The sequence below is a fragment of the Aotus nancymaae genome, unplaced genomic scaffold (assembly GCF_030222135.1).
Source record: "Aotus nancymaae isolate 86718 unplaced genomic scaffold, 86718_ANA_hifiasm-v0.15.2.pri h1tg000010l, whole genome shotgun sequence".
In the NCBI taxonomy this organism is placed as follows: domain Eukaryota; kingdom Metazoa; phylum Chordata; class Mammalia; order Primates; family Aotidae; genus Aotus; species Aotus nancymaae.
The window spans coordinates 51,679,085-51,800,980 of NW_026988421.1; the positions used below are offsets into that span (position 1 = coordinate 51,679,085).

General features: G+C 39.9%; 1 protein-coding gene across 3 annotated transcripts; it reads right to left on the bottom strand.

The window, feature by feature from the left end:
* Positions 1-74,980: 74,980 nt before the first annotated feature.
* On the bottom strand, positions 74,981-121,099 carry SLC16A9 (solute carrier family 16 member 9). Of its 3 annotated transcripts, none has more exons than XM_012445769.3 (6): positions 120,719-121,099; positions 107,519-107,751; positions 96,960-97,103; positions 87,837-87,932; positions 77,912-78,826; positions 74,981-77,503 (listed from the first exon to the last, which is right to left on the bottom strand). In XM_012445769.3, exons 2-6 carry the CDS (start codon positions 107,712-107,714, stop codon positions 77,325-77,327), a joined length of 1,530 nt encoding a protein of 509 aa, XP_012301192.3. In that variant the 5' UTR covers positions 107,715-107,751; positions 120,719-121,099; the 3' UTR covers positions 74,981-77,324. The 3 variants fall into 3 exon arrangements, with proteins under 3 accessions (XP_012301192.3, XP_012301190.3, XP_064230218.1); XM_012445767.3 differs by having other exon boundaries at positions 120,705-121,099; XM_064374148.1 differs by lacking the exon at positions 96,960-97,103.
* Between the last annotated feature and the right edge of the window lie 797 nt (positions 121,100-121,896).

Genomic DNA, 121,896 nt, shown 5'->3' on the forward strand with positions numbered 1-121,896 from the left:
TCATACAGCTGGGGCCTGAGGAACAGTGACACTGGCCAAATGAATGAAGAGGGAATTGGAAGGAGGGGACACATGTCTGAAGGCCCAAAGGCAAGGGAGAGAATGCCCTGTTCAAGGAACTGAAAGAAGTCTACCATAATTGAGATCAGGAAAAAAATGGGGTTAGAGATAAAATACAAGGCTGAGAAGTCAACAGAGAGCTGTATAGCTATGGGACAGGGTTTATATTTTATTCTAGTACAACAGGATGCCATTAATTTATTTTCCACCAGGGAGTAACAGATTCAAATTTGTAGCTTTAAAGTATTGCTCTCTGGCTTCAGGATGGAGAAACTGACCAGAATGTGATATCAAGGAATAGGGAATGACTATGCAGGGACTATTGTGTTAGCCTAGACTAGAGACAATGGCAGCTTGTACTAGAGTGGTAGCCCCAAGTAAGGAGAGTAGCTGGTAGATTCAAGAGATATAGAGGACATAGAAACCACAAAACCGAGTAAAAGATTGCACGGGGATAGGGGTGAGGGAAAGAGGAGGGACAAAGATAAACCTCGTATTTCAGGTACCTCGGTTGCTATGGTCTGAAGGTTTCTGTTACCCCAAAATTCATATGTTGAAATCCTGACCTCCAAGGTAATGGCATTAGGAAGTGGAGCCTTTGGATGGTGATTAGGCCATAAGGGTGAAACTCTCTTAAATGGGATTAGTGCTCTAATAAAAGAGGCTGCCTGAGGGAGCTGGTTTGCCCTTTTGCTATGAGGACCAGCAAGATGCCATTTATGAATCAGCAAATGGGTCCTCACCAGACACCAAATCTGCCACTTCCTTGATGTTGGACTTCTCAGCCTCCAGAACTGTTAAACTAAATTTATTTTGTTTATAGGCCACCTAATCTATGGTATTTTGTTATAGCAGACCTGACAGACATGCATGCATGACTGCTATCATTGATTCAGCCCCCAAACACTGACCAAAATACAGGCTTAGAAGGGAAGAGAATGGAGAGTTAGTGAAGCCATGGGAATAGATGAGACGGTTGAGGAAGAGAGTGTAGAGTGAACACAGAAAGGAGCCTGTGACAGGAAACAGAGTGGTGAGGAATCTTACATTAATAGCTTATAAAAAAGAAACATATAGCGACATCAGAGCAAAATTCTTATAGGTTTAGAGCCTTAATTTAAAAGAAAGATTAGACTTTCCATATATGTCCTGAAGGCCAATCAAGGAGCACAGTTTAAAATTTGGGAAGTATACTTAGATTTGCCATAAGGAAGGATTTTCTGAAAGCTCAAGCTCCCCAAACTGGAATGAGTTGTTTAAGCACAATAATAAACACTTTTTGTTACCTCATTTAATCTTCTAATCCTATCAGGTAGGTGTTCCTGTCCTCATTCTGCAAATGAGAAAATTGAGTGACAAGGAGAGTATATAACTCATTCAAGAAAACACAGCTAATAAGTGTTGATATTAGAATTTGAAATTAGGCCTTCAGTCCTATAGTCTTTTCATCCACTACTCTGAAAAGAAAGCTAAACTAAATTTTGTAATTCTGGAGTCCACAATCTAAAATGTGATGGAAAATGTGACTTCTTTTAGAAGGACTACTATATACAATCATTCAGTCCCAATCTTTCATCTATAAGTAAAATACAGATGAAGTACTTGAAAAGCAGGTTTTTATTCACATACATATTTCTTTTTTTAATTTTACTTTAAGTTCTGGGATACACGTGCAGAACGCGCAGGTTTGTTTTATAGGTATACATGTATCATAGTGGTTTGCTCCACCTATCAACACATCATAGGTTTTAAGCCCCACATGCATTAGGTATTTGTCCTAATGCTCTCCCTCCCCTGCCGCAGCCCCTGACAGACCCCGGTGTGTGATGTTCCCCTCCCTGTGTCCATGTGTTCTTATTATTCAACTTCCACTTATGAGTGAGAACATGTGGCATTTGATTTTCTGTTCTTGTGTTAGTTTCACATGCATATTTCTTTTTGCTCTGTGTGTGTGTGTGTGTGTGTGTGTGTAAAGCTTTTGCTAAAACTTTGGATATTGAGGATAAAGATTTGACACTTCCAGTACACAAATCTCTGAGCATTCTATACCAGAATGTAACTAAAAGTATATTACAAGGTCATTTGATATAAAATTAAAAGGGAGAATTTAGTAACAACAAATAAGGTGTATATATAATTAACAGGAAAACAATACCAGGCTTTTAGGTTCACTCCTCCAGCAAGGAGTTTGAAGTTCCATGTGCCATTTGTGGGGGAGGGCGTAAGACCTGGATAATGTATGAGATGAATTCTATGGTGTTTCTACTTAATGCTGGAGAACTGTCAACCTCATTTCAAGGGAGCATTGGCACGTGGAGTCTGACTCATGCTGAGAGCTGAAAATTATAACCCTTCAGTAGCACATTAGTCTTCATTTCCCAATTTATTTCTACCATTTTGAGACTGCAAGGCATTTTTATGGCATACATATATTACTATAGTTACATAAAAGTCACATTTCATTCTAAAGCAAAGATGGATGATAGATAGCCTGTCAATCTCCATTCCCCCCAGTGAAAGCAGAACGTGGAGTATGGGCTTACCAATATAATTCGAGATAGCAACTGAAGTGAGATAAAGAGTAGTTTCGTGTGTATCAGAATACTAAATGGGAATCAAGAGGCAGAGATGTATTCCTAAAATTTGTGATGTAACCTTGAACATGTTAATTTTTTACTATTCTTATTCCTTTATGGTAAAATAAGAATGATATTCACATCTTATCTATCTCATGAGGATGTGCCAGGGCTGTAGATGAGATCAGAGACAGGGGAAACAGCAGAGATGATGAAGGTTTCTGCCAATTTCCATTGTCAAATCTCTCATCATAACAATAAATGTCTCTTCCATGCTTCTATGATTCTGAGCTCATGCCTTGTATTATAGTGTTTTCTCAATGATCATATATGTTGCTTTCATAATGATTCTTATTAATGAATTTTGTATTTTAATTTGGAAGGAAAAAACAGGTCCTAGCCATGATCAGTTTATAAACAGTCATTATAGGGAAAAGTAAATCCTGCAGGTAACTGATGCAGAAATTCATTGAACTCTCTGATACCATTGGTTAAGACTATGCCTAAATTGTTCCAAGTTAGTGAGTCTGTCAACAATAGGGTTGGTGCCCCACTCCTAAGCCCTCAGTGCTTACCACTTCCTTACTTGTACACTGTCTTCACACACACATCCTCCTCAGTCTTTAGGGACAAAAGACAATTAGTGCTTATCTTTAGACATCAATGTTTTCCTTAAAGACCTTTATAAGGAGGTAGGGAGCAGTTATGAAACTGAAAATATCATGACTTCAGGTGGAAATAATCTCAAAGCGAATCCATACAGAAAAGAAAGGTTATTATCATAATAGGTAACATTAATTCAGCACATCTGTAAACCAGATTCTCTGTAAAGTGCTTTACATACATCACTTTATTTTATTCTCAAGACAACTTTATGAAATAAGATTGTTATCTCCATTTTACTGATGAGACAACAGAAGCATAAAGGGTCCCTACGGTTTGGAAGAGTCAGGGTTTGGGCATGACTGCCTTGTGATTCCACGAATGCATTTTCCCCTATGCTACATGGACTCCCTGCAATAAAATAAAGCAGCTTTTGTACATCTGGTAGCCTAGGCTTACAGTTTGCAGGATATACCAACTGGCACAAGGCCCAAAATCAGAACCATTACAAAGCGTAAGAAAGTACATAAATTGTGAAAGCAGCAGGAAAATATCTTAATAAATGCAGCTGGTAATTACCAGACCTCCAGACATCACCTGAGCTGCACAGCTGCCTGTAAAGCAAACAATCCAGTATACCCAAATGAGGAAATTGCTGAAAGTGCAAAAAACACAGGGAACCCACAACAGTGTTTAACACAATGTCTTCCTTTTGGCTGCAAATATGCATACCTCAAGAAAATAGATAGGGATAAAAATAAAGTGAGCCACCAAAAGCATGATCCATAAAAGAAAAAACTAGGTAAACTGGACTTCATCAAAGGTAACATAAAACAAAAAGCAAAACTTTTTCTGTGAAATATCCTGTAAAGAGGATGAAAAGACAAGCTACAGGCCAGAAGAAAGTATTTGCAAACCACACATCCAGCAAAGAAATTGTTTCTTTCAAAACTCAACAGTGACAAAAGTAAACAACTAGAAATAAACAATTAGAAAAGGAGCAAAAGACGTGAATAGCTATTTCACTGAAGATGAAATAGAGGCAGTAAATAAACACATGAAAAGATGTTTAACATCACTGGCCACTAGGGAAATGCAAATTAAAATGCAATATCACTGCATACCTATCAAAGGGGATAAAACAAAAAAATAGTGATAACTCCAAATGCTGATGAGAATGTAGAGAAACTAGATCACTCATATGTTGCTGATGGGAATATAAAATGGTACAGCCACTCTTAAAAAAAGAGTATAGCAGTTTCTTACAAAACTAATTATGCAATTACCATGTGACCTAGCAATTTTACAGTCTTGAGCATTTATCCCAGAGTAATGAAAACTTATGTTCATACTAAAACCTATACATAGATGTTCACAGAAGCTTTATTTACGGTTATCATGAGTTAAGGAGTGGCAGAGAGGGAAGTGGCTGTGGCAATAGAAAGTAGTACCAGGGTTCCTTGGGATAGAACTGTTCTTTATCTTGACTGTGGTAGTCCTACCATTTCAAACATGTGGTAAAATGGCATAGAACAAAATACAGACACACACACACACGCGCGCACACACACACACACACACACACATATACATGAGTGCATGTAAAACTACTGAAATCTGAACAAGGCCTAAGGATTGTATCAATGTTAATTTCCTGATTGTGATATTATGCTATAGTTATGCAAGATATTACCAGTGGGAGAAGCTGGGAAGCAACATGTGGACTTTCTGTAGGATGTCTTGCAAGTACATGTGAATCTACAATTATCTCAAAATTAAAAGTTTTTAACTTTTAAATTGTATTTAGTAAAATTTAAAAGTAAATTTTACTAACTTTTAAATTGTATTTAGTAAAATTTAAAAGTAAATTTTAAATTTTACTAAATACAATTTAAAAGTAAAATTGTAATATAGGAATGTTTATGTTTGTTCATATAGATTATAGTTTTGTCTTTACAAAATGATGTATAGGTAACTTATTTACATTTTTGATGCCAAGGCTTATCTCTTATTATTATTTACATAAATAGAGCAAGGAGATCCAGCAGTAAATTAAAGCATATTTGGATCTTACACAAAAACTTTCAGTTTCTCATGTCTCACACGTCAACAGGGTGTTGGGGAAAGAGTCCAGTCCTCTTTATCAGGAGCCCTTGGTTCTTATTCTGTTTTTGCCTCTATCTAGCCTACGCCAGGTTTGACCTTCAGTAATAATACAACACAAACACCATTTCCTTTAGAACATCAGTATTTGAAATGTCCATCCTCACTAAACATTCTTACAGTATCTTAATTTGACTTATAGAGGGCAAGGACAGTTTTTTTCTTATATTTCTCCTCCTGAACTCATGTACCATGATTCAACTTTCTCTTTGTTTATAAATATACGGAGCGCCTCTCAAATGCCCCACCTCCTAATACCATCACCTTGGGGGTTAGGATTTCAACCTATGCATTTGGTGAAAAACATAAACATTCGGACCATAGTAGATGGTTTTAAATTTTTCTTCCTTGAATTTTTTGATACTTTTAAATTTTTTAAGGGAAATATAGTCTTTGTAATCAGAAAAAAATATGATTTAAAAATAAGCTAAATAAAAGGCACATTGATTTCACATACACTATTTAGATTATATATATACCATCCCACGAAGCTAATCTTCTTAAAAAAAAACACACAGCAATTAAAAAGTGACTGTGTTCATGGACATAGAGCATAGAAGGATGGCTACCAAAGGCTGGGAAGGGTAGTGGGGCTCTGGGGAGAAGATGGGGATTGTGAATGGGCACAAAAGAAAAGATGAATAAGACCTATTATTTGGTAGCACAATAGGGTGACCAGTCAACAATAACTTAGTTATATATTTTTAAATAATTTAAAGACTATAATTTGATCGTTTGGAACGCAAAGGATAAGTGCTTCATTCTCCATGATGTGCATATTTTATACTGTGTGCCTGTATCATAACATCCCATGTACCCCATGATTATGTACACTTACGATATGCCCACAAAAATTTTTAAAAGTGGCTGTGTTGCCATATACACTATTTTAAAGGTACCAGTCAGTGGCCTGTTAGGAATCAGGCTGCACAGCAGGAGATGAGTGGCGGGAAAGTGAGCAAAGCCTCATCCATATTTATAGTTGGTCCCCATCACTCTCATTACTGCTTGAGCTCCACCTCCTATCAGATCAGTGACATTAGATACTCACAGGAGTATGAACCCTGTTGTGAACTGCATATGCCAGGTAGCTAGGTTGCACACTCCTCATGAGAATCTAAGGCCCAATCATCTGTCATTGTCTCCCATCTCCCCAAGAAGGGACCATCTAGTTGTAGGAAAACAAGCTCAGGACTCCCACTGATTCTACATTATAGTGAGTTGTATAATTATTTCATTCTATATTACAATTAAAAATGATAGAAATAAAGTGCACAATAAATGTAATGTGCTTGAATCATCCAGAAACCATCCCTCCTCCCGCTGGTCTGAGGAAAAATTGTCTTCCACCAAAACTGGCCCCTGGTACCAGAAAGGCTGGGGACTGCTGCAGTATTCCATGGCCACCTAAATATTTCATGTATATCCCAGGATAGCCATCCCCAGGGCTCAGCTGTGAGATTTAAGACACAAGCTCCCCAGCCCTCCTTGGTAGAGAATGCACTTTTAAAAACATACACCTTATTTTTAAGGCTGGGCGCGGTGGTTCACACCTGTAATTCCAACACTTTGGGAGGCCGAGGCAAGCGGATCATTTCAGGCCAGGAGTTTGAGATAAGCCTGGCCAACATAGTGAAACTCCGTCTCTACTGAGAAAACAAAAATTAGCCAGGTGTGGTGGTGTGCATCTGTAATCCCAACTATTTGGGAGGCTGAGGGAGGAGAATCACTTGAACCTGTGAAGCAGAGGTTGCAGTGAGGCAAGATTGCACCACTGCACTCCAGCCTGTGCAACAGGGTGAGACTCTATCTATAAATAAATAAATAATAAATAAATAAAAATTTTTAAATAGAAAACAAAAACATACACTTTTAGAATAGATTTTACTTCTAGATTTACCCCAAAAATGAAAGATAATACAAAGAGTACCTTTGTGCCCACTCCACACAGTTTCATTTCACATCTTACATTACTGCCCATCTGTTACAATTAATGAGCCAATATTGATAAATTATTAAAGCCAAAAGTACAGTAAGGCTGGTGTGGTGGCTCACACCAGTAATCCCAGCACTTTGAGAGGCCAAGGCAGGTGGATCCCTTGAGCTCAAAAGTTCGAGACCAGCCTGGACAACATGGTAAAACCCTGTCTCTACAAAAAATTAGCCAGGCATGGTGGCGCATTCCTGGAGTCCCAGCTACTCGGGAGGCTGAGGTGGGAGGATCACTTGAGTCCAAGAGGTTGAGTCTGCAGTGAGCCAAAATTGTGCCACTGAACTCCCAAAGTGAGACCCTGCCTCAAAAAAAAAAAAAAAAAAGTCAGTAGTGCAATACACTCAACACATCCTGATGTCCTTTTTCTCCTCCAGGATCTTATCCAGAATCTCACGTTACCTTTAGTTGTCCTATCTCCTTAGGCTCCTCTTGGCCATGAAAGTTTTTAAGTCTTTCCTTATTGTTAATGATCTTGACAGTTCTGAGGAGTCCTGATCAGATATATTGTGATGTTTTTCTCATGATTAGACTAGAGTTACAGGTGTTAGGGGAGGAAGATCACATAGATAAATGATAGTTTTATCACATCACTTGAAAGGCACATACTATTGATATGACTGTTGATATTGACCTTGGTCAACTGGCTAAAGTAATATTTGTCAGATTTCTCCACTATAAAGTTACTCCTTTTTTCCCCTCTCCCTTTCGACACTGTACTCTTCAGAAGGAAGTCAGTATGCACAGTCCACATTTAAGGAGTGGGGGTTATGCGCCACCTTACCTAAGGCAGTTTTACCTACACACATTTGCCTACATAAATTTTCTTGAATTCTCCCACATAGGAGATTTGTCTCTTCTTCCCCATTTAACTTATTCAATCATTTACTCTTAACAATATGGGCTGGTGGATATTTATCTTAAACTTTAGGTTATAACAGAATGCACTTTTACAAAGATCTAAAATACAGTGTTCCAGGAAAAAAAAAACAAAAAAAAACAAGAGCTATGATCCAGGCCCTGTCTGTACTGCTGAAATAATTGATGCCATTTATTGGGACAATCTGTTTCCACGTCCAGCTCTGTCCTTCTAGGGATAGTTCTCCCACTATGAAAAATAAAAAAGATTAAAAGTTAAATGCTGAGCCTGGTCTTTCTCATTCCAGCCATGCCTGACTTGTGGCTTCTGTCTGCAATACTTATTTAAAAAATACTTGCAAAATGATCAGTCAACGAAACAGTGAGTCTCTAAATCTCTTAAAAGTGCTGTTTGCTATCCAATAAGGCAGTAAAGAACATTTTCCCTAGAATGCACTGTGGTTCAGACAGAAGTGCTGATTTTGCATAGAGCTCTTTCTCTTTTATTTCCCTACACGTAACCATTGGAGAATTGACTTTCCTAGGAAAAAGGAGGGAAGCGCATTTTTGTACCCGTAATTGAACGTTGATGTTGAACTAAGAATCTCTCATATGACATAAAAAAATTCATATGGAAGCACATTTAGATTTTTAGTTTATTGTTTAAAAAACAAAGGTCTTTTGAACCCAAGGGAGGCATTCCCAACAAAGCACTCCTCTAAGAGAAGGTCAAGCATCGTGGGCAGGATTCACATTGTTTTTCTGTATTCCTTCAGTACCCGCATATAATAGATGATAAATCAATATATGTGAGTTAATTAACTAATCAGAAGAAAGAAACCCAGGGTCCTGCATCAGGAGGCCCATATACCTGTCCATGACCTGGCTGTCTGCCCTGGAATTGCTTTGTGATTCTGCGGCTTAGATTTTCTTGAGCAGGAGTGGGAGAGGCTGTTCATCCCAACTATTAAAAAGCAAAAACACTGCACATCCTTTGTACTGGATAGAAGTTCTTAGGCTTCAAAATACTTTCCAAGAAACTTACTGAGAAAATGCCACTGCTGGGTGAAAGTAGCCAGATTGATAGTCACAGAAAACAGACTACCATTGCTAGCAGCTTCCACAATTGTTCCTGAGGTGAAAAGGGGCAGTGAGAATAAAGGATATGGCTGTTCCTCACAGCTATTTTTCTAGACCAAGCCAGATTTCAGCAATATTAAGAATTAAACAATTTGGGTTTTTCTATTTTCTCCCCTCTTTGTATGTAATTTTTACCTTTTAAAATAAACTGTTATTACAGGAACAGAACACATGTAGTGTCGAAAATAATGAAGTACAAGCAAGTATAGCTTTAAAAATAAAAACATCACATTTCTACCACAAAGAGAACACCACGGTTAATAGATTACTGCTTGTCATTCTGGATTGTTTTCTATGTATCTATGCACACATTATGTGTGTTTAACTGAAATGAGGTCATATACTATTTTATTGCCTACTTTTTTCAGTCAGTGATCTCTACTTTATTATTTCAACTAATATCCAGACAATATTTAGATTTTCCTAATTGACCCCAAAATGTCTTAGTTGGTTTTTTCAAACCAATATCACACTTAGGACAATGAGGGCATTGCACTTTTTCATTTTTCCACTCAATCTTTTTTTATCTAGTTCATTCACTGAGACCTGTGAAATAGTTTGGATGATCCTGGAGAATGTCCCACCTTCTGGCTTTGGATTTGTCTTTGCTGCTGTCTTTCAGTGTTGTTTAGCCATTCCTGTTCAGTCTAAAGGCTCAATGGGCTCAAGTGGCAACACATCAGAAGACATATAATATCTTAGCACACATCGATGATGCTAAGCCTGACCCCTGGATCAATGTGATGATGGTCTGATATCATGTTGTACTTTCACATTGTGCAAGTTTTCTCCTTGCCTCTGAGCAGGTATCTGTGTGGTATCACTTTGCCACTATGGAAATGTTCCACTCTCCTTCAACTATCCACCTAGTGATTTTTTTACTTGAGACTGAATCTTCACTCTGTCACCCAGGCTAGTGTGCAGTGGCCCAGTCTTGGGTCGCTGCAACCTCTGCCTCCCAGGTTCAAGCAATTATCCTGCCTCAGCCTCCCGAGTAGCTGGAATTACAGGTGCCTGCCACCATGCCCAGCTAATTTTTATATTTTTAGTAGAAACAGGTCTTAACATGTTGGCCATGGCTGGTCTCGAACTCCTGACATCAGATGACCCGCCCATCTCGGCCTCCCAAAGTGCTCGGATTGCAGGCATGAACCACCGCACCCGGCTCACCTAATGATTTTTAACACAAATTGATCATGCATGCCTATAGGAATACTCTCATTATGATTTCCAAAACTATATTTTCCTATTTCTTCTCTTTTTTGCATATTAAAAGTATCTATCTCCCTTTGAGCATCCCAACTGCTCCCAGCTACTCGTGGATTCTCAAGGTACCATATCAATGGTCCCTTGAGTCTTCCAGCTAGGATGGACACATATGAATGTATAAGCTTCCACATTATTAGTATGAGGGAGTTAACTCTGCTCACATCTTCATGAACTATCACCCCAGTGCCTCCCTGTTTTGTGATGACACTACTTGAAATGTCACTCATATGTAAGGGCAGCTGAGACAGGGCCATCAACTTTCTAAGTGGGATCATGATATGGATCTTGGAAATATACACACTTTTGTAGTGTTTTGCATGTATTCATAGAAAGCATTCAAAAACTTGTCTTTTTTTCTCCTGGTATGGTCCTTTTTTTTCCCTTGTATGGTTTATTGTTCCCCACTCTCTGTTCCCGATCACTACTTCACCTTCATGTTGCCATGAGATCTAGTGGGAAGGGTCTGACCCTATCTAAGTCAAGATCACTTGCTCTTATCATTTGTCTTGTCTGGCCTTCATAACCAAAGAACATATGACTATTGAAGCAACAGCCTCCTGAAATTCTTGAACTGTGGATGTGAAAATGAAAGAACATGCTTTGATTGAATTTGTCTTGTGTATTAGGCATTCTGTTAACATAATTCTGAAACACCAATTCATGGGTAAATAACTGAGGACAGAGATATTAATATTCTTGGCACATGCTTCAGACATTTAGTTGTCTATTGACTACATTGCCCCACTCCTCCCCTGCTGGCAGAGTTCACCTCTCACTCTAGAGACTAAAAATGTCACAGCTAGGGTATAAGCATGTGACTCATCCAGACCACAGTATGCAAGAACAAATCTTCAAGGGGCTTCTGAGAGATGCTTCCCTTCCTCATAAAATTAGTGTATAAGAAACTACCTCTCCTCACTTTTGTTCTTTTTGCCTTGCATTGTGATTATCAGACTGTGATGCTTAGAGCTATGGCAGCCATTCTGTTACCATAAGATGGTATTTTTGGCGACAACAGCCAGCATACTGACGATGGCAGAGCAGAAAGACAGAACTTGAATACTTGCTGGCCTCAACTGAGACAGAACTTGAGTACCTGATGGCATCAATTACTAGCCTCAGAATTGCCCTGAGTTCCAAATTGCTTTTACATGAGATAGTAATTATTATCCAAACATCCTAACTAACACACTTAGGAAAGCAAGGAGTAAGGGTGTGAATCCCACTGTGTCTCCTAAGAAAACAGGAGTTTCAATTCCCTAGTTCTCTTTGTTTGTTTCTAGATTGTAGAATACTCAAAGGAGATTGAAAGAGACTAATGTCCCTGCCAGGTTCTACCAAGCTGCCCCCAAATATATGGTCTGATGCTTGGCTCTTCACATATCATTGAACTAAGTCTTATTTTGCAATGATTTGGTCTATGACTTACTAGCTGATGTTGGCCCCAAGTCTGCTCATCCAACAAGACTTGAACATGTTCTTAAGATCCAGCTCTGGGAAAGGCATCTCAAGCACTAAACCTCCTTCTAGCTGCAAGGGCCAAAATAAGAGCCTGGACCTGATTGCTGCCTGGTATCCCAAGTTAAATAAAAAATAAATGCTAGGTAAATACTCTGTATTCAGAGCATGCTGCCTGCGTGGCAACATTTCTGCTAATAGACTCCAGCTATCAGCCATCTGTCCATCTTTATATATGTTCCTTTCCCCTGAAGTATTTTCCTTCAGGGAAATACTTGAATTTCATATTACCCACCCCATTAAAATTTACCTTCCATAGAACTCATGTAATATGTACTTTTATAATAATGATAAAGTGGCAAATAAAAGCATAAATTGCTTCCTTAGCAGAATTATACTTTTAAGGCCTGCCAATGCCTTAACTGAAAGGAGAGATTCACATAGAACTACAAGTGCTAAGGCCACCTAGTGGGAAGAAAGTTTTATTTCAGAGGTTTTTTTCTATGCCACTTACATCCCTCGTGTACACAGGTATGTGTGTGTGCATGCATGCATGCACACACACATACACACAGTCACCAGTGTGATGGCAACCCATGAGCCTTAGGAAAAAGGTGAATGTTGGTGCCAAGAGCAGACAGGACTCCACTGTGTTGCCTCTGATCAAGGAGGCTGCGTAGGCAGAAGGTGTACCTGTTTTTACTTACTTTCTGAAATTGCAGGTACATTCTGACTCTGGGAGGGAGGGGGAAGCTACAATACAGAAAACCATTAATTTTGGGGACAGAAGGAAGGGAAATAAGTTGTTTGACCTTGCTAGTTATAATCATTGTTCTTTGCCTTTGTTGGAATAAGTAAATAAAATCCTGTAGGTAAATGTACATTTCTTGACATCTTGGATCTCCACTCTGGGTCAGGGAACCCCCAGCTCACTTGTCAGACAAGGAAGGTTCAGTACAGTTGAGCTCAGCCAAAATTCATGAAGTCAGAGAAACTTGTCTCCAGAACCCTTCAGTCTACCCTTCTGGCTCTCTCTCCTTTCTCCTCTCAGTTCTAAGCCTATTGTTAAATTAAGTTTAACCTAAAGCTGCCTCCTTACATATTTTAAGTTTAGCCTAAAGCTTTCTCCAAACATAGTGAACAGTAACCCAGCTGGGTGTGTAAACAGACTGAAATGTACTCTAATACCAGTCACTAATTTCAGCCACTCACAGGCTAACTGTTCAAACTGTGTTCAAATAAGGAAAACACCAAGGTGTAACAAATCCAGCTGTTTCTGAACCTCATTTCAATTTTCTATACATAACTTTCCTCTTTCTGTCTATAAGTCATCCCTGACCATGCAGCAGCATGGAGTCTCTCTGAACCTATCTATTCTGGTTCGGGGACAACCCAATTCACAAATCGTTCTTTGCTATCTACCACAGCATCCCTTGCACACTGATCATTTTCTCTCCAGTAGTCACTGTTCAAACATCCCTTCAGCTAAACCTTAGGGAAATGTCCACAGTGATGGGATGAAAGCTTGATATGTTATTCTTCTGAAGTCTTCTCATGGACCCAGAGGACAATGCCTTACCCCAGAAATGGAGCCTACTTCGGGAAATCTCAAAAGGGGAGGAGAGAGAAATGGATTATGGCTGTCCAGCTGCTTCTCAGAATGTTTGCCTGGCCTACTTTGAACACAGTGACATTAATGTTACCAGAAAAGAAGCCTGATCCAGACCCCAAGAGAGGGTTCTTGGATCTCATGCAAGAAATAATTCAGGGTGAGTCCATAGAATAAAGTGGAAGCAAGTTTATTAAGAAAGTAAAGGAGAGGGAACCAAGATGGCCAATTAGAAGCAGCTCAGGATTGCAGCTCCCAGTGAAAGCACAGAGGGCAAGTGGACGCCACATTTCCAGACGGATTTTTATTGCCCACAGACCAGGAGATTCCCAGGTGGAGGAGCCCAAGGGTCTCCAGGGCGACTGTTTCAGCCGGTGCAGTCGTTTCGGCTGGCACAGCTGTTTTGCCGATGCCCCGGTGCAGTGGTTCTCCGTATAAAATACACAGGTCCGGGCCCCATTTTAGCTGGTGATTGGAGCTCCGGAAGGCAGAGTCACCCATTCATCTGATTAAAAAGGGGACTGAAACAGGGAGCCAGGCCAGGAGATTTCTGGGCAAAAAAGCACCACGAATTTCAGTGCCAACAGCGGCACAGTGGGTGACTGCATGGGAAATCACACAGATCCTGGCACCTTTTCAACAGGCAACTGGAACACCTGGGAGACAGTCAACCATTCAACTGAGAAAAAAAAAGGCTCTGAGGCAGGGAGCCAGGTGATCAGGCTCGGCTGGTCCCACCCCCACAAAAAAACAGCAATTGGAAATGCTCTGGATTGTGAGTTTCACAGCAAGCACAGCTGAACCCGGGATGGTCCAGCTCTGTGAGGGAGGGGCATCCACCATTACCAAGGCAGTCCACCACTACGGAGGTAGTTTACCATTCCTGAGGCAGCCCGCCATTGCCGAGGCAGCCCACCATTACAGAGAGAGTCTGCCATTATAGAGGTGGGCCGCCATTGCGGAGACAGTTCTAACTACACCCATATAAACAGGACTGCAGGGGAGTTCATACAGCAGCTGGGTGGAGCCCACAGCAGCTCAGCAAAGCCTCTGCAGGCAGACAGTGACTAAGCTGCCTCCTTGCTGGGCAGGGCAGCCCTGAAAAAAGGCAGCAGCACAAAAGAAACTCATAAATAAAGCGCTAACTCCCCAGGACAGAGCACCTGGGGAAAAAAAATGGGTGGGGTTTATGAGTTCTGCTGCAGCAGACTTAAACATACCTGCCCAGCAGCTCTGAATGAACAACGGAGCTCACAGCTCAGCACTTGAGCTCCTATAAAGAACAGACTGTCTCCTCAAGCAGCGCCCTGACACCCGTATATCCAAAGAGTCACCTCATAAAGGAGACCTCAGACTGACATCAGGCGGGTATCCTTCTGGGACAAAGATAGCAGAAGAAGAAACTGGCAGTAACTCTTACTGTTCTGCAGCCACTGGGAAAGCAAGGCTTGGAGTGGACCTCAGCAGTCTTACAGCAGAGGGGCCAGACTGTTAGAAGGAAAACTAAGATACAGAAAGAAATAACTTCATTATCAGCAAACTGGACGTCCACTCAGAGACCTAATCTGAAAGTCAACAACTACAAAGAAGACAGGTAGATAAATCCACAAAGATGGGAAGAAACCAGCACAAAAAGGATGAAAACACCTGAAACCAGAACGCCTCTCCTCCTACAAGGGATCACAACTCCTCACCAGCAAGGGAACAAGGCTGGATGGAGAATGAGTGTGATGAAATGACAGAATCAGGCTTCAGAAGGTGGGTAATAAGAAACTTCTGTGAGCTAAAAGAACATGTTCTAACCCAATGCAAAGAAACTAAGAACCCTGAAAAAAGATTTAACGAAATGCTAATGAGAATAAACAACTTAGAGAGGAATATAAGTGAATTGATGGAGCTGAAAAACACAACATGAGAACTTCGAGAAGCATACACAAGTCTCAACAGCTGAATTGACCAAGCAGAAGAAAGGATATCAGAGGTCAAAGATCAACTCAATGAAATAAAACGAGAAGGCAAGATTAGAGAAAAAAGGGTAAAAAGGAATGAACAAAGTCAACAAGAAATATGGGACTATGTGAAAAGACCTAATCTACGTTTGATAGGTGTACCTGAACGTGACGAAGAGAATGAATTCAAGCTGGAAAATACTCTTCAGGATATTATCCAGGAAAACTTCCCCAACCTAGCAAGGCAGGCCAATATTCAAGTCCAGGAAATACAGAGAACACCACAAAGATATTCCTCAAGAAGAGCAACCCCAAGGCACAAAATCGTCAGATTCACCAGGGTTGAAATGAAAGAGAAAATGCTAAGGGCAGCCAGAGAGAAAGGTCGGGTTACCCACAAAGGGAAGCCCATCAGACTCACAGCAGATCTCTCAGCAGAAACCCTACAAGCCAGAAGAGAGTGGGGGCCGATATTCAACATCCTTAAAGAAAAGAACTTTCAACCCAGAATTTCATATCCAGCCACACTAAGCTTCATAAGTGAAGGAAAAATAAAATCCTTTGCAAACAAGCAAGTACTCAGAGATTTCATCACCACCAGGTCTGCTTTACAAGAGCTCCTGAAAGAGGCACTAAACATGGAAAGGAACAACCAGTACCAGCCACTCCAAAATCATACCAAATGGTAAAAAGCATCAACACAATGAAGAAACTGCATCAACTAATGGGCAAAACAGCCAGCTAGCATCAAAATGGCAGGATCAAATTCACACATAACAATATTAACCCTAATGTAAATGGGCTAAATGCCCCAATCAAAAGACACTGACTGGCAAATTGGATAAGAAGCCAAAACCCATCGGTGTCCTGTATCCAGGAAACCCACCTCACATGCAAGGATACACAAAGGCTCAAAATAAAGGGATGGAGGAAGATTTACCAAGCAAATGGAGAGGAAAAAAAAAGCAGGAGTTGCAATTCTCGTCTCTGATAAAATAGACTTTAAAGCAACAAAGATCAAAAAAGACAAAGAAGGACATTGCATAATGGTAAAAGGATCAATGCAACAAGAAGAGCTAACGATCCTAAATATATATGCACCCAATACAGGAGCACCCAGATACATAAGGCAAGTTCTTAATGACTTACAAAGAGACTTAGACTCTCTCACAATAATAGTGGGAGATTTTAACACCCCATTGTCATTCTAGGGATATAACTGGCACTTAAATACATTTCAGTTCTTAAAGGTACTAGGGAGAAAAAACACTGAAATAACAGTAACACATTTTTAACAAATAAATTCTTGGATTTTTCAAACAACTTGAAGCCAAAGGAAACTCATGATTCAAATCAATAGGTATGGATCATTTAATTCAATAATTATATTTAGAGAATATATGCAAATGAGACTTTCCCATGATTAATTTTAGTGTTTAAGACTGATAAACTTTTCAAAGGGCAGTTAAAGGTTATCTTCTACTATTTTCTAACTTCAGAAATTCTTTTGTTTGAAAGATGGGAGATAAAGTTTAAATGAGATTAAGTCCATTTCAAATCTCTCCACTTGTGCAGACAGGGCAGGTAAACACGAAGTTTTTAAGGATGGAAGTGTCTGAGAGATAGTAGAATATGTCTGCTACATAATAGGTACTCAGGTTATGTTTGATGAATAAATCGAATGAAAGAATGGATAAATACAGATGGAGAGTTCAATATTTTTAAATAAACTGCTAAAAAGCAGTGTTTTTGCAATAGTAATCATTTATATTTGTTATTTTTATTTTCAAAGAATACAAGTAAAATGAAATGATTAATCTATCATCGTTTGCATATATGAGATAAATCTACATGTAAGAAAAATATATGTACATAATAAAATACATACGTAAAATCTGGAGACAGATAAAAACATTCCCTTTTTATTTCTGAAGAGGCTAAAAGTTCAAAGATAATAACGCACAATAATGATGATAAAAAATAGAAAGTGAGAGATTATTTTTATCTGGGCAAGATTCATATTCCTTTTCCCAAGAATTATTCCATTAATAATAAACTTGTACTAGAAGTGTTGTACATGCTCACTGCAGCAAGCACAGATAAGAAAAACTTTACTTAAAATGCAAATGCCCATAAATTAGAAATGTTATCATATTTTGTACACATTTTTTTGTTAATACAAGACCATAGTATGTTTGTGTGTATGTATAATTAAACTGATTCTTTTTTCCTTACCAGCTATAACAAAATACATCTTCGCACAACAACATACTTCTATATCTATTGTCACATTCAATGGTCACATATTATTCCATCCTATGGCTGTAACAGAAATTTATTTATAGAATTCATTCTATCTGTTCTTTTTTTTAAAAAGAAAGTGCTGCAAAAGTCTCTACTTCCTAAGGGTATGTTAGTATAATGGAATTGATGGGTAAAGAGTATACACATTTTTTAAATGTAGTACTTACCACCAAATTGTCTATTTAAAACGTTATCAGCAACTTAAACTTTAAGCAGCAGTACAAAACATCCTCACACATATTGTGGACAGAAAACAGTTTCATTCCTCTGTTGATTTAAATTCTTATACCAGAAACGCAAAGGATTTTTTCCTATGTACATAAGTAACTTGTAAACCTGCAAAAAAGTTCTTTGCTCACTTTTATTAGAGTTTTTATTTGATTTGAAAGAATTTCCTATAAAATGAAGATACACTTTTCATCTAATGTGTATATATGTAACTTTTCATCTAATTTGTATATATAACTGATATACATATAACATTATATACATAATATGTATACTATATGTACCAGTAGTATACATATCACATGATATATAATGAATTCACTGTAAAATGAAAACACACTTCTCATCTGAATATATATATAATAAATACTTTTCAAGTCTGTTTTCTTTAATTTCTCATTTTTTTTCTGATACACAGGTAGTTTTAATTTTTAGTTTGCTAAATCAACCTTCAGAATGCCTGCCTCTGAGGTCATTCTTAGGAAGGCCTTTGTCAACATAAAATATACCTGTAAAATAAGTATTTGTGTTTTCTTCTGATACTTTTCTTACTTGCATATGTAAAAGTTTCAATCTGTGTTCCATCAGGCCCTCATGTTTGTGACATAAAATTTCATTACTTTTCTTCAAAGAGCAGGCATTTTTTCATTAATAATTCATCCTTTCCTATTCATATCTATTAACATTATCAATCCTTACATATATTTTATATCATTTCAGTGTTTCTGGATTTCCTATTGTGTTCCATGCATTTATCTGTATTTTCAGCTGTTAGTAAACAATTAATTATAGAAATTAATAGCACATTTTAATATCTAGAGAAGCCAATATTTTTTCAGTCCATTATAAAATTATTTAAAATGTCATCACAATAGTAAAAGACAGCAGGTGTCGTGCAAAAATGTAAAAACCTTGATATTTTCATTCCGTTTATGTAAAATTGATAAACACAGAAAGAGCCCACATTTTGAGAAAAATGTGTCTTCTCATTCAAGAACACAAAACCCACCTCCCACTTCCAGGTGTCCCTCTAAGACCCTTCAGTAAAGAACCAATCTATGTAAAACGGGCAGTTTTATCGGAGAAATTTTCGCCTACTGAAAATGATTCCCGGTATTTTTGATAGGGGAATGAGTTCTCTCAGTAGGGACCTCCTGTAATGTATAAAGCACCATGTTTTAAACGTGAACGTTAAAAATAACAACGCTGTATATGCCTAACTTTATGAGTTAAATCACTCACATTCTCCACCAAGTGCTCCAGCCAGGGAATTAGGAGGGATAAAGCAGCTGAGACTCATTTGGCTCTGCTGCTCCCACCTGGCGCCCTCCAAGGCCCCATTCCGGGGGGAAGCCAGGCCTAGGGAACCTCCCACCCCAGGCTGAGCCCCGCTACCTGTGCGGCTTGCCCTGGGCGTCCAGGTCTCCGCTCCTGCGCGCCAGGCAGCTCCACCTCCGCGGCGTCGCCCCTGACAGCCGCCCTGTGGATCTTCCGCGGTTCCGCGTCCTGGATTTGGTGCCCGGAAGCAGTGTAGACGGGATCTATGGAGCCCAGGACCTCTGCTCTGCCTTGACCCCTGGCTCCCGAAGCCGAGGAACTTCTTCAAGTTGGTGACTTCTTCTCGGATCCCCAACAACCAGCTCTTGAGCCACGGCTCCTCCCACCCCCACCTGGCATCAACCCCCAATCTGCGATCCCAAATATGTTTTCTAGCCCAGAATCCGTGATCCAGCCGGGTCCACCATAGCCTTCAGCAACAACACCTGCAGCCTCCGACCTCTCAGACCCAGAGAACCCGGCAAAGATGTTAGGCGCGCGCCTGCGCCACGGTGGCCACCCGGCTCCCAGAAGCCGCTCCCAGGCACGCACAGGCAGGTGGGACTGCAGCTCGGGGCAGGCCTCGCTGGGCTCCGGGTTCTCCTGGGCTCGCCCGGGCTGCCGGAGGACCACAGGTGCAGGATCGCGGGCGCGCATTTCAAACCACAAACATGAGTTCCTGATGGAACATTATCAATCCTTACATATATCTTATATAAGGGAGTAGGGGGAGGTCTGTCTGACCCTGCCGCTGCCCCACTCCTCCTCAAAGGGAGATGGGGTCTGGCATGGGCACTTGGCAGCGCTGGAGCGGCTTTGCGGATGGCCTGGCTTCAGCCCTGAGACTCTGGCCCTGGGGGCTGCCTAGCAGGTGTCAGGGAGCGGGAGACACATGAAAAGTCAGGGGTTGCTTCTTCCCCACCGGCCCCCACTGCTGCCTATGCCGGATGCGCAGTTTGCAGGTGCAGCTCTGGTACTGGCACGGGATGGTGGAGCTTCCCTTGGGTGGCATCAGGGTCGCTGAGTGCACAGCCCATCTGGACTGAGGGTCCACTCCTCTTGGACACCTCTCCGGATCCTGGGCCCCTGAGCTGGACACTCTGCATCCACATGATGAGACTGAGCGGCTGCTGGCGGGGCTGACTGCCTGACTTTGCCACCTGGATGCCCAGACTCGGGATTCCTGCTGCTGGCGGTGTGGGCCTGGTCTGGGGTGTCCAGCCACTTGCTGCTCCCATGCCACGTCTAGGCTGCAGGGGTGACTCAGGCACCGGTGATGGGTGGAAGGCCGGGTACCTGATGTCCTCAGGGTCAAGTGCATTGCCCGCCCACCGGAGGGTCTGCTGTGCCTTGGCCTCCTCCAAGACAGCAGGAGCCATCAGGTGGCAATTTAGGAATGCTTAAATTGAAGGAAATATTCTTTCTCTCTCTTTGAGAAATAAGTAGTGATTTTGTTTTGCTTCGTTTTGTTTTTGATACTCAGTTACAGCACAAAACAAAGGTGATGCAGAGGTGAACGTCCACAGCCAGTTCCTCTATTGATTACCTCCAGACATAAATGTTCATCATAACTGCTTTGGTTGTCATTTTTACCTCAACACTTACATATGCCTACAGATCTGTTCAATCACAACTGTTGGATTTAGAATTATTTAATACACAATTATTTCATAATAATTTAATACCCAAACTACTTTTAATAGTCTACCATCTCTGCAATCCTGAATTATTCATTTTTTCTTTGTTCATAAAACCATTGCTATAGTAAGATCAAAATCACAAAACTCACATTTCATTCAGTTAAAAAACATTAAAACATATTATACATAAAAGAAGATAAAATGTATTTGTTTTGTCATAAAAATTATGGGTTTGCAAAATTTTTATATGTTTAGCTACATTCCTATGATTCTTTAACTTTGACCCCTCAAATCTTATGTCCTCACATTTCAAAACCGATCATGCCTTCCAAACAGTCCCACAAGTCTTATTTCAACATTAACTCAAAAGTCCGCAGTCCATAGCCTCATCTGTGAAAAGGCAAGGGCCTTCCACTTATGAAGCTGTAAAATCAAAAGCAAGCTAATTACTTCCTAGACACAATGGGGATACAGGCATTGAGAAAATACAGGTGTTCCAAATGAGAGAAATAAAGGGGTTACAGGTCCCATTCAAGACAGAAATCCAATAGGGCAGTCAAATTATGAAGTTCCAAAATAATCCTTTGACTCCAGGTCTCATATGCCTAACCCTAACCCTAACTCTAGCCCTAACCCATAACCCCTAACTTTAAGACTAACCACGAACCCTAAACCTACCCCTGTGTTGAACCCTAACCCTAACACTGACCCTAACACTGACCCTCTAACCCCAACCCCTAAACCCTAACCTTAAACATAGCCCTAGCCCTAACCCTAACCCTAATGCTAAGCCTTGCCATAGGCCTAACTCTAACCCTAACTCTAGCGCTAATCCTAACCTTAACACTCACACTATCCCTAACCCCTAAGCCCAACCCTAACACTTAACCCTAAACCAACCAACCCTACCCCCAACCCTAATCCTAATTTTAACCCGCAACCCTATTTCTAAACCTAATCCTAACCCTAAAACCCTAATACTTACCCTAACCACTGCCCTAAACCCTAACCCTAATTCCTACTCTAAACTGTAAACATTAATGGTAACCCTGAATCCTAATCCCTAACCCTAATCTTACTCCAATTACCCTTAACTCTAAATCTAACCTAAGCTTAACCCTCATTCATGAACCCTAATGTTACTTTTACCCACTCTAATCCTTACCTTAAACTAAACCTACTCTAGCCTGTATATAATCCCAATCCAAAATCTCACTAAAATTTACACCCCAACCCTTCACTGTAATTCTCACCTGTCAACCTAACCCTATTAGTCAGCCTAATCTCTCCCTCTAATCTCTACTATGGAGCTCTCAACCACCAACCTGAACCTCCTATCTTGGAGCCCTTATACGATCATCTTTAACTGGTAAACTCTTAGCCTGTAAAGCCTTATGTCCTGATTGTGTAATACCCTTACACACTAACTCTGTAAATACTAACCGCAATCTATACCCAATCCCATCCTGATCCATCCTACACAGTGTCATGCCATTTCAAGGACTGAAATCTACAGATCTATAACCTCGGAAATGCAGACTTAGTAATCCTCAACAAAATAATAGTAAATTTAAACCAATAGCATCTGGAAAGGATCAAGCACCATGAACATGATTTCTTTATCCCAGAAAATCAACGCTGGTTCCACACACTAACGCCATCCATGTAGCACACTGTATTATTAGAATGAATGGAAAACACTCCATAATTCTCTCAACTGATGCAGAAAGGGCTTCTGACAAAGTTCAACACCATGTCACAATAAAAAACACTCACAAACCTAGAAATAGAAGGACATTTCTTAAACATGATAGAAAGCAATTTTGTAAAGCCAATAGTAAACATACCCAACTGTCATCACTGAAAGGTTTATTCCTAATAGAATAACGAGGCACAGATACCTACTTTCACTCTTGTATTCAATAGTATATTGGAAGATACAGGCAGGGCAATTACGCAAGAAAATAAAATAACAACTATCCGAGGATCAATTATCACCTGATCTCATATGAGAAATTCCTAAGGAATGTTTAAAAAATCATTAGAGATAGTAAACAAATTAGGTAAACTTACAAACACAATACCAATACAAAAATCCATTTTATTTAATTTATTATTATTATTATTACTATTTTGAGATGGAGTTTTACTCTTTCACTCAGGCTGGAGTACAATGGCACAATATTGGCTCACTGCAACCTCCACCTCCCAGTTTCAAGCAATTCTCCCACTTCAGGCTCCTAAGTAGCTGGGATTACAGGCATGCACCACCACACCCAGATAATTTTTGTATTTTTAGTAGAGACGGGTTTTGTCATGTTGCCCAGGCTGGTCTCATACTCCTGACCTCAGGTGATGTGTCTGCCTTGGCTTCCCAAAGTGCTGGGATTACAGGTGTGAGCCACCGTGCCTGGCAGAAAAATCCATTTTATATGTATACACTAGCAATGAATAATCTGAAAAGGAAATTACAAAAATTTCACTTTAAATAAGACCAGTAACAATAATAAGGCATAAATGTAATCATTGCTTAAGCAAATTAAACAAAGCTCAAATAAATGTAAAAACCCAAATAAATGTAAAAACATGTTACATTCATGGATTTGAAGATGGTATTTTGTCAAGTTTGCCAAACTACACAAAACAAACTACAGATTCAATGTTATTCCTACAAAAATCCCAAAGGCCTTGGGACTGAAATGGGAAAGCTAATCCCAATGTTCATATAGATGTTTTTTTTTTGAAAGAGAGAAAGAAAGAAAAAAAGAATGAAGGAGAGGAAGAAAAAGGAAGAGAAAGAGGGAGAGAGAACGGGAGTATTGCTTTATTGCCCAGGCTAGAATGCAGTCTAAAAATGGGAATTGAAAACCTCTTTTATGCCAATAATTGTGCTTAACAATGGAGACAGGAAGGAATAAGGGAAGAAAATAACAAACAAGCAGCCAACCAATATTTCATTTAAACCTATGGAATACTATGCAATTACTGATGAGTGATTTACTTCCAACTATATAGTCACTTTTAGAATAGGTGTGATATGGTACTGATAAGAATGTATGTTTTATGTATTTGAAGTGGAGAGTTCTATAAATGTTTGTTAAGTTTACTTGTTCCAGGTCTGAGTTCAAGTCCTGGATATCCTTGTTAATTTTCTGTCTCGTTGATCTGTCTAGTATGACAATGTGATGTTACAGTCTCCCACTATTATTGTGTGGGAATCTAGTCTCTTTATAAGTCATTAAGAACTTGTCTTATGTATCTGGGTGCTCCTGTATTGGGTGCGTATATACTTAGGATCATTAGCTCTTCTTGTTGCATTGATCCTTTTACCATTATGTAATGTCCTTCTCACATTACCATTATGTAATGTGAATTTTAATTCACCCTGAATAGCCAAACCAATCCAGAAAAATAACTCCAAATTTGGAGGTTCGCACATCCCAATTTCAAATCTTATTACAAAGCAACAGTAATCAAAACAGCATCATACTGGCACAAGAATAAACAGAAAGATGAATTGAATTGGATTGGGAGTCCAGACATAAAAGAGAACCTCTATGCTCAAATGATTTTACACAAGATCCACAACCACTAAACTGGGGAAAGAATGCTGTCCTCAACAAGTGATGTAAGGCAACTTGCTATCCACATAAAGGGACACGAAATTGTATCCTTACCTCATATCACATTAACAAATTAACTTAAAATGGACCAAAGACCTAAATATGGGAAAACTAAAAACTCTAGAAGAAAACACACAGTTAAACCTTCATGACCTTGGATGTAGCAATGGTTTCTCAGATCTGACACCAAAAGCACAAACCACAAAAGGAAAATAGGTAAGATGATTTCCTCAAAATTCAAAACTTTTATGCCTCAGAAAACATGATGAAAAAAGTTGAAAGACAAAATTGTTAGAAAAGGAAAAACAACTATCTTCTCCTAGTACACTCTCAACACTCAACACAGAGCACTTCTGTTACCAGATGCATGGGTTTTTTCCCCACACAGACCAAATCCTGGATACCAGCTGGGTGTCCTACAGTGCAATCCAATTCTGACATTGCCAGGAGAAAGCATCAGACCCCACAGGCTAAGGGATCAGTTCTAGGAAAACAGGTCATGCAGCTTATTGCTTGCAACACATGAGAGGATGGTAAACACGAGATGATAATTTAAAAAGTGACTTTATGCCAGATCTTAGCTGAAGGAATGTATAGGCTCCTGACTTATGGGACCAGGATCCACTTTCAGGGCAGAAAGCAGGAGCTTTGAAAGGGGGACTTGGCAGAATGGCATGAAGGGGATGAGGTGAGGAGGTGCAGGGTCTATGGGACTTGCTCTGATGTTTTATCCATTAGGTGGTCTTGCCAGTACCACCATTGGCAGAGCTAGGTTGTAAATGGACTGTTGTATCCTGGCAATCTCCTGGTAGGGGAGAGTTCTGGAGGTGCATAGTTTGTTTCAACTTTTGGTCTTTGGAACTTATAAGTAAACACACAGTTTAAAAACCTTGCAGTGTAAGGGAGTGTCTGATGGAGAGAAGGTAAAGCCTATAATTGCATTCCTAAAAAGCTAAGTAGGAAGTGTGGGAAAAGGAAAAAGGTAAAAGTAATACATTTCTTCTTTAAGAAAGTAAGGGTACTCAGTTACAAAACTGTAACCACTTCAGATGCCAATCACAAACAGTAGGTTCCCAGGTTAACTTGTGTCGACTTGGCTGCAGATTGGAGGCTCCCACAACACCCTTATTTGGTTCAGCAATTTGCTACAGCACATTACAGAACCCATGAAAACTGTACTTACTACCGCTGACTTATTACCAAGGATATTTTAAAGGCTACAAATGAACAGCCAGGTGAAGAGATGCACAGCGTGAGGTGTGTGGAAGGGGTGCGGGCCTCCCATGTCCTCTCCAGGTATGATCCTCCCAGCATCTCCCCATGTTCAGCAACACAGATACTCTCCCAACCCCATCCTTTATTACACAGGCAGATTGGTTACAACAGTGCCTTTAGGTATTCAACTCAACCATCAGCACATCTACCTTTCACAGAGATGGGAGGGAGGCTGAAATTTCATATCCTCTAATGAAAAGGTTGGTTATTTGGCAACCAGCCCCACTGAGGCTGCCCAGGTGCCCCCAGCTATCAGTCATCTCATTAGCATACAAAAGACACATCACTTCATACATTCCAAAGGTTTAGCCCTCTGCCTCAGGACACTGGGGCAGAGACCGCATACAAACTCTTATTATGTTCCAGTAACCCACAGAATGGAAAAAAATCTGCACATTAGATACTTCATAAGTGTCTGTTATCCAGAATGTATAAATAACTTTTATAACTCAATAACAAAGTAAATTCGATCTAAAAACTAACGAAGAACTTCAATACACACTTCACCAGCAAGCACTTGAAAGATGCTTAACATCATTAGTCATAATTAAAACCCTAAAGAGATACCCCTTAACTCACCCTAGAATAGCTATACTAAAAAAAAAAGTGTTGACAAAAATGTGCAGAAACTTGAACTATTAAACACTGCTTGTGACAATATGAAATGGTGCAGCATATGTTTCAGATAATTTGGAGTTTCTTCAAACAGTTACAAATAGATTTACCGTATGACTCAGTGATTCCATTCCTAGGTATATAACCCAAAGACCTGAAAACCGGTGTTCAAATAAAAACTTATATGCTCTTTAAATGTGTCAAGATCATAAATATGCAGGAAAGTCTTGGGAACAGTGCCCAGAAAACTGGATCTGAATGAAAAAATGCATTATACTCCCAAGTGGGGCAGGAGGTAAAAGTGAAATGAGTTTGTGAACTGAATTATCATGTAGGAAACGTGCTGTATTCCTGATCTAGGGGTTATGTGGTGGTAACCTGGGAGAGTGTCCATGCTTTGGGTAAAATACACTGGAGTATTTTGTGGGACACTGCAAATCTGGTACAGCAATAACGGCTGGGGAATCTAGGAAAAGAGATAGGTTATATTTTGCACTGCTACTGGAAGTTTCCTAGAAGTATGACATTATTAAAAAGGAAATTACTTTTTAAAACAACCATATCAGTACTATGCCAGAAAAGCAGAGACATCATCAAAATCCAGTATGGAGGCTACGCTTCATCCAAAGCTGTGAACCCTTATAAAAGCCTCAATGTCAACAGACTCCACTTAGTAGATATTATTATATTTATTAGTATTAGAGGCTACTGTGTGGATACATTAGTGTTACGGCACGGTGTGGATATTAGTGTTAGGGCATGGTGTACATATTATATTGGTGTTGGAGAACAGTGCATATATTACATTAGCATTAGGGCACCGTTTGGATAGTATTACATTAGTATTAGAAGCAACAGTGTGGATATTAGATTAGCATTAGAGTACGGTGTGGATATTATATTGGTGTTAGGGCACGATATGGATATCATAATAATGTTAGGGCACAGTGTAATTATTATATTAGAGGCCACTGTGAGAATACATCTTAGCAGCCACTGTCTGGGACACTGACAATGATATCAGGGTGTAGTCATAACAGTGGGATTTGGGTTCATTTTTCTTTTTTTTTAAAATTATTTTATTGCATTTTAGGTTATGGGGTACATGTGAAGAACATGCAAGATTGTTGCATAAGTACACACATGGCAGTGTGATTTGCTGCCTTCCTCCCCTTCACCTATATCTGGCATTTCTCCCCATGCTATCTCTCCCCAACTCCCCACCCCCTGCTGTCCCTCCCCTGTTTCCCCCCAACACACCCCAGTGTGGAGTGCTCCCCTCCCTGTGTCCATGTGTTCTCATTGTTCAGCACCCGCCTATGAGTGAGAACATGAAGTGTTTGATTTTCTGTTCTTGTGTCAGTTTGCTGAGAATGATGGTTTCCAGGTTCATCCATGTCCCTACAAAGGACACGAACTCATCGTTTTTGATGGCTGCATAATATTACATGGTGTATATGTGCCACATTTTCCCTGTCCAGTCTATCATCGATGGGCATTTGGGTTGGTTCCAGGTCTTGTAAACTGTGCTGCAATGAACATTCGTGTGCATGTGTTCTTAAAGTAGAATGATTTATAATCCTTTGGATATATACCCAGTAATGGGATTGCTGGGTCAAATGGAATTTCTATTTCTGGGTCCTTGAGGAATTGCCACACTGTCTTCCACAATGATTGGGGATTTCATTTTTCTAGATGAATTTCGTCCTTTGCTGACTCTAAAGACTCTCTTCTCTGTACTCAGGGCCATGAAAAGGAAGCTTTTTACTCACCAGTGAACAACAGTTAGTTGACAGGACCCTCATGCTGCCCTGAGGAAGTGGAAGCTCCTCGCTGCTTCTGGCACCTCAGAGGGAAGTTGGTCAGGGGTGGGTTCGCGTGCCCTCTAGTGGCGCCAGAGCTCAGCACAGACACTTTCGCTCAGTTTCTCGGCAGATGTGCACCCCCGCCTGGCTGTCCTGAAACACCTATAAAAGTCAACATTCAGTTTATTCAATGTAATAATTTTGGAAATTCAAACCAAAATGAAGCCCACTGTAGCCACATCCTTCCAAAAAATGGTGATGGAAGACTTTGGAAGCCATGTAGAATGAAATGAACATATACAGAAAATAAGAAAAACAAAAACCTACTCAAAATAGTACAGAGACTGTAATTTGAAATGCAAAACTATAAAACATATAAAAGAAAATCTATGTGACGTTGGGTTTGGTGTTGTTTTAACACACCACATCAAATGCCAATTCATGAAAATATTGATAACACAGACTTTATAAAACTAAATATTCTGTGAAAAACTGTATTCAGAGAACAAAAAGACAAAATAGATGTGAGAAGATATTTACAAAATACATATGTGATTTTAAAACTGGCTAAATATCTCAACAGATATCCAACCAAAGCAAATATACCTATAGTAGGCTGGGCACGGTGGATGCCCATCTCTACTAAAAATATAAAAGTTACCCAGGCGTGGTGGTGCATGCCTGTAATCCCAGCTACTCGGGAGGCTGAGGCAAGACAATGCTTGAACTCAGGAGGTGGAGGTTGTAGTGGGCCAAGATCACGCCATTCCTCTGCCCTACTGTAAATGTAAAAATGCAGATTCACTGAACCAGGCTAAATTGTATTCAGTGGAAGGCTGATCAAGGATTCAAAAGAACACAACCTTTTGTTTTATCTACTTCTGACCTAGAAGCACCCCCACTTCCTACTTCCAGTTGTTCCACCTTACTGAACCAAACGACTGTACATCTTACACATATTGAATGGTGTCCCCTGTCTCTCTAAAATGTATAAAAGCAAGCTCTACCCTGACCACCTTGGGCCCGTGTTGTCAGGACCTCCTGAGGCTGTGTCATGGGCATGTCCTTAACCTTGGCAAAATAAGCATTCTAAATTGACTGAGACCTGACTCAGATATTTTGGGATCACAATCCAGTCACCATGGTGTGACAGTTGACTACAGTATTCAGTACAGAGACGTGCTATACAGGTTTGTAGCCTGGGAGCAATAGGCTATACCATATAACTTATGTGTGGAGTGGGCTACACCATCTAGATTATGTAAGGACACTCTATGCTGTTCGCACAAAGATTAAATCACTAAGGACAAATTTCTCAGAAAGTATCCACATCGTTAGGAGATGCTTGAGTGTATTTTCAATGATTAAAGCTTAGGAGGGAAAAAAAAAAAAAAGAAACTCAACTCCTCCTTTGGGTTTAATAACAAAGCTTAATAAAGTTAACATATTTCATCCAATCTAAGATGCTAATGATTAACAGACATTATTTTATGCACCATCACAAATAGGTTGCCAATTAAACCGACTTTCTGAATAACAACAAAAATGTGAATTTACTTCTATTAATGTCAGTAAAGTAAAATGAAAATGAATTATGGTTTTGACAGGTTAGAGCAAAAAAGAGGAAGCCGTTAGCCTGAGGTCTTGCCTAAGCAAATGGAAACCGAACTTGGAGGCATTTAAACTGACTTAAAAACATTAACGAACCAACCAGTCAACGCAAAAAGCCCAGCCGCCAGTTGGCTGTATGACTAGGGACGCTGAGGGAACCATCCCGACAGCAGGCGGTCACCTAACTAGAGCCAAGGAGAAACCTCACTTAGCTGCCACCACTAAGAGCTCGAAGCCCCAAGCCCTGTTTTCCCTTCTGGTGCTTCAAGCGTGATTCATGAATCATTCCTTTGCTCAAATAAACTGTTTACATTTATTTTGCCTAAAATTCTTCTAACCCCGAAATCCTAACCCCTAACCAGTAACCCCCCACTCTAACCCTAACCCCTAGCCCTAATCCTCACCCTAAGCCCTAACCATAGGTTAGTTTCTACGTTTGCACGGATATGTCAGTGTTGGTTATTAAAACTGCTGTATTGGCCAGGCCGCATGGGTAGTGCGGACTTTAGAGGCCTTGCATTAGGATCACAGGTGTTTTCTACATGAGCACTGTGGGTGTTGTACTCGTATTTCGGATGTCCTATCTGCCTTAGGAACGCTCTATGTGTGTTCAGAGGCTGCAGTGTGCACCTCGCACTGCAGCCGCCTGGCCTTGGGTGGGGAGAACCTCGGTGCGGAGGATTCAGAGGGCTTTTCGTGTCCAGTTTTCCACATCGAGATCTTACTACTCTCTGACCCTAAGCAGTCAGGCTGCAAACAGGAAGGATTTTACTCACCGTGAACGCAGCCCAGAATTGTCCCCAAGTGAGGCTGTGCCCGCTAGGTCTATGCTGTGGAGAATGCAGCTCTGCCCTCATGGTGACCCCAGGTCTGTATTGAGGAGAATGCAATTCGGCAAACCGCCATCTGAAAAGGAGGACTCGGGTGCCCCCTGCTGGTGGCCAGGCAGTGCAGGGCCCTCTTGCTCACTGTGATGTGCCCCTGCCCCCTTCTGGTGGCTACGGCCACTGCAAGGTCCTCTTACAGTAAGACCCCCGCCCCAGGGTCTGTCCTGAGGAGGACACAGCTCCACCCTCGCAGTGCCCCCCAGGTCTGTACTGAGGAGAATGCAACGCTGCAGACCACTGTGACGTGATGCACGCCAGAGGCGGAGCCTCAGGAATCTGAAAAGGTGGGCTTGAGTGGCCCCTGCTGGCCACTGGACGCACTGCAAAACCCTCACTCCCGTGCTGGCAACCAGAGAACTGCAGGGTCCTCTTGCTCAAGGTGTGATGCCTGTGTAGCCCCTGTTGGCTGCTCAGGGCACTGTAGAGCCCTCTGGCTCACAGTGTAGTGGTGGCACGCCCCCTGCTGGCTGCTGGGGGCACTGTAGGGCCCTCTTGCTTCCAGTGTGATTGCTGGTGCCCCCTGCTGGCCTCTTTCTGCACCACTTAAAGTCAGAGTGCCAGTTATTCAGCACCCACAGTTCTGGAAATACAAACTGAAAGGGAGCTGTTACTGGAAAAAGCTGATGTCCTACTTCTTGCCTAACTTGGAAGAAAGATTTTCACCAAGAGGCAGTACAAAGATGGCAGATAACTTCATTGAAAATAAATACAATGTAAAGAGTTTATCGTAGAAAAAATAGGTAGGGCCCAAGGGAGGAGCAGGTTGATCGTGCAGGAAAACAGCCCAAGAGTCCTGTGCAGGGGATTTTATTTTGGACTTCTTCACATTCCTGCCTCTGTCTCAAGTCTGTTTCCTCTGTCTGGTTTTTCTGCTCCTACCTTAGCTCCCTGACTTGCCCCTCTTTCGCTTGTGGGACCTCCTCACTGTTGGTGAAGGCACATGTGTGGTGATCAATCCAAATCCACTGTTGGGGCTGGCTTCTTCCTGCCTCCCAGGAAGGCCCTACAGTGGTCACATCTGTACCTTCTGTGCCTGCCTGTCTCTTTTGAATGTCCTTCTCTGCCCTAATCTGTACTTATGGTGCCAGGTTTCTCTTAAGAATGTCCCCTTTGTCCTTCTTATCAGTATATAGCTAGCAATTTTCTGACATTTTAACTGTAGAGTGAATGATGATTGGGACATCCTAAGAGGAGTTCTAGGGTGTTTCTTTCTGCATAGGTACCTCTTCTTCCTCCTACCCACAACTGACAAATGCCCATCCACTCCAGCATTAGAGATGCTACTAATATATAAATTTTTGATGGTCCCTCCAGGTGAGCCTTCCCATCATGTTCATGTCTAGCTATCTACCGACTCTAACAGAGCCCACTATCCTGTGTCTTTCCCAAAAGTAGAGAAGGAATGATTCATTGGAAACCATAGGAAATGAAATGAATGTAGATGAAAACTTTACAACTTATACAAATAATCACTCAAAATCATCCTTACACTAAAAATACAAAGCTATGCAATTTCTAGAAGAAAACACAGAATAAAAGCTATGTGTCCTTGGGTTCGGTAATGAATTTTAACAAACAACACAAAGTGTCAATACACACAGAACAAAGAATTAAGTGGATTTTTAAAATATTAAAAGCGTATGCTCTGGAAAAGACTTTGTTAGAATAAAAAGACAAGCCATATATTGAAAGAAAATATTTGCAAAATACAGATCTGAGAAAGAATTTTCATTCAATATACAAAAAAACCTTAAAACTAAGTAAAACAGCCCAATTAAAGATGCACACAAATCTGAACAGACACCTCACCAAAGGATTTAAGAGAAACCAGCCCTTTCAAAAGACTCCACCACTGATATCAACCAACTGCCTGAAGCTGCCTCTCCTTTCTTGCCTGATAAGAGACCACTCATGACAGAGAGGTTCTGGACAGTATACAGAGGATACACAGAGCAAGTTTTCATGTCCTCTGCGTCATCTTTTAATGTCAGAGGGCTGAAAACTTCACCCTGGGATCATGCTAACACTGCCATTATTTGAACATGGGATCCATGAAGGAGTAAGAAACTCAAATGCGATTGCACACATTTCTCCTTTCATAAATATTCATGACTCTTCCTAGAGCTTATTATATATGTGTATTTGGCAATGCCACTCAGCATAAATTACTATTTCCTTTACCTCTCCCATCATGTATACACTTTTAAGTGTCTGCTTCTGGCTTCTGGCTGGAGTCTATGCTTCCCAGCCTGTTAGAAGGATGATCCTGCAGCCTGCAACCCTTTATAGGAAATAAATCTTTCATTGGGTGCAGTGGCACATGGCTGTAATCCCAGCAATTTGAAAAGTCAAGATGGGTGGATCACCTGAGTTCAGGAGTTTGAGACCAGCCTGGCCAACATGGTGAAACCCTGTCTCTACTAAAAATACAAAAAATTATCCAGGCATGGTGGTGGACATCTGTAATCCCAGCTAATTGGGAGGCTGAGGCAGGAGAATTGCTTGAACCCAGGAAGTGGAGGTTGCAGTGAGCCAAGATCACACCATTGTACTCCAGCCTGGGCAACAAGAGTGAAACACCTTCTCAAAATAAATAAATAAATAAATAAATAAATAAATAAAAATAAAGAAATCTCTGCTTTCCAAATTTATGAACCTCATCATTCTTCAGTTGATAGTGTTACAAAGTTCAACAGACCTTCCATACTCTCCCACAGAAGTCCTAGAAATTGCCATTTTGTTAATTATTTTAGAGGCCTAGAACTTGTAATCAAATGAGTAGAAATGTTGAAATTGTGCTTTACCAGCTATGTATCTCTTAATCCAATCAAGCAGATGTCTAAAATTAACCATGAGAATATGTATGCCTGATTTATGGTAAAAGTTTTAAAATAAAAGCTATGAGATCTCTATCTGTGTTTTATGCCCATTAATGTATATTATGTATATGTGATATTTTCTTACCTCCAGATAGCAATGCAAAATTCATTTATAAAATCCTCTAAAAGTGCTCTGTTCTAACTTAGCTTGGAAAACAAATAAGCCTTTATAAATAAATATTCCCCAAACTCTTAGAAATGTAGGAACTGATACAAATGTTTTTCAAGTTAACACAATTTAGATAAAACATAGTTAAATAAGATTGATTTAATATTTTTGGTGTAATAAAACAACTATGTCTTCAGAGCTATCACTATTGAAGATAAAACAAACATAAATTTCTATTCTGCTTGAATTCTAGTCAAATAAGCTAATATTATACTTACTAGATACTTAAAATCTTAAGGCTTATAGATTTGATTCTAATTAAGTTGTTATTCTTATAAAAAACATTATTCCAATAATAATTTTTTATAGTAAATCTGCCTAATAATAGTTTCCAAAATACTTTTGGTAATTTTTAACCTTAAAGTTAAGCTAACTAAAAGATTTGCATTAAACATCTAGATCAGTTATAAATAAGATACAATACTAAAACATTAATTACTGAAAGCAACTAATTTAACTGTATATACTTTTGGCCCCTATTTTTATGGAGAGACTAAAGATATTTTGGCCTGTTAATAAACATTTTTTTTGTCTACCACACTGAGAAATTGTACTGTGAGAAAACACATCCCTCTAGATGTTGGGAGATCATATACTCATACATTTTCTAATCTACTATAGAATGTTAATATATGCCAATTTAAAATTGTCTACTTCCTAGTTTCCTCTGGAAAATAAAGATTATTAAGTATTAAAATATAATCAATATATAAAAAAATTACTAGAAATAATAGAATAACTAGAAAAAAATCTATGCAAAGTATGCAAGAAAAGTAGGGCAAGTTTTGCAAGTAGGTTGTATATTTTATAAGAAAAACTATACAAAATATACAAATGAAAAGAGATACCTAACCTTCCCTGGGTTATATTTATATGGGTAAAATGTTATGTTCTCAGAAATTATGTAAAATTCCTGGAAATTTGTCAAAGTCCTCCTTATCCATGCTATGTGCTGGTATAGTGTTATGAGTCATAATTTCAATTATTATTTTAAATGTTGTATGCCACAGACAAAATTGAATATCCTTGTCAGTTGTGGTATAATGAACTCTCATCAGATCTTTCATCAGAGCCATTTCATGCTCTTTGTCATTTAGATATTGTTTAGCCCTGATGCCTTCCTGAAAGCTCCTACAGTCAGCTACAGGTCAGAATGTTTGTCTCCACACTTTACAAAAGAAGACATACATGAGGCCAACAAACATATGAAAAAATGCTCACCATCACTGGTCATTAGAGAAATGCAAATCAATACTACATTGAGATACCATCTCACGTCAGTTAGAATGGCGATCATTAAAAAATCTGGAGTCAACAGATGCTGGAGAGGATGTGGAGAAATAGGAACACTTTACACTGTTGGTGGGAGTGTAAATTAGTTCAACCATTGTGGAAGACAGTGTGGCGATTACTCAAGGACCTAGAAATAGAAATTCCATTTGACCCAGCAATCCCATTACTGGGTATATATCCAAAGGATTATAAATCATTCTACTATAAGGATAAATGCACATGAATGTTCATTGCAGCACAGTTTACAATAGCAAAGACCTGGAACCAACCCAAATGCCCATCGATGATAGACTGGACAGGGAAAATGTGGCACATATACACCATGGAATATTATGCAGCCATCAAAAATGATGAGTTTGTGTCCTTTGTAGGGACATGGATGAACCTGGAAACCATCATTCTCAGCAAACTGACACAAGAACACAAAAACAAACACCGCATGTTCTCACTCATAGGCGGGTGTTGAACAATGAGAACACATGGACATGGGGAGGGGAGCACTACACAGTGGGGTGTGTTGGGGGGAAATAGGGGAGGGACAGTGAGGGGTGGGGAGTTGGGGAGAGATAGCATGGGGAGAAATGCCAGATATAGGTGAAGGGGAGGAAGGCAGCAAATCACACTGCCACATATGCACCTATGCAACAATCTTGCATGTTCTTCACATGTACCCCAAAACCTAAAATGCAATTTAAAAAAAAAAGAATGTTTCTCTCCAACACAAGACTCCCTCTGAGACTTACAGAAAACACTATGACAGGTACTCTGGTTACAGGCTTCTGATGACATTGCTTAAATAACTTTAAGACCATACACTTGACTCAGTGAAGTTCTCCAGAAGTCTAGTTGAGAAACTGATCGGTTCATGACACTGCTAACCCAAGATTCATCAAGACTGGAATTGATTACATGGCACTGAATGAACTAATAAAAATTGATTATAATTTTATAGCTTTTTCTGAGCATTGCTTGTTCTTTAATGTTATAGTTTCTGGATTTAAGAAATCTATTTCTCTTAAGCTAACTATAACTCACAACAATTTAGTAGATTACACTCTTGTAAATAGAAATGAAGCATTTATCTTTTTTCCCCAACTGATTTATCCAGAATTTTGAAATTCTTACTGAATACTCTTATTTTCATGACAACATAGTTGTTAGCAGAAGTCCAGTAAGAATCTGTTCACCTTAGAACAGGACATAATTGGAAAATTTGGTTATATTATCAAGGCTTTTCCTGGAATATCATATTTAGGAATAGTGTACTTAAGATCAGTTATGGCCAGCAATTTTAAGGAACTAAGGTTGACTTTAATGGAGCCCATCCTTACAAAGCACTCTGAGAAAAGCCAGCCTGATACCTAGATTACAGGGCTCACAGTCTTACAGGTTAGTAAGGAAGGTCATTTTCTTGTAGGCCCAGGTTTTGCGGATAGTTTGGGGGCCTCATGAAGAGAGGAATTCACCCAAAGCTATAAGGACTGCAGCTGAAATTTGATAGTATGTTCTGGGCTTGGCTTTTAGCCTCAGTAAGGCCTTTTTTTTTTTTTCAAGATGGAGTTTAGCTCTTCTTACCAAGGCTGGAGTGCAATGGCGCGATCTCTACTCACTGCAACCTCCGCCTCCTGGGTTCAGGCAATTCTCCTGCCTCAGCCTCCTGAGTAGCTGGGATTACAGGCATGCGCCACCATGCCCAGCTAATTTTTTGTATTTTTAGTAGAGACGGGGTTTCACCATGTTGACCAGGATGGTCTCGATCTCTTGACCTCGTGATCCACCCGCCTCAGTCTCCCAAAGTGCTGGGATTATAGGCGTGAGCCACAGCGCCCGGCCTCAATAAGGCCTTTAAAAGTCCAATCTGAGATTCTGTATGAAAACTTCCAGCAAAGAAGCTTGAAAGCACCTATGTAGTCAGCTCTTGTTCTTGCTGCACTTACATAATCAGGCAAAATCTAACGAAACTAGACTTATTTATAAAACAAGAATAATCTGACTTTGATTATCTATGATCCAAAATGATGGTTACTACAGAGAGAAATTTTATGTTTCAATGGAAAACTATAACTCGGCCAGGCATAGTGGCACATGCCTATAATTCCAGCACTTTGGGAGACCAGGAGTTCAAGACCAGCCTGGGCAACATGGTAAAACCCTGTCTCTGCTAAAAATACAAAAGCTAGCTGGGCATGATGGTATGTGCCTATAGTCCCAGCTAATCATGAGGCTGAGGAGGGACGCTTGCTTGTACCCAGGAGATAGAGGGTGAAGAGAGCTGAGCTTGCACCATTGCACTCCAGCCTCAGCAATAGAGCCAGACCCTATCTCAAAAAATTTTTTAACTAAGAAAACTATAGCCCTTGATAATTATCAGATTCTAGTCTTGTTTCTTGTCTTTGGGCTATTTTTACCTCTTTGTAAACTGTATCCTGCCATCTGATGAATTTTGTCCCACGATGATACTTGTGGAACAAGAAGCCAAGTACTGTCTCCCCTACTAATGTATCTATTGTCACTTAATTTGAAGGCCTCCAACCTTGGAACAAAGATAGAAGAGGGAGGTTTTGCTCCCCAGAATGCATAACCAAGTTGTGATACATTCATACAATGGAATACTATTTAGCCATATAAAGGAACAAGCTATCAACTCACACGAAGACATGAATGAATCTTTCATGCACGTTGCCAAGTGGAAGAAGACAGTCTCAGGAGAATCCACACAGTGTGACCTCATTTAATGAGATTCTGGAGAAGGGAAACTACACACATGGGAAGACTTTGGCTGCATGGGGTGGAGGTTTGAAGCATTCCATATGATACTTTAATAGTAGATACCTGCCACTATGCATTTTTCAAAACACGCAGAATTTTACAACTAAATGGGTAAATCAAACTCTATTCTAATTTAAAAATTTTATTCAGGATATGGAGTATCCCAGCACAGAATACATAGTGTGAAATATAATTTAACTATGCTATAAATTACTATGGTTTGGATGTGGTTTCTCCCTGCAAAAACTCACGTTGAAATTTGACCCCCAATGTGGCAGTGTGTGGAGGTGGGGCCTAGTGGAAGGTGTTTGGATTCTGGAGAATGATCCCTCATGAATAGATTAATGCCCTCCCATGGGGGTGAGTTCTGTCTGCTCTCACAGGAATGGATTAATTCCTGCAAGAGGAGATAGTCAAAAAGAGTCTGGCTTCCTTGTCTTCCCTCTTGCTTTCACTCTTGCTGTGATCTCTGGTGCACCCCTTACTCCCCTTCCACTTTCCACCATGAGGTGAAAAAGACTGAGGCCCCACCAGATGCAACTGCCCAATCTCAGACATTCCAGCCACCAGTATTGTGAGCCAAATGAACCTTTTTTACCTACAAATTACCCTGCCTCAGGTATTCTGTTATGGAAGCACAAAATGGACTAAGGCACAAATGTGGGAAAAAACTCACTGAAGGTGTAGTGAAAATGGTGCTGACCTAAGTCCCTTGGAAACACATAGTCTGTAGGCTGAAGGCAAATGAACTATACTTTATCATTGGATTCCGTTTTATAAAGTTCTTTCAAACAGGGGTAATTGTGAACAATTGTAAAACCACAGTATCTGTAACTGGAATAAAACATTGAGTTACGTAAGTCGCTGATAGTAGGAACCAGGTCTATCACTGTTGAAGTGGGAAGTTACAAATTAGCAAGGGGAGAATGGTAGAAAGATTCATGTGATAGTAGATCAGAGGTGAAGACATCAACATAAACTTATGTTTAGTTTAATACAGATACATACAGTTCCACATCAAAACCTTTGTAATTGGGTGTGTGTAGGTAGGTGACATACACACATATACTTCCTAGCATTGCTAATGAGGGACAAGACACAACGTGCGGCCAGGCGCGGTGGCTCACGCCTGTAATCCCAGCACTTTGGGAGGCCGAGGCGGGTGGATCACAAGGTCAAGAGATCGAGACCATCCTGGCCAACATGGTGAAACCCCGTCTCTACTAAAAATACAAAAAAATTAGCTGGGCATGGTGGCGCGTGCCTGTAATCCCAGCTACTCAGGAGGCTGAGGCAGGAGAATTGCCTGAACCCAGGAGGCGGAGGTTGCGGTGAGCCGAGATCGCACCATTGCACTCCAGCCTGGGTAACAAGAGTGAAACTCCGTCTCCAAAAGAAAAAAAAAAAAAAAAAAGACACAAAGTGCTCATTCAGCAGCCAGATATAAGTTTTCCTACCATTCTGAAAGGAAACAGGCTCTTTGAAGAAATGTCTGATACTAGAGCTGGGACAGTAAACATATGAGCCAGGATAATCTTAAAACATCAGAAAGTAAGTAAGTACTAAAAAAAAATTGAGATATGTCAAAGAAAAATTGGAGCCAATAAAAAGAGCTACCAGTGACCAACACAGGAATGAATTGTGCAACATCATGCTGTAGTGTTTAATACCAACTAAAGCTTCAAGTAATTATCTAGGTGTCTGTATTTGTATATGTAGGTGAATAAGAAAATGGAGTTGAATAGAAATCTCCTATGCAAAAGAATTCCAAATAATTGCTGTAGACACTCAACCATCAAGAATTCAGAGCTAATTCCTCACTCCATGAGTATGGGCTTGACATATATGTAAACTTATTTATCGTATTTTTTTCTTGTGCTGTGGTTGTGTCCTGGGTTCCTTCTCTAAAATGCTGTTCACATTAGACCAGGGGAAAAAAAGTAACGTTACAGACTCTGTTCCGATTCATGGCTAAATATTTTAAAAAGAGTGATTTTGTAAAAATATATTCCAATGGAAAATCGATTCATTGTTACTAGATCACTTATTCCAAATACTTCTTCTCTTTATTTTGTTCCAGTGCCTATCTTTTAGCCATAATACACCAGAATCGAATATTGGCCACTGGGAAAAAATATTCAAAGAAAGAATGTGAACCAAACTTTTGACCTTTATGTGGTCACATCCCATAGGAAACCAGACAGTTGTGCCTGAAGCTGATCCACACAACCCTCCCCCACCTCCTCAAACCTCCACCCCCTTCTGTGTGAATGTGTGTGGGTGGGCAAGTTGCATGCTGTTCCTTCAACAGCCTCCCTTGAGATCTTCCCATGGGCAGGCTCTGGGCCAGTTACTGGAAATTAAACCCCATCTCAGCACCTGGGAGTGAGTGGCTGATGTGCACAGTCCACAGGATGGTAGGTACAGGCCTAGGGCCAGGAACAGTGGCTCCCACTTGTAATCCCAATGCTTTGGAAGCTGAAGCAGGAGGCTCACTTGAGCCCAGCAGTTCAAGTCTGCAGTGAGCTATGATCATGCCACTTGCACTCCAGCCTTGGTGGCAGAACAAGACCCTATCACTTTAAAAAATGAAATAAATTAAATAAATTTTAAAATAAAGGTATAGGCCTGCCCCCAGCCTCACTCAGGACCTAAATCTGGTAGGCTTGAGCCAACTGCCAGTATTCAGAGAATTTTTAAAGAATTATTAGGACAAATAGCTAATGCATGTGGGACTTAAAACCTAGATGATGTGTTGATAGGTGCAGCAAACCACCATGGTACACATATCTCCCATGTAACCAACCTATACATTCTATACTTGTATCCAGGAACTTAAAGTAAAATTTTTAATTAAAAAAAAAAAAAAGAATCAGGCTGGGCAAGGTGGCTCACACCTGCAATCCAAGCACTTTGGAAGGCCAAGGCAGGCAGATCACAAGATCAGGAATTCAAGACCAATCCGGCCAACATGGTGAAACACTGTCTCTACTAAAATACAAAAATTAGCTGGGCATGGTGGCAGGTGCCTGTAATCCCAGTTACTCAGGAGGCTGAGGAAGGAGAACTACTTGAACCTGGGAGGCAGAGGTTGCAGTGAGCCGAGTTCACACCATTGCACTCCAACCTGGGTAACAGAGTCAGACTCAATCTTGGAAAAAGAAAAGGGGGGGATAAAAGAGAGTTGCTTCCTGTCTTTCTTGCTCTCTGCCCTGTGAGGATACAAGAAGATGGTCCTCTGTGAACCAGGAGGTGGGCCTGCCCCAAGAACCAACCATGCTGACACCCCGATCTTGGACATCTAGCGTCCAGAACTGGAAGAAATCAGTGTTTGTTGTTTAAGCCACCCAGTCTATGGCATTTTGTTAGAGTAGCCCAAACTAAGACACTGCCCCAATCATAATGCTAATGATATCCCCCTATGTTTCCTTCTAAATGCTTTCAAAGTTTTTGTTGTTGTTTTGTTGCTTTGTTTTTTGAGACAGAGTCTCACTCTGTCACCCATTCTGTAGTGCAGCGGCATGATCTCGGCTTACTGCAACCTCCACTCCCGGCTTCAAGAGATTCTCCCACCTCACACTCCTGAGTAGCTGGGACTACAGGTGCATGCCACCATGCCCAGCTAATTTTTGTATTTTTAGTAGAGGTGTGGTTTCACCATATTGGCCAGGCTGTTCTCAACTCCTGACCTCATGATCCACCTGTCTCAGCCTCCCAAAGTGCTGGGATTACAGGCATGAGCCACCGCACCCAGTCCACTTTCAAAGTTTTGCCTTTCACAACTAGATATTTAATCAACTGGCTTTTATTTTTGATATAATGTGAACTACGGAGCTAGTTGTATTTACTTTGCATATGGATAATCAGTTGTGCAAACACCATTTGTAGAATATTCCGTCCTTCCCCCAATAATCTACAAGGCAACTTCTGTCTCAAGTTTCCATGTGTTGTGGGTCTTTTGCTGGGTTCCTCTTCTCTTCCAGTGGCTGATTTGTGCATCCCCTGAACACTTCACTGTCCTAATTCCTTTACCATCATAGTATGCACACATATCTTCAACCTTCCATTACCCACTGACCTCTATGCCATTCTTATTCTTTGAAAATATCTTCATTTAATTTCTGCTAGAAGCAGAGCCTGAGTCAAGGATTCAGGTACAAGCATTTTTTAAGAAAGTGCTTCCAAGAAGCACAGGTGAGAGGGTGGGAAGTGAGATAGGGAAGGCAAGAAAGCCAACAGATGGTGCATTTATGAGCAGGTTGCCACAAAGAGTAACTGGGGCTCAAACTCACTAGGCCCTTCAAAGATACTGCAGCTGAGGGGTGGGGAAGCTGCTGTATTTATCCACCAACTCCCATTCCTAATGGCTGTTTTAAAATGGACACAAGATTTACTTTAATCATATATACTAAGACACACAGATATGGAAATGACTGTCCTGAAGGAAGGAGTTTTTGATACTCAGAGGTCCCTAGAAACAAGTGCCAATCTATGCTCTGCAGGGATGCACAGGGAGGCACCAGATGAAAAGTGATTACATATATGTTCCTGAAATAAAATCTGTCCTCAGTTATAGCTGTTACCATTGATTGGAGCTGTTACTTTTTTTTTCAGTGTTTGATAATAAATGCCTTTAAGTATAATAAGTTTCTTGTATATAGTCATTTATACATTTAAACGTTAATTGTTTTAATGTATTTTATTGCCAATCATGGCATAGCATAAAGATATGTTCATTTAAAACACTTTTGAAGTTGTGCAAGAGAAACTAATATGCAGAACATTCTTTTTTTTTTTTTGAGATGGAGTCTTGCTCTGTCACCCAGGCTGGAGTGCAGTGGTGCGATCTCAGCTCACTGGAACCTCCATCTCCCAGGTTCAAGTGATTCTCCTGCCTCATCCTCCCAAGTAGCTAGGATTACAGGCACCCACCACCATGCCCAGCTAAATTTTTTGTTTTTAGTAGAGATGGGGTCTCACCATGTTGGCCAGGCTGGTCTTGAACTCCTGACCTCAGGTGATCTGCCCACCTCAGCCTCCCAAAGTGTTGAGATTACCAGCATCAGCCACCGTGCCCAGCCCTAATATGCAGAATAATGTATGTAGGTATTTCCTATATATTAGACCCCCTCTAAGAAGGGTTTCTATGTAAGAACAGTACAAATATCTGGAAAGGTTAATAGACTTGACAAATTTATGTTTCTTAACACTGTAAAAGTAGTCTGGTTGTCCTATGGTATATGCATAGGACATATACCACAGGGAGTTGGTTCCAGGACCCCTATTTCTACCAAAATCCTGGCATACTCAAGTCCCTGCTGTGGGCCCTGCAGATCCTGGGTATGTGAAAAGTCGGGCCTCCATATATGCAGGTCTGCATTTGGTTGAAAAAGATTCACATATAAATAAGCCCATGTAGCTCAAACCCATGTTGTTCCAGGGTCCACTGTATTTGAAAATAAAGTCCACAAAAAAGTTACCTTGTTTTACAAAATATTGGATTGCTATCTCTCTCATATCTTAAAAAAAGTACCATCTATTTACTTCCCCATTGACATAATACAACTTTTAGAATAGAACCTAGGGCCAGGTGTGGTGGTTCACATCTGTAATCCCAGCACTTTGGGAGGCTGAGGTGGGCAGATCACCTGAGGCCAGGAGTTTGAGACCAGCCTGGCCAGCATGGTGAAACCCCATCTCTACTAAAAATATAAAAAATTACATGGGTGTGGTGGCATGTGCCTGTAATCCCAGCTACTCTTGAGGCTGAGGCAGGAGAATCACTTGAACCCTGGAGGTGGAGGTTGCAGTGAGCCGAGTTCACGCCACTGAACTCCAGCCTGGGCAATGAGCAAAACTCCATCTCAAAAAAAAAAAAAAAAAAAAAAAAAAAAAGCCAGGCATGGTGGTGGGCACCTGTAATAGCTACTCGGGAGACTGAAACAGGAGGTGAAGGCTGCAGTGAGCCAAGATCACATCATTGCACTCCAGCCTGGACAACAAGAGCAGAACTCTGTCTTGAAAAAAATATATATATATATAGAACTTGGAAGTATTTATTGTTTCTTGCTTGTCTGAGACTCAGAGGTTAAGCGAATTGCCCAAGATAACACAGGTAGTAGCAAACTGAGACTTGACACCTGGCTTCCAGAGTACTTACTTAGAATCACCTCTGCACCCCCATTTTAAAAATTAAATCTTGTCTAGGTAATGCATTTGCTGCTTCAGATTTGAAAGATAACAAGGTATGTACAGTGAAAAGTCTTCACATCCCTTCCCCCAGACAGTTCTCCCTGTCAGTAGGCCACTGTGAAACTTTTCAGAGCCATTTGATGTACAGACAAACATCTATATGACCGCATTATTCCTCCCCCCCCTTTTTTTAAACAGGGGAGTGTCATGTATACGTTCTGATAGATAGCCTGCTCTGGCTTGGCATTTGTTCCATTACTCCTATACTTTAAATGCTTGCATTTATATTTAGTGAAATGTTAATAACTGCGAAGATATAAAAGAGAATTTGTTCTAGTAGTTTTGACTAGCCAAGATGAATTTAAGAAATAAAATTCTTAATTGTCATTGTTTCTTGGTATGGAAATTTTCAAATCAGGTTGAACTGAGAAGAGTCCAAGTGGAATAGACAAATATCACAAAGAAGTGAATCTGGACTGTAGTAGAGATTAATGTTAATACTTACAGATGATAATTACTGTGTGCTAGGCAGTGGTGTAAATGCTTTACATATATTATTAAAGTCTCATGACAGTTCCATGAGGCAGGTAGCTTTTATTGCCATTTTACAGATGAGTAAACTGAGCCACACAAACTGACTAACACTTGATCCAGGTAGTACAGTGGCAGAGGCCTGATTCTAACCCAGGCAGTCTGGCTCAAGAGTCCAAGCTCTTTACCACTACTCTTTCTTTCTGTCTTTCTGTATTCCTGTCTTCCCTTCTTTCTTTTTTCTTCCTTTCCCTCCCTCTCTCCATCCTTCCCTCTCCTTCCCTTTCCTTTCATTCCCTCTGCTCCTCTCCTCTCCTTTTTCCTGCTTTCCCTTCCTTCCTTTCTTTCCCTTCCTTTCCTTCCTTTCTTTTTTTCTTTTCTTTCCTTTCTTTATTTTTTTGAGACATTGTCTCACTCTGTAACCCCAGGCTGAGTGCAATCATGGCTCACTGCAGCCTCAACCTCCCCACATCAATTAATCCCCCCACCTCAGCTTCCCAAGTAGCTGGGTCTACGGGTGCACACCCCATCACACCTGGCTCATTTTTTCTATTTTTTGTAGTGACAAGGTCTTACTTTGTTGCCTGGACTGGTCTCAAACTCCTGGCCTCAAGCGATCCTCCCACCTTGGCCTTCCAAAGTGCTGGGATTACAGTTGTGAGCCACCACAACCAGCCTTTTACCACTACTTCAAATTCCATTTAGATCTAATATTGTTAGAGTGATAACCATATCAACCAGATTTTTTAAATTGCAAAAAAAAAAAAAAAAAAGCTGCCATTTTTGGTATCTGTATGACAAAAATATGTAGAGTTTGTATTACAGCTTTTACCTGTTTAGAGCAGTCTTTGGAAAGGCAGGGAAGTTACTGCAAAGGTATTGGTATTCAAGAAGTAAGTTCCTGGAGTGTTTGCCTTCTAAACCTGAAGGTATGAGGACTTGGTTTGTCACACCCAGTTAGCTAACAGATAGGCAGTGGGGGTGAGCTATCTGGAAGACAGCCAGTTAGCCTAGGGAGGAGTGAGATAGGGAATCTAGGCACCTGGAGGGAGGGAGAGGGAGAAGAGCTTGTTTGAATCTGTCCCATGTTGGGGTAGCTCTTTCTGAGTGAGGCCTTGTCATGTGGACCTGCTGCACATAGAGATGGGAGAATTGGACCTGAGGTGTGGTGCTAGATAAAAAGCACCACACAGATCTGGAAATTTAAGAGTTCATTTTCTCAATCATTAGGAAGAACTTGAAAGGGTAGTAAACTGTGGTCATTTGAGAAGAAGAGCAAGTGGTCATATTTGAATGTAACAAACTCAACTGGGTTGGGAAAGAACTGGAATCTAGAGCTTGGCCATAAAAAGTGCAAAACCAGGTGTTCTTGTAAACCATGCACTCTTGTAAACACGATAAGACAGCACTGAGACCTGGGCCTTTCTTCTATAAAGTGCTCATGTAGGTTGAGGATCCCTAATCAGAAAATCTAAACTCTGAAATTCCCTGGTGAGCATTTCCTTTGAGGGTCATATTGGCACTCACAGTTTTGGGATTTTGGAACACTTTGGATTTTGCACTTTCAGATTTGGGGTGCTCAACTGGTATATAATGCACATATTTCCAAATCTGAAAAAATTCCAAATTCCAAGTTTTTCTGCTCCAAAGTGTTCAGATAAGGGATATTCAACCTGTGATGGATTGTACTAGACACGTATTAGATTACCAGTTTTCAGAATTGTATTAGATTACCAGTTTTCAAAATTTGTATCTCAGAATCCTTGTTCTGTGTCAGTGAAACAAGGATTTCATATGCTTTTGATTCATATTTTAACGTTTTAAACTTTAAAATGTTATAAATGTTTATATACACTCAAGAGCATATCATGATAAATTTTAATATATTAGGACAACTGATTTGTACCGTCAAGTTATCTCAAGAGAGTTATACTGAGTGAAGGCCTGGTGTGGTGGCTCACACCTGTATCCCAGCACTTTGTGAAGCCAAGGTGGATGGATCACCCGAGCTCAGGAGTTCAAGACCAGCCTGACCAACATGATGAAACTGTGTCTCTACAAAAAATAGAAAAATTAGCCAGGCATGGTGGCACATGCCTGTAATCCCAGCTACTTGAGAGGCTGAGGTGGGAGAATCACTTGAACCCAGGAGGTAGAGATTGCAGTGAGCCAAGATTGTGTCACTACACACCAGCCTGGGTGACAGAGCAAGACTCTGTCTCAAAAAATAAAAATAAAAAACAGAGAGTTAAAAGTTACATATTGTATGATTACATTTATGTAACATTATTGAAATAACAAGACTGCAGAGATGGAGAACAGATTTAGTGATTGCTAGGAGTTAAGAATGGGAGGTGAGGGGTGGTGTGGTTATAAAGTGGTAGGATGAGGGAGCTGTGTAGGGATGGAAGAGTTCTGTATCTCAGGTGTGATTATACAAAGCTGGAAATGTGATAAAATTTCATACAACCACCCACACACATACTGCATGCAAATCCTAACATTCTCAAGTCCCATTTTGCATATAAAATTGTTGAAACCTGATTAAACTTGGGATTGTACCAGGGTCGGTTTCCTGATGGTGACAGTGTACTAGAGTCACATAAGTTATAACATCGGAGGACTTTGGGTGCACGTACTTGGGACCTCCCTGTGTACTTTTTTGCAAATTCCTGTGGTTCATAATTACAGTACTTTTTTTTTTTTTTTTTTTTTTTTGAGACGGAGTTTCGCTCTTGTTACCCAGGCTGGAGTGCAATGGCGCAATCTCGGCTCACCGCAATCTCCGCCTCCTGGGTTCAGGCAATTCTCCTGCGTCAGCCTCCCGAGTAGCTGGGATTACAGGCAGGCACCACCGTGCCCAGCTAATTTTTTGTATTTTTAGTAGAGACAGGGTTTCACCATGTTGACCAAGATGGTCTCAATCTCTTGACCTCGTGATCCACCCGCCTCGGCCTCCCAAAGTGCTGGGATTACAGGCGTGAGCCACCGTGCCAGGCCCAATTACAGTACTTTTAAAATAAAAAGTTGTCCAGGCATGGTGGCTCATGCCTGTAATTCTAGCACTTTGGGAGACTGAGGCAGATGGATCACCTGAGTTCAGGAGTTCGAGACCAGCCTGGCCAACGTGGTGAAACCCTTTCTCTACCAAAAATGCAAAAAGTACGGGCATGGTGGTGTGTACACCTGTAGTCTCAGCCACCTGGGAGGCTGAGGCATGAAAATTGCTTTGAACCTGGGATGCAGAGGTTGCAGTGAGCTGAAATCGCACCACTGACTCCAGCCTGGGCAACAGAGCAAAACTCTGTCTTAAAATAAAAAAGAAAAAAGAAAAAAAATGCATTTAGATTATTTTGGAGAAAATAAGCAAAAGGAATAAAATGTAAATTGTCTACAATGCTCATACCCAGGACAAGAATCCTTGGAATAGAGTTTCTCACTTTGTGTATAGACTGGAAACTTTTTAAATGCCATTTTATTTTGTAGGCTGGGTGCAGTGGCTCAGGCTGGGCACCGTGGCTCATGCCTGTAATCCCAGCAGTTTGGGAGGCCAAGGTGGGTAGATCACAAGGTCAAGAGATTGAGACCATCCTGACCAACATAGTGAAATCCCTTCTCTATTAAAAATACAAAAATTAGCTGGTGTGGTGGCATGTACCTGTAGTCCCAGCTACTACTTAGGGAGGCTGTGGCAGAAGAATCACTTGAACCCAAGAGGTGGAGGTTGCAGTGAGCCGAGATCATGCTACTGCACTCCAGCCTGGGTGACAGAGCGAGACTCTGTCTCAGGAAAAAAAAAGCCATTTTATTTTTTAATTAAAATTGTTTTTTCCTTTTCCTCCTCAGAAAGGAAAAAACTGTTATTGATTAGTAAGACTGTAGTTTTATGTTGATATTTTGAAATGTTACAGTGGTGCTTGTTTGCTCCTATAACATTATATAAGTACATTCAGTACTATCAGAACTGATTGCATTGTGCAATAACATGACTGCCTTATGCATATATCAGCATTAGTACATATTGTAAAGTTTTTATGTTTTACCAAAAAGTTTATCGCCCAGGCTGGAATGCAGTGGCACAATCTCAGCTCACTGCAACCTCTTCCCAGCTTCAAGCAGTTCTCCTGCCTCAGCCTTCTGAGTAGGTGGGACTACAGGCATGTGCCACCATGCCTGGCTAAGTGTGTGTGTGTGTGTGTGTGTGTGTGTGTGTATTTTTAGTAGAGACATGGTTTCACCATGTTGTTCAGGCTGCTCTCGAACTCCTGACCTCAAATGATTCACCCACCTCAGCCTCTCAAAGTGCTGTGATTACAGGCGTGAGCCACTGTACTCAGCCACATTTGAGCTTTAAAATACACTGATAGAATAAAATACTGTTTTAATCTGTTTCTTGTTATAGATCCATATGAAATTCATTTAGAAAAATGTTCTTGTACTAAAATATTTAAAGTGATTGGATTATGATTTATAAGTTTCATTTTGTAGTTAACATCTTTAGGGGAATTTCAGGGACACTGTTGCTGTCTTGTGATTACTGGTCCTTTTAAAAATCATTGTATTTGAGAAGTAAAGTAGTAGAAAATCTATGACAAAATAGGGAATTAAAGTAGACAGTATACTCAACTCCACTGTGTTTAAAGATTTTAATGAATTTCTGTACATTGTGCTAGTGGTTAAGATCTGAGACTCTAGAGTCAACCTGAGGTGAAGTCTTGGCTCCATCACTTGATCTCTTGTCTGTTTCTTCCTCCATAAAATGAAGGTAATAATATTGTTGACTCATAGGATTATTGTGAATATGAAGTGCACTAGTACATGTAAACAGTCCTGGTCCCTGGCATAAAGGTACTCATAAACATAGTTATTATTACTTTAGAACATGGTTGAGATCTTACTTTATGTTTAATATGTCTTTTCCTCACTTAACATATTGCGACTGGGCATGGTGGCCATAATCCCAGCACTTTGGGTGGCTGAGGTGGGTGGATCATCTGAGATGAGGAGTTTGAGACCACCCTGGCCAACATAGTGAAACCCCATCTCTACTAAAAATACAAAAATTAATCCCAGCTCCTTGGGAGGCTGAGGCAGGAGAATTGCTTGAACCAGGGAGGCAGAGGTTGCAGTGAGCCAAGATTGTGCCATTGTACTCCAGCATGGGTGACAGAGTGAGACTCTGACTCAAAAAGAAACAAACAAAAAAACAAAAACATATCACAACTACTTTCTCTTGTTGTTAAAAATTCCACCAGTCATGTAAAAGAATATCGGGTGCCCTGTACCCTTGCCAATATTGGGTATTCTCACTTTTTAGATATTTGCCAATATGATATATGAAACCTGTCATGTCGTTGTTTTGATTTGCATTTTCCCCAAGCATCAGTGAGGTTTAATGGTTTTCACATTTAAAAAAAGTGTTCTTAAATTTATAATCACCTTGTTTGATAATGACATTTTCACATTTTTATTAACTGTGTTTCTTCTCCTGCTTAGATAAATCTTAGAATTTTTCACATTGATTTAGACAAATGCTAGTACAAAGGTCTTTTTAAGTCTATGAAAATTTTAATGACTTTTCTTGGTAATTTTTGTCTGTAGATTCAAGTTTAGAAGAGCATTTCCCATTCTGATATCATGTAAATATGTGTAATTTGTTAGTTTTAAAAAACACGACTTCTTTAATCCCCTAGATTGTAGTTTACTAGGTGTTACATTAGTCTTCTGGGTATTGCCTGTTCATACCTTTGCCCATTTTTCCCCCTTCTGGGTTGTTTATCATTTCTTCTTATTGCTTTATAGGAGTTCTTTAGATATCACAATAGTTAATATTTTGTTATATATGTTACATGTATTTTCTCCTCATCTGTTACCTGTCTTAATTTTGTTAGTGGTGTCTTTGTGTAGAATTTCTAACTTATGTGGTCAGATCTTTCATTTTAAAAAAGTTCATTATTCAACTTGAAAATCTTTCACTTTATAGCTTTTTAAAAATTGTTTAGCAAAATCTCTACAATCCCAAGATTATCTTTAAAAATTTTTCATATATTTTATGTGAAAAATTTTTTTCACACTGAGATCATTTAGTTTGTATGGAATTTCCTTTTGTGTCTAGTGTGATGGTAGAAATCTAACATTTTCCCAAATGGACAGGCTTTTGTGTCTCTCAGTTCACTGACCTGTTCATATTTCAAATGCCACAAGGTCTTCCTGCATTCATAAGGCCTCTTTCTGGATTCTCAGTTCTGTTCCAGTGACAGGCCTGTCTGTGTTTATTCCATTACCTGCCCTCCCCTGTGGCTCTTTATAGAAGTTTGATATCTGATAGGGCAAATATGCTCTTAGCTATTCCCATGAATTTACTGTTTCTGGTGAATTTTAGAATTATTTTGATGAGTTTTAAGACAAATCCCATTGAGATTATGATTAGAATTGTGCCAAATTTACAGATGAACATGGGAAGGAGTCAGTTCTCACTAGCAGGTCTTTCCGTCAAGGAGCATACTGTATCTCTTTATTCTGGAGTTGCCTCTCTGATAATGGTTTTAACCTAGTTGCTCATTGTAGCATTGTTTGTTCTAAACACATGTATTATAAAGATAGTATTAGAGTAAATTAGTTGAGGGAAAAGCCTCATATCATCTCTCCCTGTTTTCATTTCTCTTTTCACCTTTAATTTTGGGTCTGAAGAGACTTTTTCATGATATATGGCATATGTTTACTCAGGCTCTTGTAACAATTGGCAGTATAGTATGATCTCTTTTTCTTATTGTCATTAATTTAATGATTAAGGACTATTTAATCAAGTTGATAACTGTACTTAACTCATGTTAGATAAGAAGGATGTTTCTAGTTTCTGAGAGCACACATTAAGATAATGCTTTTACTCTTGTTTTATTTGAAAAATGTTTTGGGGATTGCTTTTTTTTAAAAAAAAAAAACTCTTTGAGGTAATATGTAATTGTCGTGAAAATTGCATACAATATTGTAGCATATAAAGAAGAAAGTGCCTTTTGAGAAGGTGAGAGTTTTGTTCTCCAAACTTTCAGTCATTGATGCTCCTCCTTGTTACTTTTGCCATATATTTGTATCATCTGTACTGCTAATTTGTAACAGTTTTCTTAAAATTTACTAAAGAAATCCAAAAAGCCTTAGTATATGAGCTGTGAACTCATACATTGATGTATATTACATAAATACATAACGTTGATGTTTCATGTACATTGCTGTATATTAAGAAATGTACAACATTGATACATATTAAATAATGATTTACTCAAAAGTATGTATACTTTATGACACTCTGGCACAGTGAGTGAAGTATAGGTTCTGAAATCAAGGTTTCACGGTTTTAAAAATCCTGATTCTGCTCTGTCCTCCTTCAGTGATACTAGATAATAAACTTAAGCCTCTGCCTCCATTTTATTTGTTAAATGAGGTTACTATGCCACCTCCCCTGTAAGGTTATTATAAAATTAAACAGCAGATGTGCAATCAGTCAGCACAGCCCTAGCACATAGGTGTTCCACAAATACTAGCTATCATTCAATAGAATAATTTATAAATACCTTGTGTCTCCTTCAAAGCTAGTTCTCACACAAACATCTCATTTTTAAAGTGTTTATATAGTATTCATTTTAAGAATATATTATGATTTATGAAACAGCATTTTATAATTATTTTGTCATTTTTTTAAAAAAGCAACAAATAATAGGATTGGTTTCTAATATGTATCACCAGGTTTCCCTCCCAAAGGACTGTATTAATTTGCTGTTCTGTCAGTTTAGACTAAATGATTTAAATATTTGGTGGGGGTGGGAGGGGCAATTGTGAGTTTAAAAATTATTGCTTGTTTTTGTTTTAGTTAACATTATTATTCACCAGCCATTAAGGAACACATTAATTACTATTTGTTCTTGTTGAATCTGTGTAATTTTCTGAGCGGTAGATAAGCCTGCATCTGTGTGTGTGTGTGTGTGTGTGTGTGTGATGCAACTTATGTGTGTGGTACTAGATATTGAGAACTTATGGTAATTTCATATTATTCTGGTCAGGGATCCCTGGAACATCAGAATTGTCTCCAATCTATAGCCACTGTTTTCAAGTCTACAGGGTCCATGGGAGAAAGATTTGTATTAAATATTTGCACTGACAAATGGAAAACAAAAGGACTGTGTATTTTATTCTTAACTAGGACTTGGGCAGCAAACTCCAGGGTAGAAGACTGGAATGAGCCCACCTGGTTCATGTGGAAATGCTGGTTTTTTGGAATCTAGTTAAGCTTAAATTGTTTCAAACTCAAGCAGACCATGGGATGATGAATCCTTTTCATCTCCCTAGTTCTCAAACACACCAAGATCTTCCCCACATTTCACTCCTTTCTGTCAGTTGCCCTGCGTCATGTAACCAGAGCGAGCCCATTTGCCCTGGCTGACTGCTGATCTGGCCTTGGACACCTGCCCTGGCCTCTTCTGCCCAAGCAGTAGGTTTGGCCCTGGCTATCCCTGACAGTGGGGGGTACAGGAGGGAGTGACAGCCTTCTCAACCACTTCAGTCACATGGAAGAAGGAGGAAAGTGAGTGTGCATTTGTGTGCTGACCTTTTAACAGTGATGCTGCCCAGTGACACACAGACCCAGTCAGTGTTCTCACATCTGCCTTCTTCTTTCCTGAGAATCAGGAGAAAGAAGAGCTCAGGCTTGATTTCTCACCTCAAAAGACATCACATGAAAACTTGCAGCCATTCTCAGAAGCACTGGTTTTCTGTTGGGTTGTTGCCTGTGTCAGATCAGCCAGAAAGAGGTGGAGTAACAACTGACTTGCTGAGAATTACACACAATCCATGTACCCAACCCCCCACTGCCCTGCTGCTCCTCAGCTACATACCAACCTGCAGAGAGTGGCTTCTTACTCTTGAGACACTCTTTCCTCTTGCTTAATGGTTCATGACATGCTCTTCATTTTCCTCCTACCACTCTCTCTCTCTTTTTTTTACTGGCTTATTCTCCTGTTTTTGGCCATTAAATGTTGATGTTCCACCAATCAGCCCTAGGCTCTTCTGTCATTCTTCTTTCCCTAAGCGGTCACAGCCATGTCCATGGCCTCACTCCTGGGCAAATCCAACATTTTTATCTCTACCCTAACTTCTGCTGTTGAGAACTCAATCTGCTAATACCTAATTGCCTACTGGACATCTTTACTTGGATGTCTAAAGTATTCTAAATTCAGCATGCCCAAGATTTATTTCATATTCTTCCTCCAAAAATGCTGTTTACTATCTTAAGGCAAGACATCACTGGCTGGGCATGGTGGCTCATACTGTAATCCCAGCACTTTGGGAGGCCGAGGCAGGTGGATTGCCTGAGGTCAGGAGTTCGAGACTAGCCTGGCCAACATGGTGAAACTGTCTCTACTTAAAAAGCACAAAAAATTACCTGGGTGTGGTGGTGGGTGCCTACAATCCCAGCTACTTGGGAGGCTGAGGCAGGAGAATCACTTGAATCCAGGAGGCAGAGGTTGCAGTGAACTGAGATTGTGCCACTGCACTCCAGCCTGGGCAACACAGTGAGACTCCATCTCAAGAAAATAAACATACACACGGAAAAATCATTGAGCGGTGCATCTTTTGTTGTTGTAATCAACAAAGCGTAACCCTGTAACCTATATTCAGGTCATTAAATAGACCAATGCCAGTGCTCCTGAAAGTCCTCCCTTAACTTCCCGCTAATCAGCTATATGCCTCCTCCTTCTCAGAAATGTTACCTCTCTCCTGACTTTCATGAGAATCATTTTCTTACTTTTCTAAGCACCCAAACTTCGTAGTGTAGTTTTCCCTGCTCTTTGAACTTTATATAAATGGAACCATTTAGTTTGTTTTCTTTACTTGGCTGCTTTCACTTAGTGTCATTTTGTGAGCTTCACTGTGTTTTATGGAGCTGTAGTTTGTTCATTAGTCATTGCTGAATAATACTCTATTAGGAATCTAACACAATTGATGTATTCACTTTCTCTCTCTCTTTTTTTTTTTTGTAGACTGAGTTTCACTCTTTTCATCCAGGCTGGGGGTGCAATGGCATGATCTTGGCTCACTGCAGCCTCCGCTTCCTGGGTTCAAGCGATTCTCCTGCCTCAGCCTCCCAAGTACCTGGAACTACATGTGTGCACTACCACACCCTGCTAATTATTGTATTTTTAATAGAGACGGGGTTTCACCATGTTGGCCAGGCTGATCTCAAACTCCTGACCTCAGGTGATCCACCTGCCTTTGCCTCCCAAAGTGCAGGGATTACAAACATGAGCCACCATGCCCAGCCTTCACTCTCTTTCTGATGGATATTTGTCTCCAGTTTACAGCAATTATGAATACTACTGCTATAAATATTTTTGTATATCTCAGTTTTACTTAGTAATGCCAGACTATTTTCCAAAGTGGTTGCACTAGTTTAGATTCCTACCAACAATGTGTGAGAATTCTTGCTTATCCACCTCTTTGCCAAGGACACATGCACATGAATGTTCATTGCAGCACTACTCACAATAACAAAGACATGGAATTGACCTAAATGCTCATCAGTGACAGACTGGATAAAGAAAATGTGGTACATATACAATGTGGAATATTATGCAGCCATAAAAAATAATGAGAGTATGACTTTTAAGGGAACAGGATGGAGCTGGAGACTATCATCCTTAGCAAGCAGGAACAGAAAACCAAATACCACGTGGTCTCACATATAGGTGGGAGGTAAATAAGAAAAACTCATGAACACAAAGAAGAAAGCAACAGACACTGGGGTCTACTTGAGTAGGGAGGGTGGGGGAGAGGAGCAGAAAAGGTAACTATTGGGTACTGAGCTTAACACCTGCGTGATGTGTTAATATGTACAACAAACCACTGTGACACACTTGTTTATCTACGTAACAAATCTTCACGTGTACCCCCAAATCTAAAATAAAATTTTTTTTTAAAAAAAATAATCTGCCAGTAACCATAAGCAAGTCAAACAAAACTGTCTGTACTGGTAAGCAAATTGCAAACTCATACACCTTTGGCGCAGAAACAAGTGATAAAGGAAATAAGGAGTACAGGTGCAAAATAACAGGGGAAGTACATAAAGTTACTCACAGTAAAATTACTGGGCCGTGGATACTGGCAAAACCTCTATGCAGTCTGTCCGTTTTCTAACACTATATTCAACCAATGCTGGCCAAAGCAACTTGTCTGTTAATAAAATTCAGCTGCAGATTGGGTTGCGGATCCAATGAAGTGAGCCGGGTTTCCAGGACGCATCAACAATGGCCAGGAGCTAATTCCTAACTTGGAGCAGCTGAAAACATTCACTCCGCATTTTACAGTAACAGCAGACAGAGATGCCAAGTTCCCTGGGTGAGCCGAGTCATCTGTGAAATGTAGACCCAAATTAATCTGCATAATAGAGAACAGTGGCAGCCTGGATTGATGTTTCTGCCTGACTCTCTGCTTAGTTCAAATTGGAGCCATTACCTCGAAGTATTTCTCAGCAGGCAGTTTAGCCTGTAGGAGACATTCCCTATTCAGAAACAAATCTCATTTCCTCTAATACTGAAGGAGACAACAAAAGCCAGATGGCCCTTCAAGGCTGTTCCTGATGCTCAATGAGCCCAAGATGGATGCGGCCTATTTCTAGACATTTTTCAGCTGAACCACAAGGTGGTGCTAAAGTACAGAAAATGCTGCTTAAGCCTGCAGGTGTCACCCGCTGCGAGGAAGGCAAAAGGAAAGAAAAGACCATTTATCTCACACCGCTGAATAAAAAAGAAAATGCAAGTCTAGAATGGAATAACAAGGCCTCGGCACACAGCAAATCCCTACTTACCCTTAGTAAATTCGGGTGCCCGAGTTTCAGGAAGCTGCAGGTAAATTGAGTCTGAAAATTCAAAGAGGCTTACAAGAGCAATTAAGCCTTTGGTTTGGTAATGAAGGCAGCACTAAGCAACAGGCCAGACAATTAGTGTAATTGAGCTCAGAGCTGAAAGAGCTACAGTGTCTCACGGTAAATTCTGCACCTGTTAAGGACTGTGTGTGTTTACAGGTGGGCTAAACAAAGAAGAAAACCATGGGCAGATCCTGCAGAAAATTCCAGGCAACTGGAAGGTCACCTCCCCTAAAATCCAGGGAGCACAGAGGACTGTCTTTCTCACAATCCTTCCTTCTAGACCTGTATTGTGCAATATGGTAACCACAGGTGGCAGGCTCTAAATTGAAAATGCACACTGGATTTCCACAACAACAGAAAAGAGTGTAATTGATGCTCATTAATCCTTTGGATAATAGTTACATGCTGAAATGATAACATTTTGGACCTACTAAGACAAATATCAAATTTAATTTCCCCTGTTTCTTTTTATTTTTATTCTTTGTCTCCTAAATATATTTAATTACATCGATACTGCTCTCATTTTATTTGCATGAGATATTGCTTCTCTAAGAGCATATCACTGGTAAAATATGGAAATACTCCCACACCAGTGGGATGCGAACACTGCTCTGTGCTCCAGCCCCTCCCTGTGTCTCACTGCCTCAGCTGCTCAATCCCTCAGAGCCCTGCAGTGCCTGCCATCCAGCCAGCTTGAGGGAGGCCCTCATTCCCCCATGTCCATCACATCACCCCCAGGATGGTCCTGGACCCAAAAGAGAATGCCCCATGCCCATCTGGCACGTCTTAGTCACACTGCCCTGGCTGTGGGTAAGAAACAGCCTTTGCAGTGACTCTAACAATTGTCAAATATTTGATAGTTGTTTTTGTCGTTGTTGCTTTAAGACAGGGTCTTACCCACTCTGTCACCCAGGCTGGAGTAAGTGCAGTGGTGCTATCTCTGCCTCCCGGGCTCAAACAATCCTCCCACCCCAGCCTCCCAAGTATCTGGGACTACAAGCATGTGCCACCACGTCCAGCTAATTTTTGTATTTTTTTATAAAGATGGGGTTTCATCATGTTTCCCAGGCTGATCTGAAACTCCAGGACTCAATCCTCCCACCTGAGCCTCCCTGTGCTGGGATTATAAGCCTGAGCCACCACACCTGGCTAGTTGTCAAATACTTCAAATATCGCCCACACCTATAAAGTTTGCACTTCTCTCGGCCGTGACATTTCTCAACTTGTAAACTAATTGTATATTGGTCTCTTCAGGTAGCATATGAACTGACCAGCCTTATTCTCCCTGCTCCCAGTCCTATGAGCACTTGTATATATGTGTGCTGTGCGTGTGCACTTTGTGTATTTGTTGGTTGAAGGTGAGTAACACCAATGCAGGGTCCAGCGGCCACACAGCATCCTTTGATCCTGGGACTCTACAGACCATGCTGCCTCTCACATCCAAAAAGGAGACTGACTTCTCCAAAGAGATACTGAGATCAGTGTTTCCCTTGGGGTTAGGCTACTTGGGAAGAACAGAGAGCAGGAAATCTCTGAAGGGTTTACGCAGTGAAGAAAGATAGAATCTAGAATTTATTTTGTCAGGAATCTGACATTTGTCATCAAATGATCAAGTTGTGTTCATCCTGTGCTTCCAGGTCTCAATTTAATCTGGTTCTTCAAATCCTCATTTATTCTTTCTTATTTCAAGATATCTATTTCTCTCCAAGTTCTCACTTAAATCAAAAATTGCAAGATACAAGGTAGATACATTTTCTCCTCTCTAGCTAGGACTGAAGGTCTAATACAACGCTTACAACAGGCCTTGGTAAGGAGGCCAGTGGAAGAAGAGCTGCTCACCAGTGAGGAACTCCGTGTCAGTTTGAAAGGACAAGGTGTTGGATTACTCTGTGCCCTGGGGGAGACCTAATGTGTCAGCAAACCACAGGTAAGGATTTCATTGACAGGGGAATAAAGATTGAGCTCCAGGGCTCTCTAAGCCTGACTCCTGTGTTGGTAACAGAGAGCATTGAGGGAAATGGCTGGTCCATCCAAATGCATAGCACTTGGTGAGATTTCCTGGGCTCTAGGTGTTTTCACTAATCAGGGAGGCAGGGACAGCAGATACCAACTCACTGTACAAAAAGTAGATGGCTTGGACTTTATAAAGGAACACAGTGTCTTCCTAAGAGTAAAGGCCCCACCCACAGCCGGTCTCCCAGCTATCCTTTACTGAAGGCTCACAAAGTGCCAAGCTCTGTGCTACGGAGTTTCCAAACCTTACCTCAATCATCATTCCAAATGAAAAGATAAGTACTGGTCGGGCGCGGTGGCTCACACCTGTAATCCCAGCACTTTGGGAGGCCGAGGCGGGTGGATCACGAGGTCAAGAGATCGAGACCATTCTGGTCAACATGGTGAAACCCCGTCTCTACTAAAAATACAAAAAATGAGCTGGGCATGGTGGCGTGTGCCTGTAGTCCCAGCTACTCGGGAGGCTGAGGCAGGAGAATTGCCTGAACCCAGGAGGCGGAGGTTGCGGTGAGCCGAGATCGCGCCATTGCACTCCAGCCTGGGTAACAAAAGCGAAACTCTGTCTCAAAAAAAAAAAAAAAAGGTAAGTACTATTATTGATCGCTACTTTGTAGATGAGGAAACTGACACTCAGAGAGAGTAATCAACTTGCTTAATATTGTAGAGCAGACAGTTTCCAAGAGCTTCCCCCATCTGTCCAAATTCAAAGTGCAGGAATTTAATTGCTACAAAATGCCACTCCTCATACATGAGAAATGTTGATTACTCAGGAAAGGACTTCACAACATTAGCTCAGCAGAAAGGTTGGTCTCACCAGCCCCTCTCTACACATACAACATCGGGGGAGGCACTGCGGTTCTGCCTGGCACTTGTATGGGCACAGATAACACTCGATGACTCTTCTTTAGACTCAAGTGTCTGCCTTGGGGGCTGCTTTGCTGAGAATAATAGCTGTCAATCAATTATGTGCAAGATAGACACTGCTGTGATCACCGACTGTTGATAGGTGCAGAAGGGAGGGGGAGAAAGTTTGTTGAGGTGCGCATGTATACCACTTTGTATAACCTTCATAACATATAAAGGAGGGGCCAGAGGCTCAGTAAGGTAAATGACTTGGCAATTGTCACATAGCTAGCTAGTAAAAAGCAAAGAAATGATTTAACCTAGGATTATCAATCTCCAAAGTAAGAGACTGCTTCTCCCCATGAGACAGGGTAGGGGCTCCTCTGAGCATCTCCAAACATGGAAATAAAAGAAAACCTTGCATTTCTTTAAGGGAAATTCTAGGTACCTCACTATCCTTAGGAAGTAAGTGAGCAGTTTGATAAGCGAGAAAGTGACTTAGCTTAAAACAATAACCACCCAAATAAGTAAGAACCATGAGCTGTTTGGTTCCCTATGGAAACTAAAAGTATCTTCACGTATGTCCTTGACTTGTTCTTTAAACCTGAACCCCTACCAGATGGAAAATGTCAACTGCTGTCACACAAACCTCAGATAAGGGGAAACTGATGACTGAATTCTGACCACTGCTCCTTATCCTTAATTTCTTTCTGGGCATCCTAGAGAAAGTCATGCCCAAAAGACAGACCTTAGCATTCCTTTCTGCTAACCCCAAGTTTTTAGATGAAACTTCACCTCCTTAGCCAATCACAAATCAGAGGCACTTTGAATCCACCTATTACCCGTAAGCACCTACTTCAACTTCAACAGATAACCTCCATGTATTGATGTATTATTTCTGCCTGTAACTTCTGCTTTTCTGAAACTTACCCCTGCCTTTAAAAACTCTTGCTTGTGATAAGGCATGGTGGCTCATGCCCATAATCCCAGCACTTTGGGAGGCTGAGTCAGGTGGATCACTTGGGCCCAGGAATTTAAAACCAGCCTGGGCAACGTGGCAAAGCCCCATCTCTACTAAAAATACAAAAAATAGCTGAGTGTGGTGGTGCACACCTGTAATCCCAGCTACTTCGGAGATTGAGGCACAAGAATTGCTTAAACCCAGGAGGCAGAGGTTGCAGTGAGCCAGGATCATGTGACTGCACTCCAGCCTGGGCAACAGAGTAACACTCTGTCTCCAAAAACAACAACAACAACAACAACAAAAAACCCTTGTTTGTTGTAAGCTATGGAGGAGGTCAGATCTTAAGCATGAACTACCCAATTGTCCTTGCTTGGAGTCCTGCAAATAAATGCTCTTCCTTCTCCTGCTGTAAAACCTCAATGTGAATGTTTGGCTTTACTCCACTGGGTGAATGGAACCTAGTTAGGTTCAATAACACCTCGAATGGATGAGATACATTTTCAAGGTTCTTCTGAACCTTATGATCATGCAACTTCAGGAGAAATTCAGATGCTAAAAAGAATTTGAAATTATAGTGCCTGGAAAAAGGTAATCCTCATTAATTAAATGTCATATTCTCTTTCCTCTCTGTTAGGATAGCCTTTTGCATATAGTACTTAATCATATTTATACTAGTTAAAAATACTGATGGAAATACAATCAGTGAAAGCATTTTGAGATTATTTTTCCTTAGAGTCATGGAGCAAGAGTCAGGCAACAAAAGTTGATTTGGACCCTACTATAACCAACATTGCATGAAATAACGGTTAGTGGCTGAAGCAGACATCAACCCTCCCTCCTCTAGCTAGTGATCCGGAAGAAGCCAGACACTCTTATTTCTTCCCTCTTAATCTCTCACTGACAATTTACACAGAAGCCTATTGAGTCTTCCTCCTAAATCTCTTTCTGAACATCCTCTCCTGCATCACGGTTCAGGTATGCATCATCTGGGCTTTGGCCATCTCTGTCCTCCCTGCCTGCAGTCTTGCCCCTCCCGTTTACCAGCTTCTCAAAGTTACAGCCAGAAGGCTATCTCTAAAATGCAAATTGGACCATGTCACTCCTTTGTTCAAAATTATTTCATGAAGAATGAAGTGAAAACTGAAAGTTTCTTATAACAACAACAAAAAAATGCATATTTACCTCATAACCCAGCAAGTCTAGGTATTTTTACCAAATTGTGGTCTATTCATAGCATAGCACAGTACTCAACATTTTAGAAAAGCTAAAAACCTAACAATATGGTTTATGGGTACCAGATTGAGCAAATAAAATAGAAATTTTGCATGGAACCTACTTTTGCTAAAAAATTATTTGGAGTTTATCTGAAATTCAAATTTAACTGGGCATGCTATATTTTTATCTAGAAAACTTAACATGGATAAATCTTTAAAATATTATGTTAAGCAAATGGAGTCAGATACCGAAGAGCAGATCCTAAATGATTCCTTTTGTGTGAAGTTCATGAGCAGGAAAAAGTAATACTTAGTGATAGAAATCAGAGCAGTGGTTGCTCCGGGAAGTGAGGATTGAGTGGAGAGAGACTAAGGGACACTTCTAGGGTAATGAAAATATTGGTGGGGAGGGTGTATACACAGGTATATACATTTAATAAAACTCATCAACTTGTACTCTTAATTTTGCCTCAATGTTTAAAACTTGTAAAATAACCCCACATTATCCTCCATGGAATCTCAGTCCCTAAACTTTTGAATATAGTACGTTTCTCCCTTCTCTTGCCATTCTTATGCATAGGTCTTCCTCTCCTCCCATTATCCTTAGTGAGTCCTTCTGACCAACTATGATGAAACTCTTACTCATCACTTCAGCCTACCCCTGGCTCTACCTCCTGTAAGCTGAAGACTGGCTGAAGACTTGCTAGGGAGGTTTAGACCTCCCTATCTTCTCCGGTCCCTGGTATCTTGCAACCCACCTCTGTAATAGCACCATCCCATTGCTTTATTGTCATTTTTTGTGCTACACTAAATTGTAAATTTATCATTAAGGCAGGGACCTTTCTTTTTTGTATTGATGCAGTACAAGGCAAGGCACCTAGCAACTATCCATGAATGAACAAAACAATCTCTCAAATTTCTCTGCTTAATACCCTACCTAGAAGCTCAATATGTTCATTTAATTTTTATTTCAAATACAATATTAAGTACATATGCACTTATATTTAAAAAGTAGAATGGTCAGAAGAGAATGAATGCAGGACAAATCTTCTGTATACCCTATTTGCACAGTTGCCTTTACTAGAAGCAACCACTATTTACATTTTCTCCTATACCATTCCAGAAATTTTCTATGTGCAACTAGCCTCTTTTCTGTGTGCATATACGTACATTTTATATATTTCTTCTATCTACATAAATAGGAGATATTGTGCTATCTATTTTCTATTTTCCACTCCCCATTCCCAGTCTACTTTAGGTCCTATTCTTTGTCCCCAGAAGCGACCCCTGCATATGTTACACTCCTTGCTAGCTAGTTTCCAATGGAGATTGTCCAGTGACAGACAATGGAATGGGGTTGGAGAGTGAGAGGAGAGAGAAGTTTGGATGTCTCTTCTTCCTCCACCTTAGCTGCATGCTCCAGGTAGCAGCTGCATCCCTTCACAACTTCAGCTTCTGCATGCAGCCTCTACGTCAGTCTCTAGCACCTTCAGCACCTTTGGCCCCAGGGATATTCCTTAGATTAGGTTTCCTGGAAACAAACTGAGATGTGGAGGTGTATGCAGATGGCATATTGAAGGGTGCTTTGGGGAGACACACCAGTAAGGAAAAGAGGAAAGCAGAATTGGCTGGGAGGAGAAGCTAATCTGAAATGCAGTTCAATGAGGCCTCAGATGATACTACAGGGAACTTCTGGATGGCCCTTCAGAATTGTCCCAAAATGAGACAAGGGGGCTGGGCCTTCATATCCCTGAATCAAACAGTCATTGCCCATGGCCACCCCCAGGCAAAAGTGTAACCTGGATGAGACTGTCCCCTGTGGTAACTGAGGGAATTCTAGCGAGGGGTCAGCTATGAGCAAACAACAGCTGATATTCCCAGCCCTTGTGGATGGTGTGTCAGCCCTGAAAAGGAGGCCCCGGGTGGAGCAGCACAATGTCCACTATGGTAATGGCTTCCCACTGAGTGTCTTAATGTGCCCTGCCCAGACTTCTGTTCATTGTCCATTCATTAAAGCTCAACATTTGAACCATCTGGGGCAAATTCTGTTTCCTGATGGGATCCTGACTCACACAAACACACACACACACACACACACACACACACACCCCACTTCACTTAGTATATCCTGAAGCACACTCCATATTAGCACATCTCAGTCTCTCTTATTCTCTCTCTTGGTTGCATGGCAGTTCACTCCTTCAGTATAATATACTGTCTTTATCACGCCTTCTAGTCTTAGACATTGTGGTTGTTCCAAGCTTCAGTCTTATAGAAAATGCTGTGATGAGCATTTTATGTTCATCTTTGCACACATCTACAAGATTAGCATAAATTTGTTTTTTGTGGGGTTTTGTTTGTTTGTGACAGAGCCTCACTCAGTCACCCAGGCTGAAAGGCAATGGCATGATCTCAGCTCACCACAACATCCACTCCCCCAGCTCAAGTGATCGTTTCACTTCAGCTTCTTTAGTAGCTGGGACTACAGGTGTGTGATACCAGGCCTGGCTAATTTTTAATTTTTTTTTGTAGAGATAGGGTTTTACCATGGTGGCCAGGTTGGTCTGGAACTCCTGGGCTCAAGCCATCCACCCACCTCAGACTCCTAAAGTGCTGGGAAGTAAAAATTCTTAATAGTGAGACTACTGTATCAAAGGGTATATACATTCATATTTTAATAGATATTGCCAAACTGTCTATGAATAGTTTACTCTGACGCCTTTCATCATGGCATATGAGAGTGACTGTATCACCACATATTTCCCAAATGTGTGTCCACCACTTACAGCAGCCTGTTTGATTTAAGAGCTCCGAAGCACATGCTTCTCCCCCTCCACATGCCTCCTTTGGATATACACTTATTGCTGGACTGGAGGAAGACCACTCACAGGTGATATGTGGCTTCACCACCCATTCTCCCCACAGTTATTTTGCCTTTCCTTCATGTAGACTGTTATATAATATTTGGCCCTTAGATGCAATTGGTGAAGTAATTTTCATCTGTCCTCTCTTCTCTCTGAGTTCAAGATGGCTTTATAATTCCATGTAGTGTCTAGAGCTAGCAAACTGGAAGGTAACCTGGAATAATGAAATCTGTCTTATATAAATGCACCTTATTATGTAACCAGTAATCAGACCGGTGCCCCACATTCAGCAGATTCTGCAGACACTGAATATGTGTGTGCTGCTTGAGAATACTAGTGATCACACCTCGATAACCTTTTTGAAGCCACTGTAACATCTTAAGGGAGAAACATGAGCTTTCAGAAAAAAAATTTGGTTTATGAATTCTGACAGCTCATTTCCAAATTTCCCCTTAATGCCCTCCCATTTATGCATAACATAGAGGCATATTCTATTTACCTTGACTAGGAATATTAGCATGTGAATTACACTCTCTAAAATTAAGTTCTGGAATGTTCTTGGAAATTGAAGAGAAATAAGATAATTTCAGAAATATAAAATGAAAGGCTATCTATTGGGTTACTATGTAACTTTATCTAATGCTTTAATCTCTCAATTTTAAAAGGAGCTACACTTGATTTTAATAGAAGTAAAATCATCCAGTAAAATCTGATGGGCTTGTCACCTCCAATCAAACTTTGAGACACAACGTGTGAAAAACAGACCATCTGCAAGGGTCGAAAGAGGAGAGAGCTCAGGCTGGAGTCCATGACCTACAGACACGAAGGCAGGTCAAGCACCCCGAGGTTGTTGATATACCACAGTGAAGGCTAAATGCCATCCTTTCTTCCCTTCCTGTTACCAGGAAGACATCACACAGGACAGCAGCTCTAGCCAAGAACGGTAGGACTGTGCTAGCCAGTAGAATCGGAGTAAATGGGAACAACAGGAGACAGATGGTCAGAAGTCTTGGGAGTTCATCCCAGCCCTGTGCCCTAAGACAATTCCTCAGCCACTGGAATCTTCAGTTTCCTCCTTTATAAAATAGTGATTTCATCATCTGCCTGGCCTATATCACACTGTTGTTATGAGGCTCAGATGAGATGATGAGTAAGAAAGCACTTTGCAAACCACGCAGTGCTATAAAATCAAAGGAGGTGATACTTTATACCCTCAGCCACAGCTACTGCCACCCAGTAGGTCCAACCAGAATGCCTTGCCCCAACTTACTGCACAGGTGGAAAGAGCTTTCGTAAGGAAGAAGACCAGGGATCACCCCTTAGTCAGACAAAGGTTTCAAGTTAGTTTTCCAGAACTGTGTATGAGTTTGTAATAACTCATCCACATTCTCTCAAGGTAATTTCCAGAGGAAAATATCAAGAATGATCAAAGTCAGGAATTCGTTTTTGGCCATGAGACAAAGCAAAACAAATTAGCCTGGTATTTAAATCTCACATAGGGTTGGAAACAGAAATTTTGGGCAAATGAGTAGGATGCCCAAGTCAGTCAACAGAGTTTATATTTTCATCATACACAAGAATAAACTACTTAAGAGTTGTTTATATTGATGATTTCCAATCACTTTCCCCCAATTCTCTATTGAACCCACTCTAATGAGACACTTGTGTACTGACTACTCCTGAAAACTACTTATCAAGATCAACAAATTATCTCCACACTGCTAAAGCCAGTGATCAGTGTGCAGCCCTTACATTACTTGATCTGTCAGCATCATTTAACAGAACTGATCACTTCCTCTTTCTTGAATCACTTTCTTCACTTGGCTCCAGAGATGCAATTCTCTCCTTTTCCTCCTATCTTACCGACTTAGTCCCTTTCAGTCTCTTTTGTTGATTTCATGGAATTCTCAGACTCAGTCCTTGTCTCTCTTCTCTTCACTCACTTCCTAGGTATCTCACCCAGACTTGTAGCTTTAAATACCTTCGATGTGACTGATGATTCCCAAGTACACAGACAGCAACCCAGAACTCCATGCTTGTACATCTAGCTTAACATCTCCACTTGGGTGTATAGTAGTTATCTCAAACTTAACAGAGCCACAGTAAGACTCTTATTTTACAATCTGCAAAACTTTTCACTTCTCAGCAAATAACAACTCCATTCTATTGTTTGCTGAAGCCAAAAGCCTTGGGATAATTCTTGCCTCTCTCCTTCATACTCCATATCAAACTCAACAAGTCTTGTTGACTCTACTTTGAAGTATATTGAGAATTTGGTCGTGTATCACCACCACTAATATGTTCCAAGTTACCTCCATCTCTCAGCTGAATTACTGTAATGGCTCCCTACCTTACTTTCCTGCTTTTCCCCCTTGTGTTCCTATAGTTCATTCTCTACGAAACAACCAGAAGGATTTTCTTAAAGCATGAATCAGGGCCAGGCATGGTGGCTCATGCCTATAATCCCAGCAGTTTGGGATGCCAGGGCAGGAGGATTGCTTGAGACAAGGAGTTCAAGACCAGCCTGGGCAACATAGTGAGACCTCATCTCCGCAAAAAAATCAAAAAATGAGCCAGGTGTGCTGGTGTGCACCTGCAGTTCCAGCTACTCCAGAGGCTGACGTGGGAGGATCACTTGAGCCCAAGAGGTAAAGGTTGCAGTGAGCCATGACTGTGCTATGGCACTTAAAGCCTGGGTGACAGAGTGAGACCCTGTCTGAAAAAAAAAAAATTGGATGTATCACTTTTCTTCCTTCTTTCCTTCTCCCCTCCCTTCCTTTCTTTTCTTTCTTCCTCCCTCTCTCCCTTCCAATCTCTCTGCTCCCTGTCTCTCATCACTGGGTCGGTCTCAACCTCACTTAATGCAAAAGCCAACATCCTTGCAGTGGCCTATACGGCTCTGTATGATGCGTGTAAGTTCCTTCATTCTCTGATCTCCTCTCCTTCTCATTCATTTTACTCTGCCCTTCAGAGATAAGCATATTCCTACCTCAGTGCCTTGGAACGTTGTTGCTCTACTTAGACTGCTATTTCCATAGGTAGCCATGTAGCTTGCTTTCTCATTTGCATCATGACTCTACTCAAGTGTCAGCTCCTCAGAGAAAACTTCCTGTCAATTATATCTTTAAAAACATCCCCATATCCTAGCCTGCTCATCCCTCTTATTTGCTTTCTGCCCATTGGATGTGTATATGTACACATACAAACACACACACACAGACCTATTTGTTTTTGATCTCTCTGCCTTACATAAATAAAAATCTAAGCTTCTTAAGGCCAATATGTGGCTGGCCCATGGTGGGCATTCAGTTATTTCAATATAAATAAGATGCAGGTACATTTAAGTATCCGATTTTCTAAATAAAAATAGCTGGCATATCACATGACTTTTCAGCCTGGAATTCATGAATTTGAAATTATATTTTGCACTATTTGCCTAGGTTTTAGATACAGAGAGAACATCGCCTATCAGTTTCTTACATGGAGGGGTCTGGTGTGATGTGAGCAATGTGATTTGAAGGAGCTGTCTCAAGGGTTTTCTGTGAAATAGTGAATTTAAAAGATTTGACAAAAAATTCCTATGCTCCTGGCAGATTTTCCTGTTTCCTTTTAGAAACTATCATAAGGGAGCTGATTTAAAAGATAAATTATTTAGGCTGGGCATGGTAGCTCACGCCTGTAATCCCAGTTCTTTGGGAAGTTGAGGTGGGTGGATCGCCTGAGGTCAGGAGTTCAAGACCAGCCTGACCAACATGTCAAAACTCCATCTCTAAAAAATAATAATAATAATTTAAAAAAAAAAATAAGTTATTTAATACATAGGACATCTAGCTAGTTGTTTAGGAAAAAACAATAAACTGGTCCCTAGCTCACTGCTTACATGAACACAAATTTTAGGTGGATGAAAGTTAATGTGTAAGAAATGAATCTGCAAGACTACACAATGGTGATTTCCTTCTTCTTTCTTACTCTCAAAACCCAGATTATGCTCACATGTGTGGTAATCATTTGCTTCAGGCCCCGCCTAAGTCTCAGGATTAAATCTTTTTAAAAAATTTTTTTGAGACTAGGTTTCACTATGTTGCCCAGGCTGGAGTGCAAGGGTGCAATGATAGCTCACTGCAGCCTCCAATTCCCGGGTTCAAGCGATCTCGCCACCTCAGTCTCCTGCGTAGCTGAGACAATAGTGCATGCAATCACACCCAACTAATTTTTTATTTTATTTATTTACTTTTTTACTATTATTATACTTTAAGTTCTGAGGTACATGTGCAGAATGTGCAGGTTTGTTACGTAGGTATGCACATGCCATGGTGGTTTGCTGCATCCATCACCTCTAATTTTTTAAAGTAGAGATGGGGTCTCACTATGTTACCCAGGCTGGCTTCAAACTCCTAGGCTCAGAAGATCTGCATTTGGAGCCTCAGCCTTCCAATGTGCTGGAATCACAGGTGTGAGCTACCATGCTCAGCCAGTTAAATCTTTGTCATTCTTGCCAATTTCATCTCCAATGCCACTGACTGAACTGGAAATGGGCATGCAGCACGATCTGGACCCAAGTCCAGCCATGGGCCTTCTGAGAATGGCTTTCTACTTTGTCCAAACCTGAACTCTGAGGAGAAGCCTTCATTCTCTATTTTTATGGTTGTTTATATAATAAACATTTTAGAACAGTGGCAGCCCTTGGAGGCCATGAGGACAGCCAGCCTAAGAGGATAAACTATTATACTCATGTTTATAAAACAAAAAGATGAAAACAACTTAGGTCCTTGATGACATTATTTTGTCACAAAATTAACTATGCTGGAATTTTCCTAGCTCCATATTTTTTGCTATGCAAAATAATAAATATTCTTAATATACTTACAACTTTTAATGTTATATTCTGTAATCTGTAACCGAAAATATCATGATACATTTAAAAAATAATTTGAGGTTGAGAAGGCTTTCCTAAGCATGGAACGAAACTCATAGTTGTAAATGGAAGTATTTATAAAATTGACTCCATACTACATAAACTTTATATTATAATTACAAAAATAAGCAAATAAGTAAAAATATTAGCTACTACCTAAATTATACAACTAACTCATAGTTACTACCTAAGTTACTATCTAAGCTACTGTTTAAGTTACACAAATTTATATTTAAAATCAATTTGGGAAAACATGATAGAAATGACTTAAACATAAAAGTAAAAAAACTTTAACATGGCAAAAGATATGATAAACAAAAAGAACTGAGAAAATGGGAAAACCCGATTTCAGCTTATAGTATGGACAAACAAGGGGAAATTATCTCTAATATAGAATAGAAAGGGTTTCTAAAAATAGGGAAAAAGCAGGCAAAAACTGTCCTGTAGAAAAACAGAATTTACAAATAAAAGAATATAAATATCCCTTAAATGTGTAAAAAGATATTCAATCTCACTCACAATAGGATAAATACAAGGTGCACAAATAAACCCAAGTAAGTATCAAATTGGTGACTTAGTCACACAGAGAGAAACCATTTCAAGGGACTATAGCATAATTGGCTCACGCATATAAAATATGTTACTCTAGAGACAAAGAAAACAGTTTTCAGTAATCATATTATTAGTAATAATTGTAATATTATTTTGAAAATGTTGTACACATAGGATAGAGATACTTATATTACTCTCATTTGAAAATCAGGATTTTTAGCAACAGAGAAGAATTTAAATAAAAAATCAATGAAGTTAGATAAAAATATGTCATCATTGATTTAAATTAGAGTTGTCAGTATTAACTCATGATGCATTTTCTGCTTGCAAAACAAAAGTACTGATTTTGCAGAAACAAACTCCTAGAATTCAGGTCCAGAATGCAGGCATACAGCTGCTTGGTCAGCCCGGGGACATATGTGTTAGGGGCAGCCCCTGGGGCTATTTCTCAGGTCTGGGATGTGGCAACACAGCTTCTCAGCTGATCTCAGAGCATAACTGCTGGAGGGACCCAAGGGGCTATTTCTCTGTCTTAGAACACAGACACAAAGCTGTTGAGTTGGCCTAGAAGCATATCTACTGTGCGTGGCCCACAAAGCTATTTTTCAGGTCCAAAACATGAGCACATGGCTGCCAACTTGGTCTGGGGGTTTGTTTGTCATGGATGGGCACAAGGCTGTTTCTGAGACTCATGACATTACTGCATGACTGCTTGGCTAACTGGTCGTGTTTCTGCAGGGAATAGCCCACCAGGACTGTTTTGTAGGTCTGGAATGCAAGCACAGGCATGATCTGTGTCCACTAGAAGCGGCCCATGGAGCTGTTTCTCAAGTCCAGTACATGGGTGAACAGCTACTTGGCTAGCCTGGAGGCGTGCCCACCAGGAGCAGCCTGCAGGACTGTTTCTCAGGCTCTTGTTGGAGATGCAGGGCCATTGGACAGGCCAGAGGCATGTCTGTGAAGGGTGAGGGTGCTACAGGGCTGTTTCCAGTTCCTGGACACGTTTCCACTCTACTGGGCATATCAGCTGCTTGGAGGCTCAGGGACATCTTCTGCTTAGGATAGGGTATGCAGCAGCTTGGCTAGCTCAAGGGAGGGTGTCACCCTGGGTGGGACTGCCACAACATTTTTTTGGCTATAAGTGAAGCAGTAGAGGTTGCTTTCTTGACTGTACAGGACCAGGGTCACAGCCGATTCTGAGCTCTAGCTCCATACTGCTGGGGTTGTGGCATTCAGTCAACTGTGTGGATTTGTGGAATAAGGTGTTGCTCCAATGCAGGGGAGGTGCAGTGGCTACTAGTCCCTAGAGCAGGGTACCTTCTGGAGGTGACTTTGGTCTCCACATGGCACTGTGCTGCAGCAGCTTGGTTCACAGGGACTCGAGGGTAAATAAGGGAGTGCACACCTTGTGCTCCTAATCTGGGGCAATGCAGCTGCATGAATTCCCAGCAGCTCTCCAAACTGGGCTCAGGACTTGTGAGAACTGCAGGATTTTCCTGTTGTAAAGACTGTAGGTGTCTGCAGTATCAATGGGGGCTGGTGGGGATCTTCTGCCTCCTTTCCCATTCAACAGGAAGTCCCTCTTGTCTCTGGGCCAATCTGATGTAGGTGGAGGAGACAGAGCTACAGAGGCAGGAACCTCCACACTGCCCTCCTAGACTTCCTGTCACCACAGGTGCATCTCCACTGTCCCACTGTACCCCAGCACTCTCCCTTCAACACTGCAGTCAAATTCTAGCTACGTATTAATTTCCTTGGTTCTTTCATGTGAGGACAGAGTACCAGGCTTCTCTACTTAGCCATCTTGCTCCCCTAAATCCATTTTTTGGGGGAATCTTAATGTGAGTCAGACATGACTGAACTCCACTGGGCCAATGCTGTACCATCCCAGCTCCAGAATTTCCCACAGGAGCTGAAGCTTCTGTTGGAACTGCATTGCCATCTAACTTATTCTGCTCAGCTCTGGGGCTCCAATGAACTCAGAGTACAGGAACCTAGTCTACCTTGCTCATCATTATATCCTTGGTATCCAGGAGAGTACCTGACACATACTAGGTGCTCAGTTAAGAAGTGTTGGATGAAAATGAAGAACTTGAACCTGTCAGGAAAGAGCCAGACCCCAAATGTCCTAAGATAAGAAGGCATCTTTGTGGCATCTTGACAGACAAGCAGCCAGTCTTGCTAACACCTTTGGAACTTAAACAGGACAAGACATGGTTTGTGCAGTACCTGGAACAATACTGGACACATATAAGGCCTTCAAGAAAGATGTCTACCTCCCTCTCTGCTCTGATGATCCTGTGGATTTGGAATTTTCTCACCATGTTGGGATTTCAGCTGTCCTCAGTTTCCTGGTGGGAAAGATACTATGAAACAGTTTGCATGCAGGAAGTTTATTAGGGAGTGCTTTCCAGCAAAATGCCTGCTCCTTTGTTGCTAGGTTTCTAAAGTCACTTGGGCTGCCCTTAGCAAAGCCCTATTCGAGCTGTACGTAGTCAGCAGTTTTTGGATTTAAGCTGGAAGGATAACAATTTGCTTTATCACATCGGGAACTTTACCAGGAAGAAATAATAAGCATATATCTGTGGCTATGTAGTTTCAAGGTGACCTATCGCAGGAAAGCACTTGACCATGGTTAACTATTATTTATTGAAAATATGTTGCTTACCAAAGATTTTAGAATATCATTTTTTATTAAAAACTGATTAAATTTAAATTTATTTTTTTCTTTTTGCAAGGAGAAAGAATAAAAGTAAATGACTCATTAGGACAAGGAATGCACGCAGCAAAAAAAACATCTAATGCGGCTAAGATCTACTAGGAATAGAATCCCAGGAGACCTGGCAAGAAATTGCACTCCCTCAAGAGTAAGTCTCAAGGGCTGGAAAGCAGTGAGGTAAGGGCCCTGAGCCGAAGCCAATTAGTACTTGGTAAACAAATCGGATCATTTTGCTTTCTGCCCAATTTCAGGCCCACCTTCTGAGCAGCTCAGATCAGAGTTCTTAAGAAAAAAAGTTCAAATTCCCATAGCGATTCAATTTACAAAGTGGCTTCTATTTGATTTGTGGTGGAACAGCCTGTGTTTTGTTTTGTGTCAGAGCTTCTGAATGGCAATTCCAGAAAAATGTGCTGAGTCATGAATCCCCAAGGAAAGAAGATTTTGACATGAACAGGCAAGAGCTGTGACAGTTATATGATTGGGGATAACAGAGGCTCATTATTCTTCTAAATGAAGCCCTTTAATTCAAACATTAACCCCACACCTGTTCCCGGAACACTTGATGCCTTCCTCAGGTACAGGGAAGCAATACACTTAAGAATGATGACAACAAAAATAATAATAGCTAATATTGTATCGGACATCTACCATGTACCAGGTATATATGTGGGTGACCTTATTTAATTCCCACAATTATGTGTTTTATAATTTAATTATGTGTTTTATAATTCCCACTATGATGTGTTTTATAAATGAGGAAACTGAGATTCTGAGAGGCTAAATAATTTGCTCATGGTCACCCGGCCACAGGGACAGATAGGCAATCTGGTTGTGGAATCACAACCTTAACAAGTTTGTACACTGTAGTCCCAAGTATTTTCCATGCATTAATAGAGCTCTGATCATTTTAACTGACTGCGCTTTAACTCCTTATTCCAAGAGGGATCTTACTAACTGGCATCCTTTAGATTCAATTGACTATATAGCAGACGGTTCCAAGATGATTTTTTTTTTTTAATTTTGTTTTTGAGGTACAGTCTCATTCTGTCACCCAGGCTGAAGTGCAGTGGCACAATTTTGGCTCACTGCAGCCTCCAACTCCTGGGTTCAAGTGATTCTCCTGCCTCAGTCACCCAAGTAGCTGGGATTACAGGACTGTGTTACCATGCCTGGCTAATTTTTGTATTTTTAGTTGAGATAGGGTTTCACCATGTTGACCAGACTGGTCTCCAACTTCTGGCCTCAAGTGATCCACCTGCCTCAGTCTCCCAAAGTACTGGGATTACAGATATGAGCTACTGCGCCCGGCCCAAGATTGTTATTAATGAAGGAGAAAGTACATGGCACTGCTAATGTGAATCAGGTGCCTTATGTGTTCGGTATAATATTCCCTCTAAGTAAAAGAGAAAATAAAATGTCCTTTGTTTCAAAATAGAGCTCCCCTTTATGTCTGGAACATCCTGAGTTGGGATAATTCTCTACCAATTGCAAAGCGCTGAGGCCACCTAAGGTCATGGGACTGGTCAGCTGACACATACATTCAGTCATGACCTCCCAGTACTAGAACTCCTGGTTCCTGGGAATTGTTCCTCATGGGGCCTTTAAAGGTTAGTGGCTGAACCTTCTTCCCCACTGACATGATTACCCTACAGAAAATTTTCTGTTCACTAAAGGATAGGCTTTAGAGGAACCCTCCTGGCTAGACCTAATTTCTGAACCACGTTAGAAATTAAAGGGTTTACTTTAATTTCTACAAAGAGAAATATTTTGCATTTTGGTGTTGGAAATTACTTATTATTGTTGTCCATAGTATTAAGACAATTATATTTTAGATTATAAAATGAGGGTCATAATCTCCATCTCACAAGGTTATTATGTGGGTTAGTTAACATAAGCTTGAAACATATTAAGAATTCTATAAATGATTGGTGGAATTATTATTAAAAATTAAGACCTGCAGAGTACTCTTTACCACAAGAGATAAAGCTGATATACCAGCTTTTTGGAAGGCATTGGTCAAAGTAATTAAGCATTTTGAATACACTTCTGTCCAATCACCATGTTCCAGAGTCCAAATTATGTCAGGTAATTTACAGTCTTACATTCAAGTGAAGTGTCACTATAACTGGGTGGAGAACTGACTAAGAGGAGAGAAAGCAACCAAACTGATGCAAAACAAACACAAATACTTTATTGTAACTTAAAATTCATCACCTAGACAACAGACAATGCACACATTGGATGTTATTAGTAGACACAGTAAAGATGCCTTTGGACAATTATCAGCATTGATAAATGTGAAGGTGTCACATAAAAGTCAAACTTTTTCAGGTTATTGAGTTTCCTGAACATAACATTGGCAAAAAGGAACTTTCATCACAACATGTAGTTTAGTTTTTTTTTTTTTTAATGTCACTTATTTTATTTACTAACCTTGACAGGGACTAACAAATGAGGTACAGAAAACTTTCCAGAAGTCTGAGTGGACTTCTACACCAAGACACCCTGGAGCTCCATTATTGCATTATTGAGTAGAATGAACTGTTATGAAATTCTCCGTACTCCAGGTTTACTACATAGAAAAGTACTATCTACCTACCTCACAGAGGTGTTGTGAGGATTCATGTATAAAGTGCTTCAGGCGCCTTCAAAGAAAGGCAACATACAAATATAAAATAAGCGTTCATATTTCAAAAGAAATGAAAAGACGATTTTGGCACAATGGGAAGGGTGCCTCCTATTTAAAGAACACTTGGCTATTTGTTTATTAAAACCCCTGACCTCTTGGGTTTAAAATAATTATTATTTAAAAGAATAAAGGTTTTTCTATTGTCAATCTTATAAAAATTCTCAATCCAGGCTGTGCTATCAGAATCACTTGAAGAGCTCAATAAAAATATAGATGCTTGGGCAACAGCCCACACCAACAGAAATAAAAACTCTCTCTGCATGATACCCAGGCACCAATATTTTCAAAAAGATCTATAGGGGATTCTGATGCATACCAAAGTCTAAAACCCATTTCTTTAGAAAAATATATCAATGTATTAAAAATTGGAGTTTATTCCGACAACATTTTTCTTAATGTTAAATGCAGATAGATGAGTATGAATTTCTTTCTGGGTTTTTTTTTTTTTTTTTTTTTGAGATGGAGTCTCGCACTATTGCCTGGGTTGCAGTGCAATGGGGTGATCTCAGCTCACTGCAACCTCTACCTCCTGGGTTTACGTGATTCTCCTAACTCAGCCTCCTAAGTAGCTGGGATTACAGGCACATGCCACCACGCCAGGCTAATTTTTTTTGTATATTTTTTTAGTAGAGATGGGGTCTCACTATGTTGGCCAGACTTGAACTCCTGACCTCTTGATCCACCCGCCTTGGCCTCCAAAAGTGCTGGGATCACAGGTGTGAGCCACTGTGCCCGGCCAAGGGTATGAATTTCTTATTGCCCTTTTCCCTTCCCATATCCCACGGAGACTTAGAGCATGCACAACACATGCGCACACACACACACACACTCACTTTTAGTTCTGCCCTTGAATTAAATTTGATAGTGGTAAAATCTGATAGTAGCAAATAAATGCTTCACCAGGAGGATATGCAAGAACTTGCAGCCCAACCCCACTGTGCCCAAAGCAAATGGACGGTTCCCATTTGCCAGAACGGAATGGTTGAGAAACGTGTTTCCTATTTGGAAACACGTAAAGTTAGCACTTCCTGGGAAATAGCTGAGTGGATGCCGAGAAACAAAAGTCAGCAAGGTTAGAATGGTCAACCATAAAGAAAGTCTACAGTGACTACTCATCCATTGGGAGTTCACCTGCATCTCAGCAAACACCTTAGAAACTGAAACAGTTTATGCTCAGTGGGTACCAAACAATATGCGAGTACTTCAGTGAGGTAAATAAAATAGAATAATGAAAACTGGTGATTGTCAGTTAAAATATCTTTTTTTAAAAAAAAAATGACCAATTTGCTCCACTGCAATTCTTAAGGCTGTTTCAGTAACCATTTTAATTTCTTGGCTGGCTTGAAGTCTTCTGTTTACTAGCAAGTCTAACATGAGAAGAGAATGATTTCTTTCCTAGTGGGCTTCACACATATCTTATCATGACGCATGCATCACTTTTTAAAATAGGAGAGACCTCTTTACATGTCTCGCAGTGGAATAAATGGAGTCGGCAGAGAAATTATACTTCTTTACAAAGAGAAAGCCTTTAGAGGCTGGCCAAACTTTTTACAACATTAAGAACTAGTGAATAACAGCAAAACAGAATAGTCCCATGGAGGGTGCGGGGAGCGAAAAGAGAAAAAAATACATTAGATAGAGGCTACACATACACTACATAAAAAAATAGGGTATGTAAAAAATATAATAATTCATTCAAACTCAGCCACTGTGAAATTTTGCTATGAAAAATACTCTTGACCCTAGAAAATTTGCTTGTGAATCTGTTAAAATATTGTTGCTATATGGTATAAAACAGCAAAAATAGTGTCTTCCAATATTCCTCTAAACATTAGAGGCAACTTTGTACAAGAAAGTGGTTGGAGCTGGCTTGGGGAGTTGCTTGTTGCATGTATCCCAAGAAGGCAAGGCTGCCAGCAGCAGAATAAAACCTCCCAGCAGGACGCAGAAGCCACTAAAATAAAATGCAATGTCATAGGTCTGGGTCCAGTCATAAAACCAACCTGAAAAGACAGTAAGGAAAAAAAGTGAGTTTCACGGAAATAGTATGAACATCCAGCCCATACCCTAGTTTCATCAATTTTATATATAGTTGTAATTAGGATATATATTACTCCACGGCTTCCAACGTGGTTTACTGGGAGTTAGAAGAAGAAAATCTCTCAAATATTTGGGTAAGAATAAGCAGGCATTTTGAGTCTCTCAAATAAAGAGTGATCACAAATCCCAGAGCATGCATATTGGCTTTCTCAATTATATCAAAGCAGTCTTGAATAAATCATTACCATAAGATGTTCCATGCAAATTTATTTTGTACAAATTTGTGTCACTATTACAATCTGGATTTTTGTATCTGGAGATGTGACAAGGAAGAACAGCAAAATGGGTTGACTTTAAGATAAATATCTTACCAACGATGGGTGGTCCAAGGCTATTTCCAAGTCCAGCAAAGAACATTAATATCCCATAGGCATGGGCTAATTTTTCAATTCCCACAGTCTTCGTGGTCACATATGGGAAGATGGACCAATTACCAGTAAGAAACCCTAAGATACCAGAAAGCAATGCCAATGTGACATAGCTTTTGGCAAATGGAATTGCACACAAGGCCAGGCCCATGATGATTAAGGTAGCAACATAAAGATACAAGGTATTAATCCACTTGAAGTCAGCCAGTATCCCTAAAAGCAGTTTACCAACTACTGTCATAATGCCTATAATTGAAATAAGTGGCATAATAAACTCTTCTTCTTTCACGTTTGAACTTCTTGCTACATCTTCCATAAGTAACGAAGGTGGAAACCCTCCGATGTCAAAGAGTAAGATAGCAATGAAAAGTGCTGAAAATACTTTATTTTTAAAAAGAGCCATCGTTTCTCCACAGTAGTTTTTATATAACTGCCACTTCCTCTTGGCAAGCTGTTTGCAAAAATATGTCTGTTCTGCAACTTTCTTTTTGTACGTTTCAGGCTCTTTTGTGTGTGTCACTGTGGGGTTTTTATGAAGTAGGCTCTCCTGTTTCCAGTCACCATTGGCTAATGTGCTCTTGCATTTTTCCTCACTACTGTAGCTCTTGTCAAGAATGTTTATGTTTTCTTCCAGATTCTTTCCTTTTTCATTGTAAATGGAGTATCTATCTGGTAGATCTTCTGGAACTATTTTTTTAGGCAAAGGACAATCAGAAGATTGGAGGGGTCTCATCAGACTGCCACAGGCTAATATATTTAAAGCTAAAGCACCCACAATCAGCAAGCATCCATCCAGTCCATAGAACTCAACCAGCATCCTCTGCAGAGCAGCATACATGAAAAGGCCAACGCTTGAACCTAAAAAGGGAACGGGAACTGTTCAACCTCGTAATCTGAGGGTCTCAGGATTAGAATTTGTAGTATCACAATTCAATTTATTTTTTACACTGGCATTTATATGTAACTTCATATTAAAATCATAGCAAGAAGATAGAAGATAATAATAATAGCAATACTGATAGAACATTTAAGAATTAGCATTTACAGCTCAGTCATTGTTAAGCACTTTACATTGAATGATCATGTTTTATTCTTTTACTGATCCCTTTGAGTAGGTCCTATTATTATTCCTAATCTAGAGATGAAGTGACCTAGGGCTGGAATGGTTGAGAAATTTGCCATAGATCAAAAATCTGTAAAGAACATAAATAGGATTCACTCAGTCAGTTGGACCCCGATAGCCCATATTCTTAACAAATGTCATCATGAAACTACTTTCTTTGCACTTATTATGTGCCAGGCTCCATGCTACATATTTATTCCCTTTGTATAAGTAGATTTTCATATTTTGCTTTTTAAGATAAATAGTATATTGCAGTTTAAGGATGTTTACAATGGTTTGATAGTTGAAATCCATTGCTGAACCATCACAATGAATGATTCATACTTTTCATGCATTAATACAATTATGAAAAAAGTAGAATTTTTTAGGGTATATAAATTACAAAATATGCTGGTTTATGCATCTGTGCAACACTGTGAATACTCCACCTTTTTGGCATTGATCACATTAAACACACAGGGATGCCAAGTTATGACAGCCTAATCAACTGGTACTGTTTTCATTGGTTCTGATTTCAATCCTTAAAAAATTGAGGATTTTAAAATTTAAATGTCTGCTAGTGCAGTGAAGGCAAAAAGAAAGAAAGAAAAGAAAGAAAGAGAAAGAAAGAAAGAAAAATAAAATTTAAATGTCATTGGGAAATATGTGAAAAAGCAGAAACAAATAATCTAAAAAGGTTGATCATATGTTTAAAATGGTCAATATTAAATTACATCATAACCCCATCGGGATGGCAGTGGGACCAAGCTGAGAGGCATCACTGATTGCACGGATATGCTTGCTGTAAAAACCCATCTTATAAAACGATTCTTACAAATAGTCAAATGGCTCTGCCTTAGAATTGTAAGGAAACATTTTCTTTGGGATCTCAGTTGTCCCTTTCTTAACATTTTTAAAAGTTAACTCCTTAATTCCTAAAGGAAAAAAAAAACTTGGCATGCAAATATTAATGTCTCATGTTAATGTAATGGCAGCTAAAATAGTATCTTTTTGTGACTACTAAGAGTGTATCTATTTGCTAACTATTGAGAAATAATAATAGTAGACAAATGTAATCTTTTCCTTATCTCATTAAATGTGGCATATACCATAAAAGTCAAAACCGCTACAGAAAACACACTGACAGAATTAAAAATAGCAGAGTGACCTCATGTACTGTTGGCTGTATTAGTACCCATTAACTATAAATCTGTGATTTTTGCCGAGCACAATTTCTTTGTACAGATTCTAACGAAGTGCCACATCATTAGATACTTAAAAACGCTCTTGGTGTTTGGAAAGTTCTATGTTTTCACATAGAACAAGTAAACAAATAAACAACTTTCCTATTCTTGCCAACCAGGTTTATCTGTCAACATGATGAAAATCAATTCAACAGATATTTATTGAACACATAAGATAGGAGAGAGTGGGAAAATCAAATTATACATCAGAGGCTAGTCTCCTCAGCCTTCATCCCACAAGAACATGTCTGTGGCTTAGAAAGATGCAGGATTTTTTTTTTTTTTTCAGGGTAATCAGGATTAATTTAGAGTTTCCTGGCAGAATTTCCTGGTAGACTGTAAAACTATGAATTTTAAAAAATTTTATTTTATTTTAAGTTCCAGGATACATGTGCAGGATGTGCAGATTTGTTACATAGGTAAACATATGCCAGGGAGGTTTGCTGCACCTATCAACCCATTAGCTAGGTGTTAAGCCAGTATGCATTAGCTAAACTGTAATTTTTAATCTTCAAAAAGGGCATCCTAATTTTAAGATAGTCACTGTAAAGGGTAAAGTGAAATAAAACATTAATTATGCTTCCATGCATGTTATACGTTATTACAAAGAGAGAAAATATTAAAAGGTGTTCTGGAATCTGAAGCAGTGAGAGGTACAGCCATACTTTGATTAACTCATTAATACCAGGTGTCAACAACTTCTGGTAAGGATCAGAGAGTAAATATTTAAGGCATAGAGGGCTGTATAATCTCTGTCCCAAATACTCAGCTCTGCCCTTGAAGCATAAAACCAGCCAGAGACAATCCATAAAATGAGCATGGCTGTGTTATAATAAAATTGTATTTATGAACACTGAAATTAAAATTGCACATACTTTTCACATATTATGAATATTCTTCTTTTGATTTTTTTCAAGCATTTAAAAATGTAAAAATCATTGTTAGCTTGTTAATCATACACAAACCAGCAGTAGACCAGATTTGGCCCATGGGCATTTGCTGACCAACTCCTGTTCACGAAGGAGGAAGATCGCTTCCCTTAAGCCTTCACTTCATGCCCACATTCCTTTTTTTCAACTAGGTCACAATATTTCAAGTATTTTGATGTGAGGTTTCTTCTTAATTTTTAAAAAGCTCTGCTGTGACTTTGTTTTGCTTATCATATCTTTCACTGAAGGTGGGTTCACACTTCTCCCTAATTTCCCTTCACCTAGCTCCCTGTGAGTTGAAACTGAAAACTCCTTTAAATCTTGACTGTCCATAGTCGCTTCACTTTTTACTTAGTGTGCTTATGACCCAGGCCCCTCTGCCCTCCTCTCATGACTGAGTGAAAAGCAGGGTCATCTTTCACAGCATACAATTCCCAACACCTTCAACACAAATAAATTTGGACATTGGAGAAACCTAGGGCAGATTATAACTGCTAATACTTGAGAGCCCTTGTCATGTGCCTTACATATACATCCCTTTCATATTTCCAATAACCCAATGTGATGGGTACTATTTGTAAGTTAAAAATAAAATTCTAGCTGGGCGCGGTGGCTCATGCGTGTAATCCTAGCACTTTGGGAGGCTGAGGTGGGTGGATCACCTGAGGTCGGGAGTTTGAGACCAGCCTGACCAATATGGTGAAACCCTGTCTTAGGAAAAAATATATATATATAAATAAAAATAATTTAAAAAAATAAAATTCTAAGCCATCCACCCAGCTAACAGACCCTCCCCTTGGCCAAGGGTATTCTGCAGTAAACCTGAAAAACTAGTTCAGGCCATGTGAGGTCAGCGGGACTGGGGCTGGACATGCCTCATTATACTCTCTCCTCTTTGGAATTCAGACACAGCTCACCAATATTAACATTAAAACAGACACCTTAAGACTGACAGAACAGACTCTTTATAAGTCTGTTAAGAAATACTCCCTTCTATTGATTCTATCTGCATAATGGGAAACTTGGTCTCCACAACCCTTTTTCTTAACCCAGACATTCACTTCTATTGATTCTAGGTCTTTAGACAATAACTTAACCCTTTCAACTAACTGCCAATTAAAAAATTCTTGAATCCACCCACGACCTGGAAGCCTGTTTCCAGTTGTCCTGCCTTTCCAGACCAAACCAATGTACAACTTACATGTATTGATAGATGTCTTATGTCTCCCTAAAATATGTAAAATCAAGTTTAGCCTGACCACCTGAGACAGGATCTCATGGGACTGTGTCATAGGCCATTTGTTATTTGGCTCAGAATAGATCTCTTTAAGTATTTTATAGAGTTTGACTCTTTTCATCAACATATTATTATCCCCATTTTATAGTTCCTCAATGGAGGCACAGAACAGTTAAGTAACTAACACCAGATAGCTAGTGAGTGACAGAAGGAGGATTCGAATCCAGACAGTGTGGATCCAGGGTTGTGCTTCTAACTCGACATCATACTGCCTCTACAAAAAATACAGTACAGGTGAGACTCACTGTCCTTGAAGCTGCCATGCCTGCTCTCACAGTACTTCCCACACTTGGGGAAGATCCTCACAGGTTCTCCAAACTGCATTCCAACTACTCTGGATTCCCCATCTTCTGCTTTTGCATTCCTTCTCCCATCGCTGCCTTAGCCATGTCCTCGGACTCTGGCCTTGTCTCCTCCTACACTACTATTCACACTTCTCACCTGGCAGTGCTTCTTAAACTATGGTGGGGAAATATCCAGCTGGATTTAATTCAATCACGAATCACTTTGTTGTCACTCTATGGCCTCAGGAACAAAATATTAGTTTGGATCCTGTTGCCAGAATAACTACTGACATTCTTCAGCCTATCTAAAAGCTTGATCTTCCAGAGTTACCCACCTACCAGCAAGGGGCATATGTACATTTACAACTTTTGATAACTTGGCAACTCTATGTCCTAAAAAACTCAGAAAATGTTGGCTACATAAATTTTGATAAGAACCCTATATAACTTTAACAAATTCATCTGAAAAGTGAAACATCACTTTTATATGTCCAGAATGCTTTTATATTTAAAAAAATATATTTTATGTTTTCCCTCTCAATGATCATCTCTTGATTACAAAAGGAATAACAAGAGTAAACAGTCTGTCATTTGGATATGCACGTAGGCCACTGAGAGGTATTGAGAAACCAGTACTTCAGAAAAATTTTAAGTTCCACACTACAAGGAAGTGGAGACATGATCAGCACCAGTCTTTCCGACAGTGGCCTTAGGGATGTTCATTTTCCTTCCTTTTCTCTTATCTTTTTCAGGGATAAGGTGCTTTCTAGAAGCACTTTCTGCTTCTTTTAGTAAAGTCTTCACCAGCGTGGGATTCTCAATTTAGTAGGCCCATAAGCTTTCTTTTCATATATTATGTTGGGCATCTAATCCTCAATTTAGATATCTTAGGTACTTTTGAAAGGCATTTCTGCACTCTAGATTTCTCCTCTCTGGGCAGGACATCTCTGAAAAAAAGGCAGCAGCCCCAGTCAGGGGCTTATAGATAAAACTCACATCTCCCTGGGACAGCACCTGAGGGAAGGGGCGCTGTGGGTGCAGCTTCAGCAGCCTTAAGCGTTCCTGCCTGCCAGCTCTGAAGAGAGCAGCAGATCTCCCAGCACAGTGCTTGAGCTCTGCTAAAGGAAAGACTGCCTCCTCAAGTAGGTCCCTGACCCCCGTGCCTCCTGATGGGGAGATACTTCCCAGCAGGGGTCAACAGACAACTCATACAGGAGAGCTCCAGCTGGCATCTAGTGGGTGCCCCTCTGAGATGAAGTTTCCAGAGGAAGGAACAGGTAGCAATCTTTGCTGTTCTGCAGCCTCTACTGCTGATACCCAGGCAAACAGGGTCTAAAGTGGACCCCCAGCAAACTCCAGCAGACCTGCAGAAGAGGGCCCTGACTGTTAGAAAGAAAACTAACAAAGTAATAGCATCAACATCAACAAAAAGGACCACCATGCAAAAACTCCATCAGAAGGTCACCAACAGCAAAGACCAAAGGTAGATAAATTCACAATGATGAGGAAAAACCAGCACAAAAAGGCTGAAAATTCCAAAAACCAGAATGCCTCTTCTCCTCCAAAAGATCACAACTCATTGCCAGCAAGGGAACAAAACTGGACAAAGAATCAGTTTGACAAATTGACAGAAGTAGGTTTCAGAAAGTGGGTAATAAGAAACTCCTCCGAGCTAAAGGAACATTTTCTAACCCAATGCAAGGAAACTCAGAACCTTGAAAAAAGGTTAAATGAATTGCTAACTACAATCACCAGTTTAGAGAACATAAATGACCTGATGGAGCTGAAAAACACAGCCTGAAAACTTTGTAAAGCATACACAAATATCAATAGCTGAATCGATCAAGCAGAAGAAAGGAAATCAGAGACTGAAGATCAACTTAATGAAATAAAGCATGAAGACGAGTTTAGATATAAAAGAATGAAAAGAAATGAACAAAGTCTGCAAGAAATACAGGACTATATGAAAAGGCCAAACCTACGTTTGATTGGGATACCTGAAAGTGATGGGGAGAATGGAACCAAGATGGAAAACACACTTCAGGATCTTATCCAGAACTTCCCCAGCCTAGCAAGACAGGCCAACATTCAAATGCAGGAAATGCAGAGAACACCACAAAGATACTCCTTGAGAAGAGCAATTCCAAAACACATAATCATCAGATTCACCACGGTTGAAATGAAGAAAAAATTTTAAGGACAGCCAGAGGGAAAGGTTGGGTTACGCACAAAGGTGATCCCATCAGACTAACAGTGAGACTTTCTGCAGAAACCCTACAAGCCAGAAGAAAGTGGATGCCAATATTTAACATTCTTAAAGTAAAGAATTTTTAATCCAGAATTTCATATCCAGCCAAACTAAGCTTCATAAGTGAAGGAGAAATAAAATCCTTTACAGACAAGCAAATGCTGAGAGATTTTGTCACCACCAGGCCTGCCTTACAAGAGTTCTTGAAGGAAGCACTAAATATGGAAAGAAAGAAACAGTCACGGCTGGGCGCGGTGGCTCACGCCTATAATCCCAGCACTTTGGGAGGCCGAGGCGGGTGGATCACGAGGTCAAGAAATCGAGACCATCCTGGTCAACAAAGTGAAACCCCATCTCTACTAAAAAATACAAAAATTAGCTGGGCATGGTGGTGCACGCCTGTAGTCCCAGCTACTCAGGAGGCTGAGGCAGGAGAACTGCTTGAAGCCAGGAGGCAGAGGTTGCGTTGATCCGAGATCACGCCATTGCACTCCAGCCTGGGTAACAAGAGCAAAACTCCGTCTAAAAAAAAAAAAAAAAAAAAAAAAAAGAAAGAAACAGTCGCTGCAAAAGCATATCAAGGGATGTGAAGGACCTATTCAAGGAGAACTCCAAACCACTGCTCAAGGAAATAAGAGAGGACACAAACAAATGGAAAAACATTCCATGCTCATGGATAGGAAGAATCAATATCATGAAAATGGCCATACTGCCCAAAGTAATTTATAGATTCAATGCTATTCCCACCAAGCTACCATTAACTTTCTTCACAGAATTAGAAAAAACAACTTTAAATTTCATATGGAATCAAAAGAGCCTGTATAGCCAAGAGAATCCTAAGCAAAAAGAACAAAGCTGAAGGCATCATGCTACCTGACTTCAAACTATACTACAAGACTACAGTAACCAAAACAGCATGGTACTGGTACCAAAATAGATATATAGACCAATGGAACAGAACAGAGGCCTTAGAAATAACGCCATACATCTACGACCATCTGATCTTTGACAAATCTGACAAAGGATTCCCTATTTAACAAGTTATGTTGGGAAAACTGGCTAGTTATATGCAGAAAACTGAAATTGGACTCTTTCCTTACATCTTATACAAAAATTAACTCAAGATGGATTAAAGATTTAAACGTAAGACCTAAAACCATAAAAACTCTAGAAGAAAACCTAGGCAATACCATTCAGGACACAGGAATGGGCAAAAGCTTCATAATTAAAACACCAAAAGCAATGGCAACAAAAGCCAAAATTGATAAATGGGATCTAATTAAACTAAAGAGCTTCTGCACAGCAAAAGAAACTAACATCAAAGTGAACAGGCAACCTACAGAATGGGAGAAAAATTTTACAATCTCTCCATCTGACAAAGGGCTAATATTCAGAATCTACAAGTAACTTAAACAAATTTACAAGAATTAAAAACAACCCCATCAAAAAGTGGACAAAGAACATGAACAGACATTTTTCAAAAGAAGATATTTATGTGGCCAACAAACATGAAAAAGAGCTCATGATCACTGATCATTAGGGAAACGCAAATTAAAACCACAGTGAGATACCATCTCACTCCAGTTAGAATGGTGACCATTAAAAAGTCAGGAAACAACAGATGCTGGTGAGGGTGTGGAGAAATAGGAATGCTTTTACGCTGTTGGTGGGAGTATAAATTAGTTCAACCATTGTGCAAGACAGTATGGCGATTCCTCAAGGATCTAGAACTAGAAATACCATTTGACCCCGCAATCTCATTAATGGGTACATACCCAAAGGATTATAAATCACTCTATGATAAGGACACATGCACACGTATGTTTATTACAGCACTATTCACAATAGCAAAGACATGGAACCAACTCAAATGTCCATCAATGTTAGACTGGATAAAGAAAATATGGCATGTATACACCATAGAATACTATGTAGCCATAAAAAAGAATGAGTTAATGTCCTTTGCAGGGACATGGATGAAGCTGGAAACCATCATTCTCAGCAAACTAACACAGGAACAGAAAAACCAAACACCACATGTTTTCACTCAAAAGTGGGATTGAACAATGGGAACATATGGGCATAGGGAGGGGAACATCACACACCTGGGACTGTCATGGAGGGGAATAAGGGGAGGGATAGCATTAGAAGAAACACCTAATGTAGATGACAGGTTGATGGGTGCAGCAAACCACCATGGCACATGTATAACCATGTAACAAACCTGCACATTCTGCACATGTATCCCAGAACTTAAACTATAATAATAATAATAATAATAATAATAAAACAGTAACAAAACTGTTCACTTTGGACTTTCAGGGAACAAATACAATGGCAGGAAAAAACAGCTTTTTAAAAAATATCATAAAGACAAGTTTTCAAGTTTTGTGGTCATTTAAGTTTAAGTTTCTAAAAGTGCTTTGACAATCATAGGTGTCCATGTAAAACTTTATTAATGTAATGCTAAGTATCTGTTTACAGTTTTAGAATAGAAAAGCTATAAATTTTAGAAAACATCCAATATAAGACATTAAAATTATAATGTAAAATATTAAAATTATAATGTAAAATATTAAAAAGAAAGGAAAGCCACTCCCATATTTACGACTAAAATAAACTTTCCTTCTAGAAATAAAAAAATTATTTTGCTACCTGATTGGTAGCTGGGTAATGGTTGGTTAAACATGTCTGTGCTTGGTAACTTTTTATTTTGTTTAGAAGACTGAATGGTGACAATACTGTACTAATTTTGAAAATGTACCTGTTGAAATCAGGCCAAGTGCAAGTCCTCGGCGATCGTCAAAATACTGGCACGTAATGGTCACTGTTGCAGTGTATAATAAACCACATCCAAGACCTAAGCATGAGAAGAAGACATTTCATAAATTAAGACACTGTATTAGTTCAATGCAAGAGAAAAAAGTATGTCCAGTAGGACATTCCATTACTCACTGGCTAAAACTGTTAGAAGGGCAGACTCCTAGATTCCTTCCATGTGTGTAGCCCCAATAGACACAGTGGGCAGCCTCATTTTTCAACCCACGCCCACCTTAAGGTAAGGTCAAGTAAAAAAGCATCCAATGTCTAAACCATGAATGAATAATGCAAATGTAAATTAAGACATTATGGAGAGAGAGAGAAAATGGCTAAATTCACATACCAAATAGCAAATTTAATCAAATTTGCCCCTTAGAGGTTTATGCCTCTTCCAAGTCCTTGCTACCAGCTCAGTGTTCTTCCTCTTCTACATTCTCTAAACAACTTTTAAAAGTACGCTTCATCACCCAAAGCTATCTTGTTAGAGTTTAGCCTGCACACCGCGGTCTGCAAAATGAAGGCTCTCAGGCAAGTCCTGTGGGGTTCTCAGATCATCTCATCATAGTGAAATTTTTATTTGTAAGTCTTTATCTTTTAGGAGTGCATATTACCTTATTTAGAAGTAAAATGTAGTGATGTCTTTACTTTAAAATACTTTCACCAAAAAAAGGAAGCACATACAACAAGATATTGACAACTATTGGTGAGCATATGGTTGTTTGCTATACTATTCTCCACTTTTCTGTAAATTTGAAATTATTTTATAATTAACAACGACAACAAAAATCTTAAAACTAAATTTCTCTTCCTGAATCCCAAAAGTAATATTTATCTCCAGATCATCTCCAGGGCTCTCATTTGTTAGCTTAATATTTTCTTCCCTTCTAAGTATCTGACAACCCCAGTTCGTTTTCATATAATTCTCCTTTGGCCCTCACTCGTTTACTTTATGCCTTTCTTCTGCAACATTATCTGTTCTTCATCATCACTCTAAAATAACACATAAGCGACAGTCTAAAAACTGAATTAACTATGGCCTATTACATGAATTATTAAGATCATTTTCATTACTTAAAATAGCTACCTGGACTATGATTTAAAAGAATACATGAATTTAACAAATATACTACATAAACATTTTAGGAAATCAGCACTTAGTCCAGGACTCAGAGGATCATCCATGATTGCATTCATCAGAGTCTTATTAATGAAATGAGATAGATTAAAACAATCACATTTTAAATAACCATTTAAAAATAGAGTGCCCTTTTATGTCATTCATAAAGAAAAAATCCTATCTCAAAATCTAAGACATGAGTTGGATTAATTTATACAGGTGTCATTACTACACAGAGGACACTTCAAGACATGAAATAAAAACTGTTTCTAACCAATCAATTTTGTGAAGCCAAAAAATGTCACCCTTAATTAAGACTATCCCTGAAAGCCTTTGGAGGGGGCTTTAGTGTAAATAATGCAAATTGACATTTGCATTATTCATTCATGCTTTCCGTGATTTCGTAGTCAGAGCTGTGTCAAATGTTAAGCATCAAAGATATGAAGAAGACATTTCAGATTACTAAGTGTTAATGCCAAAAAAGTTGAAACAACCTCTAAACTTTAAATCTTATACTAAAATGAATTTTTAAAAATGATTTAAAGGCTACAGGGTTCAGATAAGATTACTTCACTTTTTTTTAATGTAGCAGAAATCTGAAATGCATTTACTTTAAATTTGTCAGAAAGCAAAAGGTGAAGCCAGGCGCAGTGGCTCATGCCTGCAATCCCAGCACTTTGGGAGGCTGAGGTGGAAGGATCACTTAAGGTCAGGAGTTTGAGATGAGCCTGGCCAACATGACAAAACACTGTCTCTACTAAAAACACAAAAAATTAGCCAGATACACAATGGCGCACACCTGTAGTCTCAACTACTTAGGAGGCTGAGACAGGAGAATCACTTGAACCCTGGAGGTGGAGGTTGCAGCAAGCCAAGATCTTGCTACTGCACTCCAGCCTAGGCAACAGAGCAAGACTCTGTCTCATTAAAAAAAAAAAGAAAGAAAGCAAAAAGTGGCATGATACCTCTCTTCATCTGCTTCAGGACAACCTTAAACCAGCAGTTGCTAAAGAGAGGTCTGTGTATCTACAGTCCCTAAGATCTTTCATGAAGTTAGTCAAGTCGAAACTATTTTCATAATAATACTGAGATGTTCTCTGCTTTTTTCACTATGTTCACATTTATGTGGATGGTGTAAAAGGGATGGTGAGTAAAACTGCAAAAGCCTACCACAAACTAAGGTACTCCTGAGGAACTTTACACTATAGGCTTTACCACCACACCCTCGCAGTAAAAATAAACAGATTTGTTTTCCATGCTTCACTCAAATTACAATAATTGCTGCAAGGATAAGCACTTAAGTGACTGTTTTATAGCTAGCTAAAATAACCACTTTAAAAATATAACATCATTTTATTTGAAACAGTGTCTGATAGACAAACTATGGTTGTTTAACCTTGGGTGTCTGGCTGTTATTTTCTTGGGAATGAACCAGTGCTGGGAAACAACTGGCAGTAATTGTTGCCAATGATAAAATTCATGTGTTCCAGCAAAAAAAACAAAAACAAAAACAAAAACCCAGAATTTTAGAAAACTTGTATCTATCAGCATGCATTTGACAGTTTCCCAATCCATAAAGATTTCTTACGAGCTTTTTAGTAATACTAACCAAAGTAACGTTTTACAATGAAATGTGTTAACATTTTTGAGTTCTTACGTAACTCAGCAAATTGGTATTTTTCAAATAGCCAATGCATGAAGCTACAAAACTAGGTTTGAATCAAGATCTATTCAAAGCACAGAATAAATAAATGGATTTACAATAACAGAGTATGAAAAGTATACTGATACAGTATCAGGTTCCTTATTGCAATTAATCCTTAGGAAACTATCACCAAGTTTCAGTAGAAGAATATCTATAATTACTTGATAGGGCTATTCACACTTTTCCCTTTTTTAATTACATCTTTGTGTGAGACCAGATTTTCTTCATATACTTTAATCAAGAAGCATATTGCAACATATTGAGTACAGAAGTAGATAGGAGAATTCAGCTGCCTTCTATGAAACCAGACATTAAAGAGATTTGCAAACATGTAAAACAATGGCACTCTTCTCACCAAGTTTTGTCTTGCTTTGGAAAAGAGTTATTTTTCATAATAAATATATTTATGCTAACATGCCCTGGATTTGTTAACTTGAAATGAATGACTAAACAAATATTTTTCAATGTCTTATCTCTTAATACAATACATTTTAATAGACTAAATCTAAATATAATCCTCATAATCAAAAGCTTCTTGGTATCCTAAATAAAAGAATGTAAAGGGTCCCAAAATTAAACAGTTTGGAAAACACTGCCTTAAAGCATTCCTTGGTCTCCAACCAGTTTGGATCAGACCCCTACCAGTGAAAAACTTCCGTGTACCAACCTCAAGTAAAAGTATAACAATTTTAAAAGTAAATACTTGTATTACTGACAATTCACAGCATCAATATTAGTAAGGCATAATTGTTTCCCTTTTTTAAATAGTAAAAACTAAATATATTTACATGTTGTAACATTTCTTTTCCACACTTTACCTTCCATTTCACATACTTCTGGGTGAGACCACAACTTCAGAGGCCTCATCCCCTCTCATCAAAGCAGACATCAAGCTGTTTATCACACCCACAGCCTAAATTATAAACTTCAGTCTCTCTCAGCACTGACACTGCCTCAGTTCACCTCCTCATCTTTTTAATTTCATCTAAGGCCTCCTAATAGCAGTCTCAGCCTTCAGTATCTTTCTTACCAATCTGTCTTCTAAACTGTTGTCATGCAATTCTCATTATGTCATGCTCTTGCAATAAAGACCACATAAAACTGTTAGCATCTGGCCTGTTACACACCATGCTTTGACATGTTTGCAACTCCCCACACCATCTGTGCATTCCTTAACAAAAAGACTACAGTTTATCCATTCTATCTCCCACCTCTGAGTACTTAGGCTACTGAAATGTCCTCCTCATGCCACCCCACTCCCCTTCCAACCCATATCCACTTGAACCACATCCTGCCTGCTCTTCAAGACTCAGCTCAAGCATAAATTAAGCATGAAGCCTCCACTCTGTCTCCCCTGCACACACACATACATTGGCTTCATTTCATTATTACACTTAGTGTGCTGTGCTACAAGTTATATATTTTCAAGTCTATTCCAAAGGCACACAACTAGACAATTGGTTGTGTGCTTTTGGCAAAGTCATTTAAACTCTCTAATTCCTACTTTCCCTTATCTTTAAAACAATCTTGTAAGATCATTCTAAAAACTAAGAGGCATAAAAAAAGTAAAGATGTAGTTTCTGTGCCTACACTATAGTTGAGTACTAAAAAATAGCCATGATATTGGTATACTTTTTTTCATTTTTCACCTGAGTATTATGGCATTATGTAGATACTGCCTCAGACTACATTAAAAAATCATAGTACCTTACTACACCTGTGTATCCATGACAGTTAAAGATTATCTTTAATTTTATAACAACTTTGAAAGGGAGGGCTTGTAAAGCTCTAGTTCTCCTAAAATGGATATAAAGAAAATATACTTTATCCCATTTGCCAGAATTAGAGCAGGAGAATCAGACTGTCTACAAACATATTCTTTTCCCTCCCCAGTCTCAGTGGACTATGCAGACATTATTAAAAAAAAAAAAAAAAATAGGTGATGGAGGAGGGTGAGGGGGAAGAAAATATAATTCTTCCAAAAATTAGGAAGGGAATATTAAGAAAACTATAAGCTGGGCATGGTGGCTCACACCTGTAATCTCAGCACTTCGGGAGGCTGAGGCAGGTGGACCACCTGAGGTCTGGAGTTTGAGACCAGCCTGACCAATATGGAGAAACCCCATCTCTACTAAAAATATATATATATAAAAAATTTAGCCAGGGTGGTGGTGCATGCCTGTAATCCCAGCTACTTGGGAGGCTGAGGCAGGAGAACTGTTTGAACATGGGAGGTGGAGGTTGCAATGAGCCAGAATTGTGCCATTTCACTCCGGCCTAGGCAACAAGAGCAAAACTTCATCTCAAAAAACAAAACAAAACAAAACAAAACAAAACACATAGGTAACTGACTAACAATGTATTCTTTTTTTTTTTTTTGAGACAGAGTTTCACTCTTGTCACCCAGGCTGGAGTGCAATGGCGCGATCTCGGGGCTCACGACAACCTCCGCCTCCTGGGTTCAGGCAATTCTCCTGCCTCAGCCTCCCAAGTAGCTGAGACTACAGGCGCGCGCCACCATGCTCGGCTAATTTTTTGTACGTTTAGTAGAGATGGGAACTAACAATGTATTCTAAAGAAAAGAGAATGCAAGGACTTTTGAGTTGTGCTTTTCAACAAAGCAAAGAGAAATTGCTAGAAAGAAGCTTGAGCAATTCATTACAGGCACATTCCCTGCACCACCACGTCCTACCCACTTAATTTTCATCTCCCACTGCACTGCCTTTTTCCTGATTTAGTAAAGTTATTGAGAAAACAGGAGCCTCAATCACCAGATTTGGCCATGTGGCTTACAATCACTTGCCAATACATAAAGATTTCCAGTGAGCTTGTTGGTAATATTAACCAAAGTGATGTTTTACAATAAAATGTGTTAATATTTTTAAGTTCTTGCATAATTCAGCAAACCAATATTTTTCAAATAGCCAATGCATGTTGCTACAAAATCAGGTTTGAATGAAGATCTGTTTATAGTACAGGATAAACAGAGGCCAGGCGCAGTGGCTTATGCCTGTAATCCCAGCAGTTTGGGAGGCCAAGACGGCGGATCACTGAGGTCAGGAGCGTAAGACCAGCCTGGCCAATGTGGTGAAACCCCGTCTCTACTAAAAATACAAAAATGAGCCAGGCATGGTGGTACGCTCCTGTAGTATCAGCTTATTTGGGAGGCTGAGGCAGGAGAATCACTTGAACCCATGAGGCAGAGGTTGCAGTGAGACTCCACCTCAAAAACAATAACAACAACAAAACAACAACAAAGTAGAGAATAAATAAATGGATTTACTATAACAGAGCACAAAAGCTATACTGATATGGTATCAGGTTCCTCATTGCAATTAATCCTGCAATCTGACAAGTTGGTACAGGTTTTCATTTGAGCTATACAAACCTAAACAAAATCACACCATATCTTCAAATAGTTTTGTAAAGATAATTAAATGGTAAACAGAATTATTCCAATTAATACACTTTTAGTATAATTTTGACATTTTAGGTTGTAATATCCAATTTAACTTTAATTTCTTTTTCTATATTTTTAAATCTCTTACACAAATATTTCTGATCCAACAGAGCTTCTTCAGTAGCCAAAAACTGCAGCTGTACAGATCAGAAAGAAATTTAAGGAGAAAGGAATAAATGTGTATTAAATATCTCTGTATGCCTCTTTATAAACATTATCTCATGAATAGTCACAATACCTCTGTGAACTCGTATCAGTGCCACTTTATAATAAAATAAAAATGGAAGCTCAGAGAGGCTGAATAACTTGTCAAGGTCACAAAATGAATGACAATGGTTTATGCTTAACATTCATTGCATTATGTTACTCATCTTCACAAACTCCTATAAGGGCTATCATTATGCTCAGTTGAAAAATGAGAAAACAGAAGTTACAAAACATGTTTACAGTCACACAGCTGGCAAGTGAATAAAAGAAGGTTAACCCACATGGTCCAACCCCAGAGCCTGCCTGCTAGTCAGTGTCTGATCTTTCCCTTGGTCATACTCACTAGCTTAAGAGGCCATCTAGTTCATTCCAGACAAATGAAAGTCCTTAGGATATGATTCTGCACAGAATTGCATCTTATAAATGTTACCATAAGACTGAACCCTTCTTGTGTTTCCGAAGAGCTCAAAATACAGAAATGAGATGAGTTTAGACTGTGTAATAATTTCCTGTCACTTTCTTCTCAATTTGATACTCTACTTTAAATGGTAACTGTCCCATTACAATCCCATTTTATTTATTATATAATCCCGATATTATTATCCCATTTATTTATCTCCCAAACATTCCATGAGCCCTCCACCATAAGCCTACTGATGAAATAAAACTGCAAGGAAATCAACAACGGTGGGAAATGTTAACAATTCACCAGCAAGCAGTTACTCACAGGTCCCCAATAAGGGCCATGGTGAGAGTTTTTTTATTAATTGAAATCTAACTCAACTCTTTATTTTATTGTTATCTTGCTTGACATCATTTAGTCCTCACAAGACCCATATGAGATAGGTTTCTTAGCCTGCCTTCACAGATGAGGGAGGATACAGCCATTCGTAGAGATTAATGAGCTTGCTCAAGCCCACAGAACCTGTGTCTGCTGACCTGAAGTCCAGTGCTCCCTCCATGAGCTGATGGTTTCCTCTTAGTCACTGAGAATCAGAACCTATTGCCAAACCAGAGCAACATACGTCCTCAGACTTGAGCCTGTTTTCTGACCGATAATCCACTAACTGAAGGAAAGACCAGGACTCTAGGAGGAAGGACATTGCAAAAACACAATGACAAGTTTGTATGTATGGAATGATAACCTGAGTCTTTCCCCAAAGAGAACTAGGGCCATCTGTTTAGGTAACTGTACACTGAGGAAAGTAAAATACATTTTGAACATTGTTGTTAGAGATATGAAGAGTCTGCATGGCTTCCCCTTAGAGTGGGCTTATATGGGGGCAGGTAATATATGGAATTACACCCCAACTGCCCAGCCAATGGTCCTTTCTTCAGTCCCTGATATTTAATTATAGCACATACACACAACAGCTGGTAGAACTCCATAAGCTGTTCTTTGGTTTCTTGGCCTAAGCAGTAAGAGTTCTCATTCCCCACAATGCCGTCATAGTAGGGAAAGCCAAGTGGAAGTCCTGTGACTCCACCATCAGTAGCAATAGCCAAGGGTGTAAGCCCAAACCAATATCAAATCCCATCTAAATGGACTACTGAGTGTCCATCTCTATGTGTCAGACCAAGTCTCCTCGCTTTGTTAATTTAGTTAGTAAGATTTTTACTTCTCTGAGCTTCACTTTCCCTCTCTGTAAAATGGGTTTTTGTGAAGAGGAAATGAGATCGTATAAAGCATTTAGCAGAGTCCCTAGCACATGATAAGTACTCGGTGAATGTTAGTTGCTACATTTTCTATTATATATTATTGAAGAAATATTTCCAAGCAGAAAGGAGGAACATTGGTAGTCAACAAAATTAGCTCTTTTCAGGCATTAAGAAAAAACTTGAAAACTAGAGGTCATCTTTTTCTAAGGCCCACCAACAGCTCCTAGGAATACCAAGTCTGGTGATTTTTAACACTGAACACAGTTAGTATAACGACATGACAAGGATATCTTCCCAAATTATCAGTACTTTAAGGCCCTGAGCCTCCTATGCTTTCCTCCCCTGTAACCAGTATCATCCCACCACTAAGCTTTCTTCACTCACGTTTTATCTCTTAAAAAAAAAAAAAAAAAATAGTACTACTAATACATGCTTTCAAATTGACTTTTTACCTGTGCTGTGACTTTTGACTTGGGCCCACAGCAACAGATACTATGGAATGCAAACAGCTGTTTTTGTGAGCACAAACAGCTTCAAAGAATCATGCTTGACTGCCCAATAGGAAAAGGGCTACTTCATAATTTAGTGAGACGTGACCAATGTCAACAACATCCAAGTTTTATGTTCCCCTTCTCTCACTTTTCCTTTTAGTGCTATAGAGAGACAAGGGCTGAGATGAAAAACTTACCTGAGCCTTGCAAGGAGACACAGTATGGATTGTTGGTTCTTTCAAACATTTTGATTCACTGGGCAGGTTTTTTTTTTACTAAAGCAACAATTTTTAGAGAAGTGGTCATTGAAAGTATATTATTAGTGAGCATTTTCACTCCTTTACGTTAAGTGAATCATAAACCTGGCACTGGTGAAATGATATGTCACTCTTGAAGGTTAGGAAAGTCACAGTGACGAGGTTCCTTACCTACAACAATGCCATAGGAAAAAAACAGAAAATAGATATTGGGAGCAAAACTGCTCAACATCAAGCCTCCAGCCACCATGAAGCCACTAAAGATTGTGACGGTTCTTGCTCCAAAAGATGAGACACAGAGACTGCAGACAGGACCTAAAAAAAGAAATGAAACCTTCACTTATTATCATATGATCCATCCATCATAAGTTCAAAATGATTCTTTCCGTCATAAAACAACAACAAAAATAAACATCCACTGAGTATTTACGATGTGAGGCAGTTCACGTGAACAATCTCGTCTCATTTTAATCTTACAGCAGCTTTGGGAGGTGGATACTATTGTTAGTCTCATCCTTTTTTATAATGAAATGCAAGGATGATAAGATCACATAGTTAAGAAACGGGGGTTCTGAAGTCAGATTTTATTCAAATTCTAGCCCTACTACTTGGTAGCTGTTTGGTCTTGGGCAACTTATTTGATCATTCTGTGCCTTAGTTTCCTCATCTGAAAATGGGAATGATAATAGCACCCACCTTATAGCGTTACTGTGCTCTGTTGACTAACAGGCCGAAGGGACCATCACCTGGAATTGTTCTATGCATAAATGGGCAACTGCTCATGTAACAGAATTTAAGTGATAGTGAAATTCTTTCCTACTAGGACTGTACCCAGAACTACAGAACTTAATGTACTAGAAATAAAAGGATGTTAAGGGTTATTTAGCCCAACAGTCTCATTTAACACGGAAGGAAACAAGCTCAAAGAAGCTGTTTAGGTCTATGGTAGAAGAAAGACTAAGGATTTGGAAGCAAAGAGAAGTATATCTGAATTCAGTTGACAACCTTTCAAGCTATGATCTTCAATTTTCAAAAACCATACCTACCAGAATGGTTAAAGACAGGTAATACTGTTAGCAAGAAGGTGGTATGAACAGAACTCTCACACACTGCTGGCAGTGTTCACTAAAGCCGAACACAGCATGCTGTAAAACCCAGAAGTTCCAATCCTATGTATATACCCAACAGAAACACCCAGATAAACACCTAATTACAGAAACAAGCAAAACTAATCTGTGTTAGAAGTCAGGATGTTGGCTATCTTCAGTAGGGGCTGGGGAGTTAAAATCAGAAGAGAGCAAAGCCAAACTTCCAGGGCACTGCTCATGTTCTGGTCCTTGGTGTGAATGTGCTGATTACATGAGTGGGTTCAGTTCATGAACATTTATGGAGCTATACTGTCACGATACATACACTTTTCTGTATGTATGTGTCTTTTACTCCTTTTTGAAGCAAGCTCAGAGAAACAATGGAATCCATCATAGTCTCACTATTTGTAAATGACAGAGGCAAGATCCAATAATCCAGGCACTACATTCTTCCCAATACCTGAGAACTTCTTAAACACGTATTTAAGACCAGTTTATGGCCCCTGAGATATACTGAGATCATAGCTCCCAGTGCTTAAGGCTCTCCCACATTCCTTCCTGGTCAAGAACTGGACCCTCCCATTTTCAGGCCCTCGTGTGAGCCAGTGCAGAAGAGGAGACTGATACATTTACATGACAAACAGAGGGAAATATTCTGTGCCAGTGTTTTAAAAGGAAAATCTATTTGAAAGACCAAACTTATCATCCAATACAATGAGAAAAACTTAGATACTTCAAAAATAGAAACAGTTTTCAGAGTCTAATTTTACAAACGGATGTCTGACAGCATAAGCACGACCCTTCTCTGTTGTTACCAAACCACATTGACGCTGAGTGTCGGTTTTCACAAATTTTACAACACAATGCAATTGAAACACAGAGATTATTCCTGGCATGCTTGAAAAGTTTCAAGTTTCATCCTCAAAATGGGACTTTAACTCTTTGCTCCTTAATGCATGTTAATTCCACAGGGAAACCTCAGAGCCTGGGAGTGTCGGGGCAAGATGGAGGGGTAATTTTCATAGCATGTACAACCAAAGCCACTGTTGTATGAAATATACATCATTGTTATCAACTATGTAATAAATTCTCAAGTCATTTTTTGGCCTAACAAATGGTTTTTTTGAAAAACAATTCAAGTGTTAGGAAAAAAATGAACAGAAATTCTCTTACAGGTGAACAGCAAATTGAAAGAGGTTTTAAAAGTTCTCTACTTTTACACTGCCATCTGCTGCTGATTTAGAGAACTATATCATTAGATCAGAGATTAAAGACAAAAAAATTTAGAGCTGAAATTTTGGAAGTTGGAAATGGTCCAAATACCTCAATTTAAATATGGTGAAACTGGAATTCAGAAAGATCATGTGATCCATAGCTAGCCAATGACAGGCTAAAGCCAAAGTCAGCCCGGCATTCTTCCCGACAGAAATATTTCAATTGGGATCTTAATTTTTTCTTAGAAATCAAATTAGTAGTAAAGAACATCCGTGTACTGTTAGAGTAGATAGTTAGGCAGACGTGAGCAGGGCAGGAGAGCCCTCGCCCCACCCAAGAATATCAGGTAACCATCAGGTGATGGTCAGGTGTTTATTAAACTGTTTCTCTGAGGGAAAGACGGTCTCCCAGTGGACAGAAAATACCTGGAGCTGGTGATCAGCAGCTTCCCAATAAGATCTCAGGAGTTGAGCAAGTGGACTCAGGCATGCTCACTAAGAGGCAAAATGGTGGATGTACAGCCTTCCTCTGGGGGCATTTGACTGGTTAAGAAAAATTGCCCCTAGGGAGCATGAGCACAACCTAAGTAAACACACTACGCAAGTGGTCACCCTCCCAAATGACCAACACTGCCCACGCAACAGTTGAGCAACAGCCAACCACAAAGGGAAGAAGAATCGAGAGAGAAGAAAAAAACCCAGAACCATGCCAACTTATAAAACTCCAAGTCAAGGGCTGAATGGGGCATTTGGATCTCTCAAGTAGCCCACATGGCCCTCTTCCAAGTGTACTTTACCTCCTTTCACTCCTGCTCCAAAATGTTTTAACAAACATTCACTCCTGCTCTAAAACTTGCCTTGGTCTCTTTCTCTGCTTTAAACTCACTTCTGCCCCTTGGCTGAATTCTTTCCTCCAAGGAAACAAGAATCAAGTTTGCTGCAGACCTGTAAGGATTCACCACTGGCAATAGTACTTTTGTTGATGTCTTATAGATAATATAGCTTTGTGAACTTTTGTGAGATGAAAATATAAAATTTATAATCACTTGGTGTTCAGTTGTTTAGAGAAAATTATTTTACCCTTATCCTGAGAACCTGGTTTATTTATAGATTCTATTTACATAGATTTAAAACGTAATAGTCTTATGTTTCATCAATAACAAGGCAAAATGTATCCAAGTGACCATCAAGTCACATCTGCAAAACGTGATACATTTATCTGTTTAGCTCTTTGTAGTAACAGTGCAAGGCCTTCAAGATGATAAATCATGTATTATTCCTCAGCACTGGATGAGTTTCAAGAGACAGATTAAATCAAAAGTCTACTCTCAGATTTCTTATGAAGCAAAGTGAAAATTTTGCAGAAAGGAACTTTAGAACCAAAGTTAGTTTACCTATGACATGAACCAGTGATTCCACACCTTTAGACCTGAACAATTTTAGGAGGAAAAAAGGGGGGTGGAAAAGGGGAGGGGACTGCTAATTTTTTATCTTTGCAAAACACTTTGAAAATGTAATAACCGGCTGGGCATGGTGGCTCATACCTGTAATCCCAGCACTTTGTGAGGCAGAGGCAAGTGGAACACCTGAGGTCAGGAGTTCAAGACCAGCCTGACCCACGTGGCAAAATCCCATCTCTATTAAAAATACAAAATTAGCCAGGCGTGGTGGTGCATGCCTGTAATCCCAGCTACTCAGTAGGCTAGGGCAGGAGAATCGCTTGAACCCGGGAAGTAGAGATTGCAGTGAGCTGGAGCTTCGATCACGCCACTGCACTCTAGCCTGGGCAACAAGCAAAACTCTGTCTCAAAAAAAAAAAGCGTACTAATCATCTATTATTACCACTGCTTAATTAGAGAAGAAATGTTTTAATAAGCAAAAAGTGAGAAGGATGTACTTTCAGAATAAAATATAAGACAGTAAGAAGAGAATGGGAACTTCAGACACACACATACACACTCATACATTCCATCTATCATTCCCTTTATATTCATTTTGCCTTTGGTGAAAGTTTTTCCTGAACTTACCATTGCCTGTGTATTGGTGTTCAAGAACCAATATTATTATTGTCAGTGTTGGTGTTTAAAAATCACTATTACCTCAGCCTCCCAAGTTACCACCACTCCTGGCTAATTAAAAAAAAATAAAATTTATAGAAACAGGGTCTCATTAGGTTGCCCAGGCTGGTCGTAAACCCCTGGTCTCAAACTCCTGGTCTCAAGTGATCCTCCTGCCTCAGCCTCCCAAAGCTCTAAGATTTATAGGCATGAGCCACTAGCCCAGCCCAGTGTGTATTTTTTATACCTATAGCTTATCTAAACTGGAATGAGCCACATTTCAGGTGCTCAGTAGCCACACGTGCCCACTGTATTGGACTGCACAGTACTAGAGTCTCATATCATATTAGAAGGGGACACAGAGAAATCAAACACAATTCAGGACCTAGACAAAAGGCAAAACAAACTCGCATCAAGGTTTAAAATACAACCCAAGGCCAGAAGCACCAAAAGAAAGGTTCAGATGGCTTGTCTGGGGATTTCATAAGAGGGAAAACAACCAAGGTCACGGAACTGAGCCTTGAACTAGGCTACGAAGTAAGGTTAGCTCAACAAAAGAATGAACATGTATTCTAAATGGAGGAAATAGAAACATAGTGTGATTTTCCAGTTTTTAATATATTATAAGATAGTTTTGGGAATGACATTATTCCCTTTGGGAAATAAACTCAACCTCCATGCACTTCTTTCTCCTAAAAAGTTTCAGAGAGTCCCAGGAGTGGAAGGATGACCAGGTCTGCCGCAGTGAATATCTAAGTTGGCTGACGCTACAGTGAGAAATAAAATGTAGCAGTAACCAGGTTATGGACCTGCCATGCAGCAAGGATTTCCTAACAGAGTGGATCAGCTGGGCTTGTGAAAGTTCTACCCTGCCACCTAAAATGCAGGGAGCCCAAGGTGTGAGCGCCTCCAAACTGCAGGCTCCTCAATCCTTGCTCTAGCAAAGACTGTAAATCCCAAGTTCATCTCCTTAAAAAAGAAAAAGGCACTAGGGAGCCACACCCACTCAAATTGCTGATCTCACAAGCTCTGACTGCCTTTCTTTTTAGTTGGTTTAGTGGTATTTAGAGATGGCAGGCAGCTTAACCAAAACCTGGTCTTTATTCCTACCAATCTTAAAACTGCCTAGCACACTGGGAACCTGCCAATGCAACAGAATCCTTGAGAGAAGCAGGAATTCAGTACTCCTTGAAGGAATTAACAGTGCTTAGGGGTAATGCCCAAATCCAGCTCTGCCAGCACTCATAAACTCATTCAGCAAGTGGGCCTGGCCATATTTACTCACTATATTAACATGGTGATAGGTTTACTGACTCATGAGTTTGAACACCTTTGGAAGAAGCGAAGACAAAAGGGAGAGGGCAAGGACTCTCAAATCTGCTTTGAGTACAAAACTGCAAGCTAGATCTCCGAGCTATTTCCTGCTGTTTCAGCAACTGGGTAGTGTGAGAAACAGCACCACCCGGTTTCCTTGAATTTGGAGAACAATATCTAGTGAAAGGGTGCATTAGCTCATTTTAAAACAATGCAAGGCCATGATAGCTTTCTAGCTCAGTTACCTTCCATTCCTCCCTTATCAGTCAGGATTCAATCAGAGAAAAAAAACAGTAGGAAATATATATGAAGACATTTATTGCAAGGAATTGGCTTACACGATTGGCCAGATAATACCCTCCTTGCTAGCCAAGTCAAAAATTCATAGGGCAGGTCATTAGGAAGGGCATGTTGGAACTCTCAGGCATAGGCTGCAGCTGCAATTACAAGCAGATTTTTTTCTTTTGGGAAAGCTCATTTCTGCTCTTAAAGCCTTTCAACAATTGAGCAAAATCCATCTAGATTTTCTAGGATAATCTACCTTATTTAAAGTTAAGTGACATGCATTTTATTCACATCTACACAATAACTTCACAGCAACACCTAGATTTGTGTTTGAAGCCAAGTTTGACACATAGAACTAACTGTCACATCTCTCAACACAATCCCTCCAGTCCAGCCAAACTTACTTCACCAGAACACAGCTCTGCACTTACCGGATCCAGGTCTCTGCATAAAGGTAATTTGCATGGACTTCCCTCTCCCTGTCTATCTGCCAGTGAAAGTCTATCTTCCCATCTGGCCCATCTCAATGGCTATCTCTCTAAAACCTCAGAGCCATTGCTCTTCTCCTTGATATTTGTGAATTCTCAAATTATTCCTTTTTTTTTCCTGTCTCTTCCCTGAGATTACAAAGCTCTTAGAAACAAGGATGGTGTTTTCTATCACAGCATCCTTAGCTCAGAGACCTTAGGAATATATGCAGTGAGGATGAGCTCATTCACAATGTACAACCCAGGAAGGTAGGATCCTTCCTACCCAGCTTTATTCATCCCAAGAATTATCTAGACAAACAAAGAATTCAGGCAAGGGGAAGAAGTATTTTCTTCTCAATTACTCAAGTTTAAAAAAAAAGAATTAGGAATTAAGATTATAAAGAGTATAAAGTTCAGAACTGTATGCCTTTCACAGTTCTAATATGCTATTATAAGCTACTGTCCTAATCCAGGTTTCTCAAAGCCCAGGAGTGGGCCTTTATATTTCACATGCTTAGGCACAATCTTGCCAAAGCTCCAGCTCCCTCTCCTGCCCATACTTCCAAGAACTGTCTTCATCTTTCATCCTGAAGTGTTTCTCTTTTTTTTCAGGTTTTACAGACAATTTACTTTTTATGATTTCCATGGCATGATTAATGCCACACCCAAGAAGAAATCTATAGTAGTTCTTTATTTTTAAAAATGTCAGAGCAAGTCATATATCAGAGAGTTATCAAAAAGTGAAAGATTGAAATTTAAATATAGAGGGCTTAAGCCAGTGGTAGTTCCCAACTAAAAATCACTTTAGGGACTTTAAAAAAATTCATGAGGCCAGACACAGTAGCTTATGCCTGTAATCTCAACACTTTGGGAGGCTGAGGCAGGAGAAACCTTTGAACTCAGGAGTTTGAGACCAGCCTGCACCACATGGTGAGACACTGTCTCTAAAAAAATTTTTTTTAATAGCTGGACACGGTAGCATGCACCTGTAGCCCCATCCACTTGGAAAGTTGAGTTGGGAGGATCACTTGAACCTGGGAGGTTGAGGCTGCAGTAAGCCAATATAGCACCATTGCACTCCAGCCTGGATGACAGAGCAAGACTCAGTCTCAAAAAAAAAAAAAAAGAAAAAAAAAAAAAGAAAAAATTCATGAATTTAGGCCCCATCATGGACCAAAGGAATTGGAATGTCTGAGTGTCAAATCCACGGACTTATATGCTGAAATTGTCCTATAGATGATCCTAATGATCTCCCTGGTTAAGAATCGTTGATATCCATTTGAGTCACCAAGGTGAAATATACGTGTTCCATCTCCAAGGTAGTAATGATCTACTTGTTTCTCTGTAGAACAAAGTTATCCTAAAGCAGATGGTCAATGCGTCTTGCACACTGCCAGATACTTCTTGCTAATACTATATAAACACTGTTCCAGGGTTCACTTCTCAATTTATGCTATGAGGAACCCAAAGAGGCCAACATCAAATATAGTATGTGCAGTGGAGCCAGCTATGCTGAAACCTGGACACACTATCTAAAGTGTGTATATACATATATACACACACAGATGTAAGTTGTAGCTCTTTAGCCATCCTTTCTTCCCCTACCACTTTTCCTTCTTGAATTCTTTGCCCTCATTTTTCTATGCTCATCTTTAAAAGCTTTGCTCACCAGGTCCAAGTGTCTCTTAATCTAGCTAATGACATTGGACCTAGAGAGGTTAAGTGACCTGCATAAGGTCACTCAGCTCAATGTTGATGGAGCCAGGACTTGAATTAGCCTCTGACTCCACCCTCAACTCCTTCAACTACTTGTTGTCTCCCAGAATTTTGATAAGATGCCCTAACTCTCGGGTCCCTACAAGCAGGGCTGGCTTGTCAGATCTGTGACCTATGCAAGTTGCACAGGCCCAGTGCTTATAGGAATCCCACACTTAGTTTAGTGCTCTGCTGTCAATAAATTCTTAATTTTTTTTTTTTTTTTTGAGATGGGAGTTTTGTTCTGTCACCCAGGCTGGAGTGCAATGGCACACTCGACTCACTGTAACCTCCGCCTCCTGGGTTCAAGCAATTCTCCTGCCTCAGCCTGCTGAGAGCTGGGATTACAGGTACACACCACCATGCCCAGCTAATTTTTATATTTTTAGTAGAGACAGGGTTTCACCATGTTGGTCAGGCTGGTCTCGAACTCCTGACCTCATGATCTGCCCACCTTGGCCTCCCAAAGTGCTGGAATTATAGGCTAAATTCTTAATTTTTTAACAACGATTCTGTATATTCATTTTGCACTGGGGCCTGCAAATTATGTAGCCAGTCCTGCCTAAGAGTAAAAAGAGCTGCTCCTGGCTCTTGAGATGAGTGATCATCCACGTAGAAACTTGGAAAACATGTAGAGCTGCAGCTGAATTGTCAAAAAGAGTCAGCCTCAGATCTGACCACAAATGCCCATCCTTAAGGAGAACTTGGCTTCCCTCAATCCTCAACTCCAATCTGGAGAGACTTGTGGAAAGAAGCTTAATTCTTCAAATATGTGATAACTGAGTTATCATTTCAACTATCCTTTGACCCTTGCTGGAAGCCGAGGTAATTACATTTCTGTTGAACTTAGTATTTGCTAATAGAAATGGTGACTAATTAGAGAACATTAAAACAATTTTTTCCTCCCCACTACAGGTCTTATTTCGGAAATCAATACATATAAATCACATTATTAACATACAAATTATCACCCACATGTACTTTGATGCCTTTACAAGCAATCCAAATTTTGAGAAACTCTCTCAAACAAATCTAGGGCAAACTTTCCTGTTTCCCTTGGGCTCTTAATGGCAATATTATTTTTTAAAGCCTTTTTGTCTTGTTTATAATTTAACAAGGTAATACAACAATTGGAAATTGTTTTTTTAAAACAAGACATCCCCTTTATAATTCAGAAGAGAAGCATATTTAAAAGAAGAAATGGCTAATGCATTTTGTGTTAAGCATATTTTCATGAAAGCATTTTAGAGCCAAAAAATACCTTACAAATCACATTTAGTGTCCTTATTTCCCCCACAAGAATAGAGATTGTGATTTGCTCAATGAACAATGGGGAATTCATAGCACACAGGAATAAAGCCCAGGGCTACTGACCCTATCTAGATCACCACCTTTTGTGCTTAAATAGTTCCAAATATGTTGGAGTAATGGTTACTAAATATTACTCCAGAGTTCAAACTATGACTCCAGTTGAAGTGGCATATGATTTTAATGGTGAAAAGGAAAATAAAGTCTCTAGTGTTCTCTCTAAAGATGGCAGGAATCACTATTACATTGTATGTCACTGTTCATCAGGAATATTACTTTTGGAGACACACAAAATATATCACATATATTTTATACATAACACTATTAAAATCCTTAAGAATATCATCGAGAGACTCTTTGCTATGTCAGCTTCTTCTTATGAAGTTCTCATGACCACAGGACATGTGATTTGACCACAGTGTATCTGAAGCAGAGAAGAGTAATTACTAGCCATGTAGAAACTGCTTAGAGGGCTGCTGAGAGCCATTTGGTCCTTTGGTCCTTACCAATGTACCTTGAACATACCTGTATCCTTACCTTCATCTCCCTGACTCATTCTTATTCATGCATGTGTGTCTCTTACAAGACTGTGAGCCTCTTAAGGGCAGGAATCATGTGTTTGCTGTTCATCTTTTCATTTCCAGCATCTAGTTCACTGCCTGGCACATTGTAGAAAATAAATGAATAAAGAAATGAATGGGGCCAGGCGCGGTGGCTCATGCCTGTAATCCCAGCACTTTGGGAGGCTGAGGTGGGCGGATCACAAGGTCAAGAGATCGAGACCATCCTGGCCAACATGGTGAAACCCCATCTCTACTAAAAACACAAAAATTAGCTGGGCATGGTGGCGCACACCTGTAGGTCCAGCTACTCAGGAGGCTGAGGCAGGAGAATTGCTTGAACCCGGGAGGCGGAGGTTGCAGTAAACCGAGATTGCCCCACTGCACTCCAGCCTGGCGCCTGGTGTCAGAGCAAGACTCTGTCTCAAAAAAAAAAAAAAAGAAAAGAAAAGAAATGAATGGATTGATGGATGAGTTAACATCTTAACATCTTAGGGACTGCCTGTATTTTCACACAGATTTGTTATAGTAAAAGAGTAGTACAATCATTGAATGAAGGCAGGAAAAGGTTTGTTATATTTTGGGAAAAAAGCCCTCTATGCCTTGCATAATGTTCATGATGTAGTAAATGTAATTAAATGATTAAAGAGTAAGGAAAGACATAAATGTATCCACTTACTTGCAAGCAAACCAACTCCACTTGCCAGGGATCCAACCCAGGCTGTTTTTCCTTTCCCTTCACCAAAGGCATCCAGCCATTCTATGTACAGGACTCCAACAGCCAGTGGGGATCCGTAACACAAAAACTGAGTAAAGAAGGAGACAAGCACAATCACCCAGCCCCATCCACCGTCAGGTGACTTTTTAAGTTCCATTGTAAGAAAAAATCAAGGAGGTGTTTCTCTGCAGCTCCTAAACAAACAAACAAACAGAAAAGAAATGCATATTTAGAGTGTGGCAGGGCACAGCATTTGGGGTTAAAATATCTCCTCCTAAAGTGAAAAATAAAAAACATTCTCCAAAGACGTACATGGAAAAGCATAAAATATCACTGACATAGCAAGTTAACAAATACATTTGCATTTATAATTTGACTGAATGATGCATCCACATGGTATGATTTTTTTTAATTATAAAAAGACATAAAGTGAAATATACCCTTCTCCACCTGTCCACCTTCACCAGGCTCCCACCCTGCCCAACCAGAGAGAACCACTAATTTTAGTTTCTTAGTTTTTAGTTTCTTGAGTTCCCTAGGAAGCAGATTCCTAGCAAGAAGGAGGCTGATTAGGGATACTCTCGAGTTGATCCCTATGGAAGGGCACAGATGGCAGAGGGAGAAAATCAGCTGCAGATAACCTTGCAGTTATAAAGAAGGAGATTTCTAAAGTTGGGATGACCCTTCAGAGCTGTCCTGAGCTGGGTGCTGAGAGCTGCCCTTCCACACTTCCATGTTGATCATGCACTGGATGTGGCTACCCAGGAATGGGTGGTGATCCAAGGTGAGGTGGCGCCCTTCGGAGGAGGCCGTCTATCCCCATAAGGGCTGACAGCATTCTCGATAGCTGCAGCAAGGACTCTGTTATTCCTGAGGGGAGCCTGGAGGGGAACTGGCAGCACATCACAATGTTCACCAACTGGAGTATTTTTCCAGTTTCTTTATGCATTTATAAGCACAACCAAGCACATATTCTCAATGGCTCTTTTTTTCATAAAAAAAAAAAAAGTAGCATATTATACATTACATTCCCCACTTTCCTTTGTCCACTTAACATTCTGAGAGATTTTTCCCTATCAATACAGACAGTCATTTTTATAAGTACATAGGATGTATGTATACCATGTGGCTGTATGCTTGCTTATTTATTTACTTATTGAATAGGCAAAACACTTGCATGGTGCAAAAATGAAAAAAGACAAAACATATACAACCCCTATCTACCTATTTCCCTTCTAAGCCTTAGTTCCTCCACAGGTAACCAATGCCTTTTGTTTCTTGTATATCCTTCTAAAGTTTCTTTATGCATACACTAGCGAACTCAAATAGAGATTTCCTCTAATTTTCAGCACTTTATATACATTGGTATGTGCCTTGTTCTCTTTCACTTGACAAATCTCTTGAAGATCTTTCACATCAATGCGTACTGACCTTCCTTATTCATTTCTTACTGCTGCACTATATTCCAGCATGGGACTTTATCTTAGTTTGTTTGACCAGTCCCTATGACTTGAATGAAAAACGATGTGCAGTGAAAAACCTTACACATTCATATGTATTTTTGCTTATAGCATATCTGTTAGGTAAAATCCAAAAGAGGAATTGCTAAATCAAAGAGAATATACATTTGTAATTGTAATTTCAGAAAATATTGAAAAAGCCTGAGGTAGAAGGATGGCTTGAGCCCAGGTATTACCGAATTGAGTTCAAGAGAATTGAACTAATTCATATTGTCTCCAGGATTTTGAGTGTGTTGTGAAACTTTGGGTTTTTGCAAATTTATTGGTTTTAAAATAGCATTTCATCATAGTTTCAACTTGCATTTCTTATAGGTATGAATATTGTGCATTATTTTGGAGACGAAGAGCCAGTTGAAATTCCTAATTCTTAGCTGTATGTGGATATTTTATTCTGTTCCATTGGTCTATCTATTCACACATCATTGCCACATTTGTTTCATCACAGAATCTTTTTTTATAAAAGTCCTATTACTATATTTTAACCTCTACTGGGGCTTTTTCTCTCTTTACAATTACACTCCTTTTGCAATATTTTGTGGCTATTCATATTTCCTGTTTATTATGAACTTCAGAATCAGCCTGTCTGTTTCAAAAAGAAATCAGATGATGCTTTCATTAGGACAGAGTTTAATTTAAAAATTGATGTAAGGAGAATTGACCTTTCATGATGTTGATTCTAAGAACATAATGTTTTGCATTTGTTCAAGTCTCCATATATGTTCTTAGTGTTTAAAATGTTCCTCAATATTTCATTGTATTGTATTTTTATAGATTTTATCCTTGCTGCTAATACTGTATTTGGGGTCATTTCTTTGATTTGTCTTCTGTTTGTATGTTTAAAAGCTACTGATGTCTGTATGTTAATTTTTCATCCCACTTCCTTATGAAATTCTCCTATTTGTGGTAGATTTTCAGATGATTTTCCTAGGTATATAGAATACACAGTGCAATACAGTCATATAATCACCTACGGTTATAATTTTTTATCTCCTTATATGTCTTGAATTTGCATTTTTCTATTTCTGAGCATTACTACAAATAATGGTTATTACATTTTATCAAATGTATTTCCAGTGTATAGGAAGATAATCATAACATTTTCCCTTTATAACTTTTAATATAATAAAATATCTATTTTCTACTACTGAAGCATCCATAAATTATTGGATTAAATCTTCCTTGGTTCATGCACTCTTTTGACTGTTAGTTTACTTTGGGGGGGATTTTTATGAATTTCTACTAGGTGTTGGTACCCAAATGATGTTTACTTTATTTAAAAATCTGAGCTGGCCGGGTGCAGTGGCTCACGCCTGTAATCCCAGCACTTTGGGAGGCTGAGGCGGGCGGATCACGAGGTCAAGAGATCGAGACCATCCTGGTCAACATGGTGAAACCCCGTCTCTACTAAAAATACAAAAAATTAGCTGGGCGTGGTGGTGCGTGCCTGTAATCCCAGCTACTCAGGAGGCTGAGGCAAGAGAATTGCCTGAACCCAAAAGGCGGAGGTTGCGGTGAGCCGAGATCGCGCCATTGCACTCCAGCCTGGGTAACAAGAGCGAAACTCCGTCTCAAAAAAAAAAAAAAAAGAGAGAGAGAAAAGAAAAAGATAAAAAAGAAAAAAAAAATCTGAGCTGGGCATGGTGGCTCATGCCTGTCATCCCAGAACTTCAGGAGGCCAAGGCAGGCAGATGGCTTTAACCCAGGAGTTCAAGACCAGCCTGGGCAACATACTGAAATCCCATCTCTACAAAAAAATACAAAAATTATCCTGGTGTGGTGGTGCAGCTGTAGTCTCAACTACTCAAAAGAATGAGGTAGGAGGATATCTTGAGTCCAGAAGTTTGAGGTTAAAGTGAGCAGTAATTGCACCACTGCACTGCACCACTGCACTCTAGCCTGGATGACACAGTGAGACGCTGTCTCAATAGCAACAACGAAAAAAGACAAGAAAAGAAAAATTTTCCTTCTTTTTCTGAACGGCTTACCTGGCAATGGATTTGGAGATCCAAGGCCTAACCTCCATGTCCCCAGCAGGGCCTCCCACTTAACCTGCATCTTTCATGTCTCTTCACTATGCCAGTTACTTTACTTTACAGTCAGGTGTACTTTACACTTTACACTTTACTTTACAGTCAAGTGCAACAGAGTCTTTGCCTACAGATTTTACCAAACTATTCACTTGGCTGTGGTTTCAATAGGTAATGTCTGAAGACAGTAGGAATATCAATTATCTATTCACGCACAGCCTAACTAGATGACAAGGCATTTGGTAACCTTCAGAGAGTCATAGCTACACCTGTCATTTGCCTGGGCTTCTGTGTATTTATTTCTTCACTTTGATTTCAGAGCTCTGGGCAGAACTCACGTCACCATGTGCCATAAGTCTTTATACAAATTAACTTTCAACATTTAATAACCAAAAACAGAAAGATGTTACTATTAGTGAACAAAACTGTAGGTCTAAAATCCAGACACTGAAACCACATGATTGTATTAATAATCCAAACTTCCAAATCAAAAACTTTTGTAGTAATCACATATGTCCCTCCATCGGAAATTTACTCTCTGTGGTACCTACTCTATTGTAAAAGTAAACAGTGCAATTCTGGTGTTTCTAATGACAATTTAGTACTTTACAATTTCTGTTCAGAATCCTCTTTAAAGAAAATAACATCTTAACTCCCCAAACTAGATAGGAGATCATAGAAATAGCCAAAGATCTAAAGAGACGAAGAGGTTGTATGAAGACAAATGAATACAAGATTGTCCTTCATTCAAATGCTCCAATCACAGCACTTCAGGAAAAGTACAAATTTATACAGACAAAGCACCAGAATCATGAATAAAGCCAGTATTCTTGGGAGGTTGCAGGTAATGGGGGATGAAGAATTATCTCCCTTACCAGTTTTCAAACATAAGTAGACAAAAATGCCTTTCTACACCAAATACCTCTGCCCTACCTTGCATTGCCATGCCCTGCCTTGGGTGACATTTCAGGATATAGGACAAGAGCCAAAGAAATTCTCACAGTAAATATTTAATAGAGCAAATCTTGGAAATACAAGTTCCCATGCACATCCACTCTGACTAGAAAGGCAAGTTTTTATAGCGCTGACAGCTTCTGATTTGTCATCACCTCAGAGTTTAAGATACATGTGGTCTCAGTAGAACACGATGAAAACTACCATTTTGTGATTTACTGTGATCTGTCACAGCAGCACCCTCCTCCCATAGCTTCCTCTATTCTTTAGGTGCCTCTCCACCAGCTGTTTTTCTGATATTCTGTACTGGGTAAGGCGATTTTACAAATAGGCTAGGCTTCATTGCTCCTTTTTTGTAATGGTGCTCAATTTCCTTTTTGAGGATGTAGATCTGCCCTATGGCTAGAGTGTTTGTAGGACTGTTAATTAAGTTTCCTTCACCTTGAGCAATAGAGTGGCATATGACCCAAGAGAAGCCAGCAGGCTTTCAGGACTCTGAATCTGGAGTGAAACGCTATAAGGAAGAGAAACTTGTGGAGTTTATGGATCCCCATGAAAGTGCACTGAAGGGACTTCTGTCAGTCCTGCTACCTTGACCTCCTAGAGATACCAAAGCCTGGTTTCTCCAGCCCTCCACATTTGTGAGCTAACCCAGTAAATTATTTTGTTAAGCTATCTGCTACTCATTTCTTTACTTGCAACTGAATATATTGCGAGTAGGCCGTAATTTCAAGTCGATTATTTTAACCATCTATACTCTAGTTGGTCCCATTTAGAACAAAGGTAAAGCTGAGGATTTTTTTTTTTTTTTTGGAGACGGAGTTTCGCTTGTTACTCAGGCTGGAGTGTAATGGTGCAATCTAGGCTCACCGCAACCTCTGCCTCCTGGGTTCAGGCAATTCTCCTGCCTCAGCCTCCTGAGTAGCTGGGATTACAGGCGCACGCCACCATGCCCAGCTAATTTTTTGCATTTTTAGTAGAGACGGGGTTTCACCATGTTGACCAGGATGGTCTCGCTCTCTTGACCTCGTGATCCACCCGCCTCAGCCTCCCAAAGTGCTGGGATTACAGGCGTGAGCCACCGCGCCCGGCCCCAAGCTGAGGAATATTATCGATGACCATAGAATATAAGAAAACAAATGTGCCATATCTATTTTAATGAAAATCTCTTCTTAATATCCTCCCTTCTTCATATCTTATGATCTAATATGATCAATTCCCTTATCTGGCATTCTTTTAAATAAAAATTCCATATTAACTAAAATTTCCACTAAGCCCAGTTTACAGAAATTCAGCACGATAAAAGTGGTCTTAAAATTTAACTGGGTGTGGTGACATGCACCTATGGTCCCAGCTACTGGTGGGGGTTAGGCAGGAAGATAGCTTGAGCCCAGGAGGTCAAGGATGCAGTGAGCCATGATCATGCCACTGCTCTCCACCCTGGGCAACAGATCAAGATGCTGTCTCAAAAAGAAAAAAAAAGATAACGATGATGACGACGACAAAGAAGAAGGAGGAGGAGGAGGAGGAGGAGGAGGAGGAGAAGAAAGTGGTCTTTATTCAAAATGTTCTTGATCACTTACATTTAAGTTACACTGTAATAGATGCTAAGGAAAACCAGAAGGCATATAGGGTATGTTACCTGTCCTCAGGAGCTCTTTTAACTCACTCAGGAAGGTTAAGATATGTGGCACATGGGAGGGTGTGTGCACATTGAAAGGTATGTGCATAAGAGAGTATGTACATGATTGGGTGCCAAACAAGTGGATGGATATTAAAAGTTTAGGAGTCAAGGGAAATGAAAGCACTCAAGGTGGGAGCAGGAGTGCAAGGCCTCATAAAGTAGGTTAGTTCTAAAGAATAATGAAGAGATTCATATAAGGGTGGCCAAGGCAAGAGGAATGACATGAAGGTATGTGTGTAATCAGGACAGGCCTGATAGATTTGGTGGAGTTGGAGAGGGTAGTTCTTACAGAGCTCACAGAGCAAAACAAGATTAGAAAAATGGTACTATCACTGAAAATTTAGAAAGAACGTGTTTCAAGAAGTCTGTGTTTATAACCCCAAGAAAGAACTGTTTCTACATATTATAGAATAAATCATTTATATTATCTAAGTAGTGGAATTTTTTTCAAAAGAAAAAAAAGGGTGGCTGGGCGCAGTGGCTCACGCCTGTAATCCTAGCACTTTGGGAGGCCTAGGTGGGTGGATCACCTGAGGTCAGGAGTTCAAGACCAGTCTGGCTATTATGGTGAAACCCCATCTTTAAAAAAAAAAAAAGGGGAGGGGGGCTAGGTGCAGTGGCTTACGCCTGTAATCCTAGCTACTCGGGAGGTTGAGGCAGGAGAATCACTTGAACCTAGGAGGTGGAGGTTGCGGTGAGCAAAGATCATGGCACTACAATCCAGCCTGGGCAACAGAGCGAGATTCTGTCTCAATAAATACATAAATAAATAAAACAAGACCTGTAAGTACCAGAAGGCACTGTGTATTTTGGCTTATGATCCATACATATATTCAAAGTTTTGGAGTCTTACTCATACAACAATATAAACATGTGCTTCTAGGAAATACAGATATTGTAGTATATTCTAGTAAACTATTTGGGAATTTGGAATCTCCTTTAACCAGTGTTAACAAGCCAGGACTGTGAGTGACCAGACACCTTATAAAACTCAAAATTAGAAATCCTTGTGGTTCCCTATAAGCTCTGACTCCAATGTAGGTAACAGGTTTCATAAAGAGCAAACCTGTTCAGCCAGAAGCAGTTCTAATACTGATGTCACACTTTCCCTCAAACAATGACTTTTGTCCCTTCAAACATGTATCATTTACTCTATACCACCTCTGTCTGGGTAAAGGAATCATGGGAATTGAGAAATAATTAAATAATACCTAAAAAACATGCAGGTAAACAAGTCATTCTTTGGGTATCCTAATAAAATGTAAGCAAAAATGTAGATAATTATTTGGGAATTCTGAAACTAGAGGTAAACAAACATATGTAATACAAACTGAAGCTCATAATTCAAATGCAAATTCATTACCTTTCATTTCATGAGAGACAGGCATAATACAAGTGACCATGTGTGTCTCTACTTCTTTAGTCCACCATCTCCCTATCACGTCTATTATTCTACTTCTACTTTCACTCTCCCATTTCTTTTTCTTTTTATTTTTTGAGACGGAGTTTCGCTCGTTACCCAGGCTGGAGTGCAATGGCGCGATCTCAGCTCACTGCAACCTCCGCCCCCTGGATTCAGGCAATTCTCCTGCCCAGTCTCCTGAGTAGCTGGGATTACAGGCACACGCCACCATGCCAAGCTAATTTTTTGTATTTTTAGTAGAGACGGGGGTCACCATGTTGACCAGGATGGTCTCGATCTCTTGACCTCGTGATCCACCCACCTCGGCCTCCCAAAGTGCTGGGATTACAGGCGTGAGCCACCACGGCCCGGCCCTATCCCATTTCTTAAACAATTTCATTTTATACTGCTCGAGGGGTAAAAAGAGCATCAGCAGTCATCAGCTGCAACAGTGTCAACACACTTATTATAACTGATTTTTATAACAAGCTCTAAGTAGGATAAAACTTTAAAATAAGTCTCCGCTGGGTCAAAGACCTAAAGTGTCAAGTAAATCTACTCTATTTGTTGACTTATATATTAGCAAATGTCATCATGTTAACACTAACGTAAGTCCTTTAAAAATTATAGTAACTGGATCAATTTTGTCACTTTCCATTGACATTTCAGAACGTCAGTGTATCATTTCTCTTCTAAAGTCAAACAAATATAGTTATTTATCAACACCATTTTTTAAGAAAAAGAAAAAGAATCCACCCTGTTGTGCTTCTAAAGCATTAAAACTCTTTGTAAAATCATACTGAGTCATCTTCATTCTGTGTGTGTATGTGTGTGTGTGTTTACAATCCTCTAAGCATTTTCTACAGTTTGAAATAGCTATTCAAGGGGGTGAACTCCAAATAGTAATTTTACTACAGTCATGAATCCAATTGTGGTGGCCTTGATCAGATTGTCTCAGAAGTCAAGATGGGATTAAGCTACTTTCATGTTTCTACTAGCATACTAAATATTGAAAGTAAGAAAATAAGAAAAAGGATATAAAAATCAAGGCTTCTGTTAAATGTCTACATCTTAAAAATGAATGTTACAGCCAAACAGTTATGAATACATATAGAAAATAGTCTATATATTAAGATAGATCATAGATAGACTATATTAAATATAGTAAATATTCAGCCAGGTACAGTAGCTCATGCCTGTAATTCCAGCACTTTGGGAGGCCAAAGTGGGTGGATAACTTGAGGCTAGGAGTTTAAGACCAGCCTGGCCAACACGGTGAAACCCCATCTCTATCAAAAATACAAAAATTAGCTGGCTGTGGTGGTGAGCACCTGTAGTCCCAGCTACTCAGGAGGCTGAGACAGCAGAATCGCTTGAACCTGGGAGGTGGAGGTTGCAGGGAGCTGAGATCACACCACTGCACTCCAGCCTGGGCAACAGAGCAAGACTCCATCAAAGAAAAAAAGAAGAATATATTAAATATACTAAATATTTTTTATGTTACATGTGATGAAAACTGATAAACATTTATGGATAATGGATCCAAATGCTCATCAACTGAGGAATCGATAAAGTATAATATATCTACACAATGGACTATTACTCAGCAATAAAAAGAGATGAAATACTTACACATGCAACAACATGTATAACCTTAAAAACCTTAAGCTAAGTGAGATAACATAATTGAAAGAGACCACGTATTGTACGACTCCACTTACGTGAAATGCCCCGAATAGGCACATCTGCAGAGACAGATAATAGATTATTGGCTACCTAGGGCTGGGAGGTTTTGGGGTAGGGAGAAATAGGGAGTGATTGCTAATGCATATGAGGTTTCTTTCAAGGGTGGTGAAAATGCTCTAAAATTGATTGTACTGATGGTTGTACAACTCTGAATATTCTAAAACCATCAAGGGAGCTACACACTTTAAATAAGTGAATTATATGTAATTTATAATTTAATAAATCTGTTACCAAAAAAAATTAATATAAACCCTCACTATATGAATTTGTCAAAACTCATCATACTGTATGCTTACAATTGTTTTATAACACAATAAATTTAATTTTAATTTTAATTTTTATTTATTTATTTATTTTGAGAGGGAGTTTCGCTCTTGTTACCCAGGCTGGAGTGCAATGGCACGATCTCAGCTCACCGCAACCTCTGCCTCCTGGGTTCAGGCAATTCTCCTGCCTCAGCCTCCCGAGTAGCTGGGACTACAGGCGCGTGCCACCATGCCCAGCTAATTTTTTGTATTTTTAGTAGAGACGGGGTTTCACCATGTTGACCAGGATGGTCTCGATCTCTTGACCTCGTGATCCACCCGCCTCGGCCTCCCAAAGTGCTGGGATTACAGGCGTGAGCCACCGCGCCCAGTCATAAATTTAATTTTTAAAAGACAAATGCTATAAATACAGTTACAATGACCAAATATATGGCCTGATTTAGAGATAAAATTAACAGCTGCATGAGAGTTTTCATAAATATGAGCACCCCCATAGCCCCCACCGAGGTCAATGGCCCTTTTCCCCACACACATCCACTCTCCCCACCTGTACCTACACGCAAAATTTTAACCTAGTAACAGGTTTGTGTGAGGGAAATAAAATCAGGAAACTATGTGTTGCTCATTTCGTTGGTATTATAGCTCTTCAAACAAAGGGGCAACAGAGAAAAGCTTCTCCTCAGGTCCAGGAATGCCTAAATATCCTGAAAGAGGAATCTGAACAATGAGAACAAAACATAAATTCAGGGTTTCTGAGGTCAACATCAGTGACCTTGGGCTGCCTTAGGTACATATGGAAGAAGGAGATAACAGAAAACTACTTTAAGCAAGTCAACAATTTTTTCAATTACTGCCTAGCTTTCCTTTATTCCTTTTTATTTTACCATCAAGATGGGGTAGATAGGAATAAGGCACATTTTTCTAGTATCTGGTTCCAGAATGATAGGAACTGAGTAATGTAAGATCAGAGGCTTTTTACACCAAGTTTGTATCTGAGTTCTGGTCCAGTCTGTGCTACTTAGCACGGGATTTTAAGTCAATTAGTTGTTGCCTTTGAGCCTCAGTCTTCTCATCTGTAAAATAGGGTAAGAGTGGGTTGCAAATTCAAAGATCACTGCTAGGCATACAGTTAAAAAAAACTTAATAAATCTGAGCTACTATTTTCACAACCTTAAAGTTTTTTCTGGTATTGAAGAATCTGGAACTTAAGGGGTTTCTTATAATTTCACAGCCATTGTCTAAGGAGTAGTTCCTGGTTGCCCCTGACTTCTAGAACCGGTTACTAGATCATTTAGAAATCTAGGGCTTTTAAAACTTCTAAATCTTTAGTTATTTCTTAATAACTAAAGAACACTTAAAGAAAACTTTACAAAACAATAGAGCAGAATAATTAGGTATTTTCAGGAGACCATGACTTTTTTCCTAAGCATACTAGACCCTAAAGGAAGCAGAAAGGACATTGCCTGCTCCTTCTTGACTTGCTGCATTTGACTCTGTCACCGCTGGTGGTGGCGATGCTATTAACCCCACACTTTGATGTGGCAGATCCCCAAAATCTGTTGGCTGCTTTCTGGCTAGAGAATGACCACAGTTTCACCCTTGTGGCTCCAGAAAGAGCAAGAACACACTGCTGGCAGCCAGAAGAGAGAAAAGTCTTGTGCTGTCTCTTTCCCATCATCCCAAATAGCCAAGCTCGGGTTCAACCATCCAAAATGCCACCCTTCTGCTGCACGCAGCCAAGGAAAGACCTGGGAGGAGCAGCTCCAAGAATCTCTGGGCAGGCAGTGTCCAAATGCTTGCCCCAGCTCTTTCTGTCTAAGCCACACTTCGCAGATGACAAAAGTCAGCACTTTGTCTCTTAAGCACTGCACAGTCAAGTTTATTTTTGCATTTTTCATACCCCAGTGTTTCGCTCTTTCCCCAGTTCTGCTTTTTCCACAGTCCAACAGAACAGGCATGGAGTTGACAGGAAAACCCCTGAGAAATTCTAACAAAGATAATGGTGTGGATGATGATAATTATAAGGCTGTCAGGATAATGACTGTCACCTATTAATTTGCTCAAATTAGCCAAACCACCTTTCAGTGTGGGAAAGGTAGTAGGAGAGAGGCTGTGATCATTTGGTAAAGGTATTATGTGGTTCACGAGAATGACTGGTTGAATTTCCACTTTTCTGTGTTTTCAACACCTACAGTCTCATACAAGTACACACACAGATACTTACATCTATGAGTACATAAGGACATCTATTCTAGAAAATTTCACATAAGGAATAAGCACACTGGCTGGAGTCCTGGATAACCTGAGCATACATCGCAGCTCTGGTACCAGCCAAGAATGTGACCTTGCACAAGTTACTTAATTAGCTCTGTGCCCCTCTTTCTTCATCTGAAAAGTGAGGGGACTGATAGTATTTACCTCATCAGATTGTGGTCATAATTAAATGAGTTAATTTATGTAAAGCACTTAGCACAGTGCCTGGCACATAGTAATCTCAACATAAAGTATCACTATTTTTTTATCCCTTTAGACATAATTGGTAGTGACAAGAAGTTGTTTTTTATCCTCACATAGCTTCCCCCAAAATCTTTAAGGTACTGTCCCTATAAAGACTTCTGGCCAGAACATCCTCGACTCCCCTCCTTTCCTCCCACAATAGCACATCTTCTGTTAGACATTTCGTTCTAGGTTCTCATTATTTCAGATTCAATTGAACTGAAAACACACACACACACACACACACACACACACACACAGGGACCACATCTCTCCCCCTCACCCAAAAATAATAATGGGATATGGAAATGGCATTTTTCAACATCTCTTAGAATAATTTCCTGACAGAAAGAAAAGTCAGCAAATGGGAAGAAGGAAGTCTTAGTGAGGAAAGACCAGAATGACAACTATAGGCTGCTCTGAGATCATGAAAAGCCCCCAGGTCACTGACAGCCAAAAAAAGACAAAACCAAGCGGCACTGAAGTCCAAACAAGTTTTGCTTTCATTTCGTTTCTTTCTGTCTCTTCCTTCCTTCCCTCCCTCTTTCGTTCTTTCCTTTCCTCCACAAATCAGGAAACCACATAGCTGGCTAGCACCCCCTTTCCAGATGTTGCAGCATAGTTATTAGGGTACCTGTTGGTAGAATGAAAGCTGACAAATGGCTGACTTTGTCTCTTCAGCACTGCACAGTCAAGTTTATCTTTGTATTCTTCATACCCCAGTTTACTGCTCTTTCCCCAGTTCAGAGACCCCTTCCTTATCCCAAAGACTCCTAGGATCTCCCTTTCCAAACTAGTTTTCAAAAAAAGGTGGTAATTCAATGTGCATCAAAAAGCAAATGAAGAACCCCATTTTAAGTCTGTATCTCACATGAGCATGTTTCTAGTAACCATCCACGCACATGCCAAAACCTGCAGGGGATTTCAAACCTGGCTATGAAGCTCTAGGTACCATGGCATAGAGTAACTATTTAGTAAGTGTTAGATCTTGTTACTGTAGTTGCATCTTTCAAAGGTTTTCTTAGAAAAACATGAAAGGGTACTCTCCCTACCTCTGCTTCCTCACCTTCTCATCATTCCTCTGCTCAGTGATTTCTGGCTTCTGATGCATCCAAACAAGAAAAAGTGTTTTCACTACAGCATTCCCCGCCTCCTTACTGTTCTTCAGCACAGCCTCCTCATTCTTGACACTGTTTACTTATGTTTTTACAAACCCCTGCCCCTAGGCTTTTGTGAGCTCACTCCCACATGACTCTCCCAGCTCTCTCTAGCGCCACCAAGTGATCACAGATTCTCAAGCAGGAAGTCTGAAGTCTCCAGGTCTCTTCAGAGCTCCAAATCCACATTTCTAACCAATTTTTCACCATTTCCCATGTCAAGAACTCAACTGGATGTGCTCAGGTCCCTCAAACTCAATTCTTAAATTCTCTTCCTGAATTTTTTTTTTTTTTTTTTTTTTTGAGACAGAGTTTCACTCTTGTTACCCAGGCTGGAGTGCAATGGCGCGATCTTGGCTCACCGCAACCTCTGCCTCCTGGGTTCAGGCAATTCTCCTGCCTCAGCCTCCTTAGTAGCTAGGATTACAGGCAGGCGTCACCGTGCCCAGCTAATTTTTTGTATTTTTAGTAGAGACGGGTTTCACCATGTTGACCAGGATGGTCTCGATCTCTTGACCTCGTGATCCACCCGCCTCGGCCTCCCAAAGTGCTGGGATTACAGGCGTGAGCCACCGCGTCCGGCCCTCTCTTCCTGAATTTTATCTGGAAAACTGTCATGACCATACTTCCATTTTGCCCAAGCGCAAAGCCTCCACTTCGTGGCATTCCAAATCCTACTTGAATCCCAGTTCCTCGTCTCTAGCATGCCAGGGTCCTGCAAAGAGTTCTGCAATCAGACTCTTCTCTCCATCTTGTCTGCAAATGCCTGGACCGTCACAGTGCCTAAGGATGGATTCCTCAGCTTACACTCTCTCCTTGCTGCAATGCATCTGCCGAGCTGCTGCCAGAGCCATCTTCCTAAACCGTGGCTCTCTGGTCATCTCAATTCTGCTTCCAATTTTTCAAACCCTTCCATGGTTCCTTATCACCCACAATTTACCCTTTAGCAGAGCACACGTTTTTATTTCATGTATTATAAGAGGACACTAAGAAACCAATGACAATCATCCTTGCCCTCATGAGGTTTACAGTCATCCATCACTAAAACTGTCATGTTATTCAAAAATTATAAACAAAAATGAAAACG

Bases quoted from the DNA above. Each gene is read 5' to 3' on its own strand.
- SLC16A9 (XM_012445769.3), bottom strand. From the start codon at position 107,714: ATGGAACTTAAAAAGTCACCTGACGGTGGATGGGGCTGGGTGATTGTG. The intron at 87,933-96,959 runs GTAAGGAACCTC...TCTCATGCTTAG, and splicing joins TTCCTATGGCATTGTTGTAG to GTCTTGGATGTGGTTTATTA. The intron at 78,827-87,836 runs GTACATTTTCAA...TTCCCTTTTTAG, and splicing joins ACTTGGCCTGATTTCAACAG to GTTCAAGCGTTGGCCTTTTC.